General features: G+C 40.7%; 7 protein-coding genes across 16 annotated transcripts; 4 read left to right on the forward strand and 3 right to left on the reverse strand.

Moving 5' to 3' along the window:
- The first annotated feature begins 11,057 nt into the window (after positions 1-11,057).
- On the forward strand, positions 11,058-14,345 carry hmgn1b (high mobility group nucleosome binding domain 1b). 4 transcript variants are annotated; one of them, XM_068721377.1, is made up of 6 exons: positions 11,058-11,244; positions 12,717-12,734; positions 12,889-12,918; positions 13,010-13,054; positions 13,133-13,243; positions 13,334-14,345. In XM_068721377.1, exons 1-6 carry the CDS (start codon positions 11,227-11,229, stop codon positions 13,379-13,381), a joined length of 270 nt encoding a protein of 89 aa, XP_068577478.1. In that variant the 5' UTR covers positions 11,058-11,226; the 3' UTR covers positions 13,382-14,345. The 4 variants fall into 4 exon arrangements, with proteins under 4 accessions (XP_068577478.1, XP_068577480.1, XP_068577479.1 ...); XM_068721379.1 differs by having other exon boundaries at positions 13,013-13,054; XM_068721378.1 differs by having other exon boundaries at positions 11,060-11,244; positions 13,136-13,243.
- Positions 14,346-15,647: 1,302 nt separating this feature from the next.
- On the reverse strand, positions 15,648-41,154 carry slc37a4b (solute carrier family 37 member 4b). Of its 2 annotated transcripts, none has more exons than XM_068721408.1 (10): positions 41,141-41,154; positions 25,625-26,124; positions 24,953-25,185; positions 23,277-23,523; positions 20,603-20,755; positions 20,426-20,511; positions 19,542-19,655; positions 19,396-19,461; positions 19,154-19,292; positions 15,648-19,066 (listed from the first exon to the last, which is right to left on the reverse strand). In XM_068721408.1, exons 2-10 carry the CDS (start codon positions 25,770-25,772, stop codon positions 18,900-18,902), a joined length of 1,353 nt encoding a protein of 450 aa, XP_068577509.1. In that variant the 5' UTR covers positions 25,773-26,124; positions 41,141-41,154; the 3' UTR covers positions 15,648-18,899. The 2 variants fall into 2 exon arrangements, with proteins under 2 accessions (XP_068577509.1, XP_068577508.1); XM_068721407.1 differs by lacking the exon at positions 41,141-41,154 and adding an exon at positions 27,062-27,148.
- Positions 41,155-55,976: 14,822 nt separating this feature from the next.
- Positions 55,977-83,313, forward strand: LOC137880154 (galactosylgalactosylxylosylprotein 3-beta-glucuronosyltransferase 1-like). Of its 4 annotated transcripts, XR_011103793.1 has the most exons (10): positions 55,977-56,235; positions 67,725-67,979; positions 74,394-74,503; positions 75,648-75,790; positions 76,807-77,318; positions 77,487-77,783; positions 78,124-78,229; positions 78,933-79,170; positions 81,700-81,748; positions 83,092-83,313. XR_011103793.1 is itself a non-coding variant. In XM_068721326.1 (8 exons), the coding sequence occupies exons 4-7, from the start codon at positions 75,679-75,681 to the stop codon at positions 78,208-78,210; spliced, it is 1,008 nt and encodes a 335-aa protein (XP_068577427.1). In that variant the 5' UTR covers positions 55,977-56,235; positions 67,725-67,979; positions 74,394-74,503; positions 75,648-75,678; the 3' UTR covers positions 78,211-78,229; positions 78,933-83,313. The 4 variants fall into 4 exon arrangements, 2 of the variants coding, with proteins under 2 accessions (XP_068577427.1, XP_068577428.1); XR_011103792.1 differs by having other exon boundaries at positions 78,933-81,748; XM_068721326.1 differs by having other exon boundaries at positions 78,933-83,313.
- LOC137880156 (beta-galactosidase-1-like protein 2) lies at positions 80,563-87,882 on the reverse strand. The gene is made up of 19 exons (XM_068721328.1): positions 87,776-87,882; positions 87,061-87,246; positions 86,918-86,986; positions 86,386-86,481; positions 85,905-86,013; positions 85,719-85,811; positions 85,506-85,587; positions 85,254-85,318; positions 85,038-85,122; positions 83,899-84,036; positions 83,622-83,702; positions 83,417-83,526; positions 83,167-83,313; positions 81,879-81,950; positions 81,681-81,759; positions 81,491-81,578; positions 81,293-81,404; positions 81,065-81,181; positions 80,563-80,675 (listed from the first exon to the last, which is right to left on the reverse strand). The coding sequence occupies exons 1-19, from the start codon at positions 87,865-87,867 to the stop codon at positions 80,589-80,591; spliced, it is 1,908 nt and encodes a 635-aa protein (XP_068577429.1). The 5' UTR covers positions 87,868-87,882; the 3' UTR covers positions 80,563-80,588.
- A 685-nt stretch (positions 87,883-88,567) lies between these two features.
- ei24 (EI24 autophagy associated transmembrane protein) lies at positions 88,568-97,353 on the forward strand. 3 transcript variants are annotated; one of them, XM_068721230.1, is made up of 11 exons: positions 88,568-88,667; positions 89,799-89,994; positions 91,377-91,522; positions 92,124-92,184; positions 92,383-92,449; positions 92,520-92,644; positions 93,502-93,621; positions 94,152-94,263; positions 94,353-94,464; positions 95,714-95,788; positions 95,885-97,353. In XM_068721230.1, the coding sequence occupies exons 2-11, from the start codon at positions 89,953-89,955 to the stop codon at positions 96,045-96,047; spliced, it is 1,023 nt and encodes a 340-aa protein (XP_068577331.1). In that variant the 5' UTR covers positions 88,568-88,667; positions 89,799-89,952; the 3' UTR covers positions 96,048-97,353. The 3 variants fall into 3 exon arrangements, with proteins under 3 accessions (XP_068577331.1, XP_068577332.1, XP_068577330.1); XM_068721231.1 differs by having other exon boundaries at positions 89,820-89,994; XM_068721229.1 differs by having other exon boundaries at positions 89,858-89,994.
- A 558-nt stretch (positions 97,354-97,911) lies between these two features.
- On the forward strand, positions 97,912-105,896 carry stt3a (STT3 oligosaccharyltransferase complex catalytic subunit A). Its single transcript, XM_068721276.1, has 18 exons — positions 97,912-97,973; positions 98,712-98,832; positions 98,919-98,979; positions 99,094-99,215; positions 99,423-99,568; positions 100,332-100,422; positions 100,510-100,616; positions 100,701-100,865; positions 101,849-102,029; positions 102,165-102,320; positions 102,426-102,517; positions 102,611-102,766; positions 103,922-104,110; positions 104,270-104,386; positions 104,461-104,563; positions 104,840-105,028; positions 105,131-105,246; positions 105,515-105,896. The coding sequence occupies exons 2-18, from the start codon at positions 98,745-98,747 to the stop codon at positions 105,551-105,553; spliced, it is 2,118 nt and encodes a 705-aa protein (XP_068577377.1). The 5' UTR covers positions 97,912-97,973; positions 98,712-98,744; the 3' UTR covers positions 105,554-105,896.
- Positions 105,897-106,693: 797 nt separating this feature from the next.
- On the reverse strand, positions 106,694-109,807 carry si:ch211-266i6.3 (cytoskeleton-associated protein 2). The gene is made up of 7 exons (XM_068721251.1): positions 109,700-109,807; positions 109,510-109,590; positions 108,639-109,429; positions 108,258-108,543; positions 108,117-108,174; positions 107,713-107,968; positions 106,694-107,586 (listed from the first exon to the last, which is right to left on the reverse strand). Exons 2-7 carry the CDS (start codon positions 109,552-109,554, stop codon positions 107,310-107,312), a joined length of 1,713 nt encoding a protein of 570 aa, XP_068577352.1. The 5' UTR covers positions 109,555-109,590; positions 109,700-109,807; the 3' UTR covers positions 106,694-107,309.
- Between the last annotated feature and the right edge of the window lie 10,728 nt (positions 109,808-120,535).

The raw sequence follows: 120,535 nt of genomic DNA on the forward strand, positions 1-120,535 counted from the left end.
TCCATGCACTGCAGGCAGTAGCAGGCATTTAAATTCCATTTCCAAAATGTCAGCCGTCACAAAGTGACTTTTTCGTTTTCGGCAGGCAAATCGTTGCTAATTTTGAAACAGTTACGGTAAGAATAACATTTATAGTGTTACTAATATTTCAATATGAATATTTACTGTATTGAAGCAAACTATAATTACTTCATATTTAGTTCCTTATTTTATAGTAAAATCGTGTTGAAAACATAGGTATCAAATTTGATACAGCAGGTTTATAAAGTAATAATTCACCTGTAAATCCTTGTATTGTATTTCATTGTGCACTCTGGATTATGCCATATCACAATGCCTAATACACTGTTTTGGTCATTTAATTAAACTAATTAAAAATAGTAAGATATATTGAGTGGGAATTTATGTTTTTTATGTATAAAAAAAAATCCTTGGCTATCATAATCTTTTGTTATATTGCTAATTAATTAATTAATTAATAAAAATAAAAAAAATTCAGAGTAAACAATCAGATTCAAGCACTGCACAGGCAATCACTTCTCCCATGTCTACTGTGGGAAATGTAAAGTCCATCTTTGCCTGAACAAGGACAGAAACTGTGCTTTTCCTGCCACGAGACGAAACAAACAGGTTGTAAAAAGGTTGCTGTTTGGGAAAAAATAAGAACCAAACCAACTGAAATGTTCCAAATGTTCCAAAAGCAATGAACATCATTAGTTATTGTTTCTAAAATAAACATTGTTCTGATCAATAAATTGATAAATATGCCTGATGTATCAAATGTGATACAAAAAATAGCATATATGTAAATACAAAAAAAATGGTCCAATAAACACTTCAATATCAAAAAAATCTGAATTTTCTGAATATTATATGATGTGTCAGGCTTCACAGGGTTAAGTAAAATGTGAAATGACAGACAAGTGAAAAGAACAGAAAAATATTCTTGGCCCTGAACACTTTAGAACAGGTTTTATTGAGGAACTCTCATTAATAACAGCCTTGTTTCAGCTTGATGACACAATCACTTTAAGACGCTACAGAATGAGTTTTGGAGAATTCACTTGACCTGTAGAGGAGCATGTAATTCTTCAACAGACCTGACAGCATGACAAATCCCCACCCACATCTCAACTAAACTCCCCTTCACTGAGTGCTTTGAAGAGCACTTTTAAATTGGATACAATAACATTTTACTGCTCATACTGGAGTCAAATTTAGTTTGCAGGATGTTTATTTGTTATGGAGGATTTTGTCCATCGTGGTATTTAAATACATTTCGGGCAAACTGGAGTCACGTTGAACACGGATGTGTTCTGACACGTAAGCTTCTACAGAAAAAGTAGATAAGCTCCCGTCCTATGAGCTCCCCAGACTCAAATCAGGCTTATTTATAGCGTCAGCGCAAACACCGAGATGAGGGTTACTTTTGAAAGACGTAATCACGATAATGAGGGGAAAAGACAGCAAGCTTCTTTCAGTGACCTGACCTTTGACCTCCCCGTGGAGCGAAAAGAAAAAAGAGGGTAACCATTAGTGTTCCCAAACTTGTTTTCTGGAGACCCGCTTTTTAAAAATGACAAACCATCAACGTTCCTGACCATTTCTACTTCCATTCCTGCATCACCTCATATTATCTTGAATACGTAAACCAGCCACTTAGAAGAGATATACGTTTGAGGTATCACAACTTTGTTTCATGTGTCATTGAAAACGTATACACATGTTAAATAATAGACACACTTGTATTTAAAAAATAAAAGCATGGAGTAAACTAGCCTTTCATGTTAGATTCAAAGTTATAAGTAAGCTACAATTCTAACAATATGGACATTCAGACTCCCTCGTGTGGCTCAAAGGTTCACTGCAGATACAAATGTTCAATAAAAGACGAGAGAAATTCTAATTTATTTGGTGACCCAAATAAAATCTCCTTCGACCCACCTGTGGGTCCCACCCCAGACTTTGGGAATGATTGACCTATTGTATCAAAACTTTTATAGCAAACTTGCATTTCCTCTTGTATCCTAATTTCTCATGAATCCAGCAAGTATCGAGGAAGTGATGATTATATTTTTGTTTTGGTTGTAATCCTATTAATTGCAATGTTTTACTCATCAGCTAGTTTTATACTAGCTTTATAGAACTATAACAACCAAACCGGAAGAACATTTTGTGACAGAATAAATATGAAACTATTCCCAATTTGAAACTTGACATGGTTTTAATATACTCCAGTCAGATAGCTAATCTACTGAAAATTATTTTAGATCATGGGAAAAGAGGGCCTATTTTTTTTTTTAAATCACCACCAGAATTGTCTTTTACTCCGACATCATTGCTTCAAACGTCGAATCACAAACACATTGTATCTATCTCCGGGTCATCCTCTGGCCCTGCAGCAAGTTTGATGAATGAAGGTGGAGGTCTGTGTGTGAACCAGAGTTCACACTCGTACTGTGGAGAGTCCTGTGGACCTGTGACACATTTTGATGAGTGTCAGTGGGATGGCTGCAACAAGCTCATCACCACCAAGGTCACCTGGACAACACAGGCTGCTGTGTGTTTGGATGTAGCTGTTGGTCTGAACCACCTTCTGCATAAGAAGCTGATACTGATGAATTTCTCCTTTTTACCACTAGAGGTCACTGTAGGATACTTTTTACTTTTACAAAATGTGTTTTACTCATGCAGATATATATATATATATATATATATATATATATATATATATATATATATATATATATATATATATATATATATATATACATTTCATATACATATATAAACAGATGTAATAAAATGCCTGCATATATATATATATATATATATATATATATATATATATATATCTACACAAAATTGTATTTGTGTATATATATATATATTTATATATATATATATATGCAGGCATTTTATTACATCTGTTTCTACACAAATCAAATTTTTGTCTGAAAACAAAATCAAATGGATGGACAACATACATTTTAATGCATTACAATTACTAAATAAATGTTTTCAACACGACAATAATTGTTATTTGACTGCACAGTAATGAGATTAATGGCTCTTTTCATGTTTCCAACTAAAACTGTGATTACTTTTATTATTCAGCTGCCATATTCTGTTAAGTGGAAGTTTGTGTGCATGAAGACCAAGTAAGTAAAATGCACTAATACAGCATAACGTATGCAGTTGTGTAATAAGTACTTAGATCATTTACTTGAATATAAGAAGTAATACCACACTATATAAACACTATAAAAGTCCTGAATTAAGAATACTTCAGTAAAATACTTCAGTATTAATTTATTATTAAAGTATTAACAACAAAATGTACTTTTACTGAAGTATTTTACTGAACAGTAAAATGTACTTTTATGCAAAATGGCCCTGGTCAGTGTTCTATTGTCATATTATTGGTGCATCATCACTATCATTGAAGTATCTACATGTAAGCAGTACTTTAATGTAGTATTTGGTTTAGGCAGAGCTAACTTAGTTTAATCTATAACAATGCGTCATCATTTACAAAATGAAAAATCATAGTCGTTAAAAAAGTGTCGATAGCTGTAAGATAAATGTAAAAAGATTCAAATGTATAATCTGTCCCAATGAAAAGTAAAGGAGAGTACAAGTACTTCAAGATTGTTCTCAAGTACAGTATTAAATGTATTTGTTGCTCTCCACCACTTATTGTGTGTTTGAATTGGGCTGGGAGTCAAAATGGATGTATTGTGTTTGTGTTTTTCTTGCAGTAAATTGTACATTTTAAGTATGTAGCAGATGAAATGACTGACGTGACTATGCTAATACATATTTTGCATCACATGATTTCAAGTTGTTTCTTACTCGACTGGTTTGCAGTTATATGTTTCCTGTGTAAAACCTGATAAAAAATAACAAATACTGTCCAGGAACTACTTGGCAGTTTAAAGCATTTCAAAAGGCCTTCAGTGGAACAGCCTCCTGATAGCAGATCTCCTATGATCCAGCAGAGAGGATCAACGTAATCCCCCTACACACCCCTCTGTTTATATAGGCTCCTCTGTCTCACAGTCGTGGTTTTATGAGGGAAGCAGCGTAGAATGAGCGGGAATGTCTCCAGACACAGCTGGTATTGTATAGGCAGAAGTGAGCAGACAACCATGAAAAACAGGAAGTAGATAGTGGAGGGAGGGTCAGCAACAGCAGCCCCTCCGATCCACTGCATATGGCCTGCGATGGAAGTGATTCAGAGGGCCTCTTCTGCCACCCGAGCCGCTGTGTCAGAGATCATCAGTCATAACTCATCATGCGTCCTCGTCTTTGTCTTGCTGCCTTTGACTTCTCGGGGATCCCATTGTTTCATTTCATTGTTTACAAAGACAGATTAGTTCCATTCAATTGCCCCCTTATGTGAGAGAAGAAGATATGACCTCACAATGCAGTACTTTCCATACAGAAAAGGCCCGCCTTCAGAGCGTGTATTACTTGACTTTGTGGGACTTGTTTTTGTTGTGTCAGTCGTTGGCTAATCAATGGTTAAAGCCGACTAAGGTTTATTGTTACTGAGCTTATTAGGCAGCATTGTCACTGGAGCAAACCTCCGCCCACTCTCACATGTAAATGACTGTGGTAAAGGCAGGTCATGGGCACTCCCCTCTTTACACTGCAACACTTGGCTTTGGCTGCTGGGTGGACAAATATATGACTCTTATTTTTAGAAAAACTGCATGTGACACATTTTGTCACATTTTTCATTAATTTGGATTGTTTATATATATATATATATATATATATATATATATATATATATATATATATATATATATATATATATATATATATATCACACACACTAGTGTAATCTGGCTTTACCTGCTGCTCCATATGGGAAAGCTGCATTCGCTGCATGGGATAAATCCACTTAGTGAGAGAGGGAGAGAGAGAGAGAGAGAGAGAGAGAGAGAGAGAGAGAGACTCAGATTCTCCTACATCCAGCTGATCCATTCACAGTCATGTCTGTCGTTTACCTGCCTACAGCACATGACCAATGGTTGCCTTACAGGGCTACACAGCGCAGTCCTACCTGTTCCTGGTCTACAAGACTCGATCAGCAGCCACTGACCATTTGAAAATATGTGTGTGTGTGTGTGTGTGTGTGTGTGTGCGTGCGTGCGTGCGTGTGGAAGAGAGAGTGAAGAAGATAAATGTTGCCTTCAGTCAAAGAGGCTTTAGATGAGGTCACCTTTACTTCATCCTGTCACACTCCCGAGGATTATGCCAAGGTCTCTGTTCCAGTAACTTCTGTTCCATTTATTCTTTTATTAGGCCAAACAAAATCATTATTTCTGCCACAAACACACACAAAAACAGCTGGATTCTTTGCATTATTACTTCTCTCCGTGAGTCAATAAAGACACTTTACAAAAAAATTAGCAGTTGTCAGAGTCCCAGTCGTCTCCCCTGCGGGGTCGTCCCCCCCCCCCCAGTGAGAGAGAGAGGGAGTAAAAAGGAGGGAAAGGACAGCAACAGGCAGCAGCTGTGATAGAAGGGCTGCCCCGCACTCAACACAACAACAGCATTGTTATCTGAGACCTACCTAAGGCCTTCTCACCCTCCCCTCCCTACGCCCCTACGCTGTGCATATACAGTATCTTTACAGAGAGACTCCCGCAGAGTGCTGCAAGACATTGTTTTTGCAACATGTTCATTTTCACGTCCTGCAAAGCCAGTTGTGCGAGACACAATGGAGAAAAGTAGAGTCAAAGTACAGCTTCGCAGTTCAGTGGTGGTGGAAGATCTTTCATGATCAAATGATATAGACAGGTTTAAGCAAGTTTAAAGCAGTAGATTACTCACTTATCTTAGCAACCTTGTTGTGCCCCACTCCTCCATTTTGAATTTTGCCTGCGTTAAAGAAAAACAGACTAAGCTGTAAAGCCGACTCCATGTTGTTCTATTGATCAATAGCATGCACTTCTACTTGTGATGCAGACATCTTCTTCCCCAGTATTTTTTTTACCTACGAGATGGGCTAACTCAGCTCCTTGTGCCACATTTTCTTCCATTATTTTATTATTTTCAGCATCACAACTATAAGAATGCCTTCTTCCACAATGCTATTTTATTTTCATATATATTTTATTATTGTATCACAATTACTGCTGCCTTCATGTGTATGCAGCATTGTTTATGCTGTAGTTGATCAAGGTGGAGATCATTTGAACTACTTTTACCATTGTTTGGTAGTCTATAACATTTTAGCTTATCATATGGTTTGTACATAAAAACTAGTAAGTAAAGCTGTTCAATTAATATATTATAGTATAAAGCACAATATCTACATCTAAAATGCAGTGTGGTGAGTATAAGATAGAATACTAAACTTCACTAAGTGAAGTATAAGATAGAATACCAAACTTTTGTACTTAAAGGAGCTAAATTCAAAATTCTGATCATTAATATAGTAGCAAACAACTGTACACAATGTAAAGATGTAGAGGAGTAATTTTTACCTGAGCAGAGAATAAGGTCACGCTTCCTCTGTCTGTGTTGTAATCCTAGTTTTTCTAGTTCTTTTAGCGCAGTTAGCACCATTGCTGTTGTTTTTACTGTTTGCGCTGTTAGCGCCATGTTGTTGTTTGCACTGTTAAAAATGTTAGCGCGGTTGATTTTGTTTGCACTGTTTGCGCTGTTGGTAATGTTGCTGTTGTTTGCACTATTGGCTGTGTTAGCACCGTTAGCTTCTAGTCGCCGGCTCAGCTGTCGCCATATTGAGAGGCGAGTGGAGGCGATGGAAATGCTCCGATGTCTGTATTGAGCACCTTTAAGTTACTGTCTTTAGTTACATTCCACAGCTGTAAATATCAGATTTTCATTCCCTGCTCATGAGTTTAATGGATTGAGGCACTGACATATATTATTGATAGATATTGACATAATATGTCTTCCACAGTGAGACTACCACTTCTTAGGCAGGATGTGAAACTATAATACAGAGTTTCTATGTGTTTAAATAAGTATACATTTGCTGTCTTGTGACTTGGAACTGCACACAGCTTGCTTTAAACTATTGTGGTACTTGCAAAAGGGCGCATGATAACCTACCTTTTCAATACATCAGCTGTAAGATAATGTTCATAACAGTGATATATCATGAACCGTCCGTAAAAAGGCCCTTCATATTTATTATGCAATAAGCAGTATTCCTAGTACAGCCGTTTTTTTCTGTATCAAAACACACACATCTGTGTCATAAAGGAGAGATACTTTTTCAGTCAAGTGTACATGCAAATGTGAAGGACAGGACCCCAGCTCTGTATGTCCAATGACATTCTAAACAAGTTAGAATTGATACCATGTGTACATCCTTACATTTCTGAGTTAAGTACTCAAAGACTATAGACAGCCAGCAGAACTGGTTGCTGTTATCAAGGTTTACATTTCTACTACAGAGGATGCTTCTGCTGATACTGCGCTAAAACTTGTTGCTTTGAGTGCTAACAAGAGATGCAGGTACCTAATTCATGCGTTACGCACTCTGGCCTTTTGTCTTGTCAAGTGGACCAGTGGGGTGAAGTAAACTCCCGGTGTCATTAACATGATAATACTGGCAAGCATCAGCATGTGACTTGGCCTAATTGTTTACACCTCTCTGCCCACGGGGAGCAGACTGAAAGCTTTTATTTGGATAAACTGGGTGAATCTACAGGGCGTCAACTGGGGGTTGGGCTGCTTGTGTCTGTTGCCAATTTGCAACTCTCTTTTAGAAGATGAATATATTTCTACAGTACACCTATTGTACCTTGAGGTCTGTGACTATTGCATCTTAGGCTACATCCACACTGCTATGTTCCATTTTAAAACACATATCTTTTGCTATGTTTACACTGAGCATCCACACTAATCTAGAGGTACAGGTCACCGAAAACGGAGGCCGGATAAGTTTGGAAACTCCAGGGTTACCTTGTAGTGTGGACAGACCGAACCGCATATGTTTGGAAAGGATGACGTAGACACCCGCATTCGCTACTTGATTGGGTCTTCGCAGTCACGACGTGTCCTTCCCTGATTCGTCACGCCTCTATCACATGACCCTTTTCCGGAAGAAAACAAACAGCCCGGTCGACCATTGATTCGTTTCAACGTGGATAACGAATTACAAGCGTTACTGGCCTTGTTGTCTATGCTAGCAGCTGTTGTGCAGTTAAATTCTGCATTTTATAATTCTACTACTGCCTACATGCGGAAGATGCAGCTGTTATTGGAGCGATTAGCGGGTGCCGTGTCCAGCGGCGTTATCAGCCCTACGGAGCGGACTTCTGAAGTCCCGGTTTTTGGCTTTGAGGAGGGCGATGGACACAAAACGGAGGACTTTCCTTTTCTTATTAATGCTTATTTTGTTCTGCTATTGGGAAGTTAACAAAGAAACTGTAAACGAACAAAAGCATAAATGCTCTCCAGTACGACAGGGGCTTCAGCCACACGGCAGAGCTATGAGTGAAAACAGACAACAACGAAACAGAGAAAAAGAGTGAGAATTTAATGAAATTTATTGACCCATTATCTAGTAAACTTTGATTTGATTTGATTTTAAAGTGAATTTGATGTGTGTGTGAGAGAAAGATAGAGCAAGACCTGCAGCCTTGTAACTAAGTTTGAAAAATAAAAGTTTGAGAATTTTTCACAATATTTGTCTGTGTGAGTATAAAGAGGAAGATTGTAGAGGAAGATCTAGTATCAAGCACAACCTTATATTATAAAAGAGTACTATAACACTATTTTCTGTAACTAAGCAACCAATCAACTTCCTGTTTACATTGGCACCCGCATGCTCAGTGTACGTGAATAGTCATGTGATATTTGTTTTCAGGCGGGCTAGTGTGGACAGAAATAATTTGGAAAACAATGCTGAAATGCCCGTTTGGATGTAGCCTTACTCTTTTGTTTTTCCTCCTCACCCTTTTGAGAGTATTGGTATACTTGCAATAACCCACTTGTAGTATTATCATTTTCATATCTCATCAAATGAAAAAGTAGGCTTTGGGTAGTTGAAGTGTGTTGCTCTGGAAGTAAAGGAAATCTTGGCGATGTTATCAAAGTAGATGTAGCAAAATTTTAAAAATCACCAGAACTTTTCCACACTGCCATGAAAGCATGCGCTGAAAACTTTCAAATGTCTTCTCAGTGTTTTGTGAAAGGATCCCTCCTTGGTGTCCAGCAACAAAAGCTCAATGCCATCAGAGAAATTTGACCGGCATGTATTTAAGCATTTATTTCTTAGCAGTAAAATGTCTCAGACAGGTGCGACGTGGGTTGGAGGAATACTCCAAACAAAATCAAATTTTGTGTGCTAACAAACTGCTGTTGAATGCGGCCCGGCAGGAAGCGTCACTTTACTGTAAAACCGGTGTTTGTTTGATTGTGTTCACACCTGATAGAAGAGCTGGGCCGAGGGGCTTAAGAACAGCTCAAAGATACCTCAATAAGTACTGTACTAACAGCTCTTTGAGAAATTCAATAAAAAGAAGTTGAACTGAACAGAATTACTTAAAATAGATGGCCTACAAACATATGCAAAAGAAATATGGCCTTGAGAAAATAAAAAGAGAACAAGCATCTTCTAGCACAAAACAATAATAGTGGGCCGAATGCTGCATCCACCTGTAGTTGTTTTAACCTCATCCAGTCAGCAGGATATTGGGCCAAGTTTGAATTAGGAAAGATTGTGTGTTGTTGGCGGTGGGGCTGTTTAAGAGCATATCTTCCTTTATTCTCGCCTAATTTTCAATGCAAGTATATAAATATTAAACTTAAAGAATCTGATTGTTGCCTTCTTCATGTGATGTATTTCCTGCTAAAACAGGATGTTGGGCCGTCCAAACAGCAGGGAGGGATAATTTAAAATTAAAAAGAGGAGAGGCATTTTTTTATCTGTGCTGATTTTGCGGGTTAATTTATGCTTGATCTACTGCAAATCATCATTAACATACGCATATCCAAACATGTCAAATATTTTAATAACACTTTGACTAAAGCACAGGAATACATCAGTTTAGAGGATATCTATTGTATTTGTTCAAATTCCATAAGCCAAGGATAAAATCAAAAGAAAGGCCATTTACAAAATGTAATAATTGTCCTGATGTCCAGCTAAATATAAAATATAAAGATAAATTATTGACAAAAAAATTTGCTAAATTAGTTAATAACTCATGATAACGGGCATTCGTGAGTACAGTGCACATAAAGGGGAGTAATTACATGAGCTTGTACAGTTTTTTACAAGTAGCTTATAAAAGAAAAAAAATAGCCAGAGAAAAATGTCAATAACATGTCGTCATTTTTAAGCAGTGCGTTAACAGCGACGGTCACCAGCAGGGTGCTCGGTGTGGTAGTTTTCTCGGGGCTACAGGAAAAATAAGAGGGAGAACTGTCAGGGTAGTGTCTGTCCCATTCACTCGAGGGGGAAATTAATGCACGCCTCCGTGCCGAAATGTCTCAAATGACGACTTCCAACACAGCACGCTACAGCGCCGCCGCGGTTGTTTCCACTGGAGTCATATTTGGACCCGCGCGCTCACATTGCGGCTGTACCCTGTCGCCATTTCCCCCAAGCTAAAATACAAAGGACTTGGCTGGGGGAGCACACACCCCTCTCTCAATCTTCTACTAATAGGCCTACAAATAGCCACATTTCCACATGTTATCACCCGTGTTAAAAGGCACATAATGGGTTTGCTTTTGACATATATTAAAGACAGTACTTGCGCGCGCAAACATGTAGCATTTTGGTGGGAAATACGGGCGATTTCTGAGTGAAGTGGAAGTCAAGATTTAATGACAATTTTTGCCTTGTTACAGCAGATGGCTGCACAGAAAGACAAATGGCTCGCCGCGTTTGTTGATTGACGTGTGACGTACCCACACAGGTAGGAGTTTCGATTTGAAATCGCGTTGCTGACCACTGGGTCGTCCAATCACCAGAAAGTGGGGGCGGGATATAGCCCCGTCAATCATGCAGGAACTATGGCGGTTTGAATAGGGAGGGAGGGGGAGAATCCAATCCGGTTTGAGCTAGTTCTTCTTCCAATGGAACATTACCGTCGCGCTGCGCTGTATTAGACTGTACTGGTACAGCTTTATCTAGAATATACCACTGTATTTGTCTCCTGTATTGAGCAATATTTAGCTCTCTTTTCTTTAAAAAAAAAAAAAAACACCCCACACAAACCAGCCATGCCTAAAAGGAGCAGAGTGAGTAGAACGGCATCTTTCATGCATTCAGTAATACGGCGTTTATAACCCCCAACTGTAATTTGTAACACGGGCTCGCTACAGCTAGCGGTCAGAGTTGTTAAAAAATGTTGCTACAAATGTTGTTTTTTCTGTTCCGGGTGAATGTGTACAATGTCGCCGCTTGCAGACAGGAGTTTAGTTGGCGTGTAGCGTCTGTTTTGATGTTCTCAAGTGGCCGATTATCGGTGCCATCTCTCGAGCAGTGATTATCTTTGTGCCAAATGTTTTCCGTGTGCTGGGGTTTATATTTGTACTGCGGAATGGTGAGATGCACAATTACAATTGTGTATAAAATACATTTACTTGCAGTGTAGGACAAAGTGGGGTCGTTTTCTCTGTCGACGGGTTGCTTTTTCTGCAGAGAAAGTTGGCGGCATATTGATTGTATCCTATGGGGGTCGTCACGCTGGCGACTAAAGTTTCGAAAACGTATACTTTAATTAAGCGGCTGTTATTTGGTGGGTGTTTGGGTTTTACGCTAAGCTAGTTGTTTTTGTGTGGGCATCGAGTCTTTTTTACGGCTTTCTTGTGGATCAAATTATATTTTTTTTACAATAATGTTAAATGTCCCTTCCCTAAACCTAACATGCATGTGTAGTTTTTGTTAATGAATGGCCGCCCTTATTTTCGGTGGGAAAAAAAAGCATTTCTTGGAAGGCGTTCGTCGTGTCAGACGAGTGTATTAATGTGTGTTGTCGGCTCAGGCCAGTCGAAGGGTTATGCAATGGCGAGCCTCCGTCAGCAAAGCGCCTGCTCTTGTTGCTGGGGGTTCTAGTAGATTCTGCTACCAGATCGACAGAGTCGCCGCTGAGCGTCTCGGAGTGACTCTTTTCAAATTAGTGGCGGGAACCGCTCGCTACACCGCTCGGTTTCGCTCCATACACTGGCAAACCCGTTTATTACCAATGAATGGATGTGTTCGCGGGGAGGCGGAGTCTGCCCCCCTCCTCCACCAGAGTTTTACAGTACAGACAAATCACTTGCAGTAGCCGGGAGAGCACGACCACCGGCCGCTGTTTAAACTGCACTTTTGTATATACAAGCAGGTCAAACTGCTTTTCTTATTTCTGTATTGTTGTGTAGACAAATGCACTTCCACATCGATTCATGTTGATGGGTTGCTTAGTATTATTTCTAATCGATATAATGAATATAAACATGCTGATTAAGACGTGTTTTCTTGCTCTTCCAGGGGTACGAGCTCCATTGTTCCAAGATTTAGAATGTATCTCAGCCAATCACAGCGGTTGTTCTAACCTAAATCATGTATGAAGCTAGCTGTGCAGCCATAGGCTAATGTTCTGTCTGGAAACGCCCACTTTTGAGTTACATAACTAATACTTAAATGACCCACCACCCCCCACCAACTCACCTCATAGGCACATGAAAATGCAGACAAATTCTATAACCTTTCTTTTCTTCTTTCACAGACAGGAGGAGACTCAGTGGTGAGTAATACTTTTTTTTCTTCAATTTTTGTATACATATCTGTGATATATATTTTTTAAATAAATAAAACAGTTAGTCTGTGCACCCACCAGGGGTCAGTAACACCACATCAGTGAGCGTGAAAATCACCCTTTCTGTTTACTCTCTCTGCAGGCCAAGAGGAGATCTCTCAGGCTGAGTGAAGTGAGTACAAACAAGGGCACACTGTCACAGATGATATGCATGCCGTTAACTGCATTTTTGGTGCTGACTATTCTTTTCCCCCCCGGCCCAGCAGAAACCTACACCTGCAAAGGCAGAGGCCAAACCTAAGCCAAAGGTGGGTCTTTGTATTCATTACCTCTGATTAGATTCATTTATTAGACTGTTGACTAATAAGATGAATATTTTTGTTTAGCAGAAGGCACCTGCTAAGCCTAAGAAAGCCAAGGAGGTGGAGAAGGCCAAGCCCGAGGAGAAAGCACCAGAGGCCCCCGCTGAGAACGGAGAAGCCAAAGCTGAGGAAGAGGTAATGCTCGAGGCATCGTATATAAACATGCAAAATCCACCTAATCTCCTGGGCGATGAAGCTAAAACTCTTTTAAAATTTGTTTTCCAGGCACCCGCTACAGAAGAAGCTGATGAAAAAGATGACGCGGCAGAATAACATCTCTCAAACCACATCTTTTACCAATGCTCCCTGTATCTCTTTTCTTGTACAATTCAGGGGAATATTTTTATCAACTATTTTCTAAATACAGGTTTTTTAGTAGTTTGATTGTAGAGAACACTTTTTTTTAATGAAAGAAAAAAAATGTCAATTTGGAGACGGGAATTTCGTCACATCCCACAATTTTGCATCGCCACAAAAAATCGCGGTCGTTGTTACTGTCAGTGGATTTCATTTCAGTTTTAAATGTGAAGGAGGGAGGGTGCAGGACAGGTTACCGTGTCGGCGCCAAGCACGGCGTTCACAGGAGCTGGGGCAACAACCGGAGGAGTTTGTCCGCGTGGATTACATTCCATATGCTTTATAAAGGACAGTGTATGTAATCTGTGCTGGGGTGGGGATGGACAAAGTCACAGGGCAACTCATTGTTTTATTGTTTATAATGAAGAACAGTGTTTTAGAATGTTTGTAAGCTTTGTTCTTATATGTTAACTCTTGTACTCATGCAGTTTCCTTAATGAATTTGATCAATAAAGCTAAAATCCCTAGTACTGGAGCTCTCCTTATCAGAACTGTGCATCGCGTGTGTTGGTTGTGTCTCTGTTCTGTGATAGCATTGCAATAAATTTGTCTAGCTGCTGTGAAAAAAACAAGGTTTTCAATCTTTCTATATGCAGTGTGTAATGGTACATAGTAAGGATGGTAAAAATGGAATTTTCTTAGCCAGGATAATGAGGTGTGTAACCATCAAAAAAAACAAAACTGCTGAGATTGGTGTCTTAAAGGCCAGCAGACAAACTGTACATTTATTTGAGATGTCAAATGCATACCAGCAGTAGCAATATTAATGTGGGTTTTAGATATCTGTATCAAGTACAAGTGTGCAGTTCCTTTTATTTGTTTATAGATGTACCTGTGTAATGATTGTTATCAACAAACCAATAAAACTCGGTTGGTAGTTGTTGCGCTGTTTCATTCTGAGGTGTTGGTTGATGATCGAGGAGAAGACCGCTGAAACATTGCAGTAACTGATCTAAAAGCCAAAGGTTCAAGGGAGAAAAAAAGAAAGAAATCTAGCTAATTCGAAAAAGTAAAAAAAAAAAACTATGTAAAAAGTCTGCTGATTCGCTGCCAGATTCAGCATTGATAGTGATTTTGTAAGCGGTATGTCACTAGTTTAGTGGGAAAGCACCTAAAATGCAACAATTTGGAGATTGTTAGTGTATCATTTCTACATGTAAAATGAAGCTTTATTCAACATTTGTATTTTGTTCAAGGTGTATCAGCAAATGTGTCTTCAAGGTGAAGAGGAAGAGTTGAAGTGCAGTCCAAGGAGTGGCGCTTTACTAGAGCACTAAAATAGTGCACCAGCATCATAGTAGCAGAAACACGTGTATTGTTTAGCTCCTTCCTGTAAAACCATGTAAAATGTCTCCTGTCACCCATTAAAACACTGGTTTTACAAACTATCCCAATAAAACAGATGAAGAATTTCAGCACCGCGGACAGCTCCTCACTGGACAGTCGGTTTATCAGCTCTTGTCATTTCCCGCCAGCATTTTTACTTTGACCAGTTTCGTGATGCATTCACATCACCTTCACAAAATTATATTTACCCTCCGTGTTAGTAAACAAACCGATAACGTGCGCCATTACGTATCTCTGATGCAGTAGCGGTAGTACGTTCACTTCCGGCTCTGCTGTGATTGGTCGTTGGAAAAGGTTACGAGGGAGGTACGTGGAAGATTCACTTTACCCTTTTCTTCTTCCCGGTGGAGCTGTCAGATCCTCCATAATTTTTGTCACTCGGATTGCAGAAAGAAGATTCAATGGAATGCATTTTGGCACATTACAGGGACTTGATTTTTTCCCCCTCCCATCACTTAAATTGCTTGAGGAAGGATCTTTTCCTAGCCAGACGAACATGGTCCAAATGTCCATATGGGTATGTGCAGGGGCATACATATAAAACCCCTGGAGTAGGGGGGCCCAGAGAGAAAGCTGATCAGCAAGCGATGCCATTTGTCATTTCGAAAATACTACCGTGTTCGAGGAATAACCCCTCTCAATTTCCAAATGATACCATTTGCTCAAAAAGGCAAACCCACCTCCATCATGGTTTTCTTTGTTTTGTTTTTTTTATTAGTAAAATAGTCAGTAGCAATCTATAACAAAATAATAAGCTTATTCTGCACAAACCATAACTACAAATAAAACTATTCAATAAATGAATATCTTCTTTGGTCATTTTGTCTTATTCAGATTTGCAATGACGATAGCTCGCTATGCCGATACTGTCGAATGTCAAGTCTCTATTTGATCATGTGACGAGACGATAAGATATACGGTCGCTAGTTCAGGCACATAATCTGTCAAGTTGAGCAAACAGTCATGCCTTTGAAACAAAAGACGAGAGAGGAAAGAACAGGAAGAGAAGAAGCAAAGGTGTGCCTGTGTGCTTCATAGCAAGTTCTTTTCAGAATTGGCTAAAAGCAAGAGACAGATTTTAACTACTGCTAGTTAAATCAAAGCAAACTTCACATTTATTAGATGTCCATGGTACAATCACCAGTAATTGGAGTTGTCAAAAGTCACAGATTTTTTTTGAGATGAGAACGTTAACAGCAGTATACAAGGCTGCACACAAAACTTCTGTACGCAACCACAGTGGCAGTGATTAAACACCTGTACTTTGATGTTCGTCTATCTTTAAAGACGCGTCCGATCACACAAGCTCACATGGCCCAGGAAGTCTGCATCAGTGACATTCTGGATCATGCAGCACACAACTGTGTATAAAAATAACATGCTCTCCTATTACTTAATTTCCGTAAAATAATGAGACTTTTACAGTTTTGACCATGACACATGCTACGACACTGGTGCACATACCTAGACAAGACACTTTCATGTCCATGTTCATTTTAGTATACAGCCGTCTTAAATGTTAAATGTCTCCACATGAAAACTGGAAGCAATAAAAAGGGCCGGTGTGTAGGTTCTATTGGCAGAAATGTAATATAATACTTATGTATTTATTGGTGTACAACGACCTGAAAATAAGAAACGTTCTTTAGCTTGTAATGAGCCCTTCAAATCTTGTTGTTTCTACAGTAAATCAGAACGGAGAAACCAAACACTGGCCGCAGGAGTTCTCCGACATGCTCGGAAAGGGAGGGGTGAGCGGAGGGGTGTTTAGTTGGTTGCAATCTGCAACTTCACCACTAGATGCCACTACATCCTACACACTGCTCCTTTAAAATGTTAGCTTGGGACGAACAGTTGCCATCTGCCATCTTCGTGTTGTTGAATTAGGGATGCACTGATCAGACTTTTTCAGTTACCAATACTGATACCTGGGCTGTGGGTATCGGTGCATACAGAGTACTGATCCGATACCAGTGTTTAATTAAGAAGCTTTATGCCTCACTGTGTAGAAGAGACTAGGATCATTCTTTTATGTGCAAGGCAACACCAGGTTTGACTTAAACATTGCTTTGTAACACAGAATGTTACAAATAAATACTGCTATATAAATGTAGTGAATTGTTATTTTATATCATTATTAATTTTAATAACAGTATCCTAATACCAGATCGTCCTATAGCCACAGATATCCAGCTATTTGAGTCAGTATCAGACCTACAGTTGTGTTCAAAATAATAGCAGTCCCACATCACTAGCAAGATAAATCACTGTTTTTGTTAGAATTTCAACTTCTACACTGCAGGTAAGTTTCTAGAAGGTTTAGTAAAGGTATAGAAAACCAACAGACCCAACAGGCATGACATGCATGCTGCTGATTCTGTGAAACTGAATCATTTACTGAAAGGGGCGTGTTCAAAAAAATAGCACTGCCGAGTTCAATTAGTGAGGTCATTGATTATGTGAACAAAATAGGTGTTAAACAGGTGGCCCTTATTTAAGGATCAAGGCAACTGACGCTGCATATGCTGGCTGTGCATTTGTCCTTGAAAAACAGAGTAAAATGGATCGTTCAAGACACTGTTCAGAAGAAGAGCGTTCTTTGATTAAGAAATTAATAAAAGAGGGGAAAACCTATAAAGAAGTGCAGAAAATGATAGGCTGTTCAGCTAAAATGATATCAAATGCTTTAAAATGGCAGCCAAAACCAGAAAGGCGAGGAAGAAAAAGAAAAACGACTATTCGAATGGATCGAAGAATAACCAAAATGGCAAAGGCTCAGCCAATGATCAGCTCCAGGAGGATCAAAGAAGATCTAAGATTGCCTGCAAGTACTGTAACAATCAGACGACGTCTATGTGAAGCCAAGCTACCAGCAAGAAGCCCCCGCAAAGTCCCATTGTTAAAAAAAATACATGTGCTGAAGCGGTTACAATATGCCAAAGAACACATTGACTGGCCTAAAAAGAAATGGCGTAATATTTTGTGGACTGATGAGAGTAAGATTGTTCTTTTTGGGTCTAAGGGCCACAGACAGTTTGTCAGACGTCCTGCAAACACTGAATTCAAGCCACAGTACACAGTGAAGACGGTGAAGCATGGTGGTGCAAGCATTATGATATGGGGATGTTTCTCGTACTATGGTGTTGGTCCTATTTATCGCATACCAGGGATCATGGATCAGTTTGAGTACATCAGAATACTGGAAGAAGTCATGTTGCCGTATGCTGAAGAGGAAATGCCCTTGAAATGGGTGTTTCAACAAGACAATGACCCCAAACACACCAGCAAGCGAGCAAAATCATGGTTCCAGACAAACAGAATTCAAGTAATGGAGTGGCCAGCACAATCCCCGGACCTTAATCCCATAGAAAACTTGTGGGCTGACATAAAAAATGCTGTTCATGAGGCAAAACCAAGAAATGCAGAGGAATTGTGGAACGCAGTACAATTGTCCTGGGCTGCAATACCTGTTGACCGGTGCCAGAAGTTGGTCGACTCCATGTGCCACAGATGTGAAGCAGTTATCAGAAACCGTGGTTATGCAACTAAATATTAGTTTATGATTCTCAGGAAAGTTGAATCTTCAAGCATTTCTTAGTTTATACAGTACATTTTTGAGTTTGTAAAGAAAGATGTCAACACTGCTATTTTTTTTAACATTATATTTCTTGACTTTCTGTAAAATATTATCAAATTCAATTACTTTTTCCAATTTTCTTGCTTTGAAATAGAATGTGCAGTGTCCCCAATGCATTTGTGTTCATTAAAATACAATTTATTTGAAGAATTTTGAGGTTTACTCACCTTTTTAAACACACTGCTATTATTATGAACATAACTGTATATCTGATATCAGAGCATCTCTAGGTTTAATGTGAGGAAACATCTGTGTGTGACTAAAGCACCTGATTGTGAATCTTAAGGTTTTTTTTCCGAGGTTAGTCCGCGTGACAGTGGTTTCGTTAGGTCTAATTTGCATTGTATTAATGTGCAGTATTCTGTATAAAGAGCCGTCAACAGAGCGAGAACACTATCCGTCTAGTCACATAACAGGACGTCGACGGTTGGCTTATTTCAGGAAGACACATTAGTCAGTTTTCTCTGCGATCCGTCCCATCTTGGTGCAGATGTTGCGCGCGAGGAAGAAGCCAACGGTGGCCACGGCCATGATCACCTCGGCAACCCAGAAGGCCATGTCCCAGCTGTGTTGCTTGGCGATGGTGCTGAAGGGAAGGCCCGCCATAAAAGCCCCAACTGCAAAAAAAGGAAAGCTTGTTTGGTCATGCAAACGTGTCAATGCTGGAATACTACAGGTGTTTCTGCTGGTTTATGTGAATTTACCATTAGCCATCAGAGCTACAACAGCATGAGAGGTTCCACAAAAATTTGAAGGAGCACTTTCACTGGCTATCACCCCGAACAAGGCAATGGGTCCGTAAGAAGAAAATCCAAACATAGCACCGAGGAACAGGATCCAGATCTGTGTGCAACAATGAGAAAACACAGTGCTCTCGAACGCTTTCCTAAGATTCAATACAGCAAATCTTTTATACCCACGAAATCCTCAACGTTCGTGAGCGTACCTCTTTTTCTGATACACCAACGAGGACAGAGACGGGATGAAGGATTTGGACCCAAAGAGCAGCCTCCTGTACAAACACAATGAGCCCCTGTGATGTCCACTTCAAGCATTTTAGAAAGTAAAGAAAAGAAATGAAGTTGCAATTACCGTTGGCATCTCAGGTGTGATAGTGACCCTGAAGAGGTACATGGACACACACATACCGGCCATCATGAAAATGAGCAGGCCGTGGCGAGGGTTGCCGTGGGTGCCCAAGCCTTGCTGGAGGAAGTCAAAGAGAGGATTACATTACATTACAGTCATTTAGCAGACGCTTTTTTCCAAAGCGACTTACAATAAGTGTATTCAACATAGGTATTAAAGAGAACTACTAGTCACCAGAAGTCATAAGTACATCTCCTTTTCCAAACAAGCATCTAAGAGCATGAAGCAGAGCATAACTCAGAGCCAAAGTACAGTGCAGAAACAAACAAAAACAGTAAGTGCAAGAAAGTAATACGAATACAATAAGTGCAACAAGCTAGTATGAATACAATAAGTGCTAAGTGGAAGGCTCAGGGTAGCACTTCCTGAAGAGGTGGGTTTTCAGCCTGCTCTGAAAGATGGACAGCGACTCTGCTGTCCTGACGTCAGTGGGAAGTTCATTCCACCACTGTGGGGCCAGGACAGAAAACAGCCGTGACCGGGTCGATCGGCCGCAGGGACCTTTGAGCGATGGGGCAACCAATCGCCCCGAGGCAGCAGAGCGAAGTGGTCGGGCGGGGGTGTAGGGCTTGACCATGGCCTGGAGATAGGAAGGAGCTGTTCCTTTCACTGCCCTGTAGGCTAGCACCAGAGTCTTAAACTGGATGAGCTCTTACAGGTAGCCAGTGTAGAGAACGGAGAAGGGAAGTTGTGTGGTAGAACTTGGGGCGATTGATGACAAGAGCCTGGATGAGCACCTGCGGCGTCTCGTCAGTGAGGATGGTACTGAACCCCGCTCAATAATCCCAGTCATGTTTTGCCTGATCTATCCAAGCTCCGTTACTCACCCGAGCTACGGCTCGATCAGAGAGGAATCCTGCTGCAAGGCTGCCCACGAAACCCCCCACCTCCAAGGCACTCATGTAGGTACTCCCTGTGGGAAACAAAGCAGCTGATGTCAGCACCCCGGTCAGATGGAGTGTAAAACCAGTGAGAGGCGAGGGACAATTAAAAAAAATGCACACCCATGAGAACAGTCTGGCCTTTCTCCTGCATGAGGAACAACTGTCCCCAGTCAGTGGCAGCTGTCTTCACCCCGAACACCACCAAGTAGCCCAGAGACAGCACCCACAGGAAAGGGGAGAGGAGGAACTCACTCAGGGTGCTCTCACTGTTGCCTGGGGAGGGGATAGACGTTCACAATGTCAAATAAACTAGAAATCAGCAATGGGTGGATATACATGCAGCACAGTATGCAGTAAGGGTACTGGTATGTGTGGGTTATAAAACTATAGTAATAACTTACTCTACACTGCATGTCAGCGATACTCACAAATTCACAATAAAATAAATTGATACAGTGGGATAAGTGCAGTTGCTGCTGTGAAATGCAGTTAAATATCTGACTTACCGTAAATTCCGGTATATAAGCCGCTACTTTTTTTCACATGCTTTGAGACTGCGGCTTTTACAATGATGCGGCTAATTGATGGATTTTCACAGGCTAACTAGCTTCCCACCGCCAACACATTTAACCTCGTCATATCAGACCAATGAAATTACCGAACAGGTCACAGTGGACCAATGAAACTGTTTCGGCAAACTCACTCACACTTAATTCTTCAGATCACCTATTTTGCGCTTCGTGCACGCACCCTCATCATGGAAAAGACACGAAGAAATGCATATAATGCGGCTTTCAAGTTAAAAGCGATCCATCTGGCTGTCGAAGAAGGAAATAGAGCTGCTGCACGTACGCTCGGCATCAATGAATCGATGGTGAGACGCTGGAGACGGCAGCATGAAGAACTGACTCGCTGCAAAAAGACGACAAAAGCTTCCTGTATTTTCGCCGAGAAAATGTGTGACGAAGTAATTACATACCTTCAGGCTGTTCAATTCCGATACTGAAGAAGACAACTTTAGTACTGTTAAAAGCACTGTTCTGAAAAAAAGCATTTGCGGTATGTATGTAGTTGTGGATGTTACCGGCATTTATTTAATTAAAAGTTTAAAACAATCTTTTCTCTAACATCTTGCCACGTTAATATCTCATATTTCAACAGGGACACTTGCGGCTTATAGACAAGTGCGGCTTATTTTATTTATATATATATATATATATATATATATATATATATATATATATATATATATATAGGTGCGCTCTATAGTCCGGAATTTACGGTATCTGTCATAAGGGCCTAGTGTCAAGCCTTGTGGCATGTTCATTTGGTAAGTTATTACATTAACTTAGAAGTCAGTTAATTTGAATATAAATAATTTGATTTATTTGAGTTATGTTCTTTTGTTAATGTTTATTTAATTTACTGGTAAACATGAATGTTTGTTTAGTTTAAGTGGCCCCCTGCAGCATGCTAATCACATGGTACAGCTGAGACCAATCCAAATCAGTATTATATCTATGGACCGTGTCCTGCAGTTATCTGGTGATGTTGGGATATGACTGCTTTTACATCAGTTCTGAAAGATCCACTCTCAGACAGATCAGTGAAAAACTCTAGGAATGTCCAACCATCCACACAGCCATCTTCAACAGATTGAGGATTGAAAGATTTAATTCAGGGGGGATTAGTGAATTTAATCTTTACTCAGGGGTAGTCGAATAAAAGTCTTATAGTCCCCTCCCAAATTCCCACAATGACACAGATCAAGGAGGGATGGATTATGAGACTTATATTTAACTATGAACACAAAATTAGAGAGTGGTTGTTATTGATGAGGTACTAACTGCTCTGCCTGCACGTGAGAGGACATTATTGATGTCAGGATCAGAATTATCATCAATGACCTCCTCTGTCTGATCTGCATAGTGATAGGAGTTTAGGGGTTACAGCTGTGACTGTGTATGTAGTTGTAATCCATCACACTCAAGTGGTTAAGTTGCAATCATGGTTGTCATTTGGAAACACACCCCAAGTCCAATCGACAAATATTTTCCTCCATAATTAAAGCGACTACCTTTCATTTTGTGTTGATTTTGGCAGTCCCTGTGGACAAAAGTGGTTGAGCCAGAGTCCCTTTAGAAAACCTCTCATTTTACGTGCATGTTAGTACATGTGAGTACACCCACTGGTTAGCTCATTGCCGCAACTCTGCACCGCTCTAATATGGTGGTTACAGCTGATAACGCAGTCCAGACAGTGTCATCGCGGAAGCATGGAGCCCACCCTCCGGTTCCCCCCCAGGTAAACCCTGTTAGCTCTTGTAGCACTTCCCCCATAGTAGGCACTAATAGGACTGTTGGCACCGTTAGCTTACTTCATTTATGTTCAGTAGGCCAACCTGCTTCCAGATTACTTGATTCTAATTGCTCCCTCCAGCTCCTGAATGTGTGTTTGTTTTTCCCAGTCTTATGTTTGTCACTGTACAGCTGCATGGTCAGTCCTACTTATTTGTTGATTATGTGGAAATCAAACAAAACCAATGATGCATGAGTTCAACTCAGCCTGTATTAACAGGCCCCTTGGATGCTGTGTCAGTTACCAGATGTTTGTCGTACAGGCATTTGACTAATTGCAAATATCGCAAGCGTGGTTGTTGGGTCAGACCCACTGTTGGGATGTTGGGAGCTAGCACGGCACCATGTGACTCACATGCTTTGAGGTAACCATCCTACACAGGAAGTGGCCTCTCTACCCACTGTAAAAACCTGCTGGCTCTCCTCTCCTCTCTTACCTCCCTTAGCCCCCTTCTTGGCCGCTGGCTCGATGCTGGGCAGGCCCACGTCCTTTGGCTCGTTCCTTATGAACATCACACAAACAAACGAGAAGGAGGCGCAGAAGATCCCCGACATGGTCAGGATAGTCCTCCAGTCGTAGTACTGCAGGAGCACCGTGACCAGGATCGGACCCAGACTCCCAGCCAGGTTCATACTGCAGGACAGCACAGACCACCATGTTCCAAACTGGGAGGGCTCAAACCACTGTTGGAAAAAGAGACACAAAGAGAAAGCAAAGCAGAGGATGGTCAACTTGCCCCAAACCCTACAGTGCAGGCAGAGAATGCAGACGTATTTAAATAATGTCATTTTAATATGCATGTTTACAACCATCATGTACTGTACGTATTGTCGGCTGCTTTCCATGCTCCACGTTCCTGAAGCAACCCACAGGTCATGGTCAGAAATACGGCGAATCACATCTCCGCCAGGAGAATCATGCGATCACTCTGGTTCATGAGTTTGTGAATGAGTGTGAACCTCTGCGTCTGTCCACGGCTTATCTCTCATTCTGCTGCAACAAGCTGCATCATATTTGGGGTGCCCTGTTATAGATGCATGCTAAAAGACCTCACACATTTTCAAAAGACCATTAGCCAATTGTGGGTTGTAATCATTCAACATTACAGCATTGGTCGTTACAGACACACCTGGCGGAGATCACCTTTCTAGTTAAATTGATTCTCAGAGGCTAAAAAAGCAACAACAAAAAAACATTTGTTCAAGCTAATAATCAACAAACCTTTGCATTTTCAGCTCTTTCTTTTGCCAAATTTCAGATTATGCTTTTATTTTACTGCTGCTGGAGAAATGTCATCAGAACCACACACCCTCATGATGTAACACAGCTGAAAGCAGCCATGAGCATTCCTCATGCAGCATACCCAACAGAGTAACCAGTAACTTGAGAATCCACTTGGCAAATACTTAAGAGCCAAGTGGACCCCAGGCTGAATCAACACCATGTCGATCCACCGTGTGCAGATGTTAACTCTGCTCCGTGGAACAGGAGCTACAGAAGCCATGGCAAACTGGTGAAAACCTGGAGCTATCATGAGACTGTTTGAGAAATGGGAAACACCTTTGGTCAAAGTTGTTTTCCTTTCAGAAAGATCTGCTGAGGATCTTCTATAAATACTTTCTCCTGTAATCTGATCCCCTTAAAGCACGCTGAACGCATGCCAAAGCCTATTTATTCCCTCACCTTTTGAGCACTGCTACTTTTAAGGCAGCTTCTCGGGTCGACTCTGAGCGCAGAACAGCAGAATGAGTTGGGCTTTTGTTTGTTTTCAGAGTCCTGCCTGTGATGTGAGCCATTCACCAAAACTTTATGATCCAAAAAGCTGGTTGTGAATGAGGCCTTTGCAGTTTGTTCGGTAACTCTGTCATTTCTCAAACTATCACCGCTGCCAATATCACCACCACTTGCCAGTACAGAGATAAAAACAGACAACATGTCTGGCAGCAGGTGGTTCCCACACTCCGGGTTTACACCCTTTCAACCAGCTGCCCAGAATAATTGCAGGCATCACGAGCGGCCTTGCGTGTCCAGAGCGGGACTTCCTTTTGCTCAGAACATTTCACTGAGTAAGGGGATCTGTGTCACATGAGGTGGCAGACGGCACGGTGTTACCTTGCGGAGCACTTTTCCACACGGGGGCCAGCCGCAGCCTTGACCCAGCCCGTTGAAGAACCAGAGCAGGGAGAACATGGGGACGGTGGAGGACCAGGAGAACGCCACGTTGATGCCGCCCACCAGGAAGAGGCCGATGGAGAAGAGCCAGCGGGCGCTGATCTGGTCCGACAGCACGCCGCTGACAAACTTACTGATGGCGTACGCCATGGTCTGGCTGCTGGTGATCAGACCTGCAGAGACACAATGAAGGCTACTGTTAAAAAGCAATGTACAAAGAGAGAGACTATAGCTTCGTACCCACGAAGGCAACCAAAGATGGATGAGACTCAAGTCATTTCACTGCCAATAATATCAAACCAGTAGGACTTAAAAGACACTTAACATAGCAACGTGTTATATTAGACATTTACACGGTTCATGTGCAGGCAGGAGGTGCGGTGAGGGTGACAATTCCAAAACATCAAAGAGTGGGTGAACCGACTGGTGGCCGTTCAGTTTGCCACATGCATGCTCAATACCTTTGCACTGAGCTTAGATAGCAAAATAAATGAGACCGATTTAGGCATTTATTGCACAGTGTTTTTGTCAAACGACAGCCTCATTACAGACCCAATGATTGCTTGAGCAAATATTACTTAACCAAACAAATAAAAAATGATACTCTCTCACCCAAATCATCTTTGTCCAGTTCGATCTCCTCCATCACGGAGGGCATGACGAAGGAGAAGGTCTTCCTGTTGAAAAAGTACAGCGCGTAGCCGATGAACATGCAGGAGAAGATGGCTGCTCGATAACAGCCATAGCCTGTGGCCCCCATGGTTGCACTCGGTTCCGAAAACACAGATGCACAACTTCAGGGTGAAAAAAAGAAGAAGTATTATTTCCTCTGAGTCGTTTATTCAGTGGAGTCTTGTGTTTGGGTCCAATTGAAGTGAGAGCTGCGCCGTTGGGACTGTTCTTCTTAAAAAGTAGACGTTAATAACTACTTGTTTGCACTGGGATGGCGGAGACAAGACGCAGCATTGGCTGGGCTGTGCTGATTAAATGTTCTCCAGGAGGACAAACACTCCTGACAGCTCTCTTCTTGCCGGCTGGAAGCTCTGTCTGTCTTATCTGTGAGGCTGCTGCTTGTAGGAAACAAGGACAGAGGGAGGAAACCTTACACCGACCTAAAAAAACAAAAACACCATAATAAATAACAGAAACAATTACACCTGGTCATACTGAAAATTGCAGATATTTAGCACATAGACACATTAGTTTGAACAATAAGAGATAATTGAATGATATAATGTTTGGACATAACAAATTATGTATAAATGAATTAGAAGACAAGTCTTCATGAATAAACAGAACAAACTTTCTTCTCATAGCAATGTGAACACACACACACACACACACACACACACACACACACACACACACGATGCTGTGTGTTAGTCAGTTGACTCCCAGCAGCCACCTTGATAATTCCAGCCCCATCATCCGCCACAGGTTCGGGATAAAGTGACATTCTCGACCCGCAGCTTGATCTATGTTTCACTTCTCATATAAATACAAAGTTGCTGCTCTAATGCGCTCGATCTGTTTTGTGGGATCTCCAGGTAGCAACCCCAAAGATATCAGGTGTCCAATAGGAACTCACGAACGAGGTTTGTTGCCTCTTATTTTTGAATATAAAACGATACGAGGAAGCACGAGGACCTCAAATGTAAGTTTATCTTTTGTCGTCATAAATCAGTAACATTTAGCTCCGTGTTCAACTTGTAATACAATGCATGTACACACTTCAACTCCCTGAAGTTGACCTCTCTGACGGAGGCCTGACACAGACAGACAACATTACACATGACAATGGACTGATAAACTCATTGAACAGGACCATTCTTTGCCACCGTTGGTCAAAAAACACCCTCAGTTAGTGGACGTTACTCGTGGCGGACTGATGTGTGGGGCTGCGTTCCTTTTATCAGAGTGTCCTTCAGGGCTTTAACGTCACCAAACGCCGACATAAAGCAAGACGTATCGATGCTCTGCGCCGTCTGCCACGCCGGTTAGCGTGTCGCTGCCACGGTGAATGGGGGGGAAGCCATTAAAGTTGGTTACCTTTCATTCGCGTCCCTCTCGCTGATCCCATCCATGCAAAAAAAAAGAAAAAAAAAAAAGAGACGACGCGCGTTCATGAATCTGCAGCTCGTGAGCGCGTCACGGTGACACACTCGCAGCAGCCAGCGTGGCCACGAACCACGGCACACTGCTGTAGTTAAATGTTGCACCGCGATCATGGTGGTATTCCCAACGCAATCAATTATCATGCCGCCAAACTCCATATAAAATATGCGACTTTAAATGTGTAATTCCTCACGGCGCTGCCACCGTGGAATGCTTCATGGTCCAAAACCGTTTCGGGATTTCAGAATAAACTTCGGCATAGCCTACGATATATAGGCCAATATTATGTAGATCTAGTATAAAAGCTCAGCATTTAGCACTGCTCACTACTGCCATCCTCTGGCGGCGTTACTGGGTTATAATGTCTGACTGCTTTAACAAAATGTTTTAATAGTCAGCAAATGAGTATTAATGGCCTGAAATGGGGGGGGCGGGGGGGGACAAGTGAATACTAGTTATAGCAGAATTAGAAGTTTATTTTAAAGTCAAAGCAGCGATACAGCATCCAAGGTCGTCAGATTCACGTTTGCCAGCTGGAACGATGCTGTATCAGGTCACCTTCAAAGCCCAAAATCACTGCTGGAAAAAAGGCAAACTTTTGTCTCCCGTGTGTTTGTAAGACCTCAAAAGTGGGATGTCCTCGAACGCAACATCTGGGGGCCGTCTGGCAAAGAAGGATTAATGAAGTTGGATGGGTAAACAGTGTTGAGAGGACAAACTTAAAGCTCCACCAGATATGGCAAAACAAATCTTTTCAGTGCAGTGGGTCAGTATTCAACTGGGTCAATTTCATTTTTCAAACGGTTTCCAGGAGAATTGATCTCTGTGCAGCAGTGGTGGCAGCAACAGAAGAATGCAGAGGAACTGTCAGAATGGCTGTTGTTAACGTGCAACAGTCTTTGAACACAGTAAACCTTTGGGAGACCTGTGCTCAAACGCTGTTAATTATAAAGCTTGAGTCAAGAGACTAGTCTAGCTTAGCATCATGACTGAGAGGCAGCAGGGCACCATAAGGTGGACTGGCCCTCTTCACTGACAGATAGAGAGATACCTGTAATATAATGCAAGGCATTGCATTGTGGGGTTGTTGGAAGTGTAAGTAGTGTGCATGTCATTGACACTTTAAATGTTGAGAGAACTGTACAGTGCATACATTTTACATTCACTCTGTGTCCTATATCCAGACTACACACTAATTCTAAGCAGGTTTTTAGAGTATGCACAGGAAAAGTGACAAAAGTCAATGTGCAGACTAGAAAAAAAATACTTGATTGTAAGTGTCCTGCTGTTGGACACTATTCTCCTGGATGGTGGTGGAACAGCAAAAACATTTAGGAAAACTAAAAAATAATTGAATTGGCAGTGACATTCTAAGAACATTAGAGTATCTTGATGTCCTGTATACAAACTGCAAAAAGCAGTATGCTATATAGGGTTAGTAGTATACGGTGCAAAGACTTCAAACAGAATGGTGGAGGGTAAATATAGTGCACCAATGGGGAGTTGTTTCAGACACAGGCCAGGACCCTGAAACTGAAGCAGCTGAACAGAATTCCACTTTCATTTTATTACTCACACCTGTGCTTTTCTGACAGTGACATGTCAAAATGTCTGCTGTGGGGGAAAAAAGCGTATAGAATTTTGTTTGCTTCAGCATTTATATAGGTTTGCAATAAAAATAGCAGAGTAATAAATATTAAATATAAAAATTAACAATATATACAATAAAATAGAATAATATTAAATTAACTAACTAAACAACGTGACTCTCACTGTGTAAAATATGTTTTTATCCATGATGGAGTCACAAAAAAGGTGGTCAAAATTTGGTTCTTTCAGTCAATACATGCAAGTCGGCTCTCGTAACCAATATACAACATATAGTTAATGACCAATTCATTATGGGCAGTCAGAAGGGCTCTACACAACCACTGTCCACCCTGGCCACTTAACTTTTACCAGAGCAGAGGTCAAATCAGCGACAATAACTAAAACACCTGCCAACACATTACCACTGTAGAGAGTACGAACTGATCTTGTCTTTGTATAAACTCTTTGGTTAGTATTCTGTCAATGAATGCCTGGTTTCTTCTCCATCCAGCAGATGGAGCTAAAGGAATGTGCTATTTGTGGTGGACTTTTAGGCCATGACAGAATGACGTATGTATTTCGCATACGTAATATAAAAGAAGAGGTGAATAAGCTGGAAGAAAGTAGGTGCATATTCCAGGAGGCCATGCAGACGGTTTTATGCAGATCAAATGACTGAATCATGCATTTTTTTCCTGTTGACATCCAGAGTCAAAATTGTGCTTGTTTGTTTCCTGTGACTTTTTTTTTTTCTTCTGAGGTGACTTTTTTTTTAATCCTTAAAATTGGTTGAGTATTTAAGTTAGAATCCAGCTCTGCAAGTGAACCATTTTAGAGGGTGATGGTACACAGTTTGCTTTGCTCAACTGTTCATCCTCACAGTTAAGAGTCATTCAATCATATGTAGACTGGTTTTCTATCTCTGTTTTTACACGTTGACATGTTGACGGTATGTTCGTTCAAATGTTAGTTTCAGTGTTATTCACCGTGAAGGTGATCTAGCTGACCAGACATCTCTTTTTTTCACCTTCACCCAAGGACACGGCACCATTTTGAAGACACAAGGTGATCCTTTTTCTCTCGTCTCTACTCTGTAACCTGCAGTGGATGCACTGATCGTCGGTGAGTGACAGCCAGCCATATCCACAGAGAGAGGGAGTTCACTGCACCGCATCAAATAACACATCGGTTGTTCTTTATAATACACAGTATACCCAATTTATGTGCTGGTGAATCGGGAGGCAACCGTTTTTTGGACATTATTGCAATGACGCAACCTACATACATACCTCAGCCTAGTTTTAAATTATTCAAGACAATGCCCCATGGCTGTATTGTGTAATGAATTAAAGATTCATTTACTTCCAAATGACAGAAAAGTAGATTTAAAGAAAGAAACATGAAGCATCGAAGATAGCTCGGACAACGTCCAAGACAGGATATTAGGACTGATGAGGAGACCTCATTACCTCAACTGCCTCGGCCATAGTGCTTTAAACATGCAAGTAGTTTTCTTGCCACGTTTCCCACTTGGGAAACCAGAAGACCTCACAAGCGTCGCACTTTCCTTTCTTTGGCCTTCAGCTGTTGTGGCCATGACTGGAGAAAAGGAAAGAGGTGCCTTGACTTCCATAAGTTGATGGAAGCTTTATAAGTCTTAGATTTTTTTCACAGAGAGAGAGCAGCTTCAGGTGAGGAACTCCCACAAAAAAAACACAGGAAATATCACATCTGTCCATCTACACAACCATGTTATAATAATTACAAGCAAGTGATGTGATTACTGTCCTGACTAATTTGGGTTTGGTAGGTGAGAAGTTCCAGTCGCCTATGTGAAAGATTAGATAGTAAAGTAGAAACATGAAATGCAACAAGCTGAAATTAATGAATTTTTGTAATTTTAATGTTACGTTCCGAAAAGTCTACAAGCAATATGAGTTTAATGATGGCTTGATCTGTGCTGTATAACTGTCGGGACGCTAAAGACGTAATAACGTATGTAAGAATTTAAGAGTTAAAGCTTGTGTTAACTATTAAAAAGACTAAATGTTTGCATTTCATAAGAGCAAGAATCTTTGGTGTCGATACGTTGACTCCCACTCTTTATAGAAATCAAATAGATTTTATAGTTGAGGCAGCCGCCCGTCAGTAGTGAGGGGTCATCAGTTTTTCTTGCAGCGGCGACCCTGGCAGCATATGGCGTGGACAAATGCAGAGTGGCCTGGCCCACGAGTGGAGTTTGTTGCTCGCAGTTTCCTCTCCTATCTCTTCTCCTGCAACCAAGAGGAGCGCTCCTCCTCAGCACGTCGAGCTCCGGCATCAACAGTCTGCCTCCAAATGCTGCGGCCATTTGCAGCTTCCTACCATCCGTAAAAGCAGTGGCGGGCCGTGCATTTTACACCTGGGCCTTCACTGCTGTTCGACTACAGTTGAACCACCTCCTAATAACCTCATTATGACGCCACAGCTACGGTTATTAATTGTTTCCAGGGGGTGTAACAATACACATATTCGTATTGAACCGTTCGGTACGAGGCTTACGAACCAAACAATATGTTTGAATGATACTAGTGCATTTGGAAAATGCAGAAGCTTAAATTCTGGGAAATATGTTCTTTCGGTGGAGCCACTGTGCTCAACCTGGCAACCCACCCAACGTACTGTCTGACACGCCCATCACGGAAGAAAAACATTGTACTCTGGTGATGCACGTGTGTTCTGGGATGAATATTATTCACATCAGAGGGAACAATATTAACCATATCATATTAACGACACCATAGACAAATTAACACAGTAGTAACGCTACTGCAGATGTAAAAACAAAAGCAGTTCACTTACCAAAGCTGCTGTTCACTTCAAGACAAAGTCCATCCTCCTTTCTTTGTTAACAAAGAGTTTAATGACGCGGTTGTACAGAACATCGGTGCGGTTCAGTTCCAGTCAGAGGTCCTCCTGTGAACGTGTTCGTTGAGTTGTAGATCCACTCGGGTCTCAGCAAAAGTTTTCAAAAGCACCGTAGCTTGTAAGTGTCCTGTCGTGCTATGGTGTCTTGTTGCTGCCTTGGTTAGCAAATCTAGCGTAGCTCCAAACACCAAGACACTCAGTCGCAAATAAAACGCATAAAAAAAACCATACCATAACATGTGCAACGCTTCTCCAACGCTGTCAGCCAGGAATACCGTTCATACAAATCCTTTTCCTGGCTGGGTCAGGGCTGCTAGCTGTGGGGTTGGCTGACCTTTTCTTACGATGATTCTGGAAATGTTCTTCTCCAGAAAGGCGTTGCCAGTAACTCCCAAATCCGTTTCTCCTCCTTCAGCCATTGAGTGTTAAAAAAACAAAGCTACACCAAGCAAAATGCAAAAAATGTCATGTCAATGTCATAACTTCTTACAATATCTTTCAACTTGAACTCTTACTACTACTAAGTTCTGTTAGCTGCTTAAGATTAACAACTGTCACACTAGCCCACTGACCAATCACGGCGCACGTTAATGCTGACGTACTTGTAGGCCTCCTAGACAGCTCTGACATCTCAAAGCATACTCCCAACATGTCAAACTAAAAATCTGATTGGTTTAAGACTATGACAATCAACAATATCGTCCCCATATACTTTAGTCTGCAAAGGCTTCCCTGCAGGCCTCGGGCCTCTCTTCTTACCAAGAGACATAGAGGTGAAATCTGATTGGATAAAAGCTCTACTTAAAACAAGCTGCACTGTAAGCAGAGCAACTGAGGAAGACAGGAGCTGTGCAATGAGAAAATAAGCTAATGGGAAAAATAAAATAATGTGTATTTCTGAAAAATTATTAAATTATAAAAGAGCTATAACTTTGTGATTCTGTTTAGGCCAGCAGAGAAGGCTTTGCTGGCCCTGACGGCCCACCACTGCGTAAAAGAGATATCTCAGTGAGGCTACCCGGTTACAGGTGCTCAATACGGAATTCAGAGCATATTTGTTGCCTCCGCGCGGCTCTCAACATGGAGACAGCTGAGCCGGAGGCTAGCATCTTACGGTGCTAACAGCTCAAACAACGGCAACGGAGCTAACAGTGTTTCACCAGATGGGGAACTCCGGAGCGTTACACTTTCTTCACTGTTAGTCGAGACGATGTTACTGTAACCACCAAATGAACACACAAAGCAAATAGTTGTTTGTTGCATATTAATGGTCTCAATTTAGCACCTTTAAATAAAGCATATTTAATTATCTTTCTGTTTCTGTTTATCTGTCTAAAGGCTATCTCAACACCACTGACACTTGGAATAACACCAGCATAAGAGAAATAATGAGTCTCGGATCATGGCAAGAGTCCAGATGAACCACATGGGGGGGGTTACTCCGCTCGTTCAGTCGACTGAATAAGCTTCACATCCCAATTAATGCATCAAACTCAGCCCCTGCTGCTGGGGACTTGGCAGGGCCATTCCTTCTCTTTCTTCCTATCTCCCCTGCTCTGGATGAGGATTGCCCCCCCCCCCGGGGTTACACTTATTTCCTACAGATCCAATTTCACCCATGTGCAGCACTGCGTCAGCGACGCTGTCGAGAAAATGTCATGCGTTCTCACCTCTTTTCTCTTATAATCAATTAATTTAATCTTTGTGTTTTGGGGGAATTGGTGCAGACTTCACAAGGTAGAATTCAAATAAACATAGGCGTTAGGGGGAAAATACGGAAACAAATTTATTGGAGTCGTCATACATATACACATACATGAAATGTAACTTCTGTATTTAACCCATCCCTAGCGTATTGGGAGCAGTGGGCTGCTGAGAAGCATCAGGGAAGCAGTTAGGGGTTCAGTGTCTTGCTCAGGGACACTTCGGCACAGGACTCGTAGCAGTCAGGGATCAAGCTGCCGACTTTGCGGTTGTCGGACGACCTTCTCTACCCATTGAGCCACGGCCGCCCCCCATAAACCCCAATACACAATGTTCTCTATGCAAATGGAAATATGAGGAGGTATGTGTCCAGGGGTGGGTTATGCAAATGTTTCCTTGAGAGCACTTTTAATTGTATCAAATACAAAAAAAAATGAATCTGTGTTCATGCAATATTTATGAAAAGTGAATCTTATTTCTCCTGCATCAAAGGCAGATGAACTCACTATGCAATCGATACTCTGCATGGGGTTTATCTCCCAAAGGCAGCTGCTACACCAACACTTCGCCACCCAAAGCTGCAGGGCAGAGACCAATGGGAAGTGAGGAAGCAGATCACAGGTGCTGAGGCGAAAAAAAAAATACATAAGTAAAGATGGAAATTTAATAAAAATGTAAATTCCTCTCAAGAGTTATAAGAAGCAATTTGAGGATCTGCAGAGCAACGTTTGGATAATTGGACGGTGTAAGCGAGCTGATGGGCTGTGTTGATTGTTTATTGAATGGAGGCAGCAGAACTTGCTGTTATGGTTCCTGAGCTATTAAACCCCGGTGTGCGTGCCGTGAACAAGGGATTGCAGACCAACTGTATCACATATCAGTGCAGCGACGACTTGTAGAGAGTGTAACAATGCGTTCAGTGAGACGCTGTATTAAACATCACTCACCGCCACTCATAATCGAAGCCTGTTTTGATAGGTGTGATGTACTATTGTCTTTCTCTCTACTCAAATTGTAATCCATGATAAAACAGGAAGCACAATTATGATTAGACCGCCATGACTGGATAGTTGCACCATCATAAATTTGTTAACCATTGTTAAATTATGCAGAAAAAAAAAATCCACAGGCTTGGCACAAGTATTATGTAAATTTGAACAGAATAAATTAATGAGAAAAATGAATCAGAGTGGACCAGAGTGGGAGCAAAATGATAGCGCGGAATAATAATAGACACATCCAGACCCACTTTCTCACACGCTCTCAAAGCATAATTCATAATCGTGTCTCATAGAATTTCCAGCTACCAAAATGCACTCCGTAGTTCACCATCTATGAAGCAGTGAAATGTATACGAGAGGAATGTTTCCTTAACCCCAGTTTAGAAATCATGAAGTACATTTCCATTGTTGTATAATTACCATGTGAAGTCAGAGAGTGCTCCCATTACACTGATCAAACAAGGGGGGGGGGGTTATGCCATACGGTGTCTTATACTGTTGTACATACAAGGGAGTATGTTAGCAGTGCTGCTGAGGGTGAATGTCACATGAACTCCTTCTTTCTTGAACTAACAAATTATTAAACGTGTCGCTCTCTATCCGGCAGCAGAGAGCTGGCATTTATGGAAGGGGTTACACTTGAGAAAATTGACCCCACCTACATTGTCACGCTTTGAGAGAAAAAAAAAAAATGTATTCAAACCTAGCATGGTGTCTCTCTGAACTCTGACGTCTCCAACAGCCAGGCTAGGGGCTCAAGTCAGTCAAGTCAATTTTATTAAATAGCTCCAAATCAGGGCAGAAGACCTTTTTCATATAAAGCAGGTCTAGACCATTCTCTTCGATTTAAAGAGACACAACATTTCCCCCATGAGCAAGCATTTGGGTGACAGTGGCAAGGAAAACTCTCTTTTATACACTAATAAAGGGCCTCTTCACTGATGGAGCTTTATTATTGTATTCCATTACTATGAAAATAATATAATGATACAGGTTGAATTAACCTCATTTATTAAGATAATCTCACAAAGTAAATTCTATTGAATACGGAGGAGTCTCTTATGTATCAGGCTTTGAATATTACAACCCATCCAAATCAGGGTGATATGACGTCAACCCATTGATTGCATTACATCCCAGCCCATTAGTAAAAGCTCAAACAACAGAGTCAAGCATAGTGTGGTTTTAAGACAGAGAAATAAATAAATATACTTAATTTAAAAGTGTTGTTTACCCGTTATTCACTTACTTTACATTTCACCTTCTGATCAATTTAAAAGACTAACAAGGAAAGAAGTACGTTAACAGTTTTACCATCAGGCATAACAGGCACATAGTAAATGAAGGCAATCATTCCATTTTCCTCATCCCTATTTGTTAGTGGTCTTGTGCGGCGGGAGCGCTGGGACAGCTGTTCACATGACGTCTGGAAGTAGGAAGGCCGAGTGGCGTATCATGAAACATGAGTGATTGTAACAGTGAATAAAGACCTATCCGGCTTTATGGGAACAGTGTTGTTCCTTAATGTCATCGTCTTCTGTCTCAATCTCCAGGTGATGTGGTGCTGCACTTTTACGCTGTGATCTGTAGGCTTTAGCTTCTATGTTTATCTTTTTCCACTTGTTTTCATGCACGGCTTCATTCTGAAATAACTTTTTTGTTTTTTTCCAAAAAAAAAAGTTAGTTAGATAGATAGATAGACTTTATTTCAGACTCGGGGTCCAGAGAGACAAATACATAAAAAGACATACACAAACGTGTGTGTCAGTAGTGACAGTGTGGGCTCCATGGCAGCTCTGACAGCTTGACAGAGTAGCAGTGGGGGCGGGGCTTAGTGAAGGGTCAATTATGAAGTAGCTGCTTAGTGTTCCAAGTTGATAAATAAAAGTTCACCTTACTTTCTCCAATGCAGGCAGTTTAAGAAATAACACTATGTATTACTTAAAAAATGAAGGACATATGCAGCTAAATGAACACAAAATTAACCAGAGTCTCCATAAGAAAAAGAGCACCCTCATCCCATCACCAGAGGAGACATTCTATTCTATTCTACATTCTATGAAATTTGTATTTAGTATTGGTTAAAAATGTCGTCATGGCTTCAGTGGGCAGCAGAGTCAACAGATGGAATGTTACCGAGTCTTCAAACACCTTCGGTGAAAAGATGAAGCCAAAACCAACAACCCTCACCTTCCTGAATGCAACACATTCATTGAAAGGTGTAGTGACAGACTGGGTTTACAGATTTTCTTGAAGGAAAAGTGAGATGGCTTTAAGTGTGTGTGTGTGTGTGTGTGTGTGTGTGTGTGTGTGTGTGTGTGTGTGTGTGTGTGTGTGTGTGTGTGTGTGTGTGTGTGTACAAAATTTCATCATTAGTGTTTGCACTGAAATCAAAATTTTCGAGAAATAAACAAACTTTTGCATTCTTCCGTTCCCGTCAACGTTGGAGAGCAGGCAGCAGACAAAAACAAGGACGAAACAATGCATGGATTAAAAAAATAAAAAACTATCAGGAAGATAAAGGCAAACTGGTGCAGAACCTCCAACATAACAGAAGATAAACCAACTAAGAACCTAAGGATCTGGGCTGGTATGAACCGGCACTGAGTGATGGGGAAGTGGGAACAGGTGAGCAGAGCACAAGCAACTACAGGGCTGACGAGAGACAGGTGTAGCCAATGAGGACTGGGCAGACAATCACAAAGGCGGGAAAACAACAAAGACAGGAAGTAAAGCAAGACCAGGCACATGCGGAGTTAAGTTCAAAATAAAAACAGGAAACACTAATCCTGGAAATGAAATCCTCTGCAAACATATGGATGCAAAACAGTCCAGTCTCAGCATAAAAAGTCAGACCGTATATTTGAACTGGCAAATAAAGAGGGTCGACACATAAAAATGAATTTAATAACTAAAAATAAGTAAATTTATCAGTTCTGTCGAGGATACTTCTGTCCCAAATGTTAAGTTACAGCTGATAACAGTGTCATTGCAAAAGCGTAGCACCCACCCTCCGATTCCCCCTCAGGTAAACACTGTTAGCTCTGTCAGCACCCTTTGATGTAGTTGGCGCTGTTAGCACTGTTTGATGCAAGCCGCCGCCAGTTTAGTTGTCGCCATTAAGAGGCAATCAGAATGCTCTCAATCTCGTAAAAAGCACCTTTAACGTTGTCATTTTGGGTCTTGAAGTTGAAGTGGTCACTCAGATGCAGTGGAAAACTTGAAAACCAGACTGCAACGATTATATGATAATGGCAGCCCCAGTGAGGCTCATCCCTACTGCAGAGCGGCAGGCTCCTGAGGGCCACCTTGTTGGACACAAAGCCCTGGCCTCCTCTAAACAATTTCCTTGTAAAATAACAATAAAATAATGGCAGCAGAGATGTCAGCAATTTACTGTTATTTAATAGAGCAGCCACTGTGATTTATTTTAACAGTATCTTATTGTATATTGGATTACACTATGTAAAACTATAAAAAGCATATACTGTATATAACAGCATGTTATTGTTCATTTACAAAGGGCAATAAGATCTGGTACTTTTCTACAGTCGGCTCTATAACAGCACAAATAAACACAGTTAGGTAACCAACGTTACATCATCACACTGTAATTGGTGATTAACTTTACTAACGTAAGCTTTGCTGGCTATGCTGTTAGCTAGCTAACGTTACTACAGCTACTTCAGCTCGACCTAGCTAACATTACAGAGCTTGCTTCGCCAATTTTAGCAACCTGATGAAACAGACCAAATGAAACATTATCTGAAATGTTAACAGTTCAATAATGCTGAAGACAAAACAATACCGGACACTGTCAACTTATGGTGATAAGTGTAACTTTATTTCGGCTCCTCGGTTCATCTCCACATGGCTGTGCTCAGAAGGATGACTACCAAAGCTGTGCTGTACAAAGTCAAGTTCAGGAACAGCCGTTCACATCTTGGCTATGAGCAGTTTGATTATTCAAAATGTGCTATCATCATAGCAGAAACAGCCTACAATCAACAGCACAATGTGATGGATAGTGACTCAGTAAACTTAGAGAAGCATATTTCCACCACACAAAAATGTGCTATCTGCCACTTTGGTTAACCAACGGCATTAACTGTTAATTTACATGGGAAGGATGAATATTTAACTGCATGTTACAGTTACTATTAAGCAAAGTGGGCATACATGTCAGATCATCGTATTTCTTCACCACAACATTTCACGCCAAAAAATGAACTTTTTACATTTTACAGCTTCAGCCACAGACAATCAACGACTTAATTATACACAGGTTATGAATGCAACGTTCACATTACAAAGTAATCTAAATGTGCACTTGCACTTACTTGATTCGTCCAATGCCTTGCTTTGACGGATGCTGTCACAATGACCTCAATGGTTGAGCCAGGTTCAACTTTTTTGCCGTAGCCCTCTGTGTTGGCACCCCACTGCATCAATAAGCTTTGTAAAGCGGCTGCATTACAAAGATCGTTGGACACAGTCCCCCCAATTCAACATCAGAGAGGTGTGGGTGGATAATGCAGCTCCTTAAAACTTCTTATTGTCAAAATAGCCATAGATTTTGATTTTTTATAAGACACCTCTCGTTTCACCACCGCAGTTATCTGCCGCTTTGGTGAAACCAGAGAGTAACATAATTTCATAACATTCCACAGGACACAAATAACTTTATCTCCTTTTCCTATTTCTACAAATAAAACATGTCAGACCTATGTCCCCTTAAACAGCCATAGAAAGACAGCAGAGATCAAAGGCATTTTTAAGTAGCCCTTAAAAGGTCTACTGTGTAGGATTTGGCAATATCTAGTGCTGAGGTTGCAGATTGCAACCAACTGAAACTTCTCCCGTGACCATTTGCCATTCTGGGCTACTGTATAAACATGGCGGAAAGGGAAGGACAAAGCCCCGTATGAAGATATAAACGGCTCATTCAAGGGTAACGAAAACGCAACAATTATAATATCTAGAGAAACAATACTTAATAATATTATATTCAATTTGTGCCAATACATTCACCTAAATGCTACACACTGGCCCTTAAAATTATCTTATAATGAGCAATACAATAAAAAATTGACCTTATTTTCTATTTTAAATGCATCACATGGCACTACATACGTCTATTTGTAGACATGCCAAGATAGTAGCTGACTCTGTGCTCCCTTCAAATACTCAATAAGTACAAGTAAAAGTGCTTGGATGGCATGTGTGTACGCATAAAGTTCACTTACAAAGTGCACACATCATATTAATGCAGCCAAAAGTAGTAACAGGATAACATGGTGCTATATTAGAAAGCTTCCACCTTGGCCATTATTAATGGCCATTAAGAAGCTTTCTGTGTAACATTTAAAAGCCCAGGCATGATTTCTGCCACCATCAGCAATCGGATGAATCATTCTGACAGTGAGGCGGTATCTCTGCCATGTAGGAACGAGTTCCACACACCTGTCGCCTAACTATTTATTTATTTCTAATAAACACTTAATAATTGTTATTTTAGTGTTCATATATGTTGATGTTAATGCGTGCTGAATTTCATAACTAAAGCCACTAAGAGGTGCTGCACTGATTGTTCAGACCAGAACCTGTTCATCAATGTTCTCTTACATTTTGAGACATGAGTACATAATATGTATAATCCCAATCCCAGACAGGACTTTTCCACTTTTTTTTAATGTGGTCGTTTATGTATTTGGATGGAGCAAGTGACGTAGTATATAAAGCGGCTGTTATTGAAAGTTATGTGGTGTAATAATGAGTATAAAGAGCGAGAAATGCAACAAAGGGGTGGAGCATGGGTCAAACAAATGCAGGACTTTCACCCAGGAGGCCGTGCTTCATGTCCCTTATGAAACCAAAAGTAAATGTGGAGTTGTCACTTGACGTTACGTAAGAAAGTCACCTAAGGGTGGATGTTATTTATTAATATTATTATGTTAATGTACTGTTCTTACGTTATTGTTTGAACACAAATCTAACCATAACCAAGTAGTTGTTTTTTGCCAAAACCTAACCACGGGGCATAGTGTGAGTCTGGAATAATTGGAGTGATTCAAGGCCGATATGAAACATATCCAAAAAACTTATTTTTGCTTCAGAAATTACAAAATTAAACGTATCCCGTGATTTACAGAAACGTACAAAGGCGGGGAAAAAATCTGGCTACTGTTTTTTTTTTTTTTATCTAGTCACTTTTAGTGCAAAGTAATAATTCTGTTGTTTCCCTGTGGGATTTCTTGAGGAAAAAGGGGGGGGGGGGGTTGTTGTACCTGTCAAATCTGCTGTAGTTGTATCTGTCTGTGGTCAAGTCAGTGATGGGAGGGGGGCGCGTCGGGAGAGCTTGTATGGCTGAAATCTTCCTTCTGATTTTACTGATAGACCTCAGTTTGTAGTATCCTGAGGACTAATGCATTCCCAGCATGATACAGCCAAGCTCTACTGAGGCGTGATCTAGAGACATTGCATTGCTTGTTTGTAGTGATATATCTTTTTTCTCATATTAAAAGAGGCCGAATGCACAATATGAGAGCTGCATAAAATGCCTGATTGTTACAACATACAACAAAAATACTACGGGTTGAATCATGCTAATCGATAAGTCCAGGGATGCTATTGAAATGACAATTACATCACAAGCTGTGAGGCTCAACGGCATCAGCCGTTTCCAGGAAGCCCAATGAGAGGAAGCCGAGGCGATGATAACGCAAATCAGCAGAAGATGAATGTGTGATCCAGCAGAAAGACACATGCAGTAGGAGGAAAAAGTCAAGTTGATTTCAGAACCCGCTCTTACCATTGACAGCGGAGCCATTTGTGAAACAGCAGGGGCCGTTGGTCCTGTCAAAAGTAAACTGCGTCTCGACGGCTGATTTCAAGCCCACCTCAAGCTGCTCTTTTGCGAATTACTCCCACAAGAAGGCACACATTAGGGTTGTGTATGTTTGAATTCAAGAGCTCAAGAGAGAGAAAATATATCCTAATACTGCACTTGACAATACTGCATCCTCGTACATACCGTGTCCACAGTGACATGCGGTGAGGTTCGTGGCTAGTGAGGCACTGACTCTTTCAGAGTCAGATTACAAATATATGAACCCAATAGAGCTTGCACTGCTGGTTGTTTTTCATATTTCATATCAGCATTCTTTACACACACATAAGAGATGGGCAAAAATACATCAAAATGTATTTTGATACAAAATACCCCTCAAATAAATGTATTAAAATAAAATACAAAATACTGGTGCCAGAAAACGTAACAAAATAAAATACATGTATTTTGTATTTAAAATATAGGAAATATTTTTTCTGGATTTTCCGTTTTCTCACAATTTGGTATAGCAGAGCATTCAGGTTTGGGATATATATATATATATATATATATATATATATATATATATATATATATATATAAATACACATATATATATATATATATAAATACATATATATATATATACACACACACACACACACACATATATATAAAATGTACACAAAGCTCTGGTGAACCCCACAAAAAGGAAGAACATACCATAAAAGCAAAATATGTCATTTTAAAAAAAGAGCCTAAATAAATAACTGTACTGAGACATGTCCACCTGGCCAACTGTAGAATGTATGACATAATAAAACTAAGAATACTTTCATAATATGCCTTTTAAATAAAATAAATTGGATATTTAATGTTTTTTTTGTTTTTTTAACACATGAACATCTACCGTCATAGCCTGGCTAACTGTGAACTATATTATCTGCCAGTAATTGATATGGCATTATGACATTCACATTGAGAAGATACAGCATAACTTGTAATACAGTGCAATACAGTAGGTCAGACGTCTCTTGATAAGGTTATCGTGAACATATCGTGAACATGTCCAATGTCCCTCTTCCTATAGCTAGCTACTCCACTGATAAGCTAACTTGCTGAACACTGTCTATGCACTAGACAGCATGCTAGCGTCATTAGCATGTTAGCATCGATCGCTAGCTTCATATTATAACCATCACCATGTATGTACAATAGGCTATGTAGCCAGACCCAGACATACATTATACATCAAGCTAGTTGACATTTATCACACTCAGATAACATAAGAAACTTGACAGACAATCTGTTGAACTTGAAGATCTGAAGACTGAACTCGTCAACTGTTACTCCACTCTTAAGTACTTTGTTACAAATTACGTTAGATTTTTTTAACTACCCTATCAAATACAAATGACAAAATACTCAAAAGTAATTGAAATACGCATTTCAAATACAAGTAATAGAAATACTGCCCATCTCTGCACATAGGTAAACTACATAATTCCACCGGGAGCGTGTGCGCCGCGATCCGGCTGCACATAGTGTTTTATTTTGAAAAATGACCAGATGTTCTATCCCTTTTCAGTGTCTAACTTCCTGTCTGGGTCGATCTGCTCTGTGGAGCTAAACGCGATATGATGCGATAAACCCGACCCGTGGGCTCTCGCACGCCCCCTTCTTTGAGGCAGATGTAGTGTTTGCCTCCCCTCTGTGCTTTTTCACTGCGGTTTCTGTCAGATCAGCAACACTAAATATGTTCTACACATACGTGAAATACAGTACCTATTCTATGGAAAGAAAGGACATATAATACAAGTGTCTACAAATATTACAGTGGTGACAAACAATGAGAAAGCAAAAGGCACGCGCTCAACCCAGTTAGTGAGGGATTCACAGTCTGAGGTGAGGAACAGCTCGTTGCTGCCTCACCTCACGTGTCTCCTCTGTTTGAACAGGGCATGCGCTAATTCAGCGATTTTGATTATAAAAAATGCTTGGAATTGGAAATAACATTTATAGCACAGATCAGTAGAAAAATATACATTTTTATTTTATTTTATCATTATTTGTTTTTTACTTTTCCCAAGGAGTTTTCCCGATCCTCCTTACAATCACAAACATCCGTCTCCTGAATCAAATACATCAGCTAAGCAACAAGTCCATACACTACCTTATGGCGATTTAGCAATAACTTGTTTTAACAACTAGTTTCAAATTTCACAGCTAACAGTATGAAAGCAAACGATTATTATGCTAATGCTAATGGCTATTCGCGATTAGCATCTCAACTTGTTTAACACTACAACATTTAGTCACAGTATAGAAAATGATACACAAACTCGTATTTACCTCTTGTAGATCACAACAGTTCAAAGTACAGGATAACTGGTCGTCAGCCATTAATTTATGAACATTACTGTTCTCTTACAATAGTCACTGTTCAGTCGGTGACGGTGATAATTCGCTTCTGCCTATCTAACACACTGAACCTGGCCGCATATGACTAAGCCCCACCCCTCTACCTGAGAATGGGCTTGGATTGGCTGTTAGTTCAGGACAAACCAATTAAACAAAGACAAAACAAAGATTGCCATAATACTGCTACACATGTTAGGTTGTTAGGGAGAACACACGTGCTGAATCATGTACATATCAAACAAACTATGCTCATTTGCATAAACTGCAACCTTTGAACTGTAAAGAGTATGAGTCTCTTATTGAAATACATTGTATCCACCCATATCTAGTTTTACACATACTTATACACTTTTAACTTGTTTTAGAAAACTATTTACATCCTGATGTCTAAATTATTTTTTAGCCAGGGCTACACCAGTATTCATAAATGATCGTGGCATAGTCATTTACAGCGGCCTGCATCACTGGACTCCCGGAACACATATACGCTACACTCCGATTAACACCGTGCGAGTTCCAGCAATAAATGAACAGTTATGTGCGAGGCTGATTTGTCTCCTTCCACGCCTGCGTGTTGATTGAAGTGATCGTAACGTGAAGATACATTCTGTTTTTCCATTTTGAGTGGCTCTTTAAGAGTACCTCCGTATTTGAGACAGATAGTGAAGTGAATTAGAACGGCGTGAAAGAAAAATATTGATGATCTGTTCCGGCACCGATCGAGGGCTGCGTTTAGTGTTTGTCTTTGAAAACAGACGCTGTTGTTTGTGAGCGGGCATGTCAGACTAGACGACGACATCAATTTACGCAGAGGAGGAGATGGCACGGCGAGGGCTGGAATGGCTGTGGGAGTTCTCAGGAGGTCTCACTGAGGAGTAACGCTCAGTTAATTACTGTCATTATTTCCCCAGCCTCCTCCCGAGATAAGGGTCCTCTCGCTCAGGCTCCCATTAATAAACACAAGGTTGTTTGTCTCCTTATGTTGTGGGAGGACGTGGAAATAAAAGCGGAGGGCTTGATTTAATGTGGTGCTTCTTCATTTTGGGCATGTGCATAGCTTAACAAGCAAACAAACACAAGTTAAGAAGCGCAATGGCCACAGCGAGACGTTTCCGTGTGTCTGTGTGTTTTTGTTGTCTGGTAATAAAGGATGACGGCCGGCTGGTGCACTGGCTTTTTAAAGATGCCGTGCAAGCAGTTTTGAACCCCTGCTGTCAGATGAATTGTGATTCTTAGCCAAATATTGTAAACAGATGAGAGGAAGACAACTCACGCCACTTACGCCTACTGTTCCTGTCACCACCCGTCCTGCTGTTTTGCTTTTATAGAGCAACATCTGGCAGATATAACATTTTAAATGCAATTAATGCCGTTTTATTATTTCTCAACCTAGTGCCTATTTTGTTTTTGTGTCTAAGTGACTAATGGGGACAACAATTTTAGAAATTGCTGCAATTTTACATTCACTAGAAGTGTTTGTTTTTGCCACTGATCAGATTATCACTGTACATAATGTCTGAAATTATGGAAAAGACACAACAGGAAAAAAAACGTTTGTCTCCACCTTTTGGTTTGTCTGTTCAGTTTGTTATTGTGTCCAAATCACTGTAAAGGAGCTCAAGTCTTGTTGTGAAATCAGCAGGTCCCACTCTTTCTTCCTTAGTGGTCCTCGGGTCACAGCACCCACAGGAACACCACCAGTCTCCAGAGCTTCGCGGCCTTGCAGCAGCGGTCCTCTGCTGCTGCCCCTCTCTCTTTCTCTCTCTCTCGTCACCTGCTCTTCAATTTGTAGTGGCTCTTCATCCGTATAATCATGGCTCACATAAATACAGGCGGCTGTTTGAATTCAAAGACCTCATCCACGGTGTCGAAATCATCTTAATATTCAGCCGTGACATTTAAAAATCTTCTAGACAACACTGAACTACGGCTTCGTTGTCTTCCGGCAACACGTCTTGTGAGATTTTAGAACGAGACTTCCCCCTGAGCGAGACTCTTTCCACAGACACTTATAATAACAATCTGAGTGGCAAAAACAAGCACTTCTAGTGGATGTAAATGATGGTGCCAGCTTGCCCCGATAGGATTACGTTGTAGCCTTGAGCAGATGCCGTCTGCAGCACTCTCGCTCAATACTGGACCAATTAGTCAGTTATACAAAAAACGGAGAGGGCCAGGTAGAAGTAAACGCACAAGTTTGGAAACGATGACGTAGACACCCGTGTTCACTACTTGATTGGTTCTTAGCAATCACGACGTGTCCTTCCCTGATTCGTCACACCCCTATCACGTGAAGATCACAAACAACAACAGCCTTGATTTCCAATCGTCTTCCAGGTTAATTTAACAAGGACAACTGATTACAGGTGTTGCTGACCTTGTTGTTTAGTTAAAGTCTGCATTATTGCGGAGAAAACAGCTGTTATTGGAGCGATTATAGAGCTGCATGTCCAGCAGCGTTATCAGCCCTACAGAGCAAACGTTTAAGTTTCACGGTTTGCAGCTTTGAGGAGGACGGACATAAAACGGAGGAAACAAGTGAGAGACATGTGTTGACCACATTTATGGACTCCTAATCTATTAAACTTTTATGTGTAAGTGTTCATTTTAAAGTAGATTTGATGTGAGAGAGATTGAGATCTGTTTGAGATTTTAGAGGAAGATCTTAAGTATCAAGCACGACCTTTCATTATTAAAGACTACTATATTACTCTGTCGTATTTTTTTTAACTAAGCCACCAATCTACTTCCTGTTTACACCGGCACCCGCATGTCCAGTGTACGTGAATAGTCACGTGATATTCGTTTTCAGGCGTTTTATTCTGGACGTATGCTGAACGATGCTGAAACGCTGTGTGGACGGAGATCGTTTTTGTTTTTAAAACAAAAACGTATAAGTGTGGATGTAGCCTTAAGGCGAATTATTCGCGTGAGTAGATTACATACAAATTCTATGCACAAACGCGATGAGACTGGAGTGACACAAATTTGCAATGGCGTGGCACGAATGGCGCGTTTGGCGCGGCGCATAAGGCGTGAGTTGAAATTTTTCAACTCGGGCTGTGGTGCGATAGCCTATCAGCATTGAGATGCTCCTCCTGTCATCACTGACGTCCTGCCGTTGTTGAATCAGGAAACAAATACTGTAGCTGTAGGTGGGCACCCAGAGCTCTACAATACCTCATATTAGTAGAGACCGGACCAAACTGTATAAATGTGTGTAAACCATATGGTACAAACAATGAAAAAGATGCTGGCGTATTTACGTCTATATGACAAATCAGCATCATTACGTAGTTTTCGGCATCCCTTTTTGTCCGTTTATTGCAGTTAAATCACAGCAAAATCTGTTTATTTGGGGTTCATACAGTTTTAGTAAACCAGCCGACATGTAGCTTGCTAAACACAGTGAATACACCTCGATAAAATACATGGAGCTCCTCCGAACTATGTTATGAGCCCGGCATGAAGACGATGTTTAGTTTCCCTGGATATTTGGGACTTCCACAACAAGTACTAAGCAGAACTGCTTTAATTTTCACTTACAAAAGACTGAGTTATGAGTGAATCTAAAATATCCTAAAATATTTCCTGAAGACACAGTAACATGTATCCATTCTGTATTTAAGGTGCTTAATCTTCATTTTAAAAATTATAATCCAATGCAGGGTCTTCTTCAGCACTATTAGCTGTGCAATTGTGCCACCTTTTATGTGGATGTCCAATCAGTATTGATGGGAAATGTAATCGATTGAAGCATATAAATTCCTCATTGCGTGCTATATTGACCCAGAAAGCTGAGTTCACAGCTGCATCCAAGCGCTGTCATTTGACGTGACAGTGACGTAGTTGAATGCAAGGAAGAACTACAGGCAGTTGTCAGAAGCTTCGCGCACAGTGCATCCTGCTACATGTAGGCACTGCCGGTCGGTCAATATAGCACGCGCAGAGTAATTTCTTGCTTCAAATTGACTACATTTACTATCAACACTGATTGGACGTCCACATAAAAGATGACAAATTGTCCCTTGACAACTCTTTGACTATGAATCTAAGTGGAATTTTATTAACTTTGTACAAAACATCTGTTGTTGACCAATTTTACAGAAAGCTGAATCAAACTACATGCTGACTGTTTTTAATGTCTGGTTCACTTGGAAAATGTCATTCTCTGAGCCATGAAGTTGTGTGTAATTGTGGGAAATGAAACTGTTTAATATCTCTCCTTGGCCCAATCTCTTGATTTAAATGGCACCCACAGTAATCCCGCTATGGACACAGCATTAAGTTCTGTTTGCTTGGAGGCTTTGTTTGCTCATGTATGAGATTATATTTCCTGATTCCAGCAAGAAGCAAGAACCATTTAGATATGTTTTATTAATGAGTGTGTAAAAGTTAAATCCACACAAAGTTCTTGTGTCCACAGAAAAGGAGAGGAAATGTGGGTTTACCGTGAATTTATATTACATTTGCAAATGCACACTAACTGACAGAAAGTAGTATCAGTGTGTGAACACTGCAGTGTTTTGCTTTATCTAGATAAATTATTAAAAGGGAGAACCAGTATGTAGTTTGCTGGGTCACTTCTCTTTCAGGACAGTATAATCCAATTTAAAGTTACACTGCAATAACAGTAGCAGCTTTAGTACCCAAACATCCATCACCCATCATCATTTTCCAGGCATAAAGATATGCTGCTTCTGTTGATTTTACAGCACATCTGCATTTTGCTAAAACGGCAAATAATCACAGTTGATAGGTTGATATAATCGTTCTGTTAAGGTGTGACTAACAACTGGGATGTTAAGGGGAAGATACCGAAGCAACACTGAAGGAGGCTGCAGAACATCAACTATTTATGACCGCCGCGCAAAGCAGTAACACTTCTAATAAATATTCTTTACATTTAAACCTTGTCCACTTTGCATTCATTCTTAAATATGTTTTAGTGTATAATTTACACAAGATATTTTTTAATTCTACTACAATGTAAAGTATATGAGATAATGGAAAATGTTGAATAAACCTTGTTTATCAGAAAAAGGCCAAATAAAAAATGCATCCATATACAGGAAACATACATTTGTTTAGTATTGTAATCTTCAGTGTTTAGTTTATGAGAGTATATTTGTGAATGAATTGTTAAGATCTATAAAAAATAGCTTATATTGTAGAAAAATGAAAAGGAGATAATTTCAAATAAAGGTTCAATTGATATTATGCTATTTTAATTATATAGAACACATACAAATTACAGAGAGCCTAGGCAGTAGTGATTTGAATGCATGAACCATAATAATCATGAATATAAATGGTGAATCTTACAGTAAAAAAAGTTACTACATCAAACATACATAGAGTTCATGATGAGTGAATGGTTTTAAATTGGATACAAATCTCAAACCGCAATAATAAACAGAACCCAACAGGTGAAGAATTTCAGCCTTACTAATGGCATGTCAGTCGCTCCAACAGTCGGTGGTCCAGCATGGCATATCTCAACAGTCACTGGAGGATTACCATACCATTTAGTACAGAGATGGTACCTGGAGGATGTTAACATACTAATATGCTGAACTGAGAGATGGTGACCATAACCTTTTACCTGCTAAACATCAGAAAGTTAGCATTTTTGAGCATGTGAGCATGCTGACATTAACACTTAGCTAAAGCAACACTTTGCCAACCCAGAAAGCCAGCAAAAATGTTGGCATTACGTTACGGGATACTCTGGACGTCCATGTTTCTGAAACAAAAGTACGTTTCAATAATACATTTCAGGTCAACTTCGGATCAGGCAGGCAGAAACGCACAATGCAACGTGGTTAACGTTGTGAAACTATTGGATAAGTTTGGGCAACAAAACTACTTGGTTATGTTTAGACTAAGATTGTGGTTTGTGATAAAATAATAACGTAACAAACGTAATATAAAAAAACATAACTAGCATTAATAAATAACAACCCCCGAGCTGACTTCCTTATGTCACATTATGTAACAAGCATAACAATGCTACGTAACAAGCGTAAACTCAATGTTTACTTTTGGTTTTACATAGGACAGGAACAGCGGCTTCATGGGTGAATGTCCTGTGTTTGTTTGCTTGTAGTTTAAAAAAAATAAATGCTATGCAATTAAAAAATACAAATACAAGTCGTAGGAAAAAGGCAAAACAGCAACCCCATGAATTCAAAATTCAGTTGGTGTTTTTTACGTCAATTAAATATTCATTGTCCCCGGTGAAGGCTCTTACAGGACCGTAAAACCATAACACATCAACATGAACAAGACAGTTGTCTTACACCATTTGTTATTGAATAATGAAGTAAGGCCATTTGGTTTATCAATAATTCATACAATGATATAAAATAACCTTGCTCAAACAATAAAAGTATAGAACTTAACTTTTTATAGCTCTACTTTAAAGTAAAGCACTATTTCCCCTACAGAGAATCATCTAGAGTGCCAAGAAATGGCTTCAGACAAAGAGCCACTTAACATCCTGCTTGTTTAAATGTGGAACATAAGGAACACAGAGGTGTAGCCTCAAGACATAACGTATGAGTTGGCTCTAGGTAGCCTAATATCAAAAAGGGCTGTATAAATTAAGGCTCCTACTAGGAGTGATTCTGTCGAAACAAATATTAGTCTCTTTGCTCATTCAGATGCAATCATCTCCGACGCATCAGCTGTCACTATGAGCTTGCAGGTGTAAAGCTATGAAAACAAAGTGGTCCAAGACATGAGTTGACTTTTTAAATATGGTGGAAGCCGTAGCTATAGAATAAAACCCATGCAATATAGTTTCACAACCACATTACGGTGTCAAATTTTACTCATTTAGCTGCTGGCTAGTAAGCTAACATTACAATTGTTACAGCCCAACAGCAAGCTAATGGCCAGCAGCAGTACCGGTTCTAGGGTCGCTGTGACTCATTCCTCGCCGCTAGGAGACTACTTCGCTGGGAGGGAGCAGGCGGGAGCTCCGGAGACCAGCTAACTAGCCAGCTTTGGAGATGGACAAACTAGCTAGCAAACTAGCCAGCCGTCTTTTCCGTAGCTCCTGTCTGCTCTCCTCCCGTCGAACAGTGGCGTGCGATGAGGTTCGTGGCTGGTGAGGCATTTCATATCAGCATTCTTCACACACACATAGGTAAACTACATAATTCCACCGGGAGCGTGTGCGCCACGATCCGGCTGCACATAGTGTTTTATTTTGAAAAATGACCAGATGCTCTATCTCTTTTCGGTGTCTCACTTCCTGTCTGGGTCGATCTGCTCTGTGCAGCTTGACGCGATAAACCCGACCCGTGGGCTCTCACACGCCCCCTTCTTTGAGGCAGAGGTAGTGTTTGCCTCCCCTCTGTGCTTTTTCACTGCGGTTTCTGTCAGATCAGCAAGACTATGAAGGTAGATTTGTGTCTTTATTACGCAAACAAAAAAAATATGTTTTGAAAGCAAATTTCTCGCACTGCAATCAAAAATCAAGTTTGTAAGTAAAAATATATAAACTGAGAATAAATTATTTGTTAGTTTTGCTTATGAAACTATAATTTTTGGTTGCAAAACAAAAACCTTTGCTTTCAAAACGAAAAGCTACAGTTTCAAAACCAAAAGCTACGGTTTCAAAACCAAAAGCTACGGTTCCAAAACCAAAACGTAAAGCTACGAGTTGAGTTTGGACGTAGTGGGCGGGGCATACGCTGCTGAATGAGCCAGGAGTTTCTATTGGTGGGTTCGACTTACGTTACATGCACGCAGAAAGTGAAGCTTCATGTCAACAACACCTCATGTCGTTCTTTTAAAAAAGAGACTCTACGACACTAACAACATGAAAACAAAGTGAAGTGCTACCACATTTAAAATAACTGTGACAAAACAGAGCAATATAATGTCAACTTACCTCCATGCCGCTCATCACAGTAACCTCTACAGTGGAAGTAGATGCCGGGATCCAAGTCAAACCCACCAATAGAAACTCCTGGCTCATTCAGCAGCGTATGCCCCGCCCACTACATCCAAACTCAACTCGTAGCTTTACGTTTTGGTTTTGGTTTTGAAACCGTAGCTTTTCGTTTTGAAACCGTAGCTTTTCGTTTTGAAAGCAAAGGTTTTTGTTTTGCAACCAAAAATTATAGTTTCATAAGCAAAACTAACAAATAATTTATTCTCAGTTTATATATTTTCACTTACAAACTTGATTTTTGATTGCAGTGCGAGAAATTTGCTTTCAAAACATATTTTTTTGTTTGCGTAATAAAGACACAAATCTACCTTCATACAAGACTAAATATGTTCTACGCATACGTGAAACACATTACCTATTCTATGGAAAGAAAGGACATATAATAAAAGTGTCTACAAATATTACAGTGGTGACAAACAATGATAAAGCAAAAGACACGCGCTCAACCCAGTTAGTGAGGGATTCACAATCTGAGGTGAGGTGAGGCTCGTCGCTGCCTCACCTCACGTGTCTCCTCTCTGTTTGAACAGGACATGCGCGAATTCAGCGATTTTGATTATAAAAAATGCTTGAAATGATTGGAATCATACATAAATTACATTTATAGCACAGATCAGTAGAGAAATATATTTTTTATTTTATTTTATCATTATTTGTTTTTTACTTTTCATGATGACAGGTGAGGCTCTGCCTCCCCTGACCGCACATCCCTGCCGTCGAAGTAAGTTAGTCTGCCAGTGGCGTAGGGCTAATCTGGTCCCGTTGGTTAATGTTAATTTTCTTAAGTAATACTCACAAAATTTGTTACTATTACTATTACTACTCTAAAAAAAACAGCCAACAACATGTTCCCAGAATTTTTCGTCCTCCACCTACACTCTGCCCAAAATAATACGTCATCATGTTTACAAAAAGCAAAAGGGTTTAAAGCAGCAGTGGGCTACATGTGATAGAAGACTAACTGCCAATGCCTCAACAAGGAAAGAAACACGATTCTGTGTGTGTGTGTGTGTGTGTGTGTGTGTGTGTGTTGTGCCTGAAGAGTAGTTTCAGTCAAAGTCACCCCTGAGTAAGTGAACCGCACCTACAACTTGAATCTGTTTGTTATTCCACGCTGTTCATTTCACAACACAAAGACTGCAGAATCAGCCGCAGAATACCAATTGAGCTAGGGAAGTGATTTGTTTGCTGGTTTGGGAAAGCCTTGGTTCAAGGCTCTTTGTGAAGGATGAATTAACATACATTGTAGGCTGCCCATTGAGACACCCAGAGACTAAATACCCAGTCCATTCAACTTGTCTGAGCCCTTTTTTTGCAACTTCCTTTGCCTTGTTCTCTATCTTAGCCCCCTTTTTTACCACCATTGCTACAGTTCATGCAAGCTGCATGGCACAGTGGCAGTGACGAGGTTGATGATGCTTTCCCATACGGGACTTGCTTTGGAAATGCAATAACTCTGCTGTACTTAAAATAACCTACGAGGCAAACTAGGCACATTGAAAGCAATCATCTCACCAGTAATATTACACCTGACTGCCTGAATCATGGATCCCCTACTTTTATTATGTTTACAAACAAAATTTCTCTCACTCTCTGTTTTTTTTCTCTTTCATATTTTTCATATTCCCCATTTTATGATGTACTAGCTGCAGGAAGGAGACTACATCATAGGGCTTTGCCCTAAATATTGCTGTCGCCCCTCTGGAGACCGACTTCCAGGAGATCTGGAAGTCTGTCAAAATGCTGAAAGGGTCCCGAGGCGCTTTGACCTACTTGTTCCTCTTGCAAGGCAAACTGTGGAGATGTACAGTAACAGACAATTGTTCATAACTATAGAGCATCCCGTCATCACCACCAGTATTCACATCCAAAATCAGTGAAAAACTTCACTAGTTCACTAAAATCAAGGCGACGCACACCGCATTAGTGTACAACAAGCTTCCCTCTCTGCCTTTTTCATTTTTTAACAGTGAGATAAAAGACAGATGTTAATTTAGATTCAAAATAACACCAAGATAATTAGATCTGCAAATGCCAATCAGATAAGGCTTTTCTGCTGTTTTTTATTTTAGCCAATTCACCCATTTCTGACATTTGCGAAAATCAACATTATCAAAATCATTCAAATGCATGAAATACTTGACAGATCAGAAATAAATGAGGGGCTTATTGTTGTTTGAGTTGGGGCACGGTGCATTCGAGGCAATCTGATATATAGCTCCATAATGGCGCCTTAACGAGGAAAAACACAATAATGACTGCAGTTTCAATTTCTTTCTTTTTTTTCTCCACTAAAGCTTGCAACACTCCTAGAAAAATAAACAGAACGCCTATCATCCAGCCTAAATCGCCGTGGTTGGGGACAAAAATGTAAAGGTCAAATTTCCAACTTTGAAAGGCCACAGCTGGTGCACCCTCAGGACTCATTGTGATGATGCTTGGAGGGGTGATGCGTGTTGATACGGACTGCCTCGAGAAACATAAAAACACATTTATTTACAGAAAAACTCTGCTTGTATATAAAGTAAATGAATATAAGCGCCCTTAGATATTGATCTTTCCATGTGTATTAGTAAGATTGTAGAAATAAAGCAATTGTAGTTTGCTGCAGTACTTATATAGAACTATATAGCTGGGGTAGGCAGTTTTCTGGAAAAAGGCAATCAAAAACTGCAGAATTTGAAAATACAGCCCTCATCCTGCAGCTCTCCTCTCTCCCCTCCCTGTCATAAGCCCCTCCCACCAGATGAACTCAGGCATATGTACACACTTCATACAGTAACATGTACGAGTACTAGTCGTTCATTTCATACATCGTTCTTCATACAATAACCTGTACAAGTACTAGTCATTCATTTCATACATCGTTCTTCATACAGTAACATGTACAAGTACTAGTCATTCATTTCAAACATCATCCCAATGATGATTGTGATCCTGATGTGGATATACAGTATACCAGCAAGAAAATTACAGTCCTGTTTTCTTTCCAAACTTGTGGGCCTGTAAAGCCCTTTGAGAGGACACACTGTGATTCAGGACTCTATATGGACATAAACCTGAATTAGCTACAGCAGTGAGTCTCTGGCTATACAGTTAGCAGAAGTCTAAACTATTAGAAACTTTTTCTCTCCATCTCTAAAACACTTCGACGATATTGACACGTTTATTCTCCAAGTGTCTTTTTGATAAGTCCGTCTTTCTTTTCTTGGGTTGCTTTGCAGTGAAGGCAGTTGTTGTCAACGTTGGAATAACAACTTTTCCGGCAGGATTTTCCCACAGTTGAATCAGACTTTCACCATCTGAAGGGAGCTGCATCTGCGTTTGTTTAACAGCCAATAGGAACGCCCCCTCTCTCTGAAATGAGCTGTGATTGGTCCAAGTCTGCCATCACGGGCTGGATTTTCTGAGCCTGATGACAGAAGCAAGAGGGAGTGCAGAAGTCTAGTTTTCTCTCAGGCAATGTGAATAATAATATACTGAAAGGTTATTATGGAATTTTTCCTGCATGACAGAGAATAAAAAACTGCTTTAAAGAGACGGTATAAAATAGGCTTCCAGCCAGATGGTGTGTACATCTTAGCTCTGTCAAAGTACTGGAGAGGAAAGATTTCAAAAATATGATTGGTGGCTTCAGAGGGCGTTCTTTCACTTCATCACTGTCTTGGCTGAGGTGCACGTCTTACTTGAAACAACACTGTTTTCGCTGCCATTAATCATAGTGGATTTCAGAGTCTATACTAATGTATAACCTCTTACAGTGAGGATTTTTTTTAATTACAGAGGTGTCACATGATGCGTAGCAACAAGCCATAATTTAGTAAAGGTTAGGCTCAAGTTTGGTGGATTACCCCCCAGTTGCTTAGCATTTCTTCGAAATGTCACGCCTTTCAAAAAGAGGAAAAGTAGCACTTAATGGTTCCTCGGGGGGGATCTTTCAATGTAAAAAATATGTAATTGCGTCCCACGTGTTTGAAGGTGATTATGTGTGCTTGTTTTAATCAGTGGCTATGAGATACTCTATCTCTTTTTACTACCCCCCCCCCCCCCAGCGCCCATATCAGATTAAATGATGATGCCTTCCCTTCTCATCCTCTTGTGCTGTGTAGACTGTCGACCCCTCTCTGGTAATACGCCAATATAACTGCTTGTTGTTGAGGATGGGGGGGTTGGTCCTGCCCTCAAAAGCAGAGACTCTCTCAGTCCCATATAAACGCACTCACTCACATGTCACAGATGTCTTTCACACCTGCAGGAATCAGACAATTTCTAGCATTAATACCAACAGCTAAAAAAAACAGGATTTTTCATTGGAGGGGAACGCTGGGAGCTAAACCGGGGCATCAATAAAAGGTAAAGTGGAATAGTGGAATGAAGGAGAGGAAGAGCGACGGGAGGGAGGGAGGGAGGGAGGGTTGAGTGCCAGATAAGCCGCCCTCTCTTCTCCCATCATCTCAGTCTGTGCAGCACCGGAGCGCAGTCCCGACATGTGCACCTGTAAGCCCCATTCATTCATCCAGGGAGAGCAGCATCCACGCGCGTGAATGGCAGCGACGCCGACGAGACGTTTCGCGGCAGCGAAGAGCGTGTTTTCAATCTGTCCTGATGAAATCCTATGAGATCGGGGGCAGAGGCAGCGGCGGCGGCGGAGGCGACATGCGGAGAAGTGGATGCTGAGTCTACCGTTAAGGTCTGGACCCCCCCTCCTTTTGATCTGTCAGCCCTTTTGAAACGTGCAGTACGGAGACAGGACACACTGCTTGCGGAGGCTTTTCTAATGCTTTGCGGGTCTACTATCAGAGTGTATGTTGAGCAAGGACAAGATATGAGTTGGTCAGACCCCCTGCTATTTATTTGGGGGAATTACAGAGAACTTTCACATGATAAAAAGTAAGATGACTGTGTAGATACATTTGTTAAGGATCTGAGCTTATTCACAGCATAACATAACATACTCACTACAGTAACATCATGTGTGTTTTGTAGAGCCAACTTTAGTTTTCTGAGATGTGTGGCTCTGGCTCTGCTCAGCATTAATGAGATGGACATTTTTTTAATTAGACTTCTTCAAGAGGTATTTTTGGCATGTTGCTGCCAAACTGTCTGAAGTACAGTACACAATAATTATTTCTCAAAATACTAACACTAAAACATATTCATCCATTTGTGTTACACATTGCCACATAAGTCGGTTTTTTTTATACAAAAGCTTACATTGATTTAGAATAGAACATTACTGTCCCACTAGCAGGACATTTGTCTTCGTCTCAATTTTAAAAACAGCACAATAATAATATATTTTTTTTTTTTAAATCATCAGCAACACCAATATATGTGCAAAATCAACTGAGACAATGATCTTCCACCATAGGAATATTCTAGTGATGTTGCTTAAACCCAGCACATAGTGTAAATCAGAGTGTTATTGATTTACACTCACAAATTAGTTGCAAATAAAATTGCTAACAGGGATACTACTGACATAGCAGCTTTACAAACCGTGGCCAGAGAGACATACTTTGCAGACTGACTTTTGCATCCTTGATTCAGACATTAACAGCAGTATGAATTGTGCTGTTTTATAGTAACTGCTTCTTTGCTTTGCAAAGTTGACTGCAGTGTAAAGCCCAGTTGGTCTTAATGATCAGTACAGAAGATTAACTCTTTACTCATCTTTAAATACCCCTCAAGCGCGAGAGTTCTGAACATACGAAAAAAATATGACTAGACTGTACCAGAGTGACTAAAAATAGATAATTTTTTCTTATTAAAATGTGTTAATTGCAAGTGTTTTTCATACTTCAAAAAACAACAAGCACTTCAGAAAGTGAGAGAATTCCCGCAAATCTTTTTTTGTAAAGAGTGCAAAACAAACTCTCGCCCATTTCAGGTGTAAAACATGAACCTGTGCTGCTTGCAGCTACATATTCCATGACTGTGCCAGCCATGGATCATTGCCATATTAGCTTTATAGACATTGGGTTTGAAGTCTACGGATTTAACTTTCAGATTTGCTCTCTGCTAACTGGTCTGCTCATTAACAAATTGCGAACAAATGGTGCTTGTGGAAATGGTTTGATCTGAAATTAAGAGCTGCTGCTTGGAGATTCGTCAGAGGGCATTTGAGCAATTTAAATCCTTCCCAACAATTTTGATTCTGCATCAGTTCCTGTGTAATCTAGATCGAATGCATCTCAGCAGAATTGAGAGTGCCTCAGAAGGCTATTCAAGAGAAAATCATTACGCTTTGAGCTCTGCAGGCTTGCTGTTTTTTTCTTCTTTTTTCTCATCTACATACTCTGCTGTGCTCTTGATGTACATAGAAAAAAAGAAAAACCGCCTTTGAGTCAGATTGTTTGAGGTTGTTTTTGCCCACTTGAAAGCTGGTTCAGATCAGAGGCAAATTCTGGCTTCAAGCGAAAGGAATGCTGCATGAGCAGATCAATACTCAGAGCGGCTCCTGGCGAAAACCAGCACCATCATCCTACGAAGCAGGATGCTGACTCCTCTGAAGTTCCCACTGTAGTCAAACAGGAACAGTATCATTAATGCCAACCGTGGGAGTGTGTGATGAATGACGAATAGATAGATTTAATAATTATTTCAAGTATCCAGTCTGCAGACAATAGCAGTAGCCGTAAGCAGCAGAAAAAAATTGTAAATCAGTGATTAGGATGACTCCTATTCCTAATTGCTCTGAAATTATACTGGAATTTGTGCTGCATTTTCTACCTGCATGGAAACTAATGTGTCCAGAATCGTTGTGATTCAAGCCACACTAAATGCCAAGTACAGCGAGATACAGCATGTCCCCACTGCAGATTCTTGATGAGTTAATGTGCTTCACACTTACCAGACATCGGATCTCTGCATGAACGTGAGTGGCTTTTGTGTCGACAGCAAGCAGCACAAGCGAGGAGGTTTTTTTTAGCACACTTTGAGGCAGGAGCTTGCAAACAGTATAGGTGCAGAGAAAGACCTCGTCTCCAAATAGAGACATTGAAAGCAGGCCGTTCACTGATGCCAAGAAGAGTCTACTCGGCTAGGATGTGGGCTACTACGGTATAACGATCAAATGTGGTACGTGGCATTTTTCACCCCTAAAACGCGTTATCTGTGATTCTGTCTCTTATTCTCACATGCAGTGGTGGACATCTTGGACGTCAATCTGTTTAGGAGGAATGAACAAACACCTGGTGAACACCTGACATTCATGTAGAATTATATTAAGCATTGCGTGTCTCAATTTACGCAAAAAGCAACTGATCGATTGCTGAATACCTCCATCAGTTGGCCTATCAGTGGAATGGAGCCTTATGATTGTGGACGAAAGAAAGAGAAAGAGCAGCAGTGTGTGTTTCTTCAACTAAATGAGCCCTTCTCATGATGATTGGATTAGTTCAAAGTTACTGCACTACTTTCAAAGTTTTGCATGAGTGTGTGTTTGTAATTAGGGTGGGTGGCTTGCAGTATAATATGGTTGTATATAATGGAAGCTGCTCTGCCTGTGTGTATTGTAATTGAGTCAAGGCTATGTATCCACTGATTGTGGTTGCTGATCATATATGTGGCTGATATTGTTCCGAATGTATTTTTACCTTTGGGAGTGTGCAATACTTTCAATCAGTGAAATGTGATTCAATGCAGATTTACTCAAGTTTACCAAGAAGATTGTATGCCGACCCTAGGGAAAAATCTTGGGTCTTGTTCTTTTCTGTAAACCACGGGATACGTTTCTGGACCAACGATTTCATAATGTAACAGCGTAACGTAACAAAGTAATGTAACAGCGCTACGTAACGAACGTAACGAACGCAACATAACAAAACAAACCTAACGTTACAACCTTAAAGTAACATACGTAACAACCATAACATAACAAACGTAACAACCATAACGTAACAAACGTAATAACCTTAACATAACAACGTCACGTAACAACCTTAACATAGTTATGTAATGTCATGTAATGTAACAACCGTAACGTAACAACACAACAACTGTAACATAACAACCGTTACAACTAGTGCACATGAATAACAATCACCCTTAGCAGACTTTCCTATGTAATGTTGCGTAACAAGTGTGACAACATTACACAACAACCGTAAACTTAACATTTCCTTTTGGTTTCACACAGTACAAGAACAGCACTCTTGTGGGTAAAATCCTGTGTTCGTATGTGCATACAATGCCAACATTTTCCTGGGGACCGGGCTGTGTACGCACATGAATACATATATTTTGCCTATTGTTTCACTTCAAAGTCTGCATTGAAATCTGAGCTTTATGTCGCTCACACCAGTATGTTTTGTAGGTTAATAATACAAGGTCTCTCGAAAGTAAACCACATGTTACCTTGAGCGATATAAAGACACTTTTGTTAATTACCCACAAACATATTTGTGAATATTACCACATTTCTTTCAAATGTAGAAATGGGAACATTGTGATGTCACTTTGAGGCAAAATGAGATGCTGCTCCATTAACTGTGACAACTTGCACAGAATTGTTGTTTCTCGCTTTGATCATGAGAATAATTGGATTAAGCTAATTACATGCCCAGCAGAATAGTACACTTGTGCTCAGTAACTGTGTATACACTGTGATTTTTGATGGAGCTGATTGTCATTTGCCTGTAGCTGCTGATTTGAATTCTATTGCAAGAATCAAGCAATTACGACACGGTCATATAGGCATCTTAGCATAATAATTACTTTGATTATGGTCATATTTAGTAAATTGATATTGTGATAAAGCTTGCATTTTGATGAATGCTGATTGCCTCAAGGAAAACAAGCACACAAATTATTTACTACATCAACAAATGCAGTATGCAAAATAGCAGAAAAATTAGAATATTTACATAAGGAACAGCTTGATCAAATTATTCTCAAACTCTAAAGTACATGCAGTAATTAGATTATTGTGTGCCCATAACCAAAGATATAGTGAATGATACTGGGTGCATATGAACATTAATAAAAAGTTTGAAATAGGTGATTTAATATGTGTTTGACACAAAGTTAAAAACTTTTAAATTGAATTAGTCTCCGGTGCAGCAGCGTTTAAGAGGGCGATATAATATGATTCTCACCTGAGAGCACAATATGGGAAGTTGCGAAACAACCAAAAACCGTGATATAACTTTGACAGTGAAAGTGGATTTTATTTTTGTAAGATGGGACTCCTTGTGCATGAAGAGAGTCAGGGCGGTTCAGCGCGACACTGTTTTTACCCCTCATCTGCTTATTATAAATGTCAACGAGCTGAATTTGATTTGGTCCCGTGATTTTACTGGCCGGCACAACAGTTTCAGACCACAATCTAAAAGCACACTTTATTAAAATGACTGCAATAAATCACTGGAGGATATTATATTTTACTAAGCCGCCACATTATGCGAGGACTGGAGAATATGATTTGTAACTATTCCTACCAATATTATGCCATTTTATCTCTCTCCTCCTCAAGTCTAAGGTGTAACATGCAAAACTGCTCTGTTTGTGTTGGAATATATCTGCACATTACTGGGTGAATGAATTGTACTATCTGCATTCAATCTTTTGAAAGCCACAAAATGAATACAATGGTTTTGTGGCATACATGTACAAACTTTTGAGTAACTGAGCCGATGTAAGTAAAATAAAACTGTGAGTGTATATGGCTTTATTGGTCCAAATATGCTTGCCAAATGGATTAAGAGTGTTTTATATATTGTAGTGTATTAATTAAAATGCTTGCAAGGAAACAGACACTGCTGCTCTTTTTCATATTCACTGGGCTTCGTTTTATGTGTTCTGCTCTGTTTACTTAATTAATTTGTGTTAAAAGTGACACAACAGTGGTCCCTGCAGCTACAACTGACAATTAAAGGACCAGTGTGTAGGATTTAGTGCTGAATGGCTAAACTGTCATTTAGCATTTAGGTAAAATGCTAAGCTATTGTAACAGTAGTGCAAGTAGAGAAGAGTCATTAAGCCCGACGGACCCGATTTCGGGTCCGCTGTAGCATTTACCGTCCAAAAATGACCATTTGCATGTAATTATGAATATGAAAAAAAAAATAAAAAATTCAAAAAAAAATTCAAAATCTGCTTAAAACAAACAATCCAAGACATTCTTACACACTCCAAACACCATTCTACACAAATAGTGTACGCAAATAAAATATTTTTCACAAAATCACGTATTTCTAGCCATAAGTCGCTCTTCTCCGAGTTAGCATAACAAAGCTAACGGTTAGCATAGGCAACCGAAATATCAAACAGCACGAGCATTCGACACAGATTCCAGAACTACTATCAGATCGCCTCTCCGGTAAACCCTCACAAGGCTGTGAGCAAACAAACACCAGAAACACAATGCGTAATATCCTTCAAAATCATCCAAAGCTCCTTACCTTTTCGTTGTTCTGCTGTATATCTCCGCTTATTTCCGTCAACAATATTTCTACGTATTTCCGGTGCGTCTCTGAAATGTCCCCGCGGAGAAACAAGGGCCCAATAACAAAGGGCCCGTGTGGGGGATGGGTGTGAATGCCGGCGAGGTTATGCGCAAATTCAGGTGACGCGCCACTGTTTTACTCCCTACTGGCTAACGCTTCTGTCTATCAAAATCACGATGCGTTTGTTAGATAGCCAGGACTCAGACGCTTCTAAGGCGGGTCCATTGACTGAAATCGACCAACCACAGGCTGAGCTAGGAGACCTGGAGTGGAAGCCAGATGAGAAAATCCCATGGATGACAGACATAAACAGGCTCAGAGAGGATCCAGGCTCTCTAAATGATGCCAAACTTCTGCATATGATAGATTGAACACTATTAGTCATAAAAGAAGTGAAATATATAATTATATACTATATAAAATTACAATGGAACAGCTGGAACCAAATGACATTTTGGTTGACCTCGGCTGAAATCTCTGCACTCTAACCTCTCTAGCTCTTGAATGCTTCAATTTATCAAAGAAAACATTGTGCAGAGAGACTTCCAACCCATTGGGCTATGATCTGGAGAGGATAAAAGCTTTCAACTACAACATTAAAAAAAAATATCTTATCAAAATTGGATTAATTTATAGTCGGAGATAAAGAATTTCAATTTGTGCTGTGTTCCATCTTAATGTACTCTTAACCAGTAACATATATATACTGATATTTGCAAATTAGAACAAATTTCACAAGTGTCAGCTTTCTACACTATAACAACTATTAAAATACACAATATATTTAGACGAAAATCACTCTCTTAACTATGGGTTGCAAAAATCGAGGAGAGGCCTACAAAAAGGCTTAGGGCTTAACGGGTGTTAAGTCGGCAAACTGACCCAGTAATTATAGAGCATTATTTCCCTAAAGTTTGCTAATATATATCTACTGGTCATACCAGACCAAGTAAGGCGGTAGCAGTGGTGTGTGTTATTGCTTATGAATTTTAAGGTGCATACCACCACATTAGGTTCATGAGCTAACCACTCACCTGCACGAACATGCACTAAAAGTACGACCAGCCGGCCAGCAGATGTTGTTTATTGCACTTTAACTTTTAACTTTTCATTTGTAAAAGGCATAATGTGTTGTTTGATAAAGTCTCATAGTTTTGCTTTAGGTTATAGTTTTTACCACTATTCCAAAAATGTTTTTACAGTTGGCTGATTAACTTTCTGATTTTTGTCCAGTGATGGTTCCAGAGTTGTTATTGTTGTTGTTGCTGTTTGTTAAATCGAGCCAATGTATACACAAGACGATTCTAATAGCAAACTGTGCAGTAAGTGGGAAGATTTTCCCGTCTGAGCTGTGAAATGCATTGCTGGTACAGTGCTGTGCGGTACTCATTAACACTTTCATTGAAATGTCAGACTTCGCACCGTTCATGCTTGCCAACACTCACAGTAGAAAGCTGTAATTGCATACGCCCACATATCAAATTATTCAACCATCTCACTCACTCACTATGCTTCGTTTTCATGAACTCCATTTCTAAAGAGGGTATTAATCAATTTCTCAGGTAGTAGTTGTAGCAGTTACTTTTTGAAACAAAGTTTGACTTTGTTCTACCCATGTTTTATCCTGAAGCCATGATAGTGTCAATTTGAACACTAAATATCATATTTCTTGATATGCGTTTAGCTTAAATAGTCTTATATTTACATGCCTTAGCTGAGTGCTGACTGCTTTAGACAAATCAAAATAGATTAATTCTGGAGCATCCACTTGAGAAAGAATGACCTGCTGGGGAATTAATAGTGGAGGGGCAACTAACACAAGTCTGTAAGATGCATACATCAAACTCAGACAGAAATCAGCACCAGATCAGTTAAAGGTGGCTTGTCTAAAATTTCTAAACATCATGATGCTTGACATCACTTTCATCAATATTACATTGGTAGCCCTGTCATCAGTTCATCAGTGCTTCCTTGTTGTCCATTCATCTTAACATCGTCATTCCTTATGGAAAACTATGCTGACTCAAAACACAGGAAGGTTTCCAAATATGGAAGTTCCAAGTTCCCTCTGTGTGAGCATTTAATGTTTGACAAGTTCATTCAATATTTATCTAGACATGAGAACATGGCAACTTGCCGACAGGGAGAGGAATATTCTCTTCCACTGGAAGCCAGATAGGAATATCAGACATCATTCAATGTGCTCACAGGACGCAGTATTTACCCCCAACACTGAGTATCCATCCACCACTTTGGTCCACACTGAGGTATCTCAACAACAAAGATATATTCACATGGCATTTTGGACAGATTCACACATTCATGGTCCCCAGACGATGAATCCTGCTGAATTTGGTGATCGTCCGACTTTTCCTTTAGTGCCACCATTATCTATGTTGTTTTGACCACTGACAATTGGGTGGTTTACTGTGGAATGTTCATGTTCCCCTCAGGATGAATTATATTCACTTTGGTGATCATCTCACTTCTTGTGTAATGCCACCATCTGGTCATAATTTTAATTTGTTTTATGACCAAATACCTGCAAAACGAATGGCATGCCCATCCCATCTGCCTTTGCTGTGTTTTATGCTAAATAGCACCTGTTGGCAAATCATCCCAAAAGTCACATAGCTTTAAGGTTTTAAACAATAGTATGTTTTTCGGGTATGCTCAGTTGATTGACATTGTGACAGAAATTTGGTCCCGACTTTGAAGGGTCATATTATGGATTTGTTATGGTTGCAAATTATGATTTTGTTAGAAAATAAAAGATCTAAGCTTCTGAATGCAACCAAGAAAGCTAAAACTAATGAGGCACACAATGTCTGAGTTGCCCCCTTGTTGCCCTTCCAACCTCCAGAATAATATTGAAGCCAGGTTTCAAAAAGCAACACTGATTGTGCCATGTTGTGTTATACTCTGCAAGATGTGAGAAATGACACCAGCAGAGATAGAGCTGTTGCTGTGAACAGCCACTAATTATCACCAAGATGATTTTCAAAGGACCCACCGCACTGGAAAATACAGGAGTTGCGCTTCAAGGTGTTTCCATCACATACACATCAATATTGCCAGCTTAAGCAGCTATTAATTGAGTTTGAATTTTAACCGATTTGCATTTTAATAGCACATCTACACCTCTTTCTGTATGTGACACCGTTGGAAGAGCACCGCCGTCTCATTAACCGCCCATCTGTCAAAAACACTGCATGGCATTCCTCTGAGCCTCAGCACATAAACACATGCAGACAGAATATTGATTGATGAAAGTGATTAAATTAGAGAAAAGTGAGAGAGCAAGGAAAACCATCAGTGGATTATTTTGAGTCCAAATTTCAGGTTTATCTCACTCAAAATGTTCTCTTATCAAGCAAAATGTCTTGCTGAATTTTTTTCTCCGTAGTGTCATGTGAGGACAAGGTGGCAAAAATGACAAAGTTGTTTAGAAATGGAACGAAAGGTGTAGGGTTTCTGCTGGATACAAAGACACCAGTCAGGGAAAAGGTATTGAGCTGAGACTAGTTATTCTTTTACAGTGAATCTGTTCACGTGCATGCGTTACTCTAATAGCGCCGCAGATCACAATGCAGCGCATACTCTTGGTCATGAAAGGCTGCTTTTGAGCTTACCGTCTTATTTGGCTCCCTGATAACATATGCATGAATAAACAGAATTTTTCCTGAGGAAGATTCAGTTGACTCAGGCAATGAAAAAAGCCACAGAGGTGATCAGATGCATACATATTTAAATAGCCTTTTTAATATGTAAGAAATATTGATGATGACTGATTCGAATCACTGGCATAATGATAACACATCATGGTGCTTGTGCTCAAGGAAATGGAATGGGTAAATTGAGGGTCGGGACGGTTCACACGTCGGAGGAAGAGGGAATGGAGAAGTAAACAGAGGAGGCAGAGGTTGAAATTTAAGGACGAATACTGATTCCATGTCTGGCAGATGCAGAATTGCAGTCCATTTGAGATACAAGGTCAGTTATTTATAGAATATGTGATAATCCATCGTGTCGATGATACTTTTGGTTATCATGAGACTGCATACATGCTTTGTACTGACCACTCATGGACATTTGTGGTTAAACACAAAGCAATACAACCTATCAAGATTCTGTCAGCGACCACTTTAAAGGTTCTCTATACGATACTCAGAGAATTGAGATAGCGTCAAACAATTAGTTGCAATGTATATAGATATAGTGGAGTAATATCTGAGCAGAGAATCAAGTCACGATCAAGCTTTCTCTGCCATGTTTACATAGCGGGCCAACCACGTGCGCCTTTTAGAGCATGTTTGTGCAAGTGAGTGTGCCCTACAAGCTAGCCAATCGCCGCCAATCTGCACTGCGCTCATATGGTGGTTACAGCTAGTAAACCGTCCCGATCGACGGCGTTGTTGTGAAAGCGTTGTCACCCACCCTCCCCCAAGATATACACTGTTAGCTCCATGTGCACTGTTAATGCTGTTAGCACTGTTAGCTTCTAGCCGCCGATTCAGCCTTCGCCATGTTGAGAGCCGTGTGGGAGGCACTAGATATGCTCTGAATTTTGAATTTAGCAGCTTTAAAATTACACATAAATAACCACCCTAAATAAAGTTCACATATTTTTGCTATGATATTAAACTGTTGATTTTATATTGATAAACGCACTTTAGTTTGATATTTTGGGAAATGCATTTATTTCACAGTCTTGTCAGGATGAGTTTGATACCCCTCATGTTTGTTCAGTAAATGTGGAGCTATAGTCAGTTTGATTAGTTTAGCACAAAGACTGGAAACCGGGGGAAACAGCTATCCTGACTCTGTCCTAAGGTAGCAAAATGATGGTTTTGTAGCTTGTCTTTTCAGTTGGTTGTTGGAGTGAACAAAATCGTCGCTGTCTGAAATCCAATATTTCTGATTCGGAATTACTCGTTGGACTCGGACATGAATGGTTTTCCCCCCTCTGCTGCTTGAATTGGAACAACATGATGTGAACGTGGCATTACACGTGTGATTTTCCTGCAACGATAAGTCATGTCTGACAGGGGAAGCATCTATTTTCTACCCTGCTAACGCCTTCATGTTGGTGAACAAATTAACATTTCTCTGACTTTGGTACACTAGGTGTGATTTCAACTCATTCCACAAGCTTGAAATGTCATAGTCACTCATCTAAACCACCTGGCTATAATAAGCATCATTTACAGCCACTGCACTTTGTCACATACCAATATATAACCATCTTCTTTAATTACTGGTATGAGCTGTAATGCATTTCACACAGCTGGTTCATGTCCATCGGTAGAGTTATTTAGATTAGAGCCTTTTTTTTTTTACTCTAACACATTATTAGAACTTCCAAGCATAGGAGTCCATTCAGAACGCACTCCTTTCATATGCCTGTCAGGAAATGAAAGTAAAATGAATAGAAATGTCCTTACTGTCTGTCTAGTGGACCATGTGACTATAGCTGTTTATGCCTCAGATAAACAACACCCACGTTATGCATGGCTCCCTCAATTTCTCCAATCCCGCTTCATCCCCAAGTAAGAATTCCATTTGTGCGGCTGTGACATTTTTCATGTGATTTATTCTATTGTCCCGAGTCCTCGGGCCATGGCTGCCCCTCCGCCCCGTCCCCTTGCCATCAGCTTTGACAATCCCGGCCTTTGTTTTTGCAATGAGAAGCAGCATTCTTCCAGAGGGATGACCTCCTCTGTCTCTACAGGGGCTGGCACTGAGGACGCGACCCTACCCGGGGATTGGATAGCACCCCACCGGATGCTGCGAACCAAATCCGCGAGTTGTCACCCCGACTCTGGTGTTCATATGTGCACCAAACACGCTCTCTTTCCCCTGGACGACAACTTGATGGATCCCTCTGTTCACCACAGCTGACACATCAAGGCCCGGCACCATTATCAGCACCTTAAGCATTAGAACAGCACAACAGGATTAGACTCAGTGGACATCGCTAATTTCTGTAAGTAAACATCTCATGCACTTTATAATTGTTATATTGTATGATTGAATTTGAATTGTATTGTAGTTCATTTAATTAACTACAATACAAAAGTGCTCAGTTATATTGTTACTGTTAAACAACGGGACAATGAAATTAAACACCTTTTCCCTTGGCCACAAAAGCACAACAAAATACAAAAGTTGAGCAGCACCAGGAGGAGAAAAGATGAGACGAAAAGGTACTGAAGAAAAAAACTATTTCAGTGAGACTCATCCCTAAAATCCCACAGCACTTGAACATTAGAATTCCAAACCAGCCGCGCACCGAGGCACCAGGCTCAACTTTTACATCTCCAACCAGTTGAAAGGGATAGTGCAAGCATCAGGACATCAAACACCAGGAACAGGAATACATGAGATTGCCTGCAGCTGTCTATCGAATACAGACACATGCGCCGGTCACCGCTAGGATTTAATGGATTAATAACAGTTGACTGGATTCAGATGGCAGCAATTAGGACTAAACGAAAGGAAATCACGTTCCCATGACAATGGGATTTACATTTTTTTATTGTTTGTGACTCGGTCTGGCACCTGCCCCAAGGAACGGCTCTGCTGTAATGAGGGTTCACCCTGGATACAGCTTGGGGTGTCAAAGCCAGGGTTGATAAATTGGAGGTCGAACACACAGTAAAAAGAATATGAATGCAAATGTGTATTCACTAGTGTTGTTGCTCAGCATCTTTGAAGCCATCTACCTGGATCCCGTTTTACAGGCGTACCATGTTCCGCGCAGCACTCTCCAGGCTTGTTACCCTTTAAATCGAGGATGTCTCACCTTCAATTCGTATCCGCCGCGTAGCTCCTTGCAGCCCCAGCTATTTGACTGTCATTAGCACAGACAACATTAATATAGATTTACCCCGCTGGGACAGGAACTATAAGACACGTCTATAAGATGTTTGATATCTTAAGAGACCTATTTATACTTTTCTCTGCCATACATTTTAAACACACAGCGAGAAGCTTTCGATCTTTTTAAGCTCTAAGTGAGGCTGGCACCATCTTCCACGCGTCCTTCTTCAACTTCTGGCTCTTTGATGCAGTCGAGCTCTATCATTAGCGAGCACTGGGTTGGAAGCATTAGGTCTGTGGTGTAGGTCGGAGTCTGGCAGGTCTGTGTATGTGTACCTGTGCTGGTTATTTATGGCCATTTGGGCGTTTCTTATGAAGCCATTAAAAAAGCCACAACTACAGAATGACACCCTTTGTATTAAAGAGAGCAGCGTTGGAGAGCACAAGTTCAATAGTTAATGGCACGTAAATGTGTGCAGATCAGTTTTGTGTCATTTAAAGAGCAGTTAGTAAGATGTGGGCACCTGTTGCGTCGGCCTATATTGTGTTTACTATGCCAGTAACCGGGGGCTGTACGATCTGTGTACGTTTTGATAGTTCGTTTATTGGATTGAATCCAAAAGTGGCAGAAACGAGACAAAGACTCGTAATTTAGTTTGGTCCTTTTGAAGACCACTTCCCAGGGGAGGAGACGGGGTTCCGATCCGGCAGAAAAACCTTCAGTTCAGACGGAGTCATTTTCTTGTTTCTTCCATTTTGTATTTGATCGTACACGGACCATGCATTGATTATTGACAAGTCCTCGGGGAAGTTCTACTTCTTCGTCCTCTCATGTTGGACTGAGAACAGAGACTCACAATCGCCTCTTGAGGTACAAGTAGTATTACAAGACAGGACGGCCGGGGCTAGCTGGTTAGCATACACTTTTTAGTAGATCTCCGCGACACAATACATTGGGGTCTTTGACATGACATCATCACTGTAACCTCCACACATTCTGTTGGTAATGTTTGTCCATTATTTTGAATGTTTTAAACAAAATCTTACATGTTTAACTTTTAAGGGAATAATTCCACCTTCTGGGCGGAGGGAAAAGTGTTTTGACAGGCAAAGGAAAATTGCCATGAGTTACCACAGCGGAAGAAAACAATGCTTTTTTTCGCGGATGGGAATTATGCTATTAATTCATTAACTTTGTGCAGGTTGGGTCGGTAGAAATCCTCAAATGTTTGGATGTGGCTGATTGCAATGCTGTCTTTATGTAAGACAAAGTTGAATCAAAGATTTGACAAAGTCTGCTGATTGTGGTATGCACATAGGAGAAGTTTGCCTTCAGGTCTTTCTGCCATAAATCCTTACTAGGTTTAGGTGAAAACCTAACAGTGAAAACCTGTGGTCCAATCAGTAGTCTGACGGAGATCATGCACCTTAAGCTCACTGAATTTGACTGACAAGGATAATTGTGTTTCATTGCAGCACATCTGTCAGGAATACAGCCAAAAAGGTTTTGTTTTCCCATTTGTCAGTCCGTTTGGTTGTCTGTTGGCGAAAGAAAATCTCCAGAACTACTTAGCACATTGATACCGCTTCTTAACAGGTAACATTTTGCAGAAAGAAAGCACTGATTAGTTTCAGATTTTTGCTCATAACTCCTGAACTGTGAAGTGTAGACACATTTTGTTTTCCCTGGATTCCTTTGTTTAACGCTAAATATCTCCATAGGCCACTCACATATAGGTGAGATAGCTGATCTTAAATCCACATATTACTGGTGGTGTGTATGTAGAAACAATTCAGAAATTTATTTTAGAAGCGGATAGCTCTAATATTTCTTTTGTTCTTGGGAGAATTGACTGCAGCATTTGATGGTGAGCACAATCATGGATGGATTACTGAACAGCCCTACTGTGCACAGGCCAAGGGGCCCAAAATGTCAGAGGGCCCCCTGGCCTTCACCTACAAAATATCGTTCAAAGAGACTCAAGATGACCACAAAGAAAGATACAACGACTACAAAAAGACACAAAAAGACTGCAAAGTAACCAAAACAACTACAAAGAGATGCAAAACAGCTCCAAATAGACTCACAGCAACTATGAAAATGGGAAAAACAACAACAAAGTGCCACAAAGCAACTACAAATAAACTCAAATGAACTACAAAGAGCCTCAAAACAACTACAAAGAGACATAAAATAACTACAAAAAGACACAAAACAACTACAAAGAAACTCGAAACAACAACAAAGAGACACAAAATGTCTACAAAGAGCCTCAAAACAACAAAAAAGAGAAACAAAGCAGCTACGGGAGAGACTCAAAATGACTACATTGAGACACAGAATGACCACAGAAAGAGGCTAAACAACTAAGCCTGTGTCTTGCTCCTATGTAGGAAAGTTGGTGGTGCCTTTTGCACATTTGTGTCCAGGGGCCCATTTTCTCATAATCCACAACGGATATGAGTAGATTAAAACAGTGACTTGACATATCAAATTATCATTAAATTTTAACAAAACCAAGTTTATGTTGTTTGGAAATTGTGAGATAAACACTGATGTACAAGTTATGATAGACAATGTTAATAAAGAAAGAGTATATCGAAATAAAATTTGTGGTATGAATTTACGAAATGGTTCAGATTAAGAAAATAAAAATAAAAGTACAAAAGTATATCCATGTAAGAAAATGTATAAAAGAGGTACAGGGATGAGGAGGGGGCCTCGTTTATCTCAAGACTGTAACGCTCCTGGTTGTTGTTATTGTTATTGTATTTTTTATATTAAGATAATTGTTTATATGTATATGTGATAAATATAAATATAAATTAATAACCAATATTGAAGTTATTTTAGTTATAGAAATGGACAGGGTCTTATAAGTGTTTACTTCATCCTACTCCTTTTCCAACATATAATATTTATTTAGTTATTTGTTTACATAGAATTTCAACATAGATAGTTTTTTTCAACACTTCTCCTATAATTTGCGTCTAATTTTCACCAAATTGGCTTCTTTACATATTTGGATGAGCCCAAAAGAAGTTCTTTCACTTATTTTATTCAATGGATGCCAAATTCATGGCATATTTTTTTGGCACATTTTTTTGTGATCAAATTTTTATTGATTTTCAAGATATGCATTAAAAATCAACCATACATTACAATGAATACATACATATATATACACATACATACACACATACATATATATATATATATATATACATACATACACACACACATATATATACATACAAAAATAAATAATAATAATAATAATAATAAAGAAATAAAGAAATTTAAAAAAATTTAAATAATACACACATACATGCTCTTACTCTGTAACCCCAATCCCCCAATTGGCGACACCCACCTCCATTATACATCTCCATACAATATACTAGGGGATATACAGTATTATAATGTACTTGATTACATAAATTCTTGAATTTTATTGAAAACTCTAGTCCAGGAGAGATTGTTTTTCCTTTAGCTCCATGCATTCTAGCTACTGAGAGTTCCATATTTACCACATCAAGGTAACTAGCTAACCACTGGGATTTTGTGAGAGTATGTGGAGGATTTCATCGCATTGCCAGTATTTTTTTTGCGTCTGTTAGGCCGGTTAGTATGGTGCGTTTTTGTTGCTGTGATCATTTTAGCAGGGACATGTCATTTAGGAGCAGTACAGTCGGAATGCATAGAACTACATAGTTCAGAACATTTGTCAAAAAGGAGCATACCATTTTCCAAAAGAGAGTTACATCTTTGTAAAACCAAAACATATGCATAAAAGAACCAGCAAGTCCTTCTGTACAAAGAGTACATATTGCTGATGGAACTACTTTCATTAAGAAAGACATGGCCTATTCATATCATAAATTGTTGTGACGCATTTTATAAGCGGAACCAAATTTAGGTAACAGGTGCACATATCGACTGCAGGCAATGCTGCTAAAAGATGACATTTTGCCTGTAGCTCATCCTTGTACTTTACTTGTACTAACATTTGTGGGATATAAGCGTTCCCCACAAAATCAGCATGATCTTCTACCACTGTGTGTATTTGGATGCAGATGCAAGCAGTAAAATTCAACATTTTCAGCAAAATACTTATTAACACATTTCGATTGTTGTTTTATCAGAATCTGCGTGTAATGTAGATGAGAGCACATCATTCCAAACTGTTGTTGTTGCTCTCAGCTATGACATAATTAACCTTAAAATGGGTGTGCAAAATGATGAGGAGGTGGAGAGCGACTCGTCACTTTTCAACATGATGCGAGAAGATAATTAGCTTTTCCAAAGCAATAACACGCTGTTCATACATGGCCCTATTAAACGTATCCCGATGTGTTAATTAGCTAGCACTACCTTTGATCTCAGACTGGGGTTGATCCTTTTTTAATCGAGGATTAGTTACGGCTAAAGCTTTGTGATTAACAGGCATAGGAGCTGTCTCATGAAGAGACTTTTGAAGAGATGGGGAAACAAAAGCTCACAGAGTGATTGGAGCCGGCATTATTGTGATCGCATATGTCTGTGCTGTAGCTTGAAGGCTGTGGGAAACAGCTGACCCTCACGAAGCATGAACACGCACACAAATGCAGAAACATTAACGTTCTCTTTTATGTTCTCGTAATTTTCTGTTAATTACTCGAGATGCACCAACGTTCTCAACCATCCAAATCTGCTCTTCCCCAGGTGTGCTAAATGATGAATCCCACTTGACCATAAATTGGAGATGTGTGGCTTGAGCAAAGGTGACGCCCCCAAAACATTATATAAAGCATGTGTTGTGCCGTGTGCAAATACTCAATTACAATTGGAGCGATGCCACCAAATAAAAAGGCTTTATGAAGACAAAGAACTTCAGCAGTAGTGAAATCAAGGTTCTGTTAAAAGAAAACATAAACTAAGTAAACATGATTTTCCAAAGCGTCAGTACTGGCGTTACAGGATAATCAAAAAGCATGATAGAGCAGTATGTAAGCCTTTCAGAAGCTGAACGCACACAATAACACCCAAGGATTTTATATTCTTATATTCTTAAATGGGATCAGTGGACCAAGAGTATTTCTTTAATAATCCAATAATTATAAATAGTCTAAAACATATAATAATCTAAATTTGATTATATGATAATTCATGCCTTTTTAAATTTTCCTCAAATTTAAATCTTGACCTTGTGTTGGATAAACAATTTGTGGACTGTGAAAACAAGATGTTTTTTATTATCTCTCGTAAAATAGCTCTCGTAAAATGAGAAGAGCAAGAATAATAAAACTGTAGTGAATCCCAGAAATCAATAGGTTTATAGGTCATTTATTTTTCCGACCTTCATCCACACAAAAGCCTGTATGACCCAAACAAATATTTGCCCCTCAAATTCTGTCTAAACGGACCCAATCATAGACTCATCATTGTTCACACTGTAACCTCCGGGCAGGTCACATGACCACGAGAACAACATTTAACAGAGACAGAAACATCGACAGCTTTGCGTCTTATCTGTATCGCTTTTCCCGAGAGAAATGACTAACAGATTCTTATCCTTCGTGTGTTTTCTCTCTGCAGGGATCATCGGCTGAACTGGATCACCGGGACACACACTGTCCTCTTCTCCAGGCCTCTTCATACAGAGCCTCAGGCCTTGAACTGACCATGTGTGTTGGCTATAAAAATAGGTATGATTATGTGGATTCTATTTATGTAGCGCTTTTATATCCAGAGTGAGCTCCCGTAGCAAAGCAGCGCCCGAACCATCAGGTGAAATGTGGTGTTCAGTGTCTCGCTAAAGAACACGTGGACATGTGAGCAAGAGGAGCCGAGGATGGAGTTTGCATCAACTGGGGAACGGGAAATTAGAAATAAAGGCATGTCTGTAATATAAGCCCAGATAAAGGCCTAGCTATCTATTTCTATTCGTGAATTTACAGTATATTACTATAAAGAACATATAGACCTTAGTTGTATTAAGCTACTGTAAGGTTTAACGGAACCTACAAAAGAGTGAATCCACAACATCTATACCTCTTTCCACCCGTTTACAGACAGGAAAGGGCCCCACCGAAGCCCTCTTTAAATTATGAGCTCAAACGTTCTCTGTAATACACCAGTATGCTTTCAAATGAGACAAAAAAAAGAAAGCTCTGAGCATTTTCTGACCTATTTTCTGTTGTGCGGCAGCTCCAGCAGGCTGAGACTGCTTTCTAACACAATGCCTCCCTCCTCGTAGTTTGTGCCCTGCAGCCGCAGTGTGTTGACGCTCAATAGACGACCACCATATATGGACTTCAAAATGCAATTCAGATATAGCGATGGGCCATTAGATTGGGAAACTCAGTCAACCAGCTCATCCCTCATTCAAGGGCTAAAGACAGCATGCTAAATATAACTCTAAAAGCAGAGAATGTTTCCTTAAAAAAAGAAATGACTGAATGGATTCTGGTGAAAGACACTTTTCACATCATTTCTCCAACCATTCATGTCCGTGTGTCTGACAGCATCAGCAACAAAAAAGATTTCAAACATATTATATTATACAGCATTCTAAAATAATGATACATTCTAAATGTGTTCCCTTCTATGAAAATAAATGAATAAAAACACCTTCAAATGTTATTAACTGAATTAAAGAAATTCCCAAAAATAATAATAAAATGTACAAAACTTAAACAGTAATTGGATATAATATGATATAAGAGATATAACTGTGACTATAACATTTTAAACAACATTTCCAAAAGACGCTTGTTTTAGCTTGTTGGCCATTTCACAGCTCTCTGTTCTTATGATTGTGCACCACATCATGTGTTATGTGCGTTGCAGGTAGAGGCATGACTCAGGTCTGACACTGGAGATGCCGAAGAGACGAGACATCGTCGCCATTGTGTTGATCGTGTTGCCTTGGACACTGCTCATTACTGTTTGGCACCAAAGTGCCATCACTCCTCTGCTCGCTACACGAAAGGGTAAGGGTAAAATATCTTGACATTTTTTTTACATTAGTATTTGTTGTAGCACTAAACAACAAAGGTGTGACCAAAAATCAAGTGCGACCAAAACATTTTCATTGGTCGCACCGGTATGCGTGTAGCATTGTTTTTCTCCCAACTGTAAAGACCCGCCCCCTTGCTCTACCTCTGATTAGCACTGACCCTGACAAATAAATAAAGCGTGTGTGTGTGAGCCGTGGTGCCGCCAAGGGGGGCGCAGGGGGGCCACTGCCACCCTGATACAAGTTAACACATCTCTGGATCCCTCGATAAAAAGCCAATGGGATTTTTTTCCATTGGATTTTGGAATATGAAAAATTTGTGGGGGCACCACTGTGTGTGAAATCCCCTCTCCACGCATCAGAATCAGAACCGTTTATTGCCATGGTATGTTGAACACAGGAGGAATTTGACATGACGGGAGGTGCATAACATTTAACAGTCAACAACAATCATCATCACATTAAAACATACTGGTAAATCAAAATGAAGAGCACTATTGCTTGTTTTTCTGGCAAGAAAAATGCTGCGTTGTCAGGTTACACTTGTCCCTGGTCCTGAAAGGCCCAACGCAGACCCGACATCATCAGTGGCAGTTACCGCTCCACCACCGCTTAACGGTTAGATACCTGATCCATCTTCGATGGAGTGCAAATTTGGGTGCAATTACATTATGTGCTGGTGCACCCAAATGAAGAAGTTAGGCGCACTGGTGCAAAAAAATCTGTTATTCTGGAGCCCTGATGAATCTGCGTCACTGTGTTCTAACCTCAGGGAAAAATGTCACATTTTGATGAAATGCCATAATGCCAGAGTGTAATACACAGAGGATTACTGTTTAGCATCAAATTATCACGGATTAAAGAGAGTCCACACTGTCTCTTGTAGGACAAACATAAATCTGAATGCACAATGTCTTCATGTAGCACATGGTCCCATCAGTGGTTGTTTGCACACAGAGGCTCATTGTTGTCATTTCCCCTCCTGGCTAGATGACAGACGGGATGGTCGCTCCAACTCCAGGAATACTTTTGCCCTCAAGGAATCCTGCTCCCTTCAGAACAGGGACATCATGGAGGTGGTGCGCACTGAGTATGTCTACAGCCGGCCCCCGCCGTGGTCCGACGTCCTGCCCACCGTCCACGTCATCACTCCCACCTACAGCCGGCCGGTGCAGAAGGCAGAGCTGACACGTCTGTCCAACACATTGCTGCACGTGCCCAACCTGCACTGGATCCTGGTGGAGGACTCCCAGAGGAGGACCACTCTGGTCGGCCGTCTCCTCCAGGAGACGGGACTCAACTACACCCACCTGAACGTGGAGACGCCCAGGAACTATAAGGTACGCGGGGACACTCGGGACCCCCGAATACCTCGGGGTACCATACAGAGGAACCTGGCCCTGCGGTGGCTCCGGGAGACTTTTGGCGTAAACAGCAGCCAGTCTGGGATTGTCTACTTTGCAGATGATGACAACACATACAGTCTGGAGCTGTTTGAGGAGGTAAGGATGTATGTTGCAAAGCAAAACATGATGCAGAGCTTAATTTCTCTATAATAATGCATTGTCTCCACCTCTTCATCCTTTCACGGACGTCTTACTTTACATTTCGGGATTCATGGACTTTAAAAACGCCTCAAATGACTGATCCCTGTCTCTGTTTTCAACCAGATGCGTTCCACCAAAAAGGTGTCAGTGTGGCCCGTGGCCTTTGTGGGTGGCCTACGATACGAGTCCCCTAAAGTAAACACCTTGGGCAAGGTGTACGGCTGGAAGACTGTGTTCGACCCACACCGGCCCTTCGCCATCGACATGGCTGGGTTTGCTGTGAACCTGCGCCTCATTCTGTCCAAACCTCAGGCTTATTTCAAGCTACGTGGAGTGAAGGGAGGTTATCAGGAGAGCAGTTTGTTAAAGGAGCTGGTCACTCTCAGCGATTTGGAGCCTAAAGCTGCTAACTGCACTAAGGTAGGAAAACGAGGCTCTGCATGTTGTGCGACCCCCTGCGAATTGGCAATGAAGCAAGCTGCCTCTGTAAATGCTGGTGGTGTAAGAGAATGTTTCTTGAGATCCTTGGCTGTCATGACAACTTGTTCTTAAAGTCAATAAACTGTCAGCTTACAACTAACTCTTGTACGCTTCCAGCTCCTTTAAAATATGCTACATTCTGCCTCTAGACATTTTGTAGCAAGTATGATGTAGTGTATTACAACTGCACTGCTAGCCAAAATGTTTAGTGTTTCATCATACTGGCTCTATTTCTGCTTGTCTCCATCCATTTATTTATTTATTTCTTCTTTACCCGCAGGTATTAGTATGGCACACGCGGACAGAGAAGCCTGTGCTCGTAAACGAGGGCAAGAAGGGATTTACAGACTCTAATGTGGAGATATGACATACTTCATTTGACACAGGTAATGGCAGAGATTTAGAAATGCAAATTGATGCATTTCCACACTGATTATTCTGGGGGATGAGCCAAAGGAGAGCATCTTCACTCATATGTGCACGATGAGATATGGAAATTATGTGAAATAAATGTCTGACCTTTACAGAACTTTTTTTTTTAAAGGATTGTGTCCTGCAGATTTTGTTTTAGCCACACTAGCAGTGTGGCTCTAAAGGTAGCAGTGTTGCTCTGTGAGTCACTTTGGCCCAAACTAATATTGGATGACCTGTAAATGCTTGAACAGACATTCACTGTCTCCAGAGGATGAATCCTACTGACTGTGGTGACCCCCTGACCTTTCATATAGCACCGCCATGAGGCTGACATTTTTATTTTTTTGTGAAATATCTCATTGTCTACTGGACGGATTTAATATTTTGTACAAGCGTTCATGGTCCCCAGAGAATAATTCTTTATGACTTTGGTGATCTTGTGACTTTTCCTCTAGTGACATCATAAGGTCAAAATTTGAATTTGTCCAATAATTTGGTTTGTGACCAATTACCTGCAAAACTAATGGTATTTCCATCAGCCTCAACTGTACTTTGTATTTAGTGCTAAATAGCGTGTTAGCGTGCTTTAATTAGCCTTTAGCTCACAGCGTGGCTGTACGCTGTTGTTCATAAAAAGTACTAACATGTGTCTTGTTTGCTTGTCTGTTTCTTTAGGGGCATTTCACCATTGGATTCTACTCAGATTCAAACCAAACTCAGAGCTCCTTCCAATAATATCCAGGGGTCCAAATGTCATCACAGCACAGCACAGTAGCCGTACTTCACCAATGGAGGCACACCTGTTCGCCCCAGGAGGCAGCACGCGGCGTGTGCTTGAACAGACCACAGAGTATCAAAGCACAACTGCACAAAAGAACGTGCTGCTCAGAGCACTGGCTGATGCGAGACACCGGTAAGAGTTGCCAAAAGGAGCTTGCCCGCTGAGGTCTCCTCGGGGAGCTGAAACAAAGGATGTTACGTGATTTTAACTGCAGGAAGAGATGGCACAGCAAGCAATAAAGAGCCCTCTGAGCGCAGACAACACCAGCCAACCATCCAATCAGCATTAAATAGGGCCCTTTTGTTCTGAGGCGAGCTGGCTGTCGGGCACAGGGCTGCATGGAGGAACAAAAGGGGCCCTTGTCTTAAGTGAGTCAGCACTGACTGACAGACTGCACTGAGGGGATCTGAGCCACCTCCCCCACTTGTACTGTACAACACTGAGCTATTTAGATAGCACCCTGAACCCAGCACTAATTAGGAGTCCTGTTACTCCCCAACACTCATTCACACATGCTCAGCTGTCACACTGCACACAGTGAGCACACGGACACGCATGCACTGAAAAGTACGGAGCAATGATTTATTACAGTATAACAGCAACGTCTTCTCTTACAGTCATTTACTCAAAGCTCTTGTTTATTCCTGACATGCTGTAACACTATTGAGGTCTATTTAAAAAGAAGATTCAATATCCCTAGCGGTCTGTTCACCTCACAGTCATCTGCATATAAGCTAATTAAGATCCCACTAAGTGAACCGATGGTTTTTCAGCAGAATTATTTATTGTTTCAGTGTAACCGGTACCATTCACTTGTTAGTCGTGAGCTATGCATGTGCGAGTCAATGGGATACGAAGCCATTGCTCTAAAAATTGGATGTGCATCCTTTCAAATAGCTGTATTACACAATCTAATTATTTCCACCATGGATGGCTGGCTCGCAAGTGACGATTTCATACCCCATTGACTTGCAGTGGCACTGCTTACAAACGCTAATGTTCTCAGACTCTGTGGCTGTTAGGAGTTTGGTCAGTTATCGATGTGTCAGGCATCCAAAACTTTCACTCAAAGATTGGGGTCTGATGTTGCTACAATGCTGCTTGTGTTTCAATTGAAAGCTGTTCACATCCCTCCTGCCTCAGCTCAGATTGTCCCATAAACCATTTTTTTGTTTCACAGAAGATTTCATTAACTGCACTCTGCAGTATATTCACACAAGCAAAACAAATCTAACAGAAATATCAAATAAAAATGTATTGAACTTTAAGTGGAAATCCACAGGTAAGAGAATATACTTGGAAATTTTGCTCTATGTGTAAAGAGTCATTGTATCTCAAGGTACTGTATGTATATACTGTAGCTATAAACGCTCTCTCTGGTTTTATTTGTCTGTGTATATGTAGAATTTAAGGTATCATATCAGACAAGGGCAATGATATAAATAATATTAATATCCCTGAGTTTGAAGGTTTGACCTGATGTAATAAGCACTTTGTCAAAAGACACATTTTATACAAAAAAACAATGCCCATACACGCAGGGATGACAATCATTGGATGTCGGCGGCCATGCCAAGATCAGGCGTATCCTCAAAGTGGACCTTGTAGTCACCCTCCTGCTCTTCAAACACAATGACCTTATTAATTTCAACAGAAAAAAAGAAAGACAAAGAAGAAGAGAGTTAGAGCTTTGAGACTCGACTCTTGCTGCATTTTCACACATTGTAAGTTAAATGTAAAAGGAATCTTCCAAGTCCATCATAATGCAAGGGGAAAAAAACAGAGTGCCTGGAGTGAATTAAGAAGATTGATACCACTCTCATGTCTGTTGTGAAGCTAGAACCAGTAGCCAGTTAGGTTAGCTTAGCTTAGCATATATCTTTGTTTAGTCCGTACAAAAACCTCAAGGCTAGGCTAACGGCAGCCTCGAGTGCACACATGAGAGTTGTATCAATCTTCACATCTAACTCTCAGCAAGAAATTTGTATTATTCCTCTTACAAATACTGGTTTGTGCACAGATGTACCTGGTTTATTCCACTGTTGAGAAAGGGACCAGGGAGGTAGAGAGCCTGCTGGGGCCCAATTGACCAGTAGCGGCCCAGATTCAGCCCATTGATAAACACAACACCTTTCTCCCAGCCCTGTGGACCCAAAGACAATTTCATGGTTTCACAACGTATACATTAAGTATTTTTCATAACGTGCAAAAAAAATGTAAATAGCACAAAAACTACACGTTTCATTTCACTTACAAGCAGCTTCACAAACGTGTCACTCGGATACCCGTAGGCAAACAGCCTCCCCATGAAAAATCCAGGGAAGCTGGGAGTGTCGGGGAGAGATTTCCAAGGTGCCTGATAAAGACTGAAATAAGGCAACCGCTTCAAACACACTATTACGGCATAATGAAAGTGATATGCAATGCTTTAGATTCAATAAAGCGTACAAACCTATCAATAAAGCTTGGTTTCATATCCAGGCTGTATATTGTAAAATCACGCAAGGGAGTATTGTTTAATAAAATGTCTCCCACAAGGCCTGCAAGAACACAAATCAAAATTGGCTTATATGCTACCCACTGAGTGCTTGAGTGATTTAACAGCAGGCATAGCAATGAATTTCATATTCTCTGTTGATCACCTTTATGTTGTTTGTCAAGGTCCCTTCCCTGGTGAACTCTTCCACAGTTTTCCACCAATAAACTCAAGGTACGCCGTCCCTGTAGGGATTGATTGCTTTTATGTATTTTGTAAGTCTTAACAGCCAACACTTCAGCATCCATCACGCCCGATAACTCTGAGTGACGTTTGTTGGACATTGTCCAACTTGATGCCATACCTTACCATCAGGAACCGCCAGCTCCAGGCTTCGGCGCTTCAAAAGGCCAATGAAACTTTTGTCTACAAACACCTAGGAGGACAAATATCACTGTAAAATAGGTAATATTATCGTACACAACACATAAACCCTGCTTCACTTGAATGAAATATCTCAAAGGTGGCTTGTATTTTTGCCAGCTATCACCACAGTCATTACCCTAACTTCCATGTGCTGTATGTTCTGAAATGTGTACTGTGGGCATACCAACAACATGGAGTGACCACTGATAGCCCTGTCTGATATTAAAGGAATAGTTCAACAATTTTGAAATACACCTATTCGCTTTGAGAATGAGAAGACTGTTACCACTTTCATATCTATCAGACAATTAGCTTAGCAAAAAGACTGGAACTGAGGGGAAACCGTTAGCCTGACTCTGTTCGATGGTAACAAAACCTGCCTACCAGCACTTCTAATTTTCACTAACAATCACATTATATCTTATATCTGAAGTCCTTACTGATTTCTAACACTAACTTCAGGAAGTCACTGCACCTGATCGAGAAACTGTTTGACACATCTTCTGTAAAACCACCAACTTGTCACTCTTTTCCTTGGCGAGCTCTTTTCATGCTTGCAGTTTGTATGCTAAGCTAACCGGCTGCTGGCTTCATATTTTATGTACATACTGTGTATCGGCTTTTGAGAGATGTAGCGATTTATCGTCTAAAATGCGGTAAAAAATAATATTTCTCAAAATGTATTTTCGGTTTAGTTTCAGGAACTATTATTTAACAAATGGCAATCACATATTTACTGCATAAGGACAAGGAGAGTGAGCAACCCGTTCTCATTCCCAGGGTGTATAATACAGACGATGAGACGCACCGGGCTCCAGTAACTCCAGAGAATGAAAACGTAATTTTTAGATGCTCTGAGAAAACGCTCCAAGAGTGTGATGAAGTAGTGTGAATACCGAAAAAACCTGTGGGTGGGAGGAGTCAAACAAACACAAGACATTCAACCAGGAGCCCAGTGTTCGTGTCCCTAAGTGTTTTTAAATTATTTGAAGTTACGTTAGTGATGTTTGTGCTGTGATTTCTGTACTTTTGTAAGGTTAGTTAAGTTTTACTTAGTTTATGTACTTATATAAAGCCCAACCATGATGTTTTTCCTTAACCTAACTAAATTGTTTTGTTGCCTCAACAAAGTGTTTTCGTTGACTTCACAGCCTTAACCACATGTTTGCTGCCACCGTGCGCTGGGCTGCGTGATGGAGTGAGATCATGCCACCATGAGGACTCACCAGAGCATGGTCTCGGACATTGTCTCCAGACTTCAGTAATCCTCCACTGGTGATGGCAACCTCATACAGCGTGTATCCATAGGACTGGCCGTTCCCGTTGTTCACAGGTAGATTCTCCATGCTTACTGGCTTGAGTGACTTAAATGGCTGTAGAAAATGAAAGAAAATAAATTGATCTACTGGATAGAAAAGCTAAATATGCTTTTTTTTTTACACATATAGGCAACAGATAATCTTACATAAAACGTACTCCCTCAGTGAAGCTCAAAGCATCCCATAATGACAGGTGCTGGTACATGATAGCAGGTTCATAAGACTCCCTGTAATGCAGGGTTGGCATGTCAGGGAAACTGCCTCCTCCTGGACAGAAAGGTCAAAAACAACATCAGGTGTAGAGGTTATTCACAGCATGTAAACACATACTCCATCCTTGTTTAAATTTAGTGTTAACTTACTGTTGTATTGAGAAAGTAAATCCCTGAGGAGGTGGTACTTGGGAGTGTACTCCCCTGCCTCAGACAAGGGAGCGTCAAAATCTGAAAAGCATCACAGTGTGACATAGATTAACTATCATCTGCTGCCACCTGCTGGGTCTTAAGATCAATGCTGTTCTGTAGACAGCAAGGAGCATATTCTCCAGCTCTGAAATGGCAGTGCTTCTTCATTATCATGAAAAAAGAACAATTTGCATCAATGACACCGCTAGTTTGTTTGTGCCACAGAGGAACCAACCGTAGCTGGGGACTAGTGCTTTGTAGGAAGGATCAGCGCGTGCTCCGCTCATAAAGCCAAAACTGGAGCCTCCGTGGAACATGTAGAGGTTGACAGACATGCCCCGCCTCAGAATCTCTCTCACGGTGGACACCATATCTGACAAAAAGTTCAACACGTTTACACAAATTTACTCCATAAAGGTTCCTACAACAGGGAAGTCATAATATAGTCTTTAAATCAAGTCACTGACATCTTTTTGTCTCTGCTGAGCTCTTATTCAGAGGCTGCAATAAATCAAAAGTAGGTCCCGGCTGTCACGTTTTGTATTTGCATCGGTGGTACGTAGCTGGCGTTCCTTATGCAAAAAGCAAAGTGGTGTAAAATAAATATAATGCAAACTAGGGCGTGAGCTACAAAGCATTTGTTTACAAAGTGACTTGACGTTAATATTGCTGGTGTGTAAAACAAAAAATATTATTTATGAAGGGAGTCAGTGGCTTTGATAAAACAGAGAGTCACTCGTCGGTTTATGGGTGTGAGAAACCAAAGTTAGCATTTAAACTGAAAACCGCCTTACGTTAAGTGGTTCTGATTTTATGCAGAATTGGGTTTTACTGTTACATGTTTTTTGAAGCTAAGACCAGTATGTCTAAAATAAATCTGCAGATTTAAAAGTGTTGTCAGTCAAAGAGCCACAAACAGCATTTGGACCTAGACGAACTCCACTAACCCCATTAATATAAAATAGTTTTTGATCCAGAATAAATGTGAAATGTGCTTGGCCACCTACACAACAGTAAGAAATATTGGGACACACACGCGACCACCTTTATATTAAGAAGCAGCACTGAACAATTTGTGACAGAATGAAACATACCAAAATAAATAACATTTCATTGCAGGTTTTCAGGCATTTTTTTTAAATAACTGTGATGGGGGACCTTCCACAGATCTAATACATGTATCCCAATATATATATTTTTAAATGTGTTAACTCATTAAGACCTTTATTATAAAGTTTATTGTTGATGGTGAGAAAACAGGAAATGAAGGAAAATAAAAAGGGGGAAGTCGTGCAACAAAGGCACCACAGCTAGACTAATTAACAATAAGAGGTTAGCACCGACAGAAAGGTGACGAGGAGAAACCTTCCTTACCCTCTGGGGGTAGCACATGGTGGAGGTCGCCCCACACATCATACCAGCCGGTCCAGTAGTCCATCACCATGGTGGGGCCGTTGGGCTGAAACAGACAGCGCAGAAAAGGGCCACACCATCAGCTCACACAGCTCACTGTCCAGTGTTTCATTACCTGTCTACATGACGTCGTTCAGTGCCAGATGGTGAAACGGTTTGGAGAGGTAAGATACACACCTGGATAGCGTTCAGATCCTGGATGTCCCTCTGATTCAGCTTCTGCAGCTTCACTGATCTGATGGCTACAAGATGGAGGATCACAAGGTAAGCTGTACAAGTGTGTGTGTGTGTGTGTGTGTGTGTGTGTGTGTGTGTGTGTGTGTGTGTGTGTGTGTGTGTGTGTTGTGTGTGTGTGTGTGTGTGTGTGTGTGTGTGTGTTGTGTGTGTGTGTGTGTATTTCTGTGTGTGTACACTAATAAAAGACTGTACCTCCGTCCACACCCCCAGACTTTAATGTGTTGTGGTAATCTGATGTGAGCAGAAGCTCGCTGATCCCTTTGGACTGTAAGGCCTTTGAAAATAAAACAGAACGGGAGATATGAACGTCATCCAATTGATCTATTCTATCAATCTCTTTTTATACATATGTGTTTTCATTTCAGTTTAAGATGGCATTTTAATCAAACAAGCCTATTACGTCACCTCTTTAATGAAAAGCATGTAGCTTTCATCCATTGCAAAGGATCCATAGTCGTTTTCAACCTGCACTGCAATGATGGGACCTCCTTTCTTGAACTAAAAAACATAAACAAACATATATTTCAAGTGAAGTGAAGCGACCTGGAGCCACAACAGACTTGTTTTCAGCTTTGGTGACAAAAAAGCGACCTGCAGTGGAACCACTTTTGGTATAAGTTTGTCAAAAAAAGTATTGACGGCCTGAGTAAAGCCTGGGTGAGTCGTCCTCAGCCTCATGCTGCCATCACGGAGGAGCCAGCTGCAACGAGACAGAAAAAAACAAGATATCACAGAGCTGCGAGTACAACAGAGGCAGTACTGGACACAGATGCACACACTGGGTGAGTCTTCCCTTATGGCAACATGTGACCTTTTTTTAACCCTGATTGCACTCAACAAAACGTGGCACTTAGTGGCTCAGATCAAGTTGCTTTTGTGCTGTTGAGTTAAAGTCACTTACAAATGTAATTTCATTTATTCAGGGACAAAATAGTGAGAGCTAGTTAAACAAAGAATTGGACAGGCTTTGGGGTTTAAATCAGCTTCCTACTTCAATACAAACACATAAAACTGGGTTTCCGCAATAATGTTAACATTTTTACTCCAATAATTATAAGAATACTAGCACTACCTTGGCAGTCCTCCCAGGTCCAGCTCAGAGGAAATGTAGGGCCCTGGACGCAAAATCACCCACAATCCCAATTCAGCAGCAAGGTTGATATAAGCTCTGAAACCCAGACGGAGGAGACAATGAAAAAGCATTTTTTTTCTATCACAAAGCTTACACAAAGTTTAGACCCCCAAGCGAGACCCTGTATCTCGTTGTTTCAGGCGTGTGATACGTGCTTGGCAACAACGGCGGCAGGCCGTCACACTCCCTCCTCACTTATCACCGACTGTGTCGTTAATTGCTTGATAAGCTGCTGTTGTTGGGGAGATGCTGCTGTTGTCAGGTGGGACCTCTCTGCCTCATGCTTCTCCCTAGAGCACCGGGGCTTAGATAATGAGAGGGAGAGGAGAGTATTCCCCAACACACCCTTTGAGCAGGTAATATTGTAGAACAGTTAGCGAGGTGGTGCAAGGTGTTTTCATTGTTATTGTGGATGTGTGTCGGTTACGTGTTTGGTTTAGTGCCACAAACAATCATGAGTACCACTCCTTACACTAAATCCAGCTGTGTGTGGAAGTTGAAAACCGCTCTCTCTGGCTGGTGCAGACTCCACGGCACGTACCTGCAAGGATGCAGGATGTTAACATTCAAGTGAATCTTGGGAGACAAAACACATCCACGGTAGTTTTCCCATACGTTGTGAGGGTGTTGAAGCCACAGGCCTTCATCTTCATCAGGCGGTCCCTCCAGTAGGCCCTGGGCACACGGAAGTAGTGGACGGATCCCCCGAAGACGCGGAAGGGCTCTCCCTCCAGGGTGAACTGGGACGAGTTGGCACTCAGGCCCACCTTCCTGTTCATCCTCCGTCCCCCCACCGACATGCTTGGAAGAGGAGTTCAATTGTGTCACACTCACATAACATAGCACACAGGCTATTGTGCCTGAATAGACCACATGACATGCTCGATGGGAATTTGCAGGCGTCTTTTCGCAAACACAGCAGGAACATACTTGAGTTTAGAGGCAAGATGCACTTCAACAGATTTAGTTTAGTACTCCATATTAACCTTTTAAAATGTTACATATACTTTTTCACTCTATGTTTTTCTAAAGCATCCCTTATGCTATAGTTAAGAGTCTACATTTTCCCCCAGAGAAACACATTCTAAGAACAATAGTGATACTGCATTATGAGTACAGTACACTTCATAGTATATTTACCTAATATCATCACACCATTTTAATATACCAATATAACAATGTATATGACATAGTGTCTGTGCACTCAGACTTGCAGCATTTATATCTTATAGTGATTCATTCAGTCACTTTCGGCCAATGAGGAACTGCATTAGTTGCAGTCTCCGAGTTGCTCTAACTGAATACATTTAACATTAACAACTTTACTTACCCGGAATATCTGTACACGATGAAGCCAACAATGCACAGGCAGATAAGTGCATATTTCCTTTTGTGAGCATTTCTTATCGTCAAGACAACCATCAGTGCATTAGCAGATCTTCTCCTGTGACACAGGCAGCAGTGGAGTTAAATTCACAGCAGCATCTGAGCACAGATTAACGCATGATGCTGGCTTGAACAGCGCACCGCCTCATGGGAGTGCCCCTTGTGCGAAGCCATGGACATCGAACACACCTCTTAATATAGCAGGCGTGTGTCTTCGGTTCGTAAAATGTATAGGTGAGGATGACGAAATAGTTCATTCAATATAATTATTTTCTTGACAGAAATATTGGTTTAAAAATACATAACTTTAAACTTAAAAGGTTTATAGGTTAGAAAATAGTGTCTATTATTTTGATTATATTGGGCCATCGAAGTATGAACCTATTTGAAAACATTTTGTATCGACTATCAACATATCTTGAGTTTACAATAGTGGGTGTTTAACATCAGAAATGGCAACTAGATTTATGGTGGTGCATAAGAAATGCAGTATCACCTAAGGCTTGATTATATATTATATTATCAACTGAATGCATATACATATATATAAAATAATACACACATGGGGCGTACACAAACATTTCCAATCATTGTCGCAATACGCTAGTTCCCTGTTCGTTACTGTTAAGAGGAAAATGACACGTTCTATTCATCTCACTTCATCCTCCAATAACGAAGACTACAATTCCCATGTTCCTTAGAAGTCGGAGCTTGCGCAATATGTTTTGCACGGCCCTGGCTGCTGGTAGTGTCTGTGTGGTCGTTGTTGTTGTCACGTTAAGGGGGCAAAAGAAAGACTTAACGAAGTTAACATATCCCCGGGCCTGTTGCATGAGGTAAGGACGATACTGCGGTGAACCGTGTTCTCTGTCTGACTTTACACGCGTGCTGAGGTGTTGTCCTGACGAAAAACACCACAGTTAAATTAGTTGTTGAGCGTTAACAGTTAGGTTAGCTAGCAACACAGACAGACAAGCTAGCAGAGCACTAAACAAACCAACGAAAGTCAAACGATTGTGAGACCGGAGACATCATGCTAACCAGACTAGCTACACAACGAGTGTCTTCACATGTAAAAGTGTAATGACTTTTTTGACAAGAACGAGCCGTCTAACGTTGACTGTTCGCTACCACCTATCTTGAGCTAACGTTAACCCCCTGAGCTTGCTAACGGGCTAACTTACACAAATAGTAACGTTATTGTGAAGAGAATCGGGCTGAATTAACGTTTTCACTGTCACCTTGTTATACAACGTGTATAATCGACCGAGACCCAGTCCGTTTGAGAATAAAAGAGGTGGCGTTGTTGTTTTATAACGTTACCAAGCAGACACATTCATGGGTGTGTTAAACAAGCAAAGGACAAAAGCAGCATTTATTAAGCAAATATTAGTTATGAATCCCTGAATTCAGTTAGGATAGTCAATAACATCAGATCCTGTTCGACCCCCCTCTCTCTTTGTATAACACATTATTCATGAAGTTGGAAACTAGTTTGTTTTCTGTTTTTCCTTGTTTTTCCTTGAGTGATCTACATTAAACTGCACTTAAAGGACGCCAACAATTGTTCGTGGCATCATAGTATAGTGTCCAAGACAAAGAAAATACATATTCAAGTTTAAGGTTATTAAAGCAAGTGTCACGACCAGAAGATTTTTTGTAGTTATTCTTTGAAGTAAAATAATAACTATGTATTACTAGAAGCTTTGATTTTCATGTATGCATGATTAACTACCACAATGCCAAGATCGCTACGCTAAAAGGACGAGTGATTATTTTGCATGATTGAGCTGAATTCTACTAATGTTATTGATTAAGGCTGACATGGGAAATTAAGTGAACAAAATCGCCCTTATATTATAATGCAAGCAAAATATATGTGCCTCAAGCAACTGTATCTCCCAGCATACCACAGTGAGTCTTGTGCTGGTTAGATCTGCATTTTAAAGGTTATTGTTCATTTCTAGAAAGTGTTCTCCACCCACTAGCTCCTGCCCTTTATTCCCTTGGTTCTGGGTTGTGGCAGGTTACTGGGCGAGCCCCTCCCTGCCATGAGCGCTGACCACCAGGTCGCCAGCCCCCCCTCCTTCTGCAGTTGATGGATCTGCAGCTGGTCCAGAGATGACAGACAGCGTCAGGGCCTTCCTCCGCAATGTTGCGACGGTCAGCACACACACACACACACACACACACACACACACACACACACACACACACACACACACACACACACACACGGTGTACTCGCACATGAGCTATGACACAAGGCTCAAGGGTGTAGTTCATTGACAGTGAAACAGATCCATGAATTCAAAATTCAGTGTTATGTTGAAATAGCACAGACATACACTCAATGACCACTTTATTAGGTACACCTATATCGATAGGTGTTTATTATATTTTGCAACAGAATGTTACAGATGCCTTTGAATATAATTCAGGACAGCACAACACCACCTATATGACCTCAGTAATAAACATCACATTTCATGTCATATAAATGTTGTATTGTCCACAGAGATTATCTACAAAAACTCAACCATAACATTCTCTGACTGATGTGTGTGTGGTGTATGAAGTTCAAATGGGGACGGTAGAACTTAATTTTCTATTTATTACCTTGAACTTGAATGTGTGTGCTGGCTGTACTCCAAAAGAGTCCAAAGATAATGTTTGTCTTCCAGATGTCTCTTTTGTTATCCCATTTATGTGTCCTTCTGCTACCTGCATATAGCACAATAGACTTGTAGAGCCATCATATGTAGTGTTCAATATTAAATAAATAAAGAAGATGTAATTCAATAATTATCATATGAATATATTGTGAATATAAATGAATCATGAATTTGAAAAAAGGTAACTAATCAAAGTAATCCAGTTTAACATTAGCTGCTGCTGCTAAAACTGTCATTTCAACAAAGCTCACAGCTATACCCAGCTAGCTAGACAGCCTGGTCAGGTGACACCCAGCCTTGTCAAGCTAAATAAATAAGAACAGATGTTAGTTTCTGCCTCTGTTTACTAAACAGGTAGCAGTTGGTCAGCTAGTTGCTTAAGAGGCCATGGATTGGCTGAAAGGTGAGAGGGCGGTGACAACACCACTGTCATAAAAAGTGTGAAATACAGAGTGACCCTGAGAAATAGTGTTATTGGAAAAACACCATGATGAAATATAACCAGCATTTTGCCCTATTAAAGCATAAATAACGTTTCATAACAATAAAAAGAGTTGAATCTCAATAATCTCTTCAATTATATATTTTGACCTGTCATGAAATCTCCCTGATCCTATAATATTTTCAGTTATAACTAGTCATCTGCCGACAGCAGAACATATGTGTGGTTTTAATAGCACTAAGTAAGAAATTAATATAATTCTGGATCAATGCATGATATACAACATCCTCGAAACCATCAAGTTCTAAAATATCGTCAATGGGATCTGTCAATAGGAGACAATGCAAAGCTCCATCATCACAGTGGCCATTTTTACAAGTTAGAAACAATCACTGTATGTGTATTCTCTCTCGCTCTGGCTTCTCTAGGGGATCAAGGACTCCATATTGGGGATTGGAACAATCTCCAAGCTGGATGCCCGAATCCAGCAGAAAAGGGAAGAGCAGCGGAGGAGAAGGGCCAGCGGGGCCCTAGCACAGAGACGGGCACAGAGTGAGGAGCGCAAACCGGACAAGTAGGCCAAAGAAGAAGCTGCATATTCTGGTTGCACTGCTACTGATTCTCTTACTCGGCCAGAGTCAGATATGCTCATAGATATTTGTTTATGTGTCTGCGTACATCATTGCTGTTTGTGGAATTTATAGCAGCTTTTCTTAAAACGTTGGAAAGTTGTAACTCTTCCTGACATGATAATCTCAGGAGAACTTCCTGTGTGCCGTTCCCACTAGCTCCACCAGTTAAGTGGCTATATTTACCTTGAGACAAGAGGTTTTTCTGGCATTCCTCGCTAAAGAGCAGCAGTTTACACGGCTTGAAAGTAAGCGCTGAACTCAGGTCAACGTGGCTCCTTGCATGTGTAAACAAGAAGGGGTTGGAATTTGCTCCGTATGCTCATGTCCCTGTCAATAATGAAAATGACTTTATGATTGTGTAAATACAACATGTTGTTCAATTGAAGTTGATCAAAATCCACTGTTCCAAATACCATCAGTCTGCAAACGGAGGCGTGTTTACAGCATCCGTTAAGGGAGAAAAGTAAAGTTTAAGTGAAACCAAACTACACATATGATATTCAACAGTGATGCACATTGACGTTATTTTATTTTCTCTTTCAGTGACCCCAAAGTAGCCAGCAGGATTTTTCAGTGCTGTGCCTGGAATGGAGGAGTGTTCTGGGTGAGATACTGAACTTACTGTTACAGTACATCCTTGTCTCACACACTACTGAAAACTTTACAACGTGCAACATGTTGTCCCCAACTTATCTTTTAGCTTCTGTAAACTTAGAAGTAAAGTCCCTCTTGTAAATGTCAGCTAAAGACTCTGCTACATTCTTAAAATGTCAACCCTGTTGTGTGTCATTTCTCTCTCCAGCTCAGTCTGTTTCTCTTCTACCGGGTGTTTATCCCACTGCTGCAGACTCTCACAGCAAAAATTATCGGTATGTATGGCTGCTAGTGAATCTGGCTCGTGGTAGGAACCAGTCAGTCAACAAGCTGTTTTTGCTCCAGGTGACCCCTCCCTCCATGGCAGTGTGTGGTCCTGGTTAGAGTTCATCCTGACCTCCGTCTTCAGCGCTCTCTGGGTTCTCCCTCTGTTCGTCCTCAGCAAGATAGTCAACGCCATCTGGTTCCAGGTCAGGCCCTGCTGTAATGGTGTGATGTCAGAGCAATCTATGCATAGATCCTATCACATAGTCTGACATGCCATATTCACTAAGTTGCATCCTCTTCAAGGGTCTTAAATGACGTTTGTGATATGCTGTTATTGTCACTGGATTGTGACTTTTTGGAATAGAGTAGAAGCCAAGTGGAAGTCCTCCTTCCAAGGTGCATGAGTCAAAGAGTCAAAACTCAACTACAATTGTTGCTGGGGTTTTGACCTCTCTGTGGTTGCAGTAAAATACAGCTTACTTCACAAATGGGCCGTATTATCACAATTGCTGGGATTCATAAAACCAGCTCTGCCTTTCCCATACTTTGTGAGCAAGTCCATTCTTCCTGTGATATGTCCAAACTGATCCTCTATCAACAAAAAAACAGAAATATCCTGTAGCTATAGATCTAGATTTTCAGAGATGAGAGAAGTCACACCATTAAACTGGAGCCCTGTGACTTACAATAAAAACCTTTCAGCTGCTGGAAATGTGATGAAAACAAGGTATGAGGCAATGAGGCATCACTGGAGGTTATTCTTTATATGACACATCTGCAGGCACACAACACAGAAGTCTTTGAATTGGCCTGAAACTCCAGCTAACGCAGGTTGATGGAAAACATAAGTTAATGTACTAAATGGAACATATGTGAGACGATCACTACTGATATAATTTCATTACATTTGTTTATAGTAACCTTCTAGCTCCTGTCATGATATATTGTCATCACAAAGCTTCACATCTTCAACATCTTAATATTTGTAATTTTAATAAGGTTTTTTTCATTTGCTTTGTTGACACAGGTGTAGATATCAGGCTGTTGTTCTCTGTTGCAGGATATAGCCGACTTAGCATTTGAAGTGTCTGGATGTAAAGCGCAGCCGTTCCCCAGCGTCAGTAAGATCATCGCAGACATGCTCTTCAACCTTCTTCTCCAGGCACTCTTCCTCATTCAGGTACATGTTATGTAGACTGATACTTTGGTTTGTCTTCCTTTAAAAATAACGTCCCTGTCTGTGCTTCTCTGTTTGTCAGCGCTATAAAATCACACTGTAGTGCATTTACCCAGAACCTCTGCATCTGATGCTCTCCAGTCGTCTCACAGAGTGTTTGAGTTGAAACAGATGGAGTAAAGCTGTTGTCACTTTAGGCTCAGATTCACCAAATTTTTGCTCAGTGCGCAATTGTTATCGCTTTTTCTGACCGACAAAGTCATGCCGTTCATGAGTTCTCCAGCATGTCAGGCAAACGATTCCATAACAGACTCTCAATTCAGAGTTTTCTGGTGTTGTTGTTGTTGTTGTTGTTGTTGTTGTTGTTTTATTCTGAAATCAACTAGACTTTTTTTTGCACCACAACTGGTCTTGATTCCTTTCTAACAAATATTACAACAATCTAAATCTCTACTCTGTAAGCTAAAGCATGAACATGCACATTTCTCTCCTCCTGGTGAATGTCAGTGTTGTGTGTTCTCGTGGTCCTCTAGGGCATGATTGTTAGCCTCTTCCCCATCGATGCCATTGGACAGATGGTTAGCCTCCTCCACATGTCGCTGCTCTACTCCCTGTACTGCTTTGAGTATCGCTGGTTCAACCACGGTGAGATACTCGCAGTCCATTCTACACCTAGATCATCTCCATTGAATGGAGAGCTCAAACTAAACTGAGACTGTTAATGTTTGTTTAAGGCATTGAGATGCACCAACGGCTGTCCAATATCGAGAGGAACTGGCCCTATTACTTTGGCTTTGGGTTGCCCATGGCTCTGCTGACCGCCCTGCCCTCCTCATACATCATCAGGTAAGACTCAGTGGAGGCCTGACTGCTTTCCCCTCAGTTTGTTCCTTCTGACAAGATCAATTTTATATTTTGATACCTTGGAAAGAATCTTTTGGAACAATTTATAAAACAGGTGATTCCTACTCTAGAATATATTCTACAAGTTTCTTAAAAAAAAAAAAATACAGTCCAAAGCTAATTTCTTTTTGAAAAAACACAAGATGAAATAGAATGAGACTGTATAAAACACAATATAAACTCTCTACCTTTCCTAAGTGTATTTCTGTTTCTAAATGTATCAGTACTGTCAACCTAATTATTTGAATTACTGAAAGGATCCTGTTCATTTCATTTGATCTTAACTTATTATTTTTTCTTTTTGTCCAATGGTTTTGTTGTTTTTTTTAAATCTTTTTTTGTGAGGTTGTCATGTCATCATAGTGTTGGATTTGTTATGTGTTTTGCCTTTATTACATTGTAAAAAGAAATAAAGAAAATAACCCAAATGTTTATTGATTTTGAAGATAAGCACTAGGTGCAGCCTTGCTTTTTTACATTTTTTAAATTAAAGCGTGATTGTCTATGTTGGGTCCATTCTCCAGCTCTCCTACAGATGTTTTTTTTTAACACATCATCATCATAGAAACAGTTCTCAGGTTACTTTATGATCTACTGTACTTTTTTTAACTCTTGAAAACTCCAAAATATGTTTAACATAATTCATCAAGATGTGACCATGAATATTTCGACAGACCTTGAAATTACATTTTTTGTGTATTTCTTTTTTGTTTAAATTCATATGCAGTTTTTATGTCTCCCTTCTGTCACAAGACAAATAGTGAGGGAGAGGACATTTTCCTAATTTGGAACTTCATTCTTGACCATTGGAAACAGAATATATAACAAAATAATCTCAGCTCAAATATTTACAAAACGTCAATTTATGACTTCCGATCCATGGGATTCTTAAAAAACTAAAGGATTTTAAAAGCAATGTAAATGCAAGTATGCAAACATCTCGAGAATCACTAACATCATCGACGGTCAGGATCCTCTCTCCAGTCTAAAATGTTTTTCAAATGTCAATCATGAAATAGAATAAAATAATGATTGTTGTTATAGGGTTTGGGTAACACAGGTAAAGATGTAGATGTTTTACAAAATACCACATAACACGGAGGAATCATTAAAAGAGCAGGAGTATGGACCTCATGTTATCCTTTCCTGTGTTTACCGTATGCAATGTTTATATTCTTTATTCTCTCCCTAGTGGCTGCTTGTTCTCCATCCTCTTCCCTCTATTCATCATCAGCGCTAATGAGGCCAAGACGCCATCAAAGCTGTAGTGAGTGGGAAATAAATAACAATTTTCCATTAAAAAAAATAATTTCTTGTAATGCATGAGCCACTGACCACATTTGTGTTTTTCCCACTCGTTCAGCCACTTCCAGCTACGTCTCTTCTCCCTGGTCGTTCTGATCAGCAACAAGCTTTTCCACAAGACGGTGCACCTGCAGTCCTCCCTGACGTCGTCCACCTCCTCAGAGAGGCTGTCATCCCCCCACACCTCACCGACCCGCCAGAGACCTCTCCCCACCCAATGATGGATCCACTTGAAGGAGATAGGAAAAGCCCCGTGTGTGAAAGCAGTGTGAAAAAGTGATTCTTCCAGGTGTATTTTCTTAATTGAAGATGATATGTGGTGTAGGACAAAGGGTTTACATGTTTGTTTTTTATCTAATCTCTATCCCTTTGGTTATTCGTTTGCAGAGCCCACCAGACACATTTTCAGTGTGACACAAAAAATTGACTGCCCCGTGCCTCACACTCAAAACACATTATAGACTCCGCTCTTTTGAATTTTCTGTCATTGCTTTTTTTTTTTTTTTTTTGTATAATGTGCCATTTGAGTGACTCTCCTTTACTAAATTACAGCACAAGAAATCTTGTAGTTTTAATATGTTTAAACAAACGTGTGAGGAAAGGATTTTTTTAACTGAAGGGGCTTGTTTGTATTCAGAAGCAAAGCACAGTCTTGTTGTACCCACAGTACATGTGTGCGTCATGTTGCAAGTCACGTTCCTTCCTCGCAGGTTGAATGTTTTGTTGCACGTGTTTTTATGTCAAATGATGGTGTCCTTGCTGTTCCAGAAGTAACCTTGTATAGTTTAAAAAAAAAAAAAAAAGGGAGGCTTTGTATCTTGTAAGAGTTTTGTTTTTAGTGGAATATACAAACCAGTTCAGGAGCTGCTATAAGAAAGGATTGGTGACCTTAGTCATGGAAACCAAATAACAAAGTCACTCTTGTCGTGTGTTGTCTGAAGGTTAACTTGGTGTCTCATCCCAATTTGTATCTCTACCGTCCGATGAGATGTGCATGTTGCAAATCACGAGGTGACGCCAGCAAAGGAAAAGCTGCCAGAGCGTTTCAGTCAGTGTGAGTCGAGTAGGTGATAGGAGAGATGACACTGCCAAACTGTTGCTTCTATGTTCTGTTTATTTCACTTCAATCACTACAATGCTACGCTCTGTAATAATGGAAGGATAGTTAATGTCTTTTTATCTTAACAAATGGGTGATCAGCCTTGACCCGCTTGCTCTAGTTTCCCCCCTAGAGAGCTGTAGCAAATATAATTGGTCCCTGTGGATCATCGGGCTGTTCGATTTCTGTGCTGTACATAATATTAATACACCCCGAATGTTCAACCAGAAGTTCACCACCACGCAGCCACTCAGTCACCGAGCTTTCTCTCACTCATCAGAGCTCATGGCCATGGGGAGGGGCCATGATTTTTGAAAACGATGTGCAATTATTGTAAGAAGAGCATAGTGTTTGTGCAGACTGATGTATGTGAGTGAGGTTTTGTAAAAGTAATACGTCTAATTTCAATAAAATTGGTCAGTATTCAATATTTGTATCACTGTTTTGGACTTTTGATACCATGGTGAGGAGTAGACAGGACATTCAAACTCAACAGTGAAAAGATGAGGTGGAAGGTGGGACAGTTATTGTTGGTTTGAGAACTCACAAAGTTAGTGGTCACACTGAAAAGATATTAAAACACAAACATAAAGTATTGTATTATAAATCTGCATTATTGATAAAAATGTAAAGGAAAGCCATCTGATCTGAACCCAAGGAGAAACTGACAGCTTCCAGATTATAAACGAATCATTTTAAACTATCAAACCAATTGTTGATGGTGTGTTACCGTACAGTTGTTAACAATTGATATGTACTATTTTAGGCTTTGGTTGCGCCGCTGATTTATTATTTTAGCAGTATCTTGAGAGTTTGTCACCACTAGGGGACGACATGTTTGCTCTACTCACTAAGGACACGTCACTACAGGACAGCGGCAAGGTAGGAAACCAAATTTGAATGACAGCCAAAGAACCAATCAGATTCAAGTGAGATTACTGTTGAGTGCCGCTCAACCAATAAACGCGCAGTATAGCGTTGTGGGGGCGGGGTTAGTACATAGTGTAGGTTGTGTGTGAATAGTGTATGAGTAACAGGAACGGAGCGGGTGAGTCTTGCTGAACATTAAACGTTAAATCGTGAAACTCATTTAAGTGCAACATTTTTTATTTTAGGCTGTTGTCCTGCTGCCATATGTTAAGGTGCCGCTGATACCATCCAAATAATCTAGAGAAGAGGTGCGGAGCTAGGCTATTCATTATACAGCAGCTAGCAGGTTAGCCTCGCTAGCTACTCAAACACTTAAAACAGGATGGAAGCAGCGTCAACATTAGCTGGCCTGATACTGAGTAAATATAAGATGCTGTCTTGGCTATAACAATGCTTCCATTTATTGTAAACGTGCACATAATGCATGTTAATAGGTAACGTAGTGAAACAATATTGTCTGCTGTTCATTTCGTTGCTCTGTGATGTTGGAACGGTTGCCAGTACTAAAAAAAAAATTAAAAAAAAACTAACTCTCAAAGTTAGCATTAAATAGAGCTCTGTTGAGCTTGATAGTTTGTGTTTTAGCTTTGCAAAAGTGTACAAAATCTGAAGAAGACGGGCAGAAATCCCTGCAAGTTTCCCAGTGTGGGTGCTTCCTGGTTCCTGACGCCACATCGTAGTGCGTGGCCTTATCTGGTTGGGCTGGAGATGGAAGTTGACTCACTACAGTTGTTACGACTTTGATTTTATGAGCAACGTATATCTGGCTTGCTTAACGCATGCCATTTAAAATATGTTGTCATTTACTTATATTAGGCAATGTTGGGTCTTACAGTGCTTGTCTTCCTCCCGTTAGGTAGTACGGTGAGCTATCCCTAACCTCGCCAAAATGACCAAGCTGGGCTTCCTCCGTTTGTCCTATGAGAAGCAGGACACGCTGCTGAAGCTGCTCATCCTGTCTATGGCTGCTATCCTCTGTGAGTCCTCCACTTCACACAAGAAGCATTCTCTCGCTAATACTAAAAACAAGTACATTGATCCATGTGCTTTTCTTTCTCTTCAGCATTCTCCACCAGACTCTTTTCCGTCTTGAGGTTTGAAAGTGTCATCCATGAGTTTGATCCGTAAGTTCTACTTCTGTCATGGTTATTTCCAAGGATTGGTACTAGTTTTTACCTCCTTATTTTTTATTTTATTTTTAAAGTAATATCTCACCTACGCCGTCATCTCACCTCCAGGTACTTTAACTACCGTACCACCCGCTTCCTGACAGAAGAAGGATTTTATAAGTTTCACAACTGGTTTGACGACAGGGCATGGTATCCTCTGGGGAGGATCATTGGCGGTACCATTTATCCAGGTAGGAATCGGAAAGAATAAAAATGAAATAGCACAATATAATGTGAATGATGAATGTGAGCATTTTAACTTTATTCTGGGTTGTTTGATGCCAAAAGCAGAGCAGTACAAGTGTTATTTAAGTTTCAGAAGAGAGATTCATGTCTGCTTTTCTTTGGCACGAGTGCAAAGCTTACTTGGACACCTCTTGTCTCTTCTCTCTCACCAGGGCTGATGATCACCTCTGCCCTCTTGTACCACGTCCTACATTTTTTCCACATCACCATTGACATCCGTAATGTCTGTGTCTTCCTGGCTCCCTTGTTCTCCTCCTTCACCGCCATAGTCACCTACCACTTCACCAAGGAGTTGAAGGTAGAAAACGCATGATAAGATACACCACGATCAATTTTATTAAAGTTATGAATTCTTAATAAAATACAAACCTATGTTTCTTTAAATGGGAATTCCAGAGATTTACCTTTACACTTGTATTAAATCAAGGGACTCCTAAGAGTCAGATATCATGACTCTTAGGAAGACGATTTCTATAATGCATCTCAATAGTGTCCTTGTTAGGTTCTCTTTGCCTGTTAAATGCCCACATCTTTTAAACTCCACAACGCCACATGATAACACCGTTTTTTTGTTAAATATTTGGTCTCTTAAGCTAAAAATTTTTAAATAATGACATCATCAGGGTTATTTTCTCCGACAAAAGAATGTTACTTTCAAAACTGCAGAAGACATTGTACAACTGATTTCACGGGCTACTGCCTAGTATTTATTGTGATTGTAAATAAACTTATGTTGTAGAGTGCAGTGCTCCTTTAGAATCATATTAGTATGTACAAATAATATGACCGTGGGTTAACCCCAATTGCTCCCGTAGCTGCGTCTACGGTGTGTAGATAGATACTGAATTGTAAGTCGCTTTGGATAAAAGCGTCTGCTAAATGACTGTAATGTAATAATGTAATGTAAAAAATAATACTTTATTTATATTGCTCTTTTCTTCAAAATGTTTCAATGTGCTTTACAGAAGAAAAAAACCAGCAGAATAAAACAAAGACAAAAATACAAAACCAGTTCATTATGCTTTTACTGATGTAAGGATGTACACCTGTTGTCTCTGTAGGATGCCGGTGCTGGACTCCTGGCTGCCGCCATGATTGCAGTGGTGCCTGGTTATATCTCCCGTTCTGTTGCTGGCTCCTATGATAATGAAGGTTTGCACGTGATGAGCATAACACATTATGTAAATACAACATGACAAAAAGGTAGTTAATGAAATCCCTCTGTGCTGTCCTACTCAGGTATTGCCATCTTCTGCATGCTGTTGACCTATTACATGTGGATCAAGGCTGTCAAAACGGGGTCGGTGTACTGGTCGTCCGTGTGCGCACTGGCCTACTTCTACATGGTGAGGGGAACTACAAATGCAGGTGTTTTATTGAATTGATTCAGAGTTTACAGAGGTCCTGATACGGTTTTTGTGTGTATCTAGGTCTCCTCCTGGGGTGGCTACGTGTTCCTGATCAACCTCATCCCCCTCCATGTCCTGGTTCTGATGCTCACAGGCCGATTCTCTCACCGAATCTACGTGGCTTACTGCACAGTCTACTGCCTGGGCACCATCCTGTCCATGCAGATCTCTTTTGTTGGTTTCCAGGTATGGTGAAAACGTACTGTCTTATACGAGTTACTCTGATACTTAGCAAAACCTCAGCAATACAAAAGTCATTGGGCCTCATTGACCAATATGTGCATTGAAATGTTTCTACTTTGCGCACAAAATAAGCGAGCACGCAAAATTGCCGTCGGATTCATGACACGTGTGCACTGGTCAGTTTTGTTGTTAGCCATTCTAAATTTACAAGCGTGTTCCCACTATTTGCGATCAGCATACTGCCACCTCCCCTTTCTCTCTGTAAGGAAATGGAAATATGTCTGCCGAGAGGTTTGTCATAAGAGAGAAACATGGACCCTAAAGCAAAAAAGCAGAAGAATTAGACGGTTGAACATTGGCTACATATGCGTAATATCATGGCACTAGAAATTGGTGGTAGTAGCCAATCATTATAGGCAGAGTCAATGAAAACCAAAACTGTTACATTTCAATGTGGACATAATTGTATATTACAATGTAAGCTAAGACTAAGGCACTCAGTTTAATATAGTTGGATATTTTTATTATGACAATAAGGGATTAAGAAAGGGCATCAATTCTATAGTTATTTAATACATATGGCCAATTTTGGGGGGAGTTTATTTGGTAGGGACAGTGCACATTAATAAAACATTCCTGTAAATGTGCCAGAGTTAGCCAACTTATTTACCCTTTACAAAGCATGCAGAAACAATAAAAGAGACAATATTAATAAAATAGTGAGTGAGTGAGTGAGTGAGTGAGTGAGTGAGTGAGTGAGTGAGAGAGTGAGAGTATTTTCTAAGACAGCCGGGCTGTCGTCATTTCTGCATACACATGCACTGAGGAAGTTCTACTCGCAGAGTACGAATAACTTATAAGCACGGTTCAGGCACAGATTTGTGGTTACGCACTGTTTGTGAATGAGGTCATGTGTTTGAAGAGGTTTCACTCTGTTCTGTGGCACACAGTTCACCCCCGTCTGTCTCTCCTCTCTCGTAAAACAGCCGGTGCAGTCGTCGGAGCACATGGCAGCCTTCGGTGTGTTTGGCTTGTGCCAGATTCACGCCTTTGTGGACTACCTGCGCAGCAAACTCAATGCCCAGCAGTTTGAGGTGCTGTTCAAGAGCGTCATCTCCCTGGTGGGCTTCGTCCTGCTGTCTGTGGGCACTGTTCTCATGCTGACCGGTAAGAGGGTTGAAAAGGTGCACTAGTAGATACGTTAGCAAAACCTTTCCTTCACTCCTTCTCTTTTCCTCTTGTGAGAAACTGATCATAAGTTGTTTTTGCTTTGGACTGACCAAAAGTATATCTCTCCCTCAGGTAAGATCTCTCCGTGGACGGGTCGCTTCTACTCTCTGCTGGATCCCTCCTATGCCAAGAACAACATTCCCATCATCGCCTCCGTCTCTGAGCACCAGCCCACAACCTGGTCCTCATACTACTTTGATCTCCAGCTGCTGGTCTTCATGTTCCCAGGCAGGCGCCCACTCAGCAGTAACACGGGGGTTTCATGCAAATGAAGCACACAGCTACGTGTTGTAGTTGAGCTTTGACTGACCGTTGCCTTCCCTTTCCTCACAGTTGGTCTGTATTACTGTTTCAACAACCTGTCGGACGCCAGGATCTTCATCATCATGTATGGAGTCACCAGCATGTACTTCTCAGCTGTCATGGTACATCCTGTAGAGAGAAAGAGAGACACACACACACTTCAAAGGACTCTTAATAACAAAGTAAATGGAAAATACTGCCTGTTGCCTTCTCAGGTGCGTCTGATGTTGGTTCTGGCTCCAGTCATGTGCATCCTGTCGGGGATCGGCGTGTCCCAGGTGCTAACCACATACATGAAGAATTTGGACGTCAGCCGGCCGGATAAGAAGAGCAAGAAGCAGCAGGATGCCACCTACCCCATCAAAAATGAGGTAGGAGGCCTGAGGGACGTGTCATAGCTATTAGAGGGCAGTCACCTGCAGCCTGTTGATATTTTGTAGACTGTGCACACGTTTGGACACGAAACATCATTCAATTCAAACTGGTTGAACGGCATCATTGTGATCCAGCACCAGCAGGATGCATGACGATAATCCCAGTATTGAGATATCACTATTTATATGTAGTTCCAGATCTATTCCCATTTGAAATGTAAATAACCAAAAAACACTGTGCTAAGGAAGCAAGTCAGGAGTTAGAGTTGATACTTAACAAAAAAATAGATGTTGTACAAAGCTACATGTTGCCTTGTTGGTATTAGAATAGGGTTGCAAAGACCATGAATATATTTGAGTTCCTTCTTCTGTTCTTTTTGTACTTTTTTTAAATTTATTTTTTACCTAAGTACAGTTTGAGGTATTTGCACTTAACTCCAGTATTTCCATTGTATGCTACTTTATACTTCTACTCCAATACATTTTTCAGATTAGATTACAGCATAAAAAACATAATACATATAATTATAAAAAAACACAATGCAATTGTAAAGATTAAACCAGTGGTCCCCAGCCTTCTTTTTTACCCCATTACTTTTTTTTTTAATTGTGTGGTTTAGTGATTTCAAAAAAGTGCATAAAGTATTTGAACACGTTCTATCCCCTTGATTATGTCACAACCCCTCAGCCTTCTCCTGTGGCCCTTTGGAGGGGACTGGACTACTGGGTCATGGACCACTGGACTACCTAACTGTTAAAAGTAGCTCCACCTCAACCAGCTACAACGTTAAGATATATATATATATATATATATATATATATATATATATATATATATATATATATATATGAATGAATGAATGAATGAATGAATTATAAGTCACAGGAGATATTTTTCTGCACATTTTGTTTACTTGGGTATAATTTTAAATACAGGACTTTTACTTGTAATCCAGTGGGGGTTTTTTTTAAATGTTGAAAGTCTCTCTTGGTCACATGTGTTCTCGCTTACTTATAAAATGCAGTTAAACTCTTAAGAGAAGCATCCCACACACCATCTTTTATTTCAGTAGTCAGAATAAAAGCATGTCCATGGTCCCACGGACAGAAAGGTAAAACCTGATGTCAACCTGTGCTGTGTTTTCCTACCAGGTTGCCAGTGGGATGATTCTGGTCATGGCCTTCTTCCTCATTACATACACCTTCCACTCTACCTGGGTGACCAGCGAAGCCTACTCCTCCCCCTCAATTGTCCTGTCGGCCCGTGGAGGTGACGGCAGCCGCATCATCTTCGATGACTTCAGAGAGGCCTACTACTGGCTCCGCCACAACACCCCTGAGGTCAGTCATACCCAAAGAAATTAAAATAAGTAAAGATATTGAGTTCTTCACTAGGGTTTTGAATAGTCTGAGTTGGAGATGGATTATGAGTTATGCGCCATCATCTCCATTAGATTTAAGAACCTCCTCAACGATTTGAGTGCATCTTTGTGTTTCCAGGATGCCAAAGTCATGTCATGGTGGGATTATGGCTACCAGATAACTGCCATGGCAAATCGAACCATTCTAGTGGACAACAACACATGGAACAACACGCACATCTCCAGAGTTGGACAGGTGATCTGGTTAACCTTCAGCAGGATCATGTTTTATGGAGTGCTGCTGAGCTAACTGGGCTGTTTGTTCTGTAGGCCATGGCGTCCACAGAGGAGAGGGCCTATGAGATTATGAGGGAGCTGGATGTCAGTTATGTCCTGGTCATCTTCGGAGGACTGACGGGCTATTCTTCAGATGGTACGTCCCCATTATCAGTAGCTCAGAGCCGGTACAGTACTTGCAACACTGTGTCGACATAAACACATTCTCAGTATAGATAGAAGTTTGACGGAGATGGCTTTAATAGTCTTAAGCTATGCTATGAATGTTGCCATGTATTTTGAGCTTTTGGAGTTGTTTTTCAGTGATTTGCATAAAGTATGATATTTGCAGATAAAGCGGGGGGGAAAAAATAGGGCCTAATATTGTTATTAGCACTGCTTGTTCTCTAATTCATCCATCTGCTCGCCTCAGACATCAACAAGTTTCTGTGGATGGTCCGTATCGGCGGGAGCACGGACACGGGCAAACACATCAAGGAGCACGACTACTACACTCCCACCGGAGAGTTCAGAGTGGACCGCGAGGGCTCGCCCGTCCTGCTCAACTGCCTCATGTACAAGATGTGCTACTACCGCTTCGGCCAGGTCTACACAGAGGCCAGTGAGTAACTCTACAACTCTAGTGTGATAATACTTTGTCAATAATATGAAACTGCAACCTTTTGTACTGTAATTCTGATGATCTTACTGATCTTCTCTCCAGAGCGACCACCTGGTTATGACAGAGTGAGGAACGCTGAGATCGGGAACAAAGACTTCGAACTGGATGTGTTGGAGGAGGCCTACACAACAGAGCACTGGCTTGTTAGGATATACAAGGTAAAAATGACCGACTCGTCATTATAAATCGGCCTGTAAGGACTGTTGGGAACCCAAATTGGTTTTGCTGGTCAAGATCAGATCTTCTGAAACAGTTTCTTTGGGGCAATGTAGGGAATCCTAAAACTAATCAACTATTTGGATTATGAATTGTTTTCATCAATATTAAGCAATAAAATGGTGCCATGTGAGAGTTTGCCACTTTTCTTGGTCTTACAATGTAGTGAATTGAAAACTGGATTTAAATTTTTTTCGTTCTTTATTTCAGGTCAAAGATCTGGATAATCGGGGTCTTTCAAGGACATAAAACCTTCAGACGTGGGTGAAAACACCCTTTTAGCGCACAGCACTGAACACCTTCCCCTGTGGTCTGCAGATGAGTGACAAAAGAGTACTTTTTATACTTTTGTTTTGGGGGAAGAAAATTGCATCAAAGATTATTTTTTGGGGGGGGGGGTTTGTGAATTCTTTTCTTTTTTTTTTTTCTTTTGTTATAATGAAACGCCTCATCTGAGATCAGAGGGAGCTGGTGTCAAAATGTCCAGGCTGATGTCAGGAAGCATAATTCGCCATGAAGCGGTCAAAAGAAAGTTCATTAAGAGTGCTTTGGGTTTTTACAATGTGGTCTATTAAAGTGGGATTAAACATGATGCTGTCTTTTTTTTTTCATTTAACACCTGCACAGAAAACATTGATACAATTCATTTGAGAACTTTATGAGTTTAACTAGTCAGAGCAGTTCATGGCCCAATCTCCACACTTTAGGGTTTAGTTCTGTCCCACTGTCAAATCGAGGGTCTGAGGGCTCTCGCAGACATTTTGAGCCCTTTTATGAACCCTTTCCTTAAGTCAGCATTAGATGCAGACACAATTCATTGCAATGGGGAGCTGAACACGGGGGAACCAGTGGAAGCGTAATGGAGACGTAAATATTAAATGTACGCAAACATTAAGGAATAAAGAAAAAAATAATTAAATCAGAACATTTATTAAACATTTTAGTCATTGAAGCAGTTTTGACAATTAGTAAAATCTGAAATTCTCATTTTATGAGGAGACCCTGGAAAATGTTCAAATTAGGAAGTATTGCATATAGTCAGGTCCATAAGTATTTGGACAGTGACAATTTTTCTAATTTATACAACCCCAATGGATTTGAAACTAATCAGTCAATATGTGGTTGAAGTGTAGACTTTCAGCTTTAATTCAATGTCTAAAACAAGAATCACAATGACCGTGGCTGTTTAAAAGTGGCTGTAATTCCTAAACGGTCATTGTGATTCTTTTGTTTGACATTTAATTAAAGCTGAAAGTCTACACTTCAACCACACATTGACTGATTAGTTTCAAATCCATTGGGGTTGTATAAATAAGCAAAATTAGAAAAATTGTCACTGTCCAAATACTTATGGACCTGACTGACATTGTCATGGTAACATGATATTTTGCAGCAACGTGCTGTCCCATTTCTAGTTACCACATTTCAAGCCTTCAGTCTCACTCACCCATTTACCAGGTGACATCAGTAAGTCCCTGAGGGTTCAGGGGGACATTGGAATCTGGAGACCCCAGATGGTGACTAAGTTGCTGAAAGGATAACTTGCTAAGTCATTACATTCAGGAATTCATCAGTTGAATAAAGTAGAATCCAGTGGCTGTTTTTCCTCAGTGTTTGTGATGTCATTACTGAGCAATGCTTTGCTTACTTCAGCCTACACTATGTGGTTGGAAGCTAAATGAGCTTGATTTTTGACTTGACTTTTTAGTCTCATCATAGTATTGCGATATGTAGGCTGTAGAATAAAGATGCGTTCAAGACTTAAGATTTCTAGAGTAAAAACAACTATTTAAGATAAGGCAATATTTTATTGTAGTGCAATTGGCAATACATGTCAACTTATAATAAAATGAACAATAGTGTTAGGATAGTCTAACAAATTCATAAGAAAAATAATTAGACAGGAATAATGTTTCCATAACAATTGTGATTATTAAAAGAACCATATAAAACATCAGAATAAACTGCCCATTAGCTCCAGTCCCACACATTTAGGTTTGTTTTTTTAAATTACAGAGCCCCTTGCAGTCTGGTCTGGCAGATCTTCAGGAAATGCGTGGTTTTTTCTGTAGATGTAGGCGTTGGCATAGTCATCCAGCTTCAGCAGCTCGGCCAGCGACGACACGCAGGGATCCGGATCAACCAGCATCGGCAGCAGGCGGGAGGCTTTCCGCTCGATGCGGCAGGACCGGCGAACTGGTGTGAGAAACTTCAGATCTTTGATGTTGCTCTTTCTCCTGGACCGGCTCGTGCTGGCCTCCGCTTCAATTGTCTTCTTGACACTAAACAAGGAATATTTGAAAGAAATAATACTTCAGTCACAAGTGAAGAGAAATAACTTTGTTGCCATTGTTTATTTAAACAGCTGATTGAAAGTATTGCAGATTTTAAAAAGTGGATGGTCTCACCTTTGCAGGTATGGGGTGGTCTTCACACTGTACTTTATTACTGAAGCATTCTCCATCTGTGGCGTGGTCTCCATCACACACTCATCGTCACTTTCTCCTTCCTCACTTTCTTCTACTCCGTCCTTCACTGGCTCGACATCCTCGGCCATCTCCTCTTTCTTCTTCTTCTGCTGCTGCTGCTCTCCTTTACATTCATACTGTGGTTTGCTGTCCTCCATTTCGACGCCACTGTGCTCATCAGTCACCTGTGAAAGCTCTAATGGACACAAAAATGACATGCGTTTGTGTGAGAATCATGTTACAACGACAGTCAGAATACATATTCATCCAGTGACCCGAGTGGATGAATAGCACTCTAAACTTAAAAAAACAAAACCATAGTGAACAGCCACTGGTGGACTTACCATCAGATTTAGAGGGCGTCTCCATGGCTTCCAAAGCATCACACAGGTTTACAACAATCTGTCAGAATGAAACAAAGAAAAGAACATTGTTTCACACTGTAATATCTAAAACAGCAACAGAAACCCTGCATGTCTTCTTACATCATCCACGCTGTCCTGCAGGTCAACGTCAGAGTTTTCAAGCAGGTCCAGACTGGTGTTCATGATCATCGGAGTTCGGCTGTGCGTTTTTAACACTGCTCCCTCGGAGTCTGGCTTGCAGACTTCCAGTCTGGGTTCGGGGTTGCACTGTATAGCCGGCTGAGGCTGTGGATTGAGATCTGCTGCAGGTTTCGCAGAGACTCTGGTCTTAGAGGGTTCTGTGGTCGTCATGGCTGGTCTCTTGAAGGTCTTGCCTTTGGAGGCTTGCCACTCGGCCAGTTTCGCCCTGCAGGAGGAGACACAAAAACATTTTTTAAACATTTATGATGCACAGTAGCACCAAAGAAATGTCAAGTGTGTGAATGTGGGTGAAGACGTTACCTTCTCTCCTCGGCAGTCTCCATGGTAAATCTGTACTGACTGAGGGCACTTGAGACTGGAGGTTTGTTGACCTGCTTATTGGTCACTGGAATCCTTGGCTTCGAGTTGTGAGCCCCACTTCCCTTGGTGGGAGCCACTTTGGTGTTTCTGGAGCTGGAGCTGGCTAGTGTCGTCCGGACGGTCCTGACAGGAGGGCGAGCCGAGTGGAATCCAGCAGGACAACTGGCGACAGCAGGCTTGGTCACCTGAGCCGGTCTATCCGTCACTGACTTGGACCTTGTCTGAACAGGTTTCCGCGTGCCGCGTCCAGGCATGTCAGCAACCGATTTGGACCTGCTTTTCATCTCATTTCCAACCCTTTGACCCCCTGTTTTGGGTGCTGATGGTTTGGGGTCTGCCCCGCCCACGGTGGCGGTTGACTTCCAAATGGATCCAATTTTTGACTGGACAATCTTTCCTTTGTACATGCCGAGAGCGGATTTTGATGACGGCCCAGCGGCCGGTGGCTTTGGAGCTTCTGCAACTATTTTTTTGTGTTTCACAATCTGTTCGGTGAGGAAGGCCCGGCTGTGTGTTTGACGTGGTTTGACACCAGAAGCAGCAGCAGCAGCAGTAGCAGCAGCTCCTTCCCCCTCTTTCTGCACAGTCTTTGTCTTTTTCAGAGCCTTGCCAGATGTTGACCGTGGGTCCTCGTTTTTATTGTTTGTCAGTTGGAAGGGAGCAGCGGACATTTTGTCTCTTCTGATGAAGGACTTGCTTCCATATACAGGCTGAGCATTTTCCTTGTTTCCCTAATACAATAATAACATGGGTTAAAATAAACTGCATGTAGTAGTATTTCATACAATATTCATTGGCATAACTAACTTACTTTCTTAAAGGTGTGGTGTCGTCTAGAAACTGCGACGTTGTCCATTGTGAACCCTCGACCAGGTTAAATCAATGAAGATTTCTGAAAGGCGAACAAAGCAAAATACAATGTTACGACAGGACGAGTCTCGTGCACTCGCTGTATCTATACCTAACGCTATATTTAAGTAAAGTTAGAAACGATAACTTACCTTGCTACCAACGTTGTAATAAGATACAGTACGAGGAGAGAGTCCATCCGAATCACAACTCAAGAGCAAAATACGTCGCTTACCAGCCAGCAGAGGAAAGACATTCGATTTAACTTGGGGTTGCTGCGCAGCGGTTGGTTACACTAGTATCGCGAGATAAGAGCGTTGACCAATGAAGTGTCTTAAACTGAAAACGAGAGCGGGAGAAGAGGACGTTCTGTCATGAACATGGTTACCTCTCTGGTTTGAAAGTTTGAACCCAAATAGGATTCCACGAATACTGGCTCGGCCCTTGTGCCAAAAAGTGATTGCCTTTCGCGGGAGCGCGCGGGAGCCTTTTAAAGCTGTATTGCTCAGTTTATAGTCTATAACAGCTGTTTTTAACAGGATTTGATGTTCATGACGGGCAAATACACATAATGTCATGTCATTGATGCTGTTTATTTCATCTGATATTTGATGTTCATGGTTAATTTGCAACCTAGTTATATACATCATGTATATTTACTTGTTATATTTATGTAATTTAAGAACTAAACATACCTACATAGAAGCGTGTTGCCTGTTGATCACGAGGCAATAAATAATGACAGTTGAAAAATAAAGAGACGTTTTGTTTACTGAGACATAATTACAAACATCCTCTCTCATCCTTCAAGTGCTGTGCTGTGCTGGTAATAAGGCATCATCTATGTACACGACCTCGACAAGCTTTGTGACCGTCTCTTACTGTCACGATTTACCATGCATTTCTGTGACCATCATACACTGCATGCACGAGTTAGACGCTATTTCCTGTGGTACCAGCAGCGTAGCCAGGTCATTTTGTCAGGTCTTAAGACTCGATTGTTTTGAGTGTATCACCGAATACAATCCTAAATCTAAGCCTGTAAAGATTGACAAAAAGATCATCGTTTGTGAATGCGCTTTAGTGTAACAAAACCGACTGTTTGTTTGTACAGGTACCTCTGACAATCATTGCTGAGTGATGGAATGGTAATTTTTTACGTAGTATATATTTCTACTCAGTATATTGTATTCATGCAAAAGTAATTTTGCTCTGGACTTTGTTGAACTTCACCGTGTCTCTGTTATGCAAAAGAAGGATTCTCCCTCTCTGTTCACATAGATAACTAACTGTGTTGTATGAGAATGTTCCATGCCAAGGCCTTTGGGCCGCTTGTTTTGGTTGCTGGTCGTTTGTTTTCACTTGTTGTTCCTATCAGTCTGAGACCAAAAGTCTGAGACCGAAATGTCTGTAACATTGGCCATCGGCACCCCCCGTTGCTCATTCTGTACAACGAAAGCTTGTTCACTTTTTTCTTGGTTCTTCCTCACTGAGACTGTACGCATTCTGTTGTGATGATTGAACCTTCTCTGCGCAGAGAATAAATACTTAAAAGACAACCTGGTTTTTGGTATTATGTATTTCAGCATGAAAAGACTCTGAAAAGGTATAGGAATATTTTCCACCACAATTGGCGTCACAAACAGGATCCCTTGTAAGATCGTCAGGAGCCAACAGGGATCGGTGAACTGGCCCTTCTGCCTCTGCGTACCTCCAGACAAAATTAAGAGAGAGAGGCCCGATCCCTGTCCTGATCATCTTCACTCCGATCCTGAAGAACCCGTTGAGTCCAAATAATTACAAATTCTCATTTGGTGAGTCGCTGAAATTATTAAAATTAATCGTAGGAGTGAAATTGATCCTGGAAGACCATATCGTGAGACTGAAAATCAAATATGTCTGTTATTGTTCACATTGGGGTTTCTTTTATGTTGTTTTGTGGGGTTTATTGAGGATGTTGGCGCAACTCGTATCTTAGCGGTTTTCTGAGCAGTGGCGATTGGGTAGCTGGAAAACAAGGGTGAGTGTTTGGGATTTGGAGCTAAACACTGAAGTCCTTTGACCCGTAGATAACAAGGCAGGGATGAGTGTCTAGCGTTGCATGTTGCAGACCTTCGAGGAGGTAGACGTTGAGCACTGCAGTCCTTGGACCTGTGAGACGAAAGTCTAAGTAAATGTTGTCTAGAGAAGAGGAGGACTGGAAAACAAGAATGAGTGTTTAGTGTTGCATGTTGCAGACTTTAGAGGGAGGTACGCTAAGCAGTGAAGTCTTTTGACCTATGCTGGGAAACAGAGGTGAGCATCTGGCGCCTGCTTTATCTTGGGGTTAGGCGTTAAGCGCTGAAGTCGCTTGACCAAAGAGACTAAGAGTCCGTAAAAAAACGGCTTTGATTCAGATTGTGCCAGAAACGAATCTAGAAACTCACGGTGACGACTGTGTTTAAGAAGTATACGCGTGTTAGACCCATATAAGTAAAAAGGTTAACATATGGGGGCTAGTAAGAGTAAGTGCCAGGGTTACTCCGCCCTGATGGACCCAATGTCATGTTCATGAAAAACAAATATGGGGAGGTGATTTGCCGGCATCCAAACAAATGAGTAAACGAAGGTGGTTTTCCTGCGGGAGGTTTATTCAGTCTCAATCTGATACAGAAATTATACACAGAGTTGAAAAAAAAAGAGAATGATATGAAAAAATAAAAATAAAAAATAAAGGTGAAACATTTGGAAATGATAAAAAGTCATAGAATGAGCCTGAGCAGCCCGATGCCATGGTCTTACCTCCAATAATAAAATACATGTGGGAGAAAGATAATTAGACGGCCAAACAATTGGAAGAATGGATAAAATTGGGGTTCCCTGGAAAAGGCAACTTTAGCCTACGACAAAAATGTGATCAACTCAAACCGTGTCTGGAGCAGAGAGGAAAAGGCGAAGCAGAAACAGATGAAGTAATGTCCAAGAGGTAAAGAAAGAAACAGATGTATTTGAATAAGACACATACAACTGATAGAAAAGGAAAATATACTGCTGAACTTTGTTTTTGTGTTTGTTTTGTATTTGTTTTACATGGTCGAGTGGATCCTGATCTGGTCTCCGCAACGCCGCTGCTGTATGCTCCCCAGGCACAAACAACATGACCGCCAAAACCCACCACTCAACACTCCGAGGATGAAGAAGATGAACGAGACTCATCAAAATCTACAGGCACAATGTCAACGCTCACAGCTACAAGCCCGTCAATGAACACTGATGACAATATGAACCTGGATTATCTGAACGCAAGAAAAAGAGGACATTACAACAGAGAAAGAAGACGTGAAGAAGGTAATGGTCAGTGGAAACAAAGCAAAGAAATATGGTATGTTATTGTATTAATTCAGCATGGTACACAAAAGAGTGCACAGTTTTTTGGGTATTTTGTAGAAAATGTATTGTTTGCTAACAACGCATTGAGCACCTAAGTAACGGCGATGGAAGGCAGATCTCCAGCACCATGGCACCCATTCCGCGGTCGGGGATGGTGTGGCCTAAGAGGTTCAATGTGTTTTCTATATTTTTGTGCAATAATAATTGTGCTTCCTAATAATTGATGCATGAGAAACCATGGCAACCAAATAATATAGAACCAAAAACCAGCAACCATCAGATTAAAGAAACGATTTGTAATTTAACTAAACAGCAAATAACATGTGATATGAATACACTAAATTGATTTAAATTGGCCCTAGACATGCTGTTAGAAAAGAAGGGAAAAAAGGCCAATCCTGCAACATGTGACTTGTCTTCAATGCCTGACTGTTTTCCTCCCTTAGATGAGTAGTACTTTAATAGTGACATTTCTGTGTAATACTTATGTTTACCATTACAGCTTGTTATCTGAGAAATATGATCTCACAAAACAGCTAGTGCTTTTATTTAGTTTACCTGATAAAGGAATCGATTAAACTGACACTTGATTCTGAATGTGTATTATGGTAATATATCATTTCTTACAAATCGTTTAAGTTGTTTGATTATTGTTTGTTATGAAACTCACTGATATGTTGTCTTATGATACTGTTCAACAGAGAGGGTCTGTGTTTCACCTCATCTCAGGAGACTTATCTTGTCATGTTCATGTTAACATTCCCTAGCTTGCTACAACATAGAATTGCCTACAATTTGAAAAAAAACAGCTAATGCCTTAACCTTATTGATATGTGCATATGTAAACCATTTTGAGTATTATGTGTTGATGTTTTGATATGCCCCTGATTGACGACAGGCTACAACGAAATCTGTTTCAACACCTTAATTATTCTGTCCACACGTCAGTAAACTTCTCAAGTCTCGCCTGCCAATGTTAACCAAACTAACTAGTGAACTATCCAGATGATGGTACGTGTCAATCCTTTTGTTAGACTGTCCTTTAGTGCGACCCATCAACAAATCAGTGTCCCATCAACTCCTCCTGTATTCCCATGAGCACTCTGTTCTAACGACTGCACAATTAGACACTTTTCCCAACTAGAATAAAGATTTTGTTTCCTCCACAGGCTTGGTGTTTTCACTACACAAAAACAGCCCACCAACACTTTCCTATGCTAGGGGTTAATGATGACCTTAACTAAAATCGTTATGAAAAGCTCTTCAGCCCCTCTGTTGCGGCTCCCTGAGTCTACATCCACACTAATAAATAAAAAAAGTAGACAAACAAACAAACAAAAACGATCTCCGTCCACATGGCGTTTCAGCATCGTTTTAAAGACGATCTCCGTCCAGACGACAATGTCTGAAAACGAATATCACGTGACTATTCATGTATACTGACCATGCGGGTGGGGCCATTGTAAATAGGAAGTAGATTGGTTGCTCAAAGCCGCTACATGACTTCAGACGGCCGCTCGGTAAGTCTGATAACTCCGCTGGAAACGCCGCTCACTAATCGCTACAATAACAGCTGCTTCCTCTGCAGACATACAGACTTTAACTGGACAACAGCTGCTAGTAAAGACAACAAGGTCAGCAACGCCTGTAATCAGTTGTCCATGTTAAATTAACCTGGTAGTCGATAGATAACCGAGGCTGTTGTTTATGAATTTCCGGGTAAGGGTCACGTGATAGGGGCGTGACGAATCAGGGAAGGACATGTCGTGACTGCTAAGAACCAATCAAGTAGCGAACGTGGGTGTCGAGTCTACTTTGTCACTGAAAATACAAAATCTTTTAATATTTTGTCAACTAAAATGTGACATCCTATTACGTCACTGTCAAGCGCCTTTCCCTGCAGGTGGCTAATCATAATTTGCAGACCCTCACCCTCGGTAAACTATCAATGGATAAATCAAAAAAAAGAAAAGTCATCGAGGAGTTTAATTCTGCGTGGACGTATTAATTTGCTTTCACTGCTAACGATGCCGGCTTACCTGTATGCTTGATATGTGCAAAAAATGTAACGTAGAAAGACACTTCCAGAACAAACACACAGCATTTGCTGAAAAGTATCAAGCTGGAGATGAGCGAAAAAGAGCGATTTCTCAACTGCTGCAGCAAACTCTCCTCTTCATAAGAGTTGGATATTGTTATAACAGGTAAAATAGCAATAAAATGTCAAGAATTTTCTTTATTCTTGTTCTATATTTTCATAAATACAACAAACTATAGTTTATATAATACAACTATATTTAAAACGTTATACACTGTGATATCAAATAGCTTTTGCGGCTCCAGACAAAATGTATTTGGTGGAAAATAGGAAAAAATGGCTCTTTGGATAGTAAAGGTTGCTGACCCCTGAGCTAGGTAAAACCCAAAGTTGGGGCTACTCTATAGGGGGCGCTATCGAGCCAATATGTCATGCCGCAGCTGGACACCCCAATAATACTGGAATTTTCACCACGACTAAATTTCGTGCCAAATTTCCGAAAATTCCCAGTATCCCAAGCACCTCCTTTTTAAGACGAAACACGTGCAATAATAATAATAATAATAAACATTAGAATAACAATAGGCCCTCCGCTCCGACTACGTCGGTGCTCGGGCCTTAATGAATATAAATAAATAAATCTGGGCCGATGGGAGTATGTTTCCAACAGTAGTTGACTACTAGGTTTACTATTCATTTATCCATGTACACAGCAAGAATCAACTTTTTGATTAATCAGTGCATTTTTTAATGCAATACAGTTTGTCATGTAGTTTAAACTAAGACAACTTGTGTGTGCAGAGTGATTGCTATTAGCACTGATATTTATTTTCCCACCATATTCTGTTCCTGAAGTGAAGGCAGAGCACAGCCTGTAAAAGAAAACGCAGAGTAAAAGTCTTCACCATTTCTACCAGTAGATGGCAGTATAACTGAATTTATAACATAGATTTAGTAATATTTACCTGCTTCTTTGTTAATTGTCTAAGGCAGGGGTTCTTAACCTTTTTGACCTCGGGGCCCAACTTGTCAAGTACAAAGTGGCCCGGGGCCCATTCAAATATTAACACTGTATTGGTTTAACTAATTGATCTCACTCTTGGTTTGATTTGTATTCAATAACAAAATCAAATTCACTCACAGTTTAACAAGCAAAAACCTTGTCAAATAAATGACATGATATAATGTGATCATCACATTTATTCATCATGTGTATGTAAACCTGCATACAAATACAACAAGATGCCCAACAGGCTAACAATTCATGGAACAAATCAACGTAATACAAGAACAAATTTAAAGGCTCAAGCCAAGCTTATTAACACAAAAATAACTAATAATTAGGTTTTACTACAGAAAAAAAGGAGGGACTCTAAAAAAAACTGAGAAAAAAATGGAAATTTGATAAGTAAAGTGGTGCCAAACCCCCGAAAAGTCAAAATTTACTATTATTATTATTATTATTATTATTATTTTTATTATTATATGTGGTAATAAAATACATTCAAAATAAGTTTAAAATTAAATAAATTGTAAATAGAATTGAAATAAAGTGCAAATGAAAATATAGCCTTATAATCTGCGACTTGCCAGACCATTGCCGCCGCCGTCCAATCCGAGCTCGGAGCGACCGGCCGCCGCAGACTGCCAGACACAAGCCAGACCATCGCTGCCGCCGTCCACTCTGGGCTCGGAGCGACCGGCCTCCGCCGCGGTAAGACTGCCAGACACAAGCCAGACCATCGCTGCCGCCGTCCACTCTGGGCTCGGAGCGACCGGCCTCCGCCGCGGTAAGACTGCCAGACACAAGCCAGACCATCGCCGCCACCACCGCCGTCCTTCTGAGCACCTGTGTCCAGAGCCCTTCTGCCCTCCGATGTCGATCCACGGGACACCACGCCATCGAGCCGCAGCGACCTCGAGTTCACGCCACCGGGCCAGCATCCTGTGGATAGATCCTGTGGATCGACACTGGAGGGCAGGCAGATCGACACCGTCGATCTGCCTGCCCTACTGCCTGCCCTGCTCCGGACACAGGTGCTCAAGCGGACCAGATTCGGACTCTCGGAGTCGGGGCTCCGAGGAACAGGATGCTGGCCCAGTGGCGGGAACTGGAGGTCGCTGCCTGCCCTCCAGTGTCGATCCACGGGACACCACGCCGCTGATCTGCCTGCCTTCCGGTGTCGATTCACGGGACACCACGCCGTCGAGCCGCAGCGACCTCCAGTTCCCGCAGCAGGGCCAGCATCCTGTTCCCCGGAGCCCCGACTCCAAGAGTCCGGTCCGCCTGAGCACCTGTGTCCTGTCAATCAACAAAATCAAATAAAAAATCAAATCAATGTTCTATGTTTCTAGCTCTCTATTTAATTATATATCATATAAATACAATTGTATGACATGATGGTGACTATAAAGAAGAAGTACTGGAATCTGTTTAAGTTTAAGTGATTTTAACAAAACTGAAGCTAGAAAAATAAAATGATCAAAGTTACGTCATAAAAGATGTTCCAAATGGTATTTGAGTTTAAAAACAAAGATATTATTCTACAGTAAAAACATGTGACCTTCATCACTGACGGGTTTATGGATATTTTTAATATTAGCATTATTTACCGGTATTATGAGCCGGCATCGTTAGGAGTAAAAGCAAATGAATACGTCCACGCAGAATTAAACTCCTCGATGACTTTTCTTTTTTTTGATTTATCCAGTGATAGTTTACTGAGGGCGGGGGTCTGCAAATTATGATTAGCCACCTGCAGGGAAAGGCGCTTGACAGCGACGTAATAGGATGTCACATTTTAGTTGACAAAATATTAAAACATTTTGTATTTTCAGTGACAAAGTAGACGTGGACACCCACATTCGCTACTTGATTGGTTCTTAGCAGTCACGACATGTCCTTCCCTGATTCGTCACGCCCCTATCACGTGACCCTTACCCGGAAATTCATAAACAACAGCCTCGGTTATCTAACGACTACCAGGTTAATTTAACATGGACAACTGATTACAGGCGTTGCTGACCTTGTTGTCTTTACTAGCAGCTGTTGTCCAGTTAAAGTCTGCATGTCTGCGGAGGAAGCAGCTGTTATTGTAGCGATTAGTGAGCAGCGTTTCCAGCGGAGTTATCAGACTTACCGAGCGGCCGTCTGAAGTCATGTAGCGGCTTTGAGCAACCAATCTACTTCCTATTTACAATGGCCCCACCCGCATGGTCAGTATACATGAATAGTCACGTGATATTCGTTTTCAGACATTGTCGTCTGGACGGAGATCGTCTTTAAAACGATGCTGAAACGCCATGTGGACGGAGATCGTTTTTGTTTGTTTGTTTGTCTACTTTTTTTATTTATTAGTGTGGATGTAGACTCAGGGAGCCGCAACAGAGGGGCTGAAGAGCCACATGCAGCTCCGGAGCCGCGGGTTGCCGACCCCTGGACTAGCAGCTTCAAAATAACTATAACACTAACTTATAACAACGCAGCTGCTCCCCTTATTAATAACCATGTATGAAACAAATCAATACACTGACAGACTTATTAGTTGTTACCTAAATCCCTTAGACTTTACTGTTGAGAATGGGTGCAGTCTTCAACAGTAAGCTGTTCTATGTACAGCTCTATGACACTCGTTCACCTTCTACAAACACAGGAACACTCTGAAGGGCTGCTCTCCGGTTGTAATCGTCCGGCTTCCATGAGATAAGGGAGTAACACAATTTAAACAAGAACTACTTTGATGTGTATCTCAAAGCCAAACATCACAGACTCTACAAAAAGTTCCCTAATCCTTAAAATCATTCTCAGCTAAACAATGGTCTAAGTGATTATTTTTCATTGATGACCCTGTTCTTCTGATCAAACTCTGTATGACATCACTAACTTTACCTGACGGCTGCTCCACTAACACATTGATGTTCTGCTTGTTGGTTACATGTTGTGATAAACTGCTATTGCTTCCTTTCTTACTTGTGAGGGTTTTATTGTGAAAACAGATTCATGAAAAACATGCAGACCTTATAACTTGTCCTGTGATGTGCAGGGATCATTTTTATTCTACTTATCGACACCATCTGTCAGCTTCTAGTAAAATAAATATCTTTAAAAACACAAATATATAGTTTCATTCTTTTAAAAAAGGCTCACTAGTTGCTTAAAAAAAGCTGGTGGATTTAGTTTCTATCAAACACACTTTATGATTCATACTGATGAGTTTCATACAGATCCAAACGTTAACGTGCTTCAACATTGTCTATGAGATCCTGTAGCTGCCGACTCATACATGTAACCACAGATGTCCTCAGTGTCAGCCAATTCATAAACAAACAAACCAAAACACTACATAAACAGCAACATCATTTACACTAAACAAATAACGGAAAAAAAGCTATCTAGGTGTATCATAGATCTAAACTGTAGCCAGGAAGCCTCTGTGTTTGATACTGACTGATGGGCCAGTCAGTAAATATATACTTATGCTGAGTATTACATTACATTACATTAAAGTCATTTAGCAGACGCTTTTATCCAAAACGACTTACAATAAGTGCATTCAACATTGGTAATCAAAAGAACTACTAGTCACCAGAAGTCATAAATACATCTCCTTTCCCAAACAAGCATCTAAGAGCATGAAGCAGAGCATAACTCAGAGCCAAAGTACAGTGCAGAAACAAAGAAAAACAGTTAGTGCTAAAAAAGTAATACGAATACAATAAGTGCAACAAGCTAGTATGAATACAACTAGAAAATTTCGCAAGAAATTTTGACAGTGTGGCTTCTACTGCCCGAAGACGTCGCAATATATACATAAACGCTGATGTTACTGGCAGTATCGTTGAGGTTCGATTGAGATTATGCTTCTCTCTTTTCTGCATTTTAGATTCATACTCTTGAAAAAGTTAAACCAAGTTAAAGCTGACGCTTTTATTTTGAAAACTTACCGGATGCTCTATCCCTTATCGGTGTCTGACTTCCTGCCTGGGTCGATCTGCTCTGTGTTAATTGACGCAATAAACCCGAGCCTTGGGCTCTCGCGCACCCTTCATTGAGGCAGAGTAGTGTTTGCCTCCCCTTAATGTCAGATCAGCAACACTAAATATGTTCGACACAGACGTGAAATACAGTACCTATTATATGGAAAGAAAGGACATATAATAAAAGTGTCTACAAATATTACAGTGTGTGCAGGAATGAGACAGCAAAAGGCACGCGCTCAACCCAGTTAGTGAGGGATTCACAGTCTGAGGTGAGGAACAGCTGGTCACTGCCTCACCTCACTGTCTCCTCTCTGTTTGAACAGGACATGCACTAATTCAGAGATTTTGATTATAAAAATGTTTGGAATAATACAGAAATTACATTTATAGCGCAGATCAGTAGAGAAATATTAATATTTATTTTATTTTAGCATTATTTGTTTTTTACATTTCATCATCACACCCTGACCGCACGTCCCTGCGTAGAGCTCTGGGTGAACACAGATGGCTACAGTTTGTACTTCCTGATTCAACAACAACAGGACGTCAGTGATGACAGGAGGAACATCGCGCCAACCGCGTCGCTTCAAACGCATCGCTC

Source organism: Cebidichthys violaceus, unplaced genomic scaffold (genome assembly GCF_023349555.1).
Source record: "Cebidichthys violaceus isolate CVI_PGR_0920_01 unplaced genomic scaffold, fCebVio1.0.p SCAF_27, whole genome shotgun sequence".
NCBI classification, from domain to species: Eukaryota; Metazoa; Chordata; class Actinopteri; order Perciformes; family Stichaeidae; genus Cebidichthys; species Cebidichthys violaceus.

What these genes read in the sequence shown, in the direction of transcription:
- ei24 (XM_068721230.1), top strand. Translation starts at nt 89,953, where the DNA reads ATGACAGACAGCGTCAGGGCCTTCCTCCGCAATGTTGCGACG. An exon ending in TCAACGCCATCTGGTTCCAG is followed by an intron (nt 92,645 to 93,501) that starts GTCAGGCCCTGC and finishes TCTCTGTTGCAG; the next exon opens with GATATAGCCGACTTAGCATT. An exon ending in AGGCACTCTTCCTCATTCAG is followed by an intron (nt 93,622 to 94,151) that starts GTACATGTTATG and finishes GTGGTCCTCTAG; the next exon opens with GGCATGATTGTTAGCCTCTT.
- slc37a4b (XM_068721408.1), bottom strand. Translation starts at nt 25,772, where the DNA reads ATGGGGGCCACAGGCTATGGCTGTTATCGAGCAGCCATCTTCTCCTGC. An exon ending in CAAGAAGGGGGCTAAGGGAG is followed by an intron (nt 20,756 to 23,276) that starts GTAAGAGAGGAG and finishes TCCCCTCCCCAG; the next exon opens with GCAACAGTGAGAGCACCCTG. An exon ending in TGTAGCTCTGATGGCTAATG is followed by an intron (nt 19,067 to 19,153) that starts GTAAATTCACAT and finishes CTTTTTTTGCAG; the next exon opens with TTGGGGCTTTTATGGCGGGC.
- si:ch211-266i6.3 (XM_068721251.1), bottom strand. Translation starts at nt 109,554, where the DNA reads ATGGACAACGTCGCAGTTTCTAGACGACACCACACCTTTAAGAAA. An exon ending in GACACCACACCTTTAAGAAA is followed by an intron (nt 109,430 to 109,509) that starts GTAAGTTAGTTA and finishes TTATTGTATTAG; the next exon opens with GGAAACAAGGAAAATGCTCA. An exon ending in ACCACCCCATACCTGCAAAG is followed by an intron (nt 107,587 to 107,712) that starts GTGAGACCATCC and finishes TTCCTTGTTTAG; the next exon opens with TGTCAAGAAGACAATTGAAG.
- hmgn1b (XM_068721377.1), top strand. An exon ending in AGGCCAAACCTAAGCCAAAG is followed by an intron (nt 13,055 to 13,132) that starts GTGGGTCTTTGT and finishes ATTTTTGTTTAG; the next exon opens with CAGAAGGCACCTGCTAAGCC. An exon ending in AAGCCAAAGCTGAGGAAGAG is followed by an intron (nt 13,244 to 13,333) that starts GTAATGCTCGAG and finishes TTTGTTTTCCAG; the next exon opens with GCACCCGCTACAGAAGAAGC.
- LOC137880154 (XM_068721326.1), top strand. Translation starts at nt 75,679, where the DNA reads ATGCCGAAGAGACGAGACATCGTCGCCATTGTGTTGATCGTGTTGCCT. An exon ending in TCTGCTCGCTACACGAAAGG is followed by an intron (nt 75,791 to 76,806) that starts GTAAGGGTAAAA and finishes CCTCCTGGCTAG; the next exon opens with ATGACAGACGGGATGGTCGC. An exon ending in GTCTGGAGCTGTTTGAGGAG is followed by an intron (nt 77,319 to 77,486) that starts GTAAGGATGTAT and finishes GTTTTCAACCAG; the next exon opens with ATGCGTTCCACCAAAAAGGT.
- LOC137880156 (XM_068721328.1), bottom strand. Translation starts at nt 87,867, where the DNA reads ATGGTTGTCTTGACGATAAGAAATGCTCACAAAAGGAAATATGCACTT. An exon ending in AGCACTAGTCCCCAGCTACG is followed by an intron (nt 83,703 to 83,898) that starts GTTGGTTCCTCT and finishes GATGCTTTTCAG; the next exon opens with ATTTTGACGCTCCCTTGTCT. An exon ending in CCTTGACAAACAACATAAAG is followed by an intron (nt 81,579 to 81,680) that starts GTGATCAACAGA and finishes GTGTTCTTGCAG; the next exon opens with GCCTTGTGGGAGACATTTTA.
- stt3a (XM_068721276.1), top strand. Translation starts at nt 98,745, where the DNA reads ATGACCAAGCTGGGCTTCCTCCGTTTGTCCTATGAGAAGCAGGACACG. An exon ending in GTCTATGGCTGCTATCCTCT is followed by an intron (nt 98,833 to 98,918) that starts GTGAGTCCTCCA and finishes CTTTCTCTTCAG; the next exon opens with CATTCTCCACCAGACTCTTT. An exon ending in CACTGTTCTCATGCTGACCG is followed by an intron (nt 102,030 to 102,164) that starts GTAAGAGGGTTG and finishes TCTCTCCCTCAG; the next exon opens with GTAAGATCTCTCCGTGGACG.